This window comes from Chanos chanos, chromosome 3, assembly GCF_902362185.1.
Source record: "Chanos chanos chromosome 3, fChaCha1.1, whole genome shotgun sequence".
Classification (NCBI taxonomy): Eukaryota; Metazoa; Chordata; class Actinopteri; order Gonorynchiformes; family Chanidae; genus Chanos; species Chanos chanos.
The window spans coordinates 48,229,382-48,371,863 of record NC_044497.1 but is presented as its reverse complement, the minus strand read 5'-3'; the positions used below and the strand labels follow the sequence as shown (position 1 = coordinate 48,371,863).

Here is a 142,482-nt window from a genome sequence, read left to right as displayed (position 1 = left end):
CCTCAGACTTGAGCCAAGTTTAGAAATTTTTGTTTGTCAAGCAGTTGAATATAATAAACCTGTTTTCGCAATGCAAATTCAACAGGACTCATTATGCTGGTAGTAAAACTTTGTAGTCTATACTGGTTGGTGAGCTCCACTGTGAGAGGAGAAACAAGCAGTTTTCAATTCAAAGGCTATAAGGAAGTGCTCTTTTTGGGAACATTTTCTAATGTACCAACACTTTAACAAGGCAGACAGACAATCTCTTTGTTTCTGACCAGACTGCCCACAAGTTTGATGTGACTGTTTTCAGCATCAGCACCTTGTAATCTGTTGGCTTTGATTAGGCCAAAGTGCTGGATTTGATGAATCAAGAGTCACCATAAATGTTGCCAAGGGGTCTATGGCCAATGTCATTTATCGTGAAATCTGTGAAGTATTCCCAGCTCTCGTGGCCATGCAGTGCAATAGCCACATTAGTTAAATATAGTTATACATATACACAAGGGAATGTAAACTCAAATGTGGTTGATTTTGTGGTATATTAAAACAAATATTTCATCTGCTCTTGCAGTGCCATTTTGAGTGAGAGTGAATCTTCTTTTAAGTGTGTTTAATCCTAGGTTACAAAAAGAGAACACCAAAATGGATGTTATTTTACCCAGAAGTTGCCAAACTGGAAGTCCCACCTCTGAAACTGAGAGACAGGCCTGCAGTGCTCAAAAACAAGCCTGCTGACAGTCAGTTATTTAGCTGTCCTCCGGAATAAGCACAATTCATTTCCAACTCACGTACAGACTAAACAACAGTTTTAAGAGGTGCAAGTTGGTTAATGAGGCTAAAAAACTGAACAATAATCGAGAGTCAAGAATGATCAACCTCTGGCCAGAGTGGAATTTTTAGGTAAAGATTTGGAAACAGATGGAATCATAAGAATGAAACATAAGGTTAGCAGGTTTAATATATTTGTCACTTTAATAGAGGGTCAGTTTGGGATTGCCCACTCGTAATCTTTAGAATTAATTCTTGGAGACTAAATGCGACAGGATGATTATATTTAAAACACGTCAGCAACTTTTGTTGATGTCTTCATTGATCTTTGAGCTTAAGCACTGGAGCCTAACACTGGTGACCTATTAGTCCTGCAAACCAATAACTGGTATAGCTTTAAAGATTCCAAATGTTGCTTTACAATTAATTGTCTCAGAAATAATTGCGATTAACAACATAATTGGCTTTTTCTGTCAAAGTTTAAAAAAATATTTATTTATTTAGTATTTTTCAAACAAACTGAGGTTTTGAGTGAATCCCAGGATACATCTTTTGGTTATTTCACTGTTATGTGACCCTGTTAATGTAATAACACAAGTACACAACCTTTGAATAGCTGAACTCAGCTGGGCTTGCAGTCTCCCCGCATTTTGACAGGACCAACGGGACAGTGTCAAGTGATTTTTTTTTTTTTATCAACACTAAATGAAAACTCCAGTGAAAACCAAACGTGTAGCAGTTTAATGTAATGGACATTTCTCAAAGGTGCAATACCGCTTCTCACGAAACGGCCCAATTCTGTTTGGATTTTTAACGTTCGAAAGCTGTAAGTCAATGCAGGCGGGGCATCCTCCGAGAGGATAGCTACTGTTCCACCGCGCTACATGGTGCACGCGAGCATTGCAAACGTGTTTGCTGGATGCAAACAAAAGTGTGACGTATGAAAGCCCTAAGATGCCATGAATTTACATTTAATTTAGATTCCGTTTTCTCGTGATAACGAGTTATGTTTCTTTGTTTTCTCAAGATCGCGACTTAATAACGTCATATCACGAAATAAGGTAACATGGTTTTCTCAAGATAACGGCATCGTTAATTCGAGATCTCGAGAAAACAATCTTGTTACCTTGTCCCACACCATTCTAGCGAGGTTCTCCTCGGGTATCCCTCAATGCAGCATAGAACGGTTCAACCACAAGTTTGAAAGGGAGCGTGCAGACATGCACCTCCTCCTTCTCCTGTAATTGGTTACACTGAATGACATATACAGCAAAGCACAGTCCACTTGACTATTATTTTGTTATCACGCGGAAACAGCTGTTTTCTCGACATCTCTAACTAATTATGTCGTAATCTCGAGAAAATAAAGTTTCGTTATTGCGTGGTAATGACATAAATAAGTCGAGATCTAAAGAGAACAAAGAAAAATGAAACGTTATCATGAGAAAACGGAATCTAAATTAAATGTAAATTCATGGCATCCTAGGGCTTCCACATGACCATGCTTTGACCCATCTCATAAAAAATGCTTTTACCATGGTTAACAACAACAAAAAATCGTGGTTAGACAATTATGAAATAATTGTTACAGGCCTAATAACTAGAACTGAAATTCCAAGAAGATAAGACTGATGACTCTTTTTTTATAAACCCTACATAAAGTTCGTTTGAACTTTTTCAGTGGTGCACTTAATTGGCAACGTATGCGTCATGTCAAAAAATCATTTAGCTTAAATTGTTAAGGTGTGCAGCAAGATCGCAGGACTCCAGCTGAGTAGTCTAATGGATTTCTATAATAGTCAGGTAGTGAAAAGGGCAGAGTCTACTCTGTCTGGCGTTACTCACCCTCTTCACCCGGCCCTCTAAACCCTAACCTCTAGTTCTTGTTACAGAACCTTCTTAACCAAGACCAGCAGGTACATACAATCATTTGTTTCAGCTGCAACTGCGTTCCTGAAGTCCAGGGCTGCAGTACTCGAGTCCAGTCTCAGACTCAAGTCCGAACTTGACACGTTTTTTCTATTATCTCTGACTTGTCTTAGCTGTTTCTCAATACGGAGTACGTCATGTACGGACCCCCGTTCTTGTGAGCTCAGACTTGCTAAGTTCAGCTCAGGACTTTGTGTGAAATCCATCCATCCATTTTCTGCCGCTTATCTGGGACCGGGTCGCGGTAGCAGCAGGCTGAGGAGGGTAGCCCAGAAATCCCTTTCCCCGGCTACATCCACCAGCTCCCCCTGGGGGATCCCAAGGCATTCCCAGGCCAGCCGAGAAATATAATTCTCCCAACGTGTCCTGGGTCTGCCCCGAGTCTTCTCCCAGTTGGTCATGCCCAGAACACCTCCACAGGGAGGCGCCCAGGAGGCATCCTGACTAGGTGCCCGAACCACCTCAACTGGCTCCTTTCAATGCAGAGGAGCAGCAGCTCTACTCTGAGCTCCTCCCGGGTGTCTGAGCTCCTCACCCTATTTTGTGTGAAGTCCATTCCTGAAAACTTGACTATCCAAGTCCACACAAGTCACCTCCTGATGCATCCTTGACAAAACCCACAAATTGAGGACACATCCTAGTATCTGATCTGTACTTGCCAAATGCGGACTTTGAATTGGAACAGTACTTAAGCCGTGACTGATGACGTTTCACAAGTCCATGAGAACGCAAGTACAGAGAAGAAACTGCTTTGGACTCGTTGGTATTTGCACTTGGACTCGTCTCTGTCTTGGCCATTGGTCTCGCCAAAATATTCTAGCTGGTCTCGACCGAGTCCAGTTGCCTTTAAGAAATATATGTGGCTGTTTTTTTCTCAAGCAACTCCTCCTTCAAAAAAAAAATCATTGATTAAGCGAGCTTTGCAGAAAATGGGCACTTAATGCATTCAAAATCCATCTAGAATGGGCATTGACATTGGCCGCCTGATATGGCTGCCAAAACTCATCTCCGCGCGATGCATCTTTGCTCATCATTTTCATAGAAGATATACTGTGTCGCTAGCATCACACAAAAATTATAAACAGATAAGTAAGTGGTCTCAAAGAGGATTCTTTTTTTCTGTCACGTTCTTGACTCTGTCAAGTGGCATGGCCAGAAATTTATTTTCGGACGGGCCTCAGCAAAAGTGAGCAGGCCCAACTTTCACTCACGGTCCATCACTAGCCTACACATTCTTTATAAGCTACTGCTAAACTGAATGACAGGTCAGAAACTCCGTATCGCAACTGCAGCATACTAATAACTCAGCCAGTCCAATCTTCCATTCTTTGTTTGCACTGAAACGGAATATGTAGTAAACCACAAAATAGTGCCGCATTTTTATTCATCAAGCACACTTTAACCAGAAGTATCATAAAACGCATGCCCTGTCACAATAAACACAAAATATAATGCTGTCACAACACTAGCTGGTTTTCCATCCAACTATTTAACGCAAATTAACGCTTAAACTTCGCATTAAATCTTTCGCATAAGAAATGTATTCACTAGAACGAGGTGATTAGCATAGGGTAAAATGGCACTGGTTGATGGAAACAGGTTAAGTCGCATCAACAAGGGGTTTGTTGCGATTTTATCACGTATTTCCACTAGAGTTGCCCTAGACGAGTTTTAAACCCACAGCTGTTCACAGCTCCCCTCGTGATGAGGAGAGTGTACATTTTTAATCCGCATAACACAGCTGATGGAAACGCGCACAGACATTTCCTTAGCCGAATATTCATGAATGCACTTAAAACATGCGAATGTGTTAGGTGGAAAACGAGCTGCTATCTCCTGTTGAAGGTTTACATCGCTGGAACTATAAAGTCGAAACCAAACTTGTTAATTGGCTAATACAGATGTCAGTCAAACCCATCAAGCATTATACAAATAGAAAATTAGAACACATTTTCTTTATTTCAGGAGCGTTTGTGACAATATTTTAGTTATATTATCAACCAAGTTAACAAACAATAACATTTTTTTTTTTGTATTAAATTAAATAATCTCAATTCGGGGGGCCTATGCATCTTTTGGGCGGGTCTAGGCCCGCAGGTCCATTCGCTGGCTACGCGTCTGACTCTGTCTCTCTCATTTGGACTCGGTCTTGACTTGGACTAGAACCTCTTGGACTTGTCTTGGACTTGACAAAGGCGGTCTTGTCTACAGCTCTGCTTAATTCAGTCCAAACAGTTAATAGGCTACATTAATTCATTTCTTATTCATTCACATTATATATATATGTTTGGTGCATTTTGCAAAATTTTAAATGGCTGACTTTTAAGTGCAAAATGTGCTTTTCCGCAAACACAATTTCTTTCCCTTTCTTTTGCTTGGACTTTTTATTTACTTGGTGCATTTGCTATCATTTTAATTGCTGACTTTGAACTTGCTGATGGTGTCTTCCTGTCTTGGGATCTGCATCCTGTGTGATGGAAACAGCTATAGTCTATGTTTTATCTGTGTTGGGTGCCGTGCAAGCTGTGCTGAAAAAACAATTGCATATTTCTGGGTCAGATGAAGTTGAAATTTGAAGTTGACATAAATCCCTTCTTACAGTTTCTTGAATAGTCATCCAGCTACTCACCAGGAGCATTCTCAGCCTGATCACCAAGGTGAGTACTTATAGGTTTTCATGGAAATATACTGGCAAAAGAGGTGAATTACTGGAACACCTAATGTAAAATTAGTAGGCCTATTCAAAGACTCAGCAGAAGTTCAAACAACAGTCACCACCAAAAGTAAATTAACTGAAAAAAAGTCAATGTGAACAGGACACTACACCCAATCCAATAGTTGAAACATCTTTAATGGATGAAGTTCAAGTGGAAGACTCAGCAACCAAAATGGAATGTCTGTTCTATGAAACCAAAAATTTAGGGCAAGAGGCACTTTGCAAGCTCAAGCATTATCAAGAGCACGCATTCAGTGTTTGTGTGACAAATGAAAGACCAATCCCATCAAATTTATGGCATATTTATGAATTCAAGTTTGACAAGTTTGGAAAGAGTTTGGAAAAAGCTCTGTGTTAGGAGTAAATCTGATCCCAAACATCCTGTTAAACACATCATGGATTAGTCTATTCATATGCTGCAAGACTCACCATAGATGTGTAGCATAACATGGTAATTTCACAGGGTTTTCAGCACTTTTCAAGTAAAAGTTTCAACTTTCTTCACTTATGTAAGGCTATCCTTTGAACATGGCATCTCTGCAGTTATACAGACTATTCACAGAGGTACGTGATTTCAGAGAACCAAGTTCACTGTATGATGTTCTGAAAAAAATACAACTGACGAGTTACGTAAGTTGATTCTTGCGCTTTTTCTGACATTCATTAGCTTACAGTGTCATACTATATCTTTGGTGCCATGCAAGTTTAGACTAGTACCCTGAAATCCAACCCATTTTAAAAACCTAGGATGGGGTCGACTTTCGAGTGTGTAATAACACCTCTAAAATCGTACTATTCACTTCTAGTAGCCTATGGAACAGGAGATCCACAGCCCTGGTGTGTCCTGTCATATCCTGATCAGCGCATGCATTGCAGCTCATAACGAGCTTGTTTATTAGCTTACCCGCTGAATTTAATGTGTTGGTGTCAGGAAAGAACAAACATTTGCGGCCCAGTAGATTACCGAAAAGCAATCATTATGCCACAGTTTTAATAGATATAATTAGCCTAGCAAGGTGTTCTTCACTCGCCCCTCAAGGGCATCCTTCAAACCCCAGCTACCTTGCTCAGGGCAACAGGTTTTTCCCTCAGGGGCACTCCCTCACTTTATCTCATATTATTTTCAGATAAATGCACCAATTCCTGGTCTTGATATACACCCTCATAATGTGATGATGACTTTACAGACACCATAACCCAGAATCATGGCTTCATCCCAGTACAAGCTACATGTGGTGTTCATCAAGGTCTGCATTGGTCTCTGATTATCTGAGCTGGTTTTAACTTAGGCCTAAGAATTTTGAAGCAACAATTTGGTCTAGACAGTGACTTGGTAGTACCATACAACTTTTAATGATCACATTGCCTGTTCTATAATAGAATAATGAAAGTAAAAAAAATACAACCGTCCCTGATTCCCTATTTTCATAATTTCATAATCAGCCTAATTTTTCCATTTAGATGCATCGACCGTCAATCCTACAAGGACAACTGACATTTTCATCAGACCAACATCTCTTGGTCATGGTAAATCAGTGTTTGAGAATCGTCACACAGAACTGTAAACCAATACTGAGAATCAACGTACACTATGAGTTCTCCTCTTAAAAAGACCTAACAAATACATAGCATACAATGACAGGCTGAAAGTCAAGTCACAACTCACAGATAATATAAGCATTTACAATATGACAAATTCAAAACAGAACAGTACAAAAATAATGAGATGCAATTCTGCATGTCACAAGTCATTCATTCCACCTAAGTAGCTTGGTTAGGGCTGGACAAAAGAAGCCACAAAGCAAATGCACAAAAACACATCTCGTGGCTAAATGGCTGGGACACATCTGGCTTCAGGTAAACAATATCAATCTAAATAACATGGCATCAGAACAAAATCTGTAACACTGTTTTAAATAAACCAAATTAAGAGCAACAACAACAACAAAAAAATATCTCAGCACAGAGAACAAATGGACAATTGGATGGTGTGTGGGCTATGCATCTTTCTAAATGTCTCCCATCCCGCAGTCCAAAATACCTTTGTTAGCAGTGAGGCCTCTTCGTTCAGAAGCCAATCTGTTACCAAGAGATGTTACTGTGGCCAGGCGAGGCCTACTCTCTCTCTGCTTCAACCCCAGTGCTCTTTTGCTCAATAGGCGAAGTCTTGCAGAGTCTTGAGCATGCTCAATGAGGCCAATGGTCTGAAAACCATTTAATGCAGACAGGAACTGGCTGTCATTCGATTGTGAACAGAATTCCCTGGAGGCTCTTATTTGCCCACACAAGATTTGTGCAGTAACCCTGTACAGAGTCAAACTGACTGGTTTTAGGAACTTAATCTAGGCTACCTGTGCCTCAATCATGATATTTATTTTTGGATCTTAGAGTAAACACCTCTTTGGTACTCCAGTCCTGTCCTTGACATGGTGCCAAAATTATCGAGCTGGATGGTAATCCACCGCCTGCCAGTTGAGCTTTAAATCATATTGGAGGTCCACCTGAAGTCAAGCTTAATTTGACCAGAGATTTTGAGTAGAATGCAGTTAATGCAGTCCAACCAAACAAGAACTAAAATCATATAAATTATAAAAAGCTATGTTCAAGTAACTCCCATTCACTGCCATTCAAGTTAAACTGGGGTAACTGGGATAAGCAAATCCTTCAGTTTACTAGTCCATATGCATTGTGTGATGGGGATAAATACAAACTTAATGGAAAAAATACTGGCCAGTCGAACAGATGGGAGAAAATAATGACACGTTTTTCATTATCTTTACCACGACGGTGTTACTCAGCATCCAAATAATGGCACTTTCTAACACTCAAAACAAACAAATAAGTGATAGTACTAATTCAATGGATGGATAGTTCGGAAGTTTCTATATAAATATACGCGAAACCAGTAACCGCATGCAAGGCACATGAACGATCATACGACTTCAGAGCTCCCTCTGTTGGACTAACAGTAAACATTCTGCAGAGGGACAGAGTTAAATTGAAAGACATTCCCTAAATGTCTCATTCTTAATAAAAAAAAATCTAAGCCTAAAAATAATCCATCACCAGCTCACAGAGGGAAACTTTTACATGAATAGTGTCATTTCTGATTCTAGCAATGACGCTACACAGAGTTTTCTTCTGAACTGAAGGTTCATGTGTTGAGTACATGTGTTGTAATTATTTATATTATTACAACAGTGTTTGAAGTTTAGTTCACTGACCGATTGCAACCATCACAAACCAGAGAAGTGAAAATAATTGCAGGGGATTGTTTAATATGGAATAAAAGAACATAAAGCATTACAGTTCTGTCAGTCCTACTGACAGATGCCCTGCTGGCCACGGGACATTTGGTAACGATAACTTTGCCACTTACTGTGTGCACACTTTATGGTGTGATAAACGTATCACACTGATTCGCTGACAATAACTTTTTAAAGGGGAATCACTAATAAGAATGGTCAGCTGAGAATGAGACAGACACCTGAGAACAGCCAAGTCTCATCATCACTTGAACATGTGAGGACACAAAGAAAATCCTGACTGAACAACAATAACTTCTGCCATAAATCACATAGATTCGGAGAGCAGTTCAAAAATGAAATTCATTTGTGAAATGAAATCACTTTTCTCATGACAACAAACCAACAGCTATTGAAAATAGTAAGCCCGCTAGCTGATTAGCTGCTAGCCAGCTTGCAAAGCAATGCAAAAATGTTCCAGGGGCGCTTTCTACAACTAACGCCGACCATTTCAAAACAAAGTGCTGAGACTTTATTTCTGAGTGAAAATAAATGCAGCACTAGATTTCAGTGTCTTGTAATTGTTACAATAGTAAACACTATGAGCATCTGGAGCCGGATGGTGCCGGGGCCCTGGAATCGGCATATTTCATATTTTGTCAAGCAGGCAGCTAGCTACTATGGGTTATTCAGATTATGGGGCAACAAAGCCCTCGCTCAGAGGCCGCCCCCATTATTTTCATCCATAGCAATTCATGCTCACTCAGTTGTCTGGCTATACCACACAAAAGCAGCGAGGTTCAACACTGAGACCATCGGGCGGGCAGTTTGAATATCCAGATTGATAGAGGTCATATTTTGCCATTGGCTTTGTCCAGCGACTAAAAACATGTTAAACAGTTATTCGACTGAGTGATCAGACCATTGGACTCTTTGAGCACAGGGCGACCGCGAAGCAAAGTTACAACGTAAAATCACATTTCCCTTACCTCAGTTTCCACTGAAGCCATGGTTCCTCAGCCCTCAACAAAGCTCCACCCACTTATCTGTCTACGTCACTGATTGACTCGCAACCTAGTTTGAGGTGTGTAGTATTCTTTGCACATCCTTTTTAGTCATGACTGGGGACATCTTTACCTTTCGTTTTTCCCTAGTCAAATCATGGTCGCAGATTTTTGTAGAATTAAAATCACTCTCTTGTCTTCAACCAGCGAACTATTCAACCAATAGATAAATAGACTTTTCTTTGCAACGAGGACCAAAGTTAAATGTACACAGCATTAATAGTGAATACTTCTTTACAAAATTGTTGTACAGAGGAGGGAAGACCTCAGAAGGAGGACCTCACTCATTATCCCACCATCTGGCCAAATCTGCCCAGCAGTTATGCTTATATGCGGAGCTACTCCTATCGACTACACCCCCACCCCCAAACTCCCACCCGACCCTACCCCCGTTTTTCTTTCTCCGGGTTTTCTCTGTCCTGTCCGCTCCTAAATACCAGTGCTTGGCAGGTATGCCTGCAGACTACAGTCTGTGGTCCATGTCCTTGTGTGACACTAGGACACTGATGGATTGGGGCTCGGTTTCTATGGCAACAAGAGAAAGCAGTGGCAGCAGACAGTGCTGGAAGAGTTGCTGGTCCTCCAGCTGCTTTGATCTTTCACTCCCTGCTGTTACTAACTAGATCTTATGCACTGTCATTGTGTTTGCCTTGATTACTGAATATATAAATTCAGACTCTGCTGAAAGAGTGCTGACCAGCATATGTGAATAGAAAGACAAAATATGCTTTTTGGCTCCTATCAGCTATATTGTTTTTATTAACATCAGAGATGTAGAGTGTCCATCTAAATATACTTAATCACAGGTCTTAATCACAAACAACTTGAACAATTTACCATCTTTCCAAACAGTGTCACAGTGGCTTTATCACACTTGTGAGAAAAGGATTCAGTGTTACCATACAAAATAAACTGCAGACATTCTAATCTGTATTCTAGCTTTTCAAATGTAAAAAGTATATATTTATTTATTAATGATGCAACAGAATTGACAAAAAAATGTTCCTTAAATTATGTATTTGATTATCAAACACTTTCAAAATCCCTCAGTCTGAACTTGAGAACTGTCCCCTTAAATTGGGTTAAGATCTTGAGACTAGGACCAAAAAGCCTTGGACCAGTAAATGGACACCAGTCGCTTCACGTCAAAACTCGACACCGACTAAATCCTCAGGTCTTTTCAGTATAAGTGACTGTTGTGCATGGCTAAAATGGTTGGTATCAGCGTTCCCATGTGATTGCAGTACTCTGTAAAGGCATCTCCAGTCACTTTTTCAAAAGGCCGCTCATGGGGAGATGGTGTCTAATGCAAGATATTTTGCCCCTCAGATGCAGTCAAATGTTGTTATCAAGGATCATTGTGAGATCAGAGACCAGGAGCATACATCCACATACAAACTATCACCCCTATCCACCTCACCTATCCATGTTCTCTAACTCAAGATATTCATGGCCTTGGAAATGGAGCCTTGCGATGGGCTTGATGGATAAGTGACATACTGCCATGCATAAGCAGCTGCAATCATTTGCTAAGATATTCGTACACAAGAATTGTAATCTGATTATAAAAGGTCAGGATCTTGATCAGTCTTTCACAAAGTGTCAAAGTGTCAGTTGGTATCAAACTAGACTACTGGAGAATTACACATCACAGGACACTCTTAGTCCAAAGTCTGATAAGCGTTAGGTTACATGTCGATACTGTCTTTGGACAGTCATGTTAAGTTTGTTTCCAGAACCCCTCTACTACAAATGACTGCACTTCTTAGAATCAATGAAATTTTATTCTTTCTCTATACAATTTTGATTTGAACAACTCTTGAAACTTTACATTGATCCACAACAGTGCTACAGTGTTCCAAAAACCTGCTGCTAGATACAGGGAAATAGCAATTCATAAAAGGCTACTATATGCACATAATTACGGTTTCAAATAGAAAAATACAAAACCACAGACCATTCATATTAAGGGAAAATGTAACTCACAATAAAAATAAAAAAACAATGGAGTTTATAAAGCTAAGAACCTTTGGTGCAGAGAAACCAAGCAGGAACATATGACTGATGAACACAACCTGAACAAAAAATATTATCTCGTAGTTCTCAGAGTTTTCTTTTGGAATCGTCAAGAGTTTTATGTGTTCACTGCAGTCTGAAAGAACAACAGTTAATTCGGCCAATCATGTCTTTGATGATCAGCGGCTGACAATCTGAATCAGGTGTTGTTCTTTATAGTCACAAGAAGTACGGTGGTTTCCAAGAAGAAGGTTGAGAGATGATGTCCTAAAACAAACAGCTTCAGCAGTCATAGGAAAGAATTGCACATTTTTATTATCCCTCTATTACGGGATCAGGTGTAGAGGACCAGTGACTGGGCTAAACAAGACTTTTATGACTTCATAAGATTCTCTGGATACATTGGCATTCAACATGCATACCAACTATGGTATGGAGAGATCCACAGGGAGCAAACACTGCTCCTGCCCCTACTACAGCTATGAATAATACTCTAATTTGTAAGGCTTACTCTAATCAGAAACAGGGAATAGACATGTTATGACATGTTATGTCTAACATTTGCCCTCTCCAATCATATTTTCTGGTTGCACTATGTATTATGAAAATAGCTGAAATTCTATTTGATATGAGTGCCACTATTTGGTACGACAAAGCTATGCTCTGAATGAAAACAAATTTCACTGCACCACTGTAAGCCACCAAGGGTGGCTGTTGTTCACTTTAATTCTTACTTGAGAATTTTTATTTCTCACAGTTCCATATGATGTATACATACACACATACATACACACGCACACTTGCAAACTCACAAAGAGGTGCACACAATGCCATCACGCAGGCACAAACACAAACATACACACACACACACACACACATACACACACACAAACATACAAACCCACATCTATAAGTTTATACAAAAGTGCCACTTTACTTAAAAGTTTGTCATTCTTAATTCAAACACCAACAGACTTAAGGTCTAAACTGATCACTCTATTAAAATTTTCTGCATTTCATTTACACATCTCGGTCAAGATTGTATGGAACAATCATTATACAATATAAGGCCCCACTGAATATTCAATTCATCTTCATTCATTTTGGGTTACTAAAAGAAAAACAAATAAACATTACACACACACACACACACACACACACACACTAACACACAAACATATGGGATTTGCATCAAATACAAGAAGATGCATAACAGAAAAGGCTCAATTCATCTTTGTGATGAACAGAGGAACTTTGAGCAGGCCCCATATCAGGCAGCACATCCTCCAACTCCGATAAGAACCTAAAAAGAAATTACCAAAGTCCTTCCAAAACAACTCTTCTTGCGTCATCATTTTTCCGATGGCTCAGACAAATTAATTGTTTTTTTTTGTTTGTTTGGGGTTTTTTTGGAATCCACAAACAAATGTCTCAAAGACACAGTGTTGACCCATTTTTTTTTTTCCAAGAATCCAGTCTGGCAAAAACAATAAATCTGTAGATAAACTGAGAATTTTACTACACACATTTTGAAATGAACCTCACTGAAGGCCAGCCTTGGTTGAAACACAAGCATAGAGGGATTCTCTCTCACATCAAGGCATCTCAGATGCTGAAATTTCTTTCAGAAAATGCACAAATGGTTCATCTACCTTTGACAAGTCAGGAGTGCTACCGCTAGGCACAGTAAAACTTAATCCCTGTTTTAATCCAGGATCCTCTTCCCCAATGTTGAATGAACATGGGAGGGGTGAACTGATTTTTTTTTTTTTAAATAAAATTTATGTGTTCCCTTTTTCAGTGTTTATATATAGATATATCTTTTTTTAGGGGCATTGGTTCTGCTTAGAGACAAGGTTTGGGCAGGGTTGCAGTGCCTCAAGTATCCAGCAGGAGGCCACAGGCCTGCAGGGAGTGTAAAAACAAAAATAATAGTCTTTTAGTCTCTTCGCTTGTCTAACTCATGCTGGTGTTAAAACTGGAGTTGTTGCTGCTACAGCTCTCCTCATAGGTGGGAGGGGGCTCTGTAACACACAAAAAAAGAGGCTCATTATTAACAGCTTGAACATGTCTCTCAAGAAAACACTAATTACAACATGCCAGAAACATGCAGCTTATTTAGACCATGGACTGCGGGCCGAAGCACTCACCATGTGGGTAGTCCCATGTGCTGTATTCTGGTGGTAGGATGAGTGGACAGGAAGTGGGCACAGGGGTGGCATTCCCTTCAGCAAAAAATGGTATGGTGGCCCCGGTGGACACACTGAATAAAGGTGCTGAGATGTCTGCCACTGGGTACAGGTTTTGGGGAGGTGCTGTCCCTGGAGCATGACAGAGAGCTCTAGGGGGCGCAGAGGGAGGTTGGCCCGAGGGATCCTGTTGAGAGTGGCTCTTGGTGGGGATCTCTTCACTGGCAAGCCCCCCTGCACCTAGTTCACTTTCCACGTCCTCCTCAGCGGGAGGAGCACTAGGGGTCACACCTCCAGCGCTAGGACCTGGGACAGCAGGCATTAGGGGCCCGCCAGGGCCTGTGCTTGGATGGACGACTCTTGAGGGAGTCAGGTTGACTGCAATGTTGCCTATGTAAATGGGAAGAGTGACCACTGCTTCTGGAGATCTGAGAGATACCTGTGGAGGGAGGGAGAGAGAGAGAGAGAGAGAGAGAGAGAGAGAATAACAGAGAGAGAGAAAGAGAGAAGGAGGCAGACAGAGAGAGAGAGAGAGAGAGAGATGGAGTCTTCATAACGTGAATAAATGCAGAGTCACACAGTTCAAAAAGAACTGAAGTTATAACACAGCACTGGACATTTCTGCGAGATTTGGGAGAAGGTCAAAAGAATAGGTCAGATCCACTTTAAGGGAAATGCAATACAGTATATCCTCCTTAATTATCATTTGTAGAGAAAACAGTTTAATACTCTTACAAATGACTTTAAAATCCTTCACTTTAAAAACTTTGAAATACTCTAAACTTTCTGCTACAACGCGTTAAAAGAAATCTTGTCTCATCTTATCTTAAAATCTGACCACTCATTCTTTCACTTGTTTTCTTTCAACAGAATATTCCCATTGTTCAATGGTATTTACTACACTCCACTCATTAAGCAGAGGAAATGTGAACCTGTTTGGATCAAACAAGGGTATATATCTGGCCCTGCGTGTTCTTTGCGGCTCTTGCAACTGACCTGGATGAAGTAGTCAATGTCTATGAGGCTGCAGCCAGGAAGAATAGACTGAGGGAGAGGAGGAACAATAATCTGTTCCCGCCATTCGGCGTGTTTGCCTGCCTTCACTCCAGCACCTTCCACCTCCGCTATGGTCCTTAGGTCAAAGATTGGTCGTTTGGCCCTGTAGGTCACTTTCTGTCCAGGGCAAAGGTTGAGTGATCAATAGCAGGCTGACAGAAAGAAAACCCATTTGTGACTCACTCTAACACAGGAATGCAGTTTTGCCAAGACTTGTTGAGGGAACACTACAATAACAAGAGTTTAAGAGGGTTATACATTCTTAAACCATGAAACAAGACATTGCACAAAAACTACATACAAGAAACTAGATACGCCAATAACATAGTCGTACAGTGAATAAGTGTGTCGAATATTCCTCACAGTTACAATGTACTAATGCGTAATACAATGTATTAACACCACAAAGTAACATTGTCATAAGCATAGTAATACATTTCAAGGTGCATCTTAAAACTGACTGCTTATCATACCTGTATAAGGCTAGCTAGAACACAGCCAGTGTCTTTTCCAGACTTGTTGTGGATTTCTGTGGCCAGTCTGATGACCTGTCCAGGAATGTACCCTCTCAGGTCACTACGTGTCTTCAGCATCAGAGTGCCTGTTTTCACCAGGAGGTAGCTAAACTTCTTAGTCGTCACAGCGTAGCTAGGTTGCTAGAGAAAGCAGGGACATTGTAGAATTGTGTATAAAATTGTATAAAAATTGTATAAAATCTGTTCTGGGCTGTGTATGATCACATGTGGAACTGCAGAGAACTGAGTGATGTTAAATAAGCGTACTCCCCCATTTCACAGGCCATTTCATTTGAATAGGGTTATAAGTGAGAGTTTGATGTTCCCATATATTTTAAGTGTATTTGAGACAATGCAATGGCTTAGGAGAGAGTATATGTAAATTTCTTTAAAAACATTTCAAACAGCGCTCTGTTTGTTGCAGATGGTAGGGGCTCACCTCTATGTCTGGAATCTCATTGAGGTTAAGGAGGTTGAGTAAGTAAAAGGGCTTCTGGGCTTTGTAGTCCTTTGAGAACCGTGGAGTGTCTATAGCTGCCCTCACTCTGTAAACAATCTTTCCGAATGGACCCTCAAAAGAAGTTGGGGCAGATGCTGGAGAGGAGAGAAATTGTGTAAGCATCTAAAATATCTACCTCACATTCTTCTCCAAAGCAGAGATAAAAATGCCATAGAACATTAGAAATGTTTGAGGGTTATCGCTGGGTGTTGGGGGGGGGGGGGGACAAGAATCTTTTACACATTACTGTGATATCATTGATCCAAGAAGTGTAAAAATCTTCCTCTTTAACATAGGAAGGCCAGAATTGTGAAGTCATTCAAACAAAGAGAGATGGCTGCACAGAAAAGGAGGCTCTTTGCTTGTGATTGATATGGTTTTGAATATGAACACTGGGAAAGAGACAAGTGCGAGACCATTAGTCAGCTCCTGACAGTACAGCACTGTGACAGAATAGATGAATAGTTCAGAACACACAGTTTAGAAGTATGTGTTCTAAACTATTCTTCTCCTCACAAGGGGAGGACAGTGAGGAGCAGGGGATCATTTAAGCTCTATTAATGGAGCTCAAAGGCAGAAAGAGAGAGCGAAAGAGAGAGAGACAGAAGAGAGAGAGAGAGAGAGAGAGAATGGATAAAGGGGCTGATACCATAGAAAGGGAAAGCAAGGTAAGACAGGATGAACATTAAAGGAACATATAAAGTCATTTTTTATGTACCACAAACCTAAACCTTGTTACCCAACGTAAATGCGTATAGTTGCTCGCTCAGTTAGAAGATAAGTTTTAACATCAGGTGTAAAAGCTGACAATGCATGTGTATCCCTGGGGGAAAATGTGTGGAGTGATAGCTGATTAAACCTAATACGCAGCCATGCAGACAGTGGAACAGAAACCTGTCAGCAGCCTGAATACAGATTTATAGCACGAGCCATTGGTAAGTCGAGAAGTGTAAAATGATTTTTTTTTAAAAAAAAAAAAAAGAAAGAAAGAAAGAAAGAAAGAAAAGAAAAAAAAACAGTTAAACCTTAAACATGGTTCTGTTGTGTCTGTACTGGACAGGCTTTGAAACTCTCCTGACACCAGGTGGCACTGGAGCAGAAGTTAGCTGCCACTGAAAAAGTTGTGACTAATGTCATTCTTGATTGGCAAAGGGTGAAGAGGCATAAGTGGGTGGGTCTAGGAAAGGGAACTCACGAGAGCATTCAACTGTGGTAGCGTCAGAGAAAGAAAGCTAAAAATAGACAACACTGCATCTTGTCTCCACACTCACAAGTCAAAGTGCACTCTTGTTTACAATCAACACCTGTGTGTTTAAGAGTCATTACTTCAGAGACCTATCCCAACCCTAACCCACCCATTTCCAGACATGTCACAAACTCTGTCACTCATTAACTCTGGGGCACTAAGCAAGGCTTCATCAGTGTTCGTACTGTTCACATAATTTCTCAAGCTTTTAAGTGACATCAGTTTAAGTTTATTGGGCAGCCATAAAAACTACGGAGTATTTACAAAAGAGGATCATGGTTGGCTAGTTTTAGTGACCTGCTGATGAAGTCCTTACCTGGAATGAGAAACTGAAAGGGGAAAGCGTGTTGACCAGCGGCCAATGTGCCTGCAGAAAAACAAGAGATGAATGGTTTAATTTAGTCCACTCACACACCTATCAGGTATAGTGCAGTACAGTAGTTAAGACATTCAACACAGAAAGAGAAAGGCAAGACTGAAACTTTGTTGAAATGCACAAAGTAATTCAATAAGTTTTCCAGGTCTTACTAATTTAATTAATAATTAGCTTACAATATACACACATTAAATCCACCAAATCCCACAAGATACACATACATATGCAATATGACAGAATGGAAGAGAAACAAAGGTGCAATAATAAGCTCTCCTTCAAAAAACACGATCAATTTGATCAGAGGGAATATTAAAAATTAAAAAATTAAATCACCAGAATGACAATCTAGTCCTGGGATTCCCCTTGCAACTTAATGTATTTAGTAATGAAGTCATGGAGTAAGGCTGATACGGAGAACAAGATGACAAACGCCACATGAGACAAAGTTCTAGAGTGATCTGGGCGTTGTTTCACACAGAGAAATCGAGATTGCGAGAGGTGTCAGGAGTTTAATTCCCTTAGACATTATGTCTCCATCCTCGCTGTAAAGCAGTGTAAAGCTGATTAACATGTACTAGTTGTGCTTCATGCAAATGATCACATCCCAGCTGAGTAAATAAATAACATTTACAAGCTCAGCAAACCACGTGGAGCTCTGCTTCCTTTGGTAAATGTACAATGTCTATAAATGCTTGGGTTTTTTTTTTTTTTTTAAAGGCAGCATCTGTGTCAGTGCCAAATTCTCCTCTGTCTCTTGTCCATTTGGCAACCATGCTCGCCTGTAAAAAAGTTATCATATTTCACAATCGGCTGTACTAAGAGTTATGCCATGAGCTGGCATCATTGCACAAAACTCTCCTTGTTTACACAAAACGCTCCCTTAGACAGGAAGAGGTCAGTTAGAGGAAATGATCAGGCAGCAGAGTAAAGTGTATCTGAGTTCATCCCACACACTACTGAACAGTGAAGCAGAACTGAGATGATCTGTAGTCCCTTCAACTAAGCAATAATTCAATAATAAGGTATACAGCCAAATTGTTATTTAAAAAGAAAATCAACTTAATATAAACAGTGCAAAAGATACAGATAGTGAATGTGTCTTCTCAGAGCAATCTCTCCATCTGTAAAGAAATACTGAAGCCTATCTGTCCAGACAGCAGTCATTTCTATCCTGGGCAGATATTTCCTGTTTGGCTGTCAGGGTGGTGAGACAGAAATGTCTGGATGTATCTGACTGCAAGCGAGAGCTAAGGTCTAGCGTGTGATATTCAGCTCATGCTGCGATGGGAGACAAAGAGAAGGAGCTCCTTCAAACTGAGCAGCTCAACTCTGCTCCTCAGAGAGAGAGTGAAAGCAAGAGAGATAGCAAGAGCAAGAGCAAGAGAGAGAGAGAGAGAGAGAGAGTATGAAGGACTTCAAAAAGAATGGCTGATGAAAAAGGGAAGACTCCTTCATGGAGGGGTTTGAGCTCAAAATACCCTGACATATTTGGCAGGAAAAGCTGAGCTAAGCATAAGTATGCCAACATTAATTTTGGAAATCGTGTCATTTTTGGAGTTTTCTTTTAAATATTTTTTAAGATAGCCCACTTTCGTTACGCACGCAGTGCGGGCTGTGTAGACCTCTTTGTCCAAGATGTGGCATGAAAATGATCTATCAAAGTTTATAATACATCAGGACTCTGAATTTATTTGGCTAAAGAGCGAGGAGCGTAGATGAGCTGAACGGCTTTGCACTGAGAAATATTCCCAATTGAATTTCATCATGTAGGGAGTGGGGAAGTGGAGAACGGCCTGTCCCAATGGATTGAGAAGGGAGGTGGTGATGGCTGCAGTCACAGACCACCAGCGTGTCATTAGTGTGGGAAGGGGCCACGATACTGAGCCCTGACTTCACATTTAAAACAGTCTGAACAAAGCCTACAGGGGGGCCACACACTACTACTCAATCACAGAGTACATTTTCATGTGTGTGTGTGTGTGTGTGTGTGTGTGTATATATGTGTGTATATATATATATATATCTGTGTATATGTTTGCTTACCATTTAGCCCTGAGCAGAGAATAATTCATCAGTTTTCTTTTTATTGTCTGACGGTTTAATTGTTCCATAGGGTATTACAGTATTTAGGCCACGTAGAGAGATGAGATGTCTGTGTTTTGTTAGATTAGATGTTAGCAGAGTATAATAATCAATAAACCATTCAACCATAGAGAGGCATTGTGAATAAGTTATATAACACTGTGTGTTGTCACACAAGCACAGTAACAGTGCCAGAAGAAAGACTCTTCTCTCTAGAAACCCACTTCATACCCCCGAAGCAGATGTATTCTTATACAAAGTTTCACAGATAAGAAAATGAAACCATGTGAAAGGTTGACAGGAAAATCTGCAACAGGAAGACTGTATCTACAGTAAATTGCATCAGTTTGAGAGAGAAACCAGACATGGCAGAAAAAAAGCAATACTTGCATGCAATATGTTACAAATCTACGTTTAATATGGTGAACAGTGGGGAAGAGCATAATTTTGAACACTAACTACACACTGAAACACAAGGATGGTACTCAAATCTTCTAATGGTCTATCACACTACTATGCATTACATTTTACTGTCGAAAATACACTAGCAAGAAGTAAAGAGGTGCACTCTGTCCTGTGCTGCAGGGTAAATGCTGTCTGCTAAGCAAAAAAAAGAAAAAGAAAAAAAGGACCATGCAACTCAAACCCCTAATGGCTAGGCAGCATTAGTCTTTGGCAGTGGGTAGAGAGAGACACTCGCTCTCTTTGTTGGGTTTCCAGCTCAGATGAGAGTAATTACAGTGCACATCTGTCTCATTGCTGATTCAGTACGACTCAACATAGAGGGGTCTCCTGGAGAGGATGGTAAGACAAGCCATAGCATGTAAACTAACAAGCACTCTAACAGGGAGGTCTGTCAGCACAGATCAGCCAAGGGCTCATGCCTCCATGGTGGTGTGAACATAAGAGAAAGAGAGAGTGTGTGAGTGTGTGGAGGGAGAGTAAGAAAGTAGCCAAGAAACAGGAAGCTGACATGCTACAACTGATACCCTTTTTTTTTTCCTTTTCAAAACACCACAATGCTATCACACCCTACATACTTACATATAGTTCAATGTCTGAGACATTTTAGAGTTCATTTCTAAACACAGGTGAGACTGAATAAATGTGTGTGCGCAAAATACGCCGTGTTTCATTCTGAAATGTGCTTCAATGAAGAAGGAATTTGATTAGGAAATAAGAGTTAATTTGTCTACACTGACATGTACCATCTATCCCTGGAGTCCTTCAGACTTTAGTTAAATAAAGATCCAAATGAAAATCAGCGTTTGGCAGCACTGGCTTAGAGGAGAACTGCACAGTAAGTAGAGGATTGTGAGTTTAATTCCCAAACATGACAGCTGTCTGGACGACACACTTAATCTCAAAGTACAAGGACTGCCCTTCAGTCATGTGACCACTGTCAAAAAACAAATGTAAGTGGCTCTGGATAAGACCACAACGGCACATGTGCAATACTCTGAAACGTTCAATGTCGACTACAGTGATGATAATAACAGGGGTTTATGTCTTGAATAGTAGGGAGTTGGGGTCCTAGAGTTTATAACAAAATCATGTCATCAAAGGACAAACCTCTCCAATCCAGTGCATACCCTGTTCCTTTAGGCCTGACAAACTGAGGTTTTTTGTTTTGTTTTGTTTACACTTTTCACCCCAATAAAACAACCCACTAGCTGGTTGTGCATATACACACAGTGCAAGTTGTTCCCAACCCTACCATACGACAGCAGTTTGCTATTGAATCTCACAGATTCTGAGCACACTCTGACTGTTAAACATTAAAGATGGTAGTGAGCTAATCAGAATGCATTTCTTGGTTCAAAGCACAAATGTACCTTAGGTTTAGTTTTCCACAACAATCATCAGTTTTGAAAGCCTTTTGTAACCATCTAATTTACTTCTGGGCCCTGTGGACATTTCACACTCATCTCAAAAGCTCTCCAGTTCAACCACAACAACTGCCAGACATATGCATGCAAAAAAGACCTCTCTGCTCAACAGAAAAGACAACACTATTTACACAGTCTAAGCAGAGAAAACTGCTAATACTCTTTTTCACACACACATACACACACACACATACTGACACATACACATAAACAGAAGCCACTTGTGAGACTAGCAAAAGCAACAAAACAAAAGAAAAGAAAGAAGCAATCTGCAGCTGAGGAAAAAGGGGAAACCTGTGAGACATTGTATGTCAGGCAATGCTGTGAATAAAACTGAAGAGCACCAAAAGAACATGTCGATCTGTTCCTGCAGAGGAAATGGATATTGATATTTTGGTAGCTTGACAGCAGAAAACTTTCAGTAACACTTAAACTGAATTAGTTGAAAGTTTCCAAACACTAAAAGCCTTGGCAGGGTTTCCCTAAACGCACAGAGATATTCGGTCTCCTGTTGGATATGCAAGCTTTAGACTCCCTTCTTTTCAATTAAAAAAAAACAAAACACCCCAGCAGTTGAGCTAATACATACAGAACAGTTGTCTTTGTTGCTAAGGTGCTATCCCTATGTTGCTACTGCATCCTTAGGGTTCAGCCCTTTAGCCCTCCTGGTAAAACTCAGATGGTCCTTAATGACTCTCCTAAAAAATACAACAGCTTACACCAGTGTAACAAACTAGGAATGAACGTGACAGTCGATGTATTGCATTATAGTCACATTAATTAGGCTCGAATCTAAGGACACCAACTTGGTCGCTTGGTAACCACTGACGTGCTTTATAATCTGCAGTGTGATGGCGTTTGAATGACTTCCTGTTACTTCGTTTCTTTAATTTCTCCTGTTCTCTGATTAGCGTGCTGTAGTGCCAGTGAATAATGATTTAACGTGCACACCTTTGTCAGCCACAGACAGCATGCTGCTGAAGTACTGCTCCTCCGCCATCCATGACGTGTCATTCATCTTGCTGGAGATGCCACATGTTCCCACACAGTTGACCCTGATGGCTGGAGGAAGAGTGGGATGAGTTAGTACAAACATGGTTCTTTAGAATAGTACGCGCGTCTCTAAAATTGTACACTTGTTAAACGAGTTCTGTCTGCTGGTTATGGCTTTTTCAGGTTAAGTCCCAAAAAGATCAAATAAATGTATTAAATTCTTCTGGAGTAAGGATGTGTGAGATAAAGAAAATAACTTTTACATGTTCCTGTAACAGGAGCTGAGATGACAATGCGGCATCTATTGCAATATATGTGGAAACACTGACATTCAGGGGGGAAAAAGTGTTGTTTTTTGTTGTTGTTGTTTTTTTTGTTTGTTTTTTTTTGCTTTCCAAGTTGACTATTTAAATCACAGTAAAATGCAACAATACAGGTTCTAAAATCTTAGATATCATAGTACAGTTTACAGTAGTAGGTGTTTCAGAAGTTCACTTGCCACTAACCTTTGTGGTTTCCAAACATTTTTAACAGCTTACTACTATCCTTTAATATGATCAAAAAAATATTGTTAATATAGAGATGAGCACAACATTACAGACAGAGTTCACACAACCCTCTGAGGATGTAAAAATAATCCATATATCCACGTAAGTACTATCACATATAAAAAAAAAAATGATTTTTGCTTTCACCTTGCTCAACGTTACCTCTGGGCATGAGCCCAAACAAAGTAACTAATGGGAAAAGCCTTCCTATACAACTATAGAATAAAATATTGAATAATTCAGTAACCCTTCACCAGAAACTGCTCTAACATCAGTTTTCAGAAAAGCATCCTCCCCTTGAACCAGCCCGAGACCGCAGTATATCTGAGGTATGCTTGTGTTACATTGTACGATTCTAGAAATTTCCACTGGCAGCGCTGATCTGGTGTAAGTGATGTGACATATCGTCTGATTTCATCTGAGGGTGATTTCTGAGGTGAACTCACTGTTCTGCCAAAGCCCTGAGGAGACTCACCACAGCACACAGGGTTTATGTAGTAAGCAGTTACCCATACTGAAAGCCCTTCTATCTGGCAGCATTAAAAGCTTATCTTCATCACAACTGCCTAGGGCTAAGTTATTCACAATACAAGTTTTTGGGCACAGCATGTTGCTTCTTGTCTGTGAAGTTTTATATTAGTCTTAAGTACAGAGAACTCAAACAGACCTGTCTCTTACTTAAACTCAGCAGTCAAGATTTTAATGATTTTCGAACATATGCAGCAATAGTGTATTCAATTATCAAAAAGAGAGAGACAAAACTAAAACTATCACAGATCAGCACAAAATAAAGATACAACCTCAGTACAGCCACAGCTCTTGACAACGTGCAGCAGTATACACAGTATGATTAAGTAAGATTATCTGAATTATAGGACAGCCGCATGTCTATCCCAATAAAAAAAAAAACTACTACAACAAAAAATTGAAGTTATCTTGGTGCCCATGTTGATCTTATTATGTAACAGGCCTATGTAAGCCCTGGGATTTTACCCGTTAAGTCAGAACAACGAATCACATGCCATCAGCAGTAGAGAGGGATCTGACTGGTTCTCTCAGCAGATGAACTGAAACTCAGTGACCCCATCATAGGACACTAAGTTGAAACAAAGGCATTTTTTTAGTATTGTCTGACAGCAGCTCCAAACCCACTGTAGTCAGTTCCTCATGACAAAGACATGCGTGATTCATTAAGGAGAAAGAGACAGAGGAAGGAAGAGAATAAGAGGTGATATAAAAGAAAAGTAATGGGAATCCAGAATCATAAAAACTGGTACAGAGAGCCGACTCGGCTGACTATTAGCACTTCAGTAAGAGTATCCCCCACATGGTGCACAAGGGAATGCAATTGTTCATAAACTCTAAACCAAAACAATTATCTTCCATCAAGCACATTCAAATGTAAATCTATGCACTGACCACAGAATACAAAGGAAGAATAGATGATAGTGTTCATTTCCAAGTAACAGAGACAAATGGGTCCAAATTTCACAAGGTCTGTGTGTGTGTGTGTGTGTGTGTGTGTGTGTGTGAGCTGGCAGGCATGGCACATGGCTGTGGAATGGTTGGGCCTGTGTGTGGCCACTGGCACCCAGTTTGAAATGGTGCCCCATTGACACCATAGACCAGCACAAGTGGCAGATGGCGCCACTCTGCTAACCAGGCAGCTGCCCCCTTACTAAGCTGGCATGAAGAACCCTTCATATCAGGAAGAACAAAACAAAAAGAGAGAAGGCGCAAGGACCTCAGCTATTCAGACCTTCATGGCCCGTTTAAGCTGACATTAAATAAGAGATGCCATCTGTCCCCAACCATCTGCCAAAACCACACAGGGCATCAGTGTGACCACAGGGCTGTCTGAACTATCCACATCCCTCCATACATACTGAGGGCAAAGCAAAAAAGGAAGATCGACGCATCATGTGACATCACACGGACCACGGTTAAGCAACAGACACGCTCCCAACAGGCGCATTTCCTTTAATGGAGATAATCTGAAATATTACAGATGGTCAGGGACGAGGGAAAGCTGAACTGCAAAGAGATCAAAAATACTTACAAATCTATCCATAAAAGAGACAATTTCCCTGACAGATATCATTTTAGATGAGCATTGGCATCCTTGATGAAACTAATCAACAGAAAAAAAACTTTATTAAATGAATCAGATCCGCTAAATCACGGTCTGGGAGAAAATGTCTAGGAGTATGGATTTGGGTAACAGGTTGAGAAAGGTCCCTTCTTTAAGGAGGAACAGAGTACGAGTGTCAAGCTAACAGAAAGAGAGTGACTTGGCACTGAGTCTTGGAACAGGCATAAACAAATAACGGAGTGTTCTCGTATTCCATGGTGAACCAGATGGACCGGTTGTGTTTCTTGCAATCTCTTGTGGACATCAGATAAAGCAGGAAACACTTCTGTTGACAGTGTTATGAACAAACTCACCTGTTCTGAAAAAGAGAGCAATCACACAGGTACTGTATCTTTCCTACGTAGTGATGGACCCACTTGATGGCAACTTAACTGATTTCACTTGTTGTGTGTGCTCAATTCTCACTTATGTATTTTATTTACTTTATTAACCTCTTTCTAACTACTCCCAAGTCTTATGGAGCTAATGTACAGTGTGCAGTGTGTTTACAATGTAGCTCGTATATTGTGTGTGTGTGTGTGTGTGTGTGTGTGTGTGTGTGTGTGTGAGCTTGTCCAAGTCTGGCTGTCACAAAGAAAAATCCCTTGTAACATCTTCACCTGAGGCCTATTAAAATTACACATCAAAAGTGTGAAAACATGAGTGTAAGGAGCCTTAGGCTCAGTCAGATTCAATAGTTATCATCCTGCAACCACATGCACCTAGAGGAGAGCAACCAGTAAAAGTGTGGATGCTGCACTGGGAGGCAACGTGGTACCTCATGATTCAGCGCCAATGCTAGAGCACACCGACATATGCCCAAGTTCCTACACAGCTTAGATGGTTCAATAAGACCATCAGTCAAATAGTGCATTAGGTGTCCAAGGCGGAAGCTGTGTTTATTACAACCAATGCAAATGATTTGACACTTTGTGGGTCAGACTTCTTTTCACATATAGACAGCGTAAACATAAGCACACAGTCCTCGTGAGGATTGAGGCTGGTTGTAAATGGGTTGTCAATTCAAAGTAGTTTGCAAAGAAAAAAGATTTCCACAATGACTAACAAAGCCATTGGGTAAGTATAATAAGTTGGTACAAGCATGACAACTTTATTGAGGCCATTTCCATACCACTGTTCAAGCAAACAAAAGCTTTTTTGGAGGCCATCTGTAATTCCATCCATCCGTTGCACTAACGCCTATTTACTTCATGAAATTCAGTTCCTCAGGCACAGGCTTATGTGGTAGTTGAGTCAGTGCATACAGCAAAAGCTTCAGGTGCGTGCTCAGCTGACTTGCTCAGGTATACAAGTATAGACTACTCAAACAACACACTAACTAAAGAACAATCTTCCCAATACTAAAAGAGACATCCTGAAATGAGCAAACTGACTGTGTTAACATGTTCCTTTTTGATTAAAGCGTGACCATAACATCCACCATACATTTTAGATTAGATTTCGCGACCCTGCGGTGAAACACAATAATAGTCACAATAATCACATGACCCGGCAGCATTGATCTGAAACACAAAGCATCACCACACTTAAAGAACAATGGGTTTTGACACAGGCTGAAGAGCTCTATTTGTCAGCTCCGTAGACTAGATAATAAGTTTTCCCAATTGTTATGCGCTATGCATATATGAGGGACAAGAAAAAAAAGGTCTCCCTGGTAACTGTGAATCTCCATTCAGCCAATCAGAAAGAGGGCTGAAGTAATTTAGACAGAATTTGACCTTTATGACATCACTGCTATGAAAGAATGAGTCAGTATGCTGGTGAGGCTTTAACTGACATAGAGACAGACAGCTTCGTTTGGGATGAACGTTATTTACTGCGGGGCCGAACAGGGTTTCGGCAAGACAAACTGAAACAAAAGGGCTACAGTGTGTTTGTTTAAGGTCAGGCTTTCAAGAGAACAATAGTGACAGAGGTTCCACCTTATCTCAAAGCCAAAAATGGAGCAGGGTAAGTTACTCTTAAACAGTAAGAGAACTGTATCTCCGCAAAGAGACAGAATTTCATCTCAACTGGGTCAAGACTGTTTATGAGGTGTTTAAACATGTCAACTGAATTGGTTAAGGGAGGATGAAAAATCCCCCATTATCAGTGCTCACATCTTCACAAGACATTATGCATGAGGTCTACAATGAATGTGACTGTCTTACTGAATACACTGCAGTACATTGAAACTCGTGTGCACTGAAATGCATTTGTTTAAATGTTCGTTTCACTGAAGAACTAGAGGGACTAGGAAACTGTCCACGGCCACTTGACTGCTGACTACTACATGCAATTAGCTGTTATCTTATGTATTATTATACATTTAGATTTTTTTCCCCCATTTAAAGGTCAGTCTGGGCAAAGTATATTTAACTAGAGCAGTGATTCAACAAAATTACGTGTGTGTGAAAAGGAATATTCAGTGGTAGAGAAACTGGGATGGAGACAAATCTAGACAAGGCCTGATAAGACTCTGCCAACAGTCACATTCCACAGAGTGGAACAATCACAAGAGACCTATTAGTAAACACTAACCTAACCCTTCTGGCTCTGTCCTAAAGGAACATTTGACTGATATCTGTGGGGAATACCGTCAACAGCACTATCCTTTATGATAGCGAACAGTATAAGAGAAAAGGCGAAGAGCTGTAGCTGAGGGACTGGCTTGTACCAGACACTGGTGTGTAATATAAGCCTTCACCCCATGTCTTCATTAAATGTTAAAGAGCTATTAGAACCTCTTGCTTTCCCATCAATCCACTCTCTCCATGCCATCAAGTACTAATTCATCTTGAGCACTGCATGAAGTACAGTGGTTTTCCAACTGACCAGTCGATACCAGACTGATTTAAAGCTGAAACATCAATTCAAAGAAGCAAAAGTTTTGAGTGAATGAAGTCAGTGTTGTGGCTATGTAACTGAATAGACAGTGTTAGTAATAGAAGGACATTACAACAGCCAGAGACCCCTCCTCTGTGCTTTTGTCACTATGTGTAAAGAGATTTATAAATTGCTAAAACACCATCTGTAACTTTAACACATTTAACAGTCTACTCACTGCAGAGCACTCAACGCAGGAGTAAATTGTACTTGTTAGGATACTTTTTTTTTTAAGAGCACAAGAAATATGAGGGCAAGAAATAAAGAACAACGACAGACGGGGAGAGAGAATGTGTCAGTGTCCTTGAGCTGCTCTTACCTCATTTTAACTCCTCAGCTAGATGGAAACATTGCTTGACTTCACAATGATCCATAGTACATAAGAGTATAAAAGCAAAGACTCTCTCAGAGACATCTGAAATAACAGGAACTGGGCAAACCTGAGCTGACTGGTATACCAGCCAAGATGAGACTACCAGACAGTACATGCAAGTTTAATCTGGCAAAAGTGAAAACGCCATCTTATTCTTCAACAAAAACAAAGGTTACATCATGCATGTACTGTCATCAGAAACTCTGTGTGTGTGTGTGTGTGTGTGTGTGTGTGTGTGTGTGTGTGTGTGTGCAGATAAGGAGCTTAGCAGTGGAAAAGCATTCTGCACTGCCGCTGAGCTACTGTCATTTACATTCAGTGTGCTGTCATTCCCACAAATCAGATTCTAGACCAAGTCTGCCTCAGGATCTCAGCCTGTCACGTGCCTCTTGTTTCTACCGACATTTGGCAAAGCATCCCACAGCCAAACAAGGAAAAACCAGTTCAAAGTGGACAAAAAGAACACTATCACAAGTATCGACCTTGCTGAGATAACTACATAACTACATTACTGTTTTTCACAGGTCGTTTAAGAGCTGCAGATACCAATTAGAGAGAGAGAGAGAGAGAGAGAGAGAGAGAACAAGAGAGCGTGTGAGAGAGGGAGCAAGGATAAAGAGTTTTTCACAAATCCAAATAGGGCGTTCAGTTTGGCTGGATGTGATTTGAAACTGTGGAGTCACGCAGTGGGAGCCTCACTGCCTCAGGTGCAGAGTAGCAGGGAGACCACTGAGGGACAGACAGCATGTCTGGGTACACTGTCTAAAGCCATCACACTCAGTCAGACCGACTGAAGCCTCGCTTGCTAAGGACTTCACTCTCATCTGTCAATCATTCTCTTACAATTCTGATGATATAATAAGCCCTTGGACCTCAGCATTCTGGTCTCAGATAAACAGCTGTGTTGTCCAACTGAAATATTAAATGCCCATTTAAACTAGGGATTCACCATGTTTAGTACTGATCTCCTCGTAATGATATCAGTGAATAGAATGAAATCATTTTCCTTATAATGTTATTTCAGGGCGTCAACGGCTGCCAATTGTTTATTACGTACATTTTGAAATCCAGTAGGTGGGCAACATCTATGTGGGACTTCTGCAGACTGTCGGGGGAGGGGGGGGGATTTACATCGCATCTTAAAGACGAGTAGCAAAAGGCACTGGTTTGCCCCTCTTCATGTGTAAAGGAACTTGTTACAGTATCAGACAGTTTACACATGAAATGTAAGGCCTAGCATTGGCTAGAAATAGATGGGTTTTTCTAACCTCTTTAACATTTATTTGGGAATTCAAATCCAACTCGCCCACCACTATTAATGGTGGAATGAAAACAACGCAGTTTTGAGATCACTTTAGGTCACAAGAGAAAGTAAGCCTGAGCATGGCTGATTAAAATATATATCTAAGGTATGAAAAATAAGCCCTTAAGCGTTATAATCAGTGAGTGACAAGTGGGTGAAAAGCTCACTGCACAGAATGTTTCAAATATTGAATCAATATTCAGATTTGACTTTTTCACAGAAAAACTATATCAGGAGGGTTTGGGTACATGATATTGTTAAAAAAAATATATATGTGCAAACAATCAAAGCACTTACTCAATCATAAACATTTAACCAACGTTTGTTTTTTTTTCCACTCCCTGCTTTTATCAGCATTTTCCTTTGCTCAGGAACGGGCTGAAACCATGGTTAAACATTTACAATAGCATTTACATACTTACCAAACCTCTGAAACACGTAATCATAATTACGTCATTCATTTTTATTTGTCCTTATAAAAACAACAGGTTAGAGAGGAGCTATGAGTAAAACTTGCCATGCCCAACAGGCTGGATTTATGTGGGTTACAGGAACTTGTGTATCTGTTTTGATTGAGTACAGCCAGATAAGCTCTAGCGGACTCAGTGTATTCTGTAAAAGGTGACCTTGGTTCGTTTCTCTCTCCGGCCCCGTATATCTGAAGAGGTGTTAGTCTCATCTGTAGTTATATTCTCTATTGAAATGTGAAGAAAAAGAGTTGAATAGGGCTATAAGCTATAGGACTAGCTCACTTATCTTTTGATAATAAAAGCCCAGAAGCAGTTTGCTGGGCTATATTTTTCTTATTTCAGTAACGTTTCATTAGGATTATGAAATCTGTTTGATGGATTATATACATGCTACTGACAAAAAAAAATCCTCCATTTGAGGAATATCATACCAGTCATGATTACTTCTCAGGCTACATCACCATGTCTGTATCATGTATGGGATTACATTTACCCAGTGTACAGTATGACAGGGTGAATACAATTTTTCTGTATGTGTTTACGACATGCAAATAATAACTATGTTTAATGCAGAACATTGTGAGACGTAACCTAAATGTATGTTGTGTTACAATTCATGGTTGATATTGTATTTGAGCTGATTTAGTTGATGGTTTTGGCACTCCGTGTTAGTTCCAGCTGATTTTGTATATCTCTAGAATTATCAACGAAGAAAAAGTTGAACATTCAAACTAGGGTCAAAATGAAACATCTGTACTTTGCTTCACGTGAAAAATAGCAGCTTTTCTCCTCGTGAACATTTTTAAACATTAACAGTTATCATTACTCATAATTTCCACACATGGAGGTGAATGACACATCAGAGCAGACAAAGAGCTTGGCAGCAGTTGTCTCACTTCCTCTGTTTATCCACTGCAGAAACGCAGCTCATGCGTAAGTCGCCAACATAACCTTTATGCTGACAAACTTAAGGCGCTACCACTACAAGACAATATTAGAATTAAGTGTAAACCTGATGGGAATTCGGTTTTAGCCTGAGCAATATGTTATGAGAAAAAAAACTTTCTAAATCCCTTTTATTGTATTACTAAATGCATCTCATCCAGTATTTGAGGATAAACTTTTTTTTCTCTCTCTAACAGCTAAACCATGCTGCAAAAACCAACACAAACTAACTTTCAAATATACATGACTACTTTCTATGTATACAGTTAAATACTGAAGACAAGTCCTGTGTTTATAGCATATCTGATCATTATTCATTGTTAAGGGAGACAAATTTCATTATGACAGAACAGACTGATATGAAAAGCTGTAATCCCCTCATGTAGGAGAGGTGCAATACTCACTGTTAGTCATTTAGACAAACAAAAAGAGTCACAATGACCTCATCTGCAGCAGCCATCACTGTGGATTTTAAAAGGCTCTTTCCTTAACCTTAGCATCTGCAGACATTGGATAAAAAGCTTTGGGCTCTGCACATGATGGTACATGCACAAATGTCATTGTGTCTGGAGGAAAAAAAATTAGACCAGTCCAACAATCTTACAGACGGCTCTTGTACCCCCCAGCCCCGGAAACAAGCAAGGAGGCAGACACTGTCGGAGCGGACAGACGAAAACCTAGTAATCTCAACTTATTTTCACACGCTGAGATAAATCACACCGCTCACCAGTGTGGTGAAGAGCAACAGGAAATGTCTTCTGTTTAATCATAAAAAAACCTTATCAGACGACGGATCAGTTTTTTTGCTGTCATCTGTACCTCGGCCCTAAGAGAACTTGGGGGAAAACAATTCTTCTGAACTCTTTAGAACAAATTTGGTTTTATCTTATTACCAGGAACTGCTGGATGCGTCTCTATTTCAGGTATACATAGTATCATAGACAGATGCCTTAAAAGGCTGAAGAGGAGTTAATGTTACGAAAGAGAAACAAGAGATATGAAGCACTTGAAGCTGACTAAACAAGCACCATTTGAAGGGGCCTGTATCCCTTTATGTGTCTCTGTCCTCTTGCCTCTTGTTCTTCAGTAAATAAATCAAGACCGTCCTTACTCAGAAGACATACGTCTCAAAATCATTTCCCTCTCTGGACCTTTGATAATTAATCTTCATTTGGTTTGGTCGAGAGGCAAAGGAGTCTTTGTCCTGACTGTGCTGGTGTGGGGGAAGTGCAAACAATGGCCATCAGCAGTGGGAAACTCCATCCCTCTCCAGTGGGTATTGGCCCTGAAAGGCGGAGGCATGGTAACCACATTCCAACAGGACAACCCCTCTGCTGGCCTCCAAACCTGATGCCAGGTGACTAGTAAACACACACACATACACATACACACTTCAGACCCCATAGGTAATATGTTATATTTTAGCTAAACGCCATTCGCACGGACAGGAAGGAGGAGGGTACTGCACCTGCATGAATGCTTGTGCACCGAGTGAGAGAGTCCTGACGTTGTCCTAGAGTCAGAGAATGAGTTCTGTCTACTGAGGAATCTGTAACATTCCTATACTCCCCTCCTCCCGCAAACACACTTCAGCCTGAAAGGCCCTTGCCTGGGCCCTCAGCCAGTGAACATGTTGAACTGTGACCACTAAAGTGTGACCACTTCGCTTGTTGGGATTTTTTTTTTTTTTGAGTTCACTGCAATAAAGGGCAAATGAAAAGGTAGGGAAAATGGAGAGAAAAAGGGCACGAACAAAAGACAGCTGCAATTTGGGTCAGGGTTCCCATGACAACATATGGAGTGAAACATTTCAAGTCATGATGCTACAAGAAATGTTCTGCTCCTCTAACACTAAAAGATAAAGTTAAATGCTCTGCGATCTCTCAGAGCCACTGACATGATCAGACAAGGGCATAAGAAGTTTTCGGTGAAAAAGATTTCACGCGAAGTTGACATTCACCAACAACTACCTCATGTTCTAACAATGTGTGGGAAGTAGATCTGTCTGAAACCAGGAAGGTCTCTGACACCTTTCTGCATGTTCTCAAAGCAGATAAGACCATGAAGCGAGACTAAGGCGGTGCAATGGCAGGTTAAGAATGAGATAGGCGCACAGATGAGCAGCTTTCTAGGCCTGTAGAGTTGTGATAAAATCCCCCACAGAGTGTTGTTAGCACTTCTGGGAGGTCGACTAGTCAAGGTCAGCAGTGCACTGGTAACTCAGGCAACCTAAACGAGCTGGAGAGTTCCAAGGTCCAGCGACATGTTCACAAACAGTGAGACCTGACAGGTGTATGAATCATGATTCTTATTAGACAACTTAGGTCTAAATGGAGTTATCTTCAGTCTAACATTGTCTGTCGCCAAACAAACAAACCCATTGATAACATACCTCTCTTTTCACTAACTGTCCAATGTCTAGTTTTAACCATTCATTCACTAACTTAATGTCACTAACAAGTAGAACATCTTAACAATTGTTAAGATGCTATTAAAGATTCTCATTGAAGCTATAAATACCTTTCTGCTAAGCTCTGACACAATCTAGAATGTAGTTGTAGTGTAGAATGTAGTTGTAGTCATTCACTACCATTCACTAACATTCACTAACATTAATCTAGAATGTAGTTGTAGTGGTGATGTAGTACTGCTTGACTCATTGTCAGTCTAGACAGTTCAAGATTTTCAGATCCTAAGATAATATCCTATACCCTTGGATGATTTCCTGTATCACTCAGTGTGTTTGCTGTTTTTGACAGAACTGGTCAAGACCGGATGCAATAGGGTTATTTATTACAACATAGTCCTGACTGGAAAGCATAAAGACCAGAAATGCTGAGGTCATCATTAAGGCCTGCCACAGTCCGCCAATGCATAAGGTGACGTTTAACCTACTGCATAAAGTCTCTATTTTTACACTTGAGTAAGGGTCAGCATGGAAGAAACATTACATGAACATCACTTCAACTGTTAGAACAGAAACAAGATCAGGAAAAGATAACTGAAGTTACACATTTCTTTGCAGAACTGAGACCTACTTTGTGTCTGTCTTTGACTGAAGTGACCATGGTCAAATCCCTTATGTTGTCTGTTTAAAATTCCTCAAATTCACAATAATTAAGTATGATATAACTGCTTTTTAACATGATTGTTTTGAAGCAAAGGCAACTAATTAACTGTTTAGTTAACCTGTTTGTTTGGGGGGTTTTTTAAATAGAGGATACATTCAGATACTTACAGGATCTATATATGTGAGCTGAAAAGAGGAAGGCATGGGTTAGTTAAAGGACTGTCTCTGTGGCAGTTAACAATTCATGTTTTAGAAGGTACTTTTCATTTGCGTTGCTAAAGTTCCCTCTGCCCGCTCCTGTTCTGTTCGTTTTTGTGTGCACGTGTGTGCATTTGTACGGTTGATCATGTTCTTGGTGAATGGATAAACACTTCTGTGTAAACGCAGTTGTCCAGCACTACTGCATTCTTCTTCACCTCTGCTTCTTACAAAAGATGCATAAATGAGAGATATTCCACAGTACACGAACAACAAACAATATAAAACATGAATACGTCTCTTTCTTCTGTACTTTTTCATTGCAGATACATCCCAGGTAAAAATAAATAAATAAATAAACCAAAAAAAAAAACAAAAAACTGTAAGTATTTTGTTACCAAGGTTACCCAGAGCTGCAGACAAATTTAAGGTGGCGCAGTTGGCCCTGGTAGGTTAAACTGTACTCTTCCCCTACAACCAACTAAACTCCCCTTTCATATAAGACAAGAGAGAACGATTATGCGTTTCCAGTTAATCACGACCTGAACTGCCCACCATACTTTATGCTGATGCATCATTTGTCCAGTTAAATTTTCGCCCAAGTCTTTTAGACAGCATCAGCATCAGAGTAATGCCGTACCTTCCTTGCATGTTCACCGCAGTTTTCTATCTGTTTGTTGAGTGCAGCTACTCAATGAAAGAAATGCAGGGGAGCAACCTTAGCCAAAGCAGAGGGTTTTGAGAAGCACAGAGGTGAGGATCAAAGAGGCGAAAGACAAAGAGTAGAATATTGAAAGAATGCTGAGAAACGGCACCTGCTTTCACTCAAAATAAACTCGGCACTATAAATAAGTAATGATCTTTGGAAGTCACACAACCGTCTTTCAGACTGGCATACAGAACCAAGCAACTGAATATGAGTCATTGTGGCCTTGATAATTACTCCTGTGAGATTGAGAGCGTCGGATGAACGGTCTATAGAGTCATCGACGAGCTTCAGTCTCCCTGTTTCAGCAGTAGATCCATATTAAAACATGAGGGCACTTTCAGAAATAGAAACCAAAAAATCCAATTTGTGACTCCTGAGTGTGTTTTGTTGGGACTGGTACATGAGTACAGTGGTGTTGTCTTACTGAATCAGTCCCTCAGTGGTACTCGTGAGCAGAATGACTCTGCTATGACGCAAAAGCCAAAATCCAGGGAGACATAAACTGTCAACACACTACAAAAATGACTACAAGGTCAAAGTGACCATTGCTGATGAATAAAATGATGGATATTTCATTCAAAGAAATAAACACAATGACCCAAGTACAGTCGGGTATACCATAAACTCTCAGCTTTTTTATTACGCCCATGACTACAGATAGGTGACATTTATTTTGATCAGCTCTACACGATATAATTGAAAGACCAAACCAAAGCGTATGAGAACACTATTATGATGTTGACCTTTTCTCAGAGAATTAAAGAAGCTATAAAAACATCTATACGTCTTTCGACTTCATTGGCTTGACTTTTTTAACGTCTCAGTTAAAATACAGTTCATCCCTCTTTATCAAGAATGCTGCCACAATGTGCCTAAACTGTGGCAAAGGTCAAAACATTAATCTAACCAACACAGACACTCTGGCTTTGTAAGCATCCTTGTCCTTTCAATTTCATGTATTGAACCACATTACTAAGTAACATTATACACCACAAATCCAATGTCATGCAAATACATTGGTATTTTATGATGGAGTTACACACACACACACACACACACAAACATACATTATATTTGACCTCGGGTAAGCGTTTAATCTTTTTTTTTTTTTTGCTTTTTTAAAGCTCAACTCTAAACTAAAAAAACATATATTTGGTCATGAGGAGCCCTGTTCACTGGAGTGAAGAAAAGTTTGAAAAAAGCACCGTTGTGATGTGTGCAAGTTGTAAAAATAAACAGCAGAAGCATCCTCGGATTCCACACAGCCAGAATGAGAGAGGAGAAACGGACGAAGGCTCTTTTCGGACACAGCATGCCCACTGTGAGAAACAACACCAATAAAAAAACAAGTTCCACCTATTTTTCTTCTCCTTTCTCACTGTGGCAACCAAGAGGTGGGAGGAGAGGAGAGGAGAGGAGAGGAGAGGAGAGGAGAGGAGAGGAGAGGAGAGGAGAGGAGAGGAGAGGAGAGGAGAGGAGAGCAGAAAAACCCTACCTAAGGCAAGAACTAGTGGACAAAAAGCAGACAATTACCACACCCCAAATAAGTGTTTATGGAAGCAATAGAACATCTGCTACTCTAAGCCTGCATTTATTTTCCTTGAACATATTTAATAGAGGGGGCCTAGTGAAGAGCAACAACAGTTTACAGCTTAAGGAAAAGAAGGACTTAGCTATAGGTCACTTGGCTGCCTCTGGGTATCTAAAGTCTATTTTTCCCAAAGGAATAGCATGATACTCCCACTGTTCTATATTCCCTCTTTCCCAAAACGAAGCTGTTGAACAGGTTTCATCCCTCCGATCTGGCTGAAGACTGACATTGAGTCATAGTGATATGTAGATAAAGATTAGCTCATCCTGCCTAAATGGGCAAACAGCAAAACACAAGTTTAGTATCTGTTTGTGTCTAGAAAAAGGGAAGGGGTGCATAGTGTTTATATCAGGATACTCTGCTACGATGGTGCAACACATGGAGCTATATTGGTCTCTTGAGGGTTATTAAATAAAGGCAAATGGAGCTTAGGTCAACCCACAAAAGCGACAAAATGTGTGATGACCTTAGTGATAACACACAAGGCTGGGAGAATGACGTATGATGTCAGTGATCAAACGCAACAGGTATTCTGACTAAAACGAAACATCACCAGTCATACTGATAAGGCTTTCTGACATTCCATAGCGGTCCCAGGCAAAGTCCAATCGTAAACTTTACAGGATATTCAAATATGAAGAGAGTTCAGATCTTAAATACAATTAATTGTTTCACACTTTCAAAGAAGTGAGTCACAAACTGGAGAGGAGTCATATAGATAAAGCCATTTTTGGGTGACCAATCTGCCCATTTTGTTGACCAATCTGTTGACAGGTTTCAGGAAAATTGTATCGCTAACTTCTTAGAAAACAAAGCAACAGGAAGAAAAAGGAAAAAAAAAAAAACATAGCACATTAGATGAAACATTTACCGATTGTCAAACAGCAACTGAAAGGCTTGTTTACCATCTTGCTGAACAGTCATTAATTCCGAAATGTAAATGTCTACATATAAATCAAACACATACAAACTCTGTGTACACATTTGCATGAGGCAAAAGGCTCAGCCCCAACCAACCCACTTTCTGATCTTACTATGATTCAACGTTCTCCGCTGGCCTTTTAATCTTCTTATATCTTATTTTGAGCTGATCAGAATACAGAAATTCTGGTTCTTTTTTTTTATATTCATGACTCAGGCTGATAAATCATTTTTGACTTAGTTTTGCTTTTGACTGTGGTTAACTGAACTTCTTCATTTTGGAAAAATAAACATGGTGAAAATGAGTCAAAACGGGCTTGGTGGAAAATTTCGTGTGTACACCTCTGCGACATGTCAACGACATTCGATGTACACGCCAAGGCAACATAGATCAGGATCTCTTTCCGCAAAATCACCTGTTGAAATGTTGTGATTATGTTATCTGTCCTGTACTCGCTTTAAAATAAGCATTGTCATTAACTGAGAAATGAAAAAGGAGAGCTATAACACAAATTCATTAATAACAGGATGAGGTTGTGGGTTCGTCATTCAACGGAAACAAGAAAAACGTAGTCCGTTATGAAGCATCGTGGCCGCTTCATCCTATTGTCCTAACGCTCATGTGTCTTTCTCTTACTGTAATGCACAACAGTGTTTCGGAGGATTAGGTTTGGCAGATTTGCAGGACTAATTTAAATTGTTAGGCTATAACGCTTGTTCTGACCTCACTATAGAGAGGTGTACCACAAAAGGTATGCCTCTCTAGTACTCAACGAGCTACTATACGGTGAAAGAATAGTCACTTACGTATTGTAAAATGAAACTTTAGCTTCGAACCTAGTTTATCGATTGTTCAGTATCCGCACAATCAGTCAATGACATATTTAGTTTAGGATGTGACGCTTCTTACCCTTATATTGCAGGGAGCTGCCAGTGGTAATTTTCACAGTTCCCGAAATGGATTCACCAGGGCTGTAGACCACTTTGTTATTTGAGAAAGTAATATCAAATTCGTGGAGTTTGCCCATTTCGACGTTCCTACACAACGCTCAACACTACATAGATTAAAGCGCGCGAGGTTTTATCCTTAATGAAGTGGAACGATAGACCGAGCCCTGAGTTTTGCGTCCCACCTGCAGCACGCGTACGCTCTTCATCTCCACCCAGTTTCTCAGAGGCGACAGCTGACGTCATCACGAAAGTATTTGTTGAGACATGATAAACAATCAGATGAAGTATTAAACAACAGCGCTTTTGATAGATTAGCATGGCATGACCAATGCTTCATAAGTGAGCACTTACTAGGTCTACTAATCTGTAATTGTAATTGAGTCATTAAGCAACCACAACTTCATGGATCATGTGAACGTTACCTATTTACTCCTTGATTAATTTATGAAAGCCGCAAGCCATACTGTACTACGTTTATTTTCGAACAAGGAAAAGAGCCGGTTCTCCAAAGTCCGCATTGCATAACAAAATCAGATATCATAGTCAGTTGATCTTAGCTTCAAAGTTTGACCAAAGCTGTTGGTCAAATTATATTTGCAGTGAAGCATAAGCTTTTCATAATTCCAAATCAGATGTATTCAGACAACAGCAGTTGCCAGCTACACAACGGGAAAAATGTGGAAAACAGAACCGCTTTCAAAACTTTGAATAAAACTTCAATGAAAAGATTTACAGATAATTGCTCTACTGTTGTTATCAGTTCCTTACCATTTATAATGAATGGAAACTAGGTTGCAATCTGCGTGAGATCATGGAACTAATGGTGTCAGGTCCTGAAGATGATTCACTTTAAGAAGTAATGCAATGATCAATCCTGAATCCAAGATTTTTTTTAACGTTTCATGATCAAAATATGTTGCATGAAACAGATAAAAAAAAAGCATTCTTCATATTCCTTTTTGCTGAAAACAGCAAGAGCAAGAACAAATATAAGAACAGCAGCAATAGCCACAGCCACAACAACCATCATCATCATCATCATCATCATCATCATCATCATCATCATCCTCCTCCTCATCAAGAGCTGTGTTGGGCATTATCTAGTTGCTCTGCTCTCTGACTGTGTTTAGAAGAAAGCAAAACCACTGACTAAGCGAGACACCATAATTCAGCTCAGTTCTATGTACAGAAGGAATGCACTGACTTTATGATACAGGGTTGGTCCCCTTTCTCCTCCTACCCATAAACTGAGAATAAAGGCCACTTTGGAGCACTCTCCAACACCAGGGTGTGATGACATCAGCAGGATCTCACAGAGAAAGAACTGCTTTGTGTGGCCCCAATTCAATTAGGCACCACTGGAAGATAAAGAGTGGAATGCAACACTTTATTCATCTCACCTCCATGTTCGTCAGGTATAAGGAGCTCCACAGACGGCGATGCACATAGAAACATAATGTGCCTGGGGCCATAAGATACACACAGCCAAAAACGTCAATACTCAGTCTATGATGCAAGAAGCATTGAACGAAATTTAATATTATTGAGCTGCCATTCAGCTGTCTCTGACCCCAGTGTGCTACTGGGAATTAATTACTGGGTAATCCCTTTCATCAGAAAAAAAACAGATAATCTGATATATGAATTTATTATTAATGTGGCTCATCTATTATTTGTTTATAACCTATATAAACTAGTAAATTATCACTTTAATATTATAAGATGTGTGTGGCATAAAAGCAGCCAAACTGTAAAAGCCGTAAATACGTTAGACAATGTAAGCAACGTGTGTCAACTGTATGCACAGAAGTATTTTGCAAAAACTGTCAACTGTGATGAAACTGTGACATCCTAACAGAATTTTCATTCACAGACAGGAAGGCGAACCAAAGCCAATGAAGCACTTATACCTCCCTCTTGTGGCAATACATAGTAACTGTAATTTACACCAACAAATATATCTCTGAGGGGGGATTTAAATACTAAGCATTTTTAAAAATCAGAACAATAGAATATCTTTATATACATATTCATCTCAGATATGTGAAACCAAACAAAATGAACCTGGGTGAAACAGACTTGTCAGAGAGGGCCAACATAACACAGAGACCATAAGCAGACCAGCAAACTTCCTTGGTTCAGCCTTGTAGTCCTAGCTTTAATACCTCTGCATATACATACATTCATGTCTTAGATATTGTAAATATTTTAAAATTATTTCATAACACACAAAAGAATGCATTATTAATTAAACAAACTTTACAAACATTTTATACACTATGCATCTTGTTACAGCTGTTTAGAGAAATGACAAATATCACTCAAATTGCTAACAGTTTGATCATTTGCAACAAAAAATAACCATGTAATGTAGCTTTAATGTTTTATTCCAGCTCTGTAATATCGCCGGGCTGTTGGATGTCGTCTGTATCTTCTGCTTCTTCTAGCAGACAGGTGCGGGCGATAGCACTTGTCACAGCATACGGGTCACAGTTGGCCGCTGGACGGCGGTCCTCAAAGTAACCACATCTATCCTGACCCACCTGCCGTGGGATGCGGACACTGGTTCCGCGGTGAGCCACCTCGGAAGAGAATTTATAGATGCTGGAGGTTTCATGGCGACCTGTGAGGCGGCGTTTGTTGTCCTCACCCCCATGTGGATCGTACACGCAGATGTGCTGGCTGTGACGTTTGCCCAGTTTCTTTATGGCCGTATGGATGTGCCTGTCAGAGAAATCAGTCTGACGGCCTTGGATGGTTTGCTGGCATAATAATGTGTATGTGCATGTGTTTGTTTGTGTGTGTGTGTGTGTGTGTGTGTGTGTGTGTGTGTGTGTGTGTAAGCCACATTGAATACTCACTCAATTCCATTTTCAGCTCTGGTAGCTTCCGTGCTGACATTGGTGTGACAACCTGCCCCATTCCAGTCCCCTTCCATGGGTTTTGGGTCAAAGGTTGCCATCACCCCAAATTCTTCACACACTCTGTGCAGCAAGAAACGTGCCATCCACAGGTGATCTCCCATTTCAATACCTTCACATGGCCCCACCTGAAATTCCCACTGAACACAGAGACATACACAAGCAAGACTAGTCAAGTTTACACTTAGCTGTATATTTACATACAAACTCCACCTAACATATAATAACAAAACTGTGGGGGCACAGTGTGCTTTTATATTTACAATATATGGTATAACCAGTTTATTATGAAAGTTCAGTGCATCATTATGGACTTACACAGTTATTTTACAGGATTGTTACACTGTACACAGAGTTCTTCATAGACCAGTTCATAGGAAAACTAATACATGAGCAAAGTCCGAAGAGTTTATGGAAAGCATTCTGATGTTGCCTTCAGGTACAGATGTTGTACGTGGGATCCACCATTCATAAGTCAGTTCTTAGACATCAATCACATCTTCACACATGTACATATGCACAGTTGAGTGAAATGCGAGAGCATTTGTTGGCAGAAAGGCACAGCAGAAGAAGCTATGTGTGACAAACCTGAGAAGGCATGACCTCTGCGTTTGTGCCACAGATTTTGACTCCTGCATAGATACAAGCTTTATAGTGACATTCCACTATGTCTCTGCCAAAGGCCTTGTCTGCCCCCACACCACAGTAGTACGGGCCTACAGGAGACAGACAGTCATAACACAGATTTTCAGCACCATTATACATCATGGTTTTCACAAAGCAATGTGCAACTTAAGAAACAATGCACACATTAAAATGCTTTTATTCTTGCCTCAAACAAATATTTTTTCATGTACTTCAAGATATGATACAGTTAATGGCTACTGTTGTCATACTGTTACCTAAAACCAAAAGTATATTTCCCTGTATTAATATGACGTGTCACATTATTAACTAAAAGGTCTTTCCAAATTTGGAGACAAAACTGTTAACTTTTTTAGTCACAGTATGGTGCTGAAAGATTCACGGTAGTTCACCGTTCCAACCACGACATCCACACACACACACACACACACACACCTTGTGGGGCTGGGAAGCCATTCAAAGGCCAGGCAAATGGGCGCCCATCCATCCCTAAAAGAGTATACTCCTGCTCCATTCCAAACCATGGGTGGTGTTCCTTAACCTGGTCCATCACTTTCTTGCAGTTGTGGCGATGGTTACTATCTACAAAAGACCAAGTCAAGAGATTCACTTTGTCAGACATGTAACAGGTGACATTAAATTTCAGTCTGCAGAAAAACATAACATGTCCCAAATCTGCATATATTAATACATTTAGTTGTATATATTGTGCCAAGCATGTAGCATCCCTACCTTTAAATAAAGCTAAAGCATTCTTTCCTAAGTTGCTGTGAGTGCATACTAAAATACTGTTAACAAACATTGCACTCATACACATGGTATGAACAATCAACAACCTGTAAAAAAAAGGTATTGTGTGTAATTTGATTCTTCAAAAAAAAACCAGTTCAACTGAGCTCCTTTTACTTCTAAAAGAGTCGTCAGAAATGAAGACGGTGTCTCCACGGTCAGAGATAAAGACAGTGACTGTATCCCTCCTCACTTGCAGGTTGACGATTGTACTTCAGTACTTCACAGAGGACCAGTTTGTTGGGGTCCAGGGTAAATGGATCCCTGAACATGCAAACAGGTATCAGAAACATGTCACTGTTGGAGCCTTCTGACTGGCCTGTGCTGGAACCATCAAAGTTCCACTCAGGAATATCTGCATTGACAAACATCCAGCAAATATGAGTATACATTTAAAAAAAAAAAAAAAAAAAAAAAACAGCATGAACTTGTCTGTTCTTAATTACTTTGCAGCAAATATCTTTCAAAAGATATTATTTATTATTATTATTATTATTATTATTATTATTATTATTAAAAAGTTGTTTTTAATTATTGCTGTTGTTGTTATTAATATTATTGTTATTGTTGTTATTGTTATTATTATTATTACCACTTTAGAAGTACTGTTCAAAATATTTTTAAGGGTGTGAAAAAACACTTCCTACCATCAATGCTCTGAGGTTCACACTCTAAGGTTCGAGTTTTGTTGCGTAATCCTTCCCCAGAACCATCAATCCAGACATAGGTCACCTGGCAGAGGTTCCCCTGTGGCAGGGCAAGGTAGTGATGACGCAGGCCTTTATTCAGGCAAGAGCTGGCTGACACTGAAGACATGCTCCACATGGTATGGACTGTTTTAAGAGTGAGAACAATACATTGCCTTAACAATGAAACATGCACACATCAAATAACCTCTGCTATCTGCTGATTTGACTGCAGATAATGGACACTGGCTAAGGATTGTGAACATAAGCCATCATGGTCACTGGTGAGCCCTGCAGGTGATGATGTCACAATGCCACAAACATGGCAAACATCACAAATCTACTAAACACTAAATACCATTACTTTCTATTGCATCAGTCAGTGAACCATTCATCAGTATTATCTAAGCATTTTGTCATAACTGTTCTCAAAAATCTTCCTCTACAGTTCTTATGATAATGTTACTTATTACGAACAAATTTCATCTTCATATTAGTAACAAATATATTACCTTTACCATGTTTTACCTGAGGGACTGAAAGAATAATTGTAGTAAATTTGGCTTTTTCAAGTTGCACCTCTTGTATGTGAGCATTGCTCTGTGAGTAAACTGACTATTAATCAGTATTCATAGAATTCTCACTGTATGTGTATCAGCACCATAAAACAAGGAACACTGTATGAAGAAGTGCTATATGTATCATGAGAGCTGATTCTCAATACCAGTGTAACAACTTAGTAGTGACAGTTCACATACAGTATTACCCAAAGGAGAAGTCAAAAGTCATACTTGTGTTTTGTTTTGTTTTAAATGATACAGCCAATAACACAGAGCTAGATTCAGCAATATAATGAAAAACATACGAATTTGTGAAATATAATTGTTAATATTCCATTGCTAAAAAAGGTGAATGAACATGAAGGCAAATTTCTTTAAACCATTGTTGAAATAATAAATAGATGCTGTAAGTATATATACATATATGCACAAAGAGAGAGCAAGAGAAAGAGTGAAAGAATATGCACATGATGCGTGTATAAATATATGTATCTAATATGATATGTAATTTCCATTTCTCCAGGCAGTTAAGCATTAGTTAACCACATTTTGATGAGAAAATGTCAAGTATTTGAAATGGGTTTACAGCTGTCATTACCATAATCAGGTCAAAAAACACAACAATGTACTGACCATATAATGTTTACAGGAAAATACACACTCACTCTGCATTCAGCGGTTTGTATACAGTGCATACGTTATTAACGAAAGGCAAAGCAAATTCTGGAAAAGACAAGCTTATCAGAGCTACTACTGATCACAAACGAGACAACTTACTCAATTTGAACACAATGGAATGTTTTGCTCTTATCCTTCCCCTAAGCGTCCGAGTTGTGAGAACCTGCATCTTAAAACAATCCTTAAATGCCTCTTCTGACGTAAGAGACACGCCTACTCTGAGTTACCAGTTCTGCTGAACAAGATCCAATGTTGCTAATAAATTCAGGACGAGAATTTATTTTACATAAACATACTACAAAGTTGAATTCAGTGCAGTACAATACTGCTGTTAGGGTACTTGAATGTTGAATCATATGACCCAAGTTCAGTGAAAATGTTTATTAACCATAACTGGAAAACAACAAGAACACAATAACCACAGTACTCTACCATTAGTTAACTGACTACGCTTTGACTATGAAACTAAAACCATATGATTAGATTCACTAAAAAAACAAAAAACAAAAAAAAGGCTTTTCAAGCCAAAATATTGTTCAAAGTTGCATGTAATACTTCCACAACTTGTAAACATGTGTACTGAGAAGCTGACAGATCATACATTCAAGAAACATGGATAAGCACTTTTTGAAGCATGGCTGTCAGATTATGGAACCAGAAACCAATTCGCCATCATTGCTGATTCCAGCTTTTTACTTCATTTACTCGGAACACGCGATTAAATATCAGGGGACAGTAACAATGCTGAGGAGGCTAAAGACCAGAACAAGTTAGCTCAAGGGATAAGACATGTTTACATAAAGCAGAATAAATACAAAAAAATACTAGTAGTAATGCAGATATTTATGTACCACTCAGCATAAGAAATGCTGACTCAGTACTAGGTAAGGTTGTTTAAAATGTCAAATCAATTAATATATAAACAGTGCTCCTGCTTAGTTCTAAGAAAAGGAAATGGTTATATTATAGTTTAATAGGCCACATTTAGAACCCTGGAAATACCCATAAAACTTGTTGTTTGTTAGCTCTAAGCAAAGGCAGGGCATCATTCTTCAAAACAAAAGTATATTTGAATAATCTGATTGCTTGTCATTTAAAGAAAATGGTTTGGCACCGTTGTCTTTGTCTAAAGTGAAAGTAAGCTGTCTAACAATTCGCAGAAGCACCATAACTTACAGTATTTGCAATTGCATTGCCTGGATGAATGCCCAGATCTAATTGACAGGGCAGAAACAAAAAATACTGCACATACCAAAAAATCATGATTACACCTTGATGAACTTGTTTTGGGCTGATATGAAATGATGCTTCATTGTCCATGTGCATCTGTGCATTTAATCTCAGGTTTGGGTGCGTTTTGTCCTGAAGTAAAAAAGAAAACCTGTTGAAGTAAAGATCAGAGCCTCTGGGTTGTGGTTTTTTTTTTTTTTTCATGGTGTTTTCGGCACATAATACACTTGAAAATGAGATTACATCAGAAATGATGTGTCTGTTTTGTTGGACATCATTAAGATCTCAGCCAAAAAGAACCATATGGGAGTAAAGTTTTACTATACAGGCTTAATGCTGTAGACCTAAAGATTGTGGGAGAAGTCGAGAATATAGCAGCTGCTTCTTTCTTAGAAAGCAAAAAGAAAGAGGAATATGTTTAGGGATAACATATCTCATGTATTCTTGATTATAGCATGACAAGATAACGCACAAAATATCATAATATGAATTAATTGAACAGCCAGCTGGTCAATCATCACAACTACAGTAGTTTGAGACACATTTCACCTCATCAGTTTACAGATATTCACTCAAATCTCTGAATGAGATGTACTGTACTGTTTCCCAATGCAGCATCATATGGTCAACAAAGTAAAAGGCAGCATATGGCACAGCGTGGCCTCAGAATCAGACGACCACAAGGGCGTCCATCGAGCACTGCCAGCGAACTTCGCTGTATCCTCCACAGCCCAAGGGTTTCAAGCTTTTCGGACAATACGACCACTCTTTTTCCAGTCCCGTTTCTCTGTCCGTAAAGGCTGGCTACTAACCCGCCAGTTACCATGACAGACACGCCCACTGTAAAAAGATAAAACAACAACAACAAAAAAAGTAGGTTGATGCAGCTGTAGTAACACTGATAGTCAAACAGCTCGTTTCTCTTTTCTGTAATCTGTTCTAGCGGATAGGCCTCTAATAATAGGTGCCTGCAACCTGTTTCATTCATTCTCTAACACACAGACACACACACACCTGGAGCACCACATGAGTCCAGTCCGTTTCCGGGGCTTTGCTGCTTGTCTCCGGTACTGCATCCAGCCACACACAAACTCGTGGGCGATCATAACGTACAGTAGGAATATTAGCACAGCAGGGTCCATTCTGCCCTCAGAAACAAGCGATGTGCTGGTATTCAGTGCGGATGGACTCCAGGTTGCTCAGATGAAATGCACTTGTTAAAACGCGCAGGTTATCTGTATTTACTGACAAGAATTAAACCCATAGCTACTCACATGCGACTCATCGGTGTTCCGAATTTTGACTGGGTCTCGTTCAAAGTCTATCCCCTTTTTGCGTAAGACAGCGCCCTCGTATTTACTTCTTAAGTGTTAGTTCTACAACTATTTTTATTCTTTAAAAAGAGCGGTATGTCTAATACGGCTTTTCTTTAAAATCAAGCATTACGTTAGCCCACATGATTCCAGTCTAAACTGTCGCTCGAATAAACCAACCCGAGTTTCCCCACAAATGGACCTTGAGGATGTTGCCGTGGAGACATTGTCGTTGCTAGGGCGAGATGTCGTCATTTAGATTTTAAAATCATCTAGTATTTGAACAGCGAGAATAATACCGACTACCTCCGTCTCTTAAAAAACGTACTGATCAATTCAATTCATGTAGTCTTGAAAATACTATTTCAGAATGACCTCCGTTATCACTCAGAGACAGAGATAACATTGCAAAAGACCATTTTATTTCAAGACCATTTCGTTTTATTTGACATCACAGTTGATTCTGAAATAATTGTCACCAGCTGTAATTTCGAACAAAGAAGAGTCTGATAGGGTTTCCTATTTTTACCTAGTAAACTGGTAATCATTGGTGTTTTGTATATAACACTTTCTAATTAGTACATTATTTTCCAAACCAAATGAATAGCATGACTTAACTATTGAAATATACAAATTATACTTCTGATGTGGAACACAGTGTTGCTGAGGAATACAGGATGACAAAAAAAAAAAGTCAGTTTCATTTTCTTTCATGGAACCCTGTCAGTCTGATTTCACTCAACACAAACATTGTCTTAATCTTTATCTCATCCTATCAACAACAATCTCTGTACTTTGACAATCTCTGACTCAACTCATCTCTCCCCCTGTTCTCACTCAAATGTAGCCCAAACTAGAAAACTGTCCCTAAATTCTGTTTAGGGCAGTCCACTCCCCTCAGTTTTCATGCTCTGACTAAAATGCTATCACGCCGAACAAGTCTCCATTCTTCTCATTCTTGTCTGTTCTCATTCACATAATATCAGTATCATCTTCTTTTGTGTCAGACTTTTCTTTCTTTGTGTTGTGTGGGAAGGGCTATGAACTCATTGGTTCATTAGCTCCTGGAGTGACTGCTGGAGAAATGTGAAAAGCTCTTAGATCTCTTGTGAAAACCTGTGTGTGCTGTGCTTGCTGTCCTAGCCAATGATACAGGCGCTCTTCTAAGAAGTTACAAAAGTTCACCCCTCTAAGAGAGTAGCATCTCTTTAATCTCTTTAGAGCATTAAGTGTGTAATGTTATGTAGTTAATACATCTCAATCTCTGTCTCAATCTCAGATGTTTCCATATCTGAAACAATGTGCAGTGTATTCATCAGCACAGGTGTGTGTGTGCGTGTGCGGGTACGTGTGTGTGTGTGTGTGTGTGTGTGTGTGTGTGTGTGTGTGTGTGTGTGTCTGTGTGTACCCATGTTCATGCGTGTGCATGTGTGTGCCTGTGTGTCCCTGTGTGTGGGAGTATGAACGCTCACATTTGTAAGTTTGTGTGTGTGTGTGTGTGTGTGTGTGTGTGTGTGTGTATGGGCGTGCAGGTATCTCCATTTGGGGCGGAGACTGATGTAGACGACACAAGCAGTTCTTCTGCTGTGACATCGCCTGATTTGCTCCATGGCCACAACTAGGTGGCGCAGTCTCCCACTCTCCTAAGACACCTCCTGCTCCTGCACTGTGCTAAATTCCTGCAGACAGACCAAGGTAGGGCCAGTTGTAACTCATCAAGTCATTCATCAGGCAGTGTGTTCCCTCTTAAGCAATCATTTGAAAAAACTACAATTTTTCACAAGAAATACATTAACAAAAATCATAAAACATGTATGAAGACATTGCGTGATTTTAAATGTCCATTTGATTTCTTTTTTTAAAGAACTTAGACCTCAAACATTGTACATACTTACATCAGCATCCTGCCCTTGTATGGGCATCTGGTTCACAGTCACTCTGTCTGGCTGAAACACATTAAATGTTCAAAGATCATCACTGTGAGACAAACTAAAATCTCTCCACCCTTTCCATAAATGCCTTGTGCACAGCTTTCCTGTGAGATCTCTAAACTGTCCAATTACAGGGAAAACAGGAAAAAGATAAGGTGTGCTTTTCAAGGGAGTTTTCCCATTTTTGATATCATTCCTTAAAAAGCATGTGGTCATGTGGTAGACAGCTTTGCTACAGTGAAGACAAAGACACTCTCCTCATTGTGATAGAGACTTACTACGTTTGTAGGCTCATATAAATCGTTGCTAAAGCCACTGTTGTCTACACTTGTGGTCTGCTCTGTCAAAGCTCTGGCCTTCTCCCGAATGCGCAGGCAGAACACCAATATTCCACTCAGTGTGATCAGCAGAAGTATAAGTACTATGACAGAGGCAACGATTCCAGCAGTGTTGTCAGACGAAGAGGAAGCTACAAAAAGACAAAAAACAGTTCGTCAGAAAAAGTAAAATATTAGGACATTTGATCAAAGACCTAAAGTCTAAGGTCAACATGACTGCTGGTGTCAACGTAGCCTTAGCTGATAGAATCTAAAACGTAATTCAGAGAAGTGATTGTGCATTCATATACTTATCTCCAATGTGTATTTTATATAAAAATTACTGCTGGACTGTTGGGTTACCGCCTATGTTGCCTATGCACAACTTTGCACAATTTCTTTGTGGTACTTAGCCATATACTTACCTCCAACTTGCATTCTGTATTGTATTTGTATTGTATCTTATATTATTTACGGTAAGTATTACTCAGTTAATTACCTCACATTGGACTACCTCCATAGGCACATAATCTGTCTATTTTGCACAATCTCTATGGTATTTGTTTATGTATTATTATTAGTATTCTTGCACTGTTAATATTATTTGTACAGTACTTGTTTGTTACTGTTTTTGCACTATTAGCTGCTGAAGTAAGAACCGCTGTGCTTTCGTCTGTGTTTTTGGCTTTCCATGCATGTACTGGTGGTCTGGTCGTGTTATGTCGTATCAGCTGCTGGATACCTAAATTTCCCTCGGGATGAATAAAGTATCTATCTATCTATCTATCTATCTATCTATCTATCTATCTATCTATCTATCTATCTATCTCTATATATCTATCTATCTATCTATGCATACCCCTGACTGATATGATGGGAGTTCAGATTTATCTTATCAGGGTCTGTTTCTTCATGTCAGTCCTGGTTTCTCTCTGAATGGCGAATTATTCATCTGCTTTTGCGGAAATAGATGCAGGTGAGTTGGTCCAGGGCATTATGGAATATGTGTTCAAGTGACTTACTTGTCTGGGGGTCTGTGACCTTTCCTGCACAGTTAATTCCAACAGTGAACGTGATGTCATCCAGAGCAAGAACTCCCTTTTCTCCTTTAAGTCCTTCAAACACAATCTGACAGACACACACATACACACACACACACATACACACAGAGAAAGAGTTTATATCATATATTATTATCTAGTTGTGTTTTATGTACCATCTTGGATCAATTATTTGTCATTCAATATTAGCTGCAATCTGTACAGGCACAGACCTCTACACAATTACATGTAAAAAAAAATAAAATGCCATGTAAGTTGTATGTCCTCTGACCTGGTATTCTGTATCTGAGGTGACATCAATTTTAAAATATTTCCAAACTCCACCTTCAACCTCTGTCAGACTCAGAAGCTCCTCCCTTTCATGTCCAGACAACCTCAGCACCTTTAATGTGCTATCATCTGCAAAAAGGTTCACAGGGCATCTAACCGTGTCAATTAGGAGCACTCCCTACCTAAATATCTAAACAGTTTCAACAACCAGTTGAATAAACTCTAACATCTATGCTCTGATTCATTAAGATTCTACCTCAGTCAAGTAAACAATTGAAGAAGACACAATCTACGTTGTAAGGGTTACATGCCATACAGTAATACTGAAAGCAAAGTGAATTTGGTGTTATTAAGTGAGTGGATTGGACTTACGGTATGTGGGCTGATGAACCCAAAAAGACAGGCAGCTGCCTTTAGTGGGGGGTTGGTAAGGACTCAGAAGCCAAGCATTATATTTTTCAGTGGCCCGCTCGGTATGGGGGAGGGACAAGAAGTGACCTGAAGAGAGATGAAACAGATCATTTTTACCAAAGCCTTTTTAAACCAAAGATTTGACTCTAATTCACAACTGAGTACAGCTTGAGGTTTTGAAACTTGTTCTGTGTAAAAAATTCTGCAATAAAACATAAATGCACACACGCAAGCACACACATACACATACATATTCACATACACATACACATACGCACGCACAAAACCACACATGTCACCTCTTTCATTGCTCAGTGTATGGTCATATGGAGGTGTGGGGTATTTTGTCTCCACCGACACACTGGTCAGCTCCCAGTCTAATAGGTCCAGCTCTGTGTTCTGAGTGTTGGACCATCCACACAGACCATGCTCCAGATCACAGAGATCACCTAAAATATAAACACAGCCACAGAGTGTGACAAAAACAAACACACAAAGTTTACACATCAGTTACATTCTTGTAACACCTCTTCTCTCCGTTCCATTCCATTCCATTCCTTTCCTTTTCATTCCTTTCTTTCTTTCTTTCTTTCTTTCTTTCTTTCTTCCTTTCTTTATTTCTTCCTTTCTTTCTTTCTTCCTTTCTGTCATTTTGTCTTGTTTACACCATTTGTTCCTCACTTTGATTTCTGTCTCATACAAACCCAAGGAAGGACAACTGTGCGATAACAAGATGATGTCATCCACTGCAATGTGAGTCTCTTTGCCACCTGCTCCCTCAACTTCAAACTGCAGCTGAAACACAGATCAGCAACAAGGGCATTTATAACAATTTACATATGTTATATGTCCCATCGTTTAGATCGGTTTCATTTCATTCCACTTTCATCACGTTACACACTCATCACATCACCAAGAATGAATTGTCCGGCTGTTTTGAGGGACAGGTGAGACTCCATAAACCTGATGTTTCTTTATTAAGTGCCCAGAACCATGTACCTGCCAGTCTCCATGCCAGTCGATATTGGCTGATGCATGACGCCAAACGTCTCCCTGGTTCACACTGCTGGAGAATAGTTTAATCCTGTCTCCTTTCACGGGCTTCACAAACACATTTAGAGAACCTGTTTGATCATGGGCACACAAAATGCACAACCATACATTCACACAAACACGGATACACAAACAAAGACACATACCAACACACACCAACACACATCCAGACACACACACATACACACACATTAATTCAAAAATAACTACAGTGTGCAAACACTTAAGAAGAAAACTAGACCAAATCTGATGTTATTCACAACTGTTTGTAACTATTTGCAAGCATTTATGTTTACTGCATGTTATTAGATTATACAGCTGCAATATTGTCTTCTCAGTGTGACCTCTTACCAGGGTTGTCTCCCCCCATATAGTACCAAAACTGCAGACACTCAGTGTAGTCCACACCTCTGTGCACAGGGGAAGTCAGGGTGCTCACACTGCCCTGGGGAAGAGTCTCTGTTCCACTGTGGATCATCATGTAGTACCCTGGAAAGGGAAACCCTTTTTGTTAATGCCAAACCTCAAACTGACTCATACCCTGAGTCTTCTCTATGGGATTTATCAGAGTGCTGGGCATATTGTGAGTTTATATATAAATATCACAATATATTCAGAGTTCTGTGTATGACCACCAAGAATAATGAGGCCACAAAATGAATATGGAGATGATGCAAACTATTTGAGTAGAAGAATATAAATATTACATAACTTAGTCACTGAACTGATTCTTTTGTGGTCTCTGTATATCTGACATCCTTTTCCTTACCTGTCTTTGTGTCCAGGGTGTGGTCAGTTTTGGGTCCAGTCTCAGAGGAGGCCCAGCTCTGCAGGACCCAACTGGGAGTTCCAGTTGAAGTGTATCCACAGTTCTGTCCCTCAAAGGAACACATGTTTGGCAAAGCACATGATCCTGGCACAAATGCCAAATCATCTATTGCCACCTGGCCATCGAAACCAGAACGCACTGCCTCAAACATTAACTAAGAGAGGAGTGGTGAGAGAGACGGATGGTGTTAGGAAGAGGGAAAAAAAAACAACCTTTATTGTCAGTTTGACAAAATCGACAAATGAATTTAGATCAAAGATATAAAACAGTAATTACGCTGAGAAACACACACACACACACACACACACATACATATACACACATATATATATGTATTCCATAGATATATATGTATATATAGATCCGTACCTGGAAAGCAGTAAGCTGAGGAGGAACTGTGCAATGGCCCTCATGCCACCTATTTCCATGGGCACCACTGCGGGTCCACAACAACTGCTCTACACCATCTGCATATAGCACTTTAACATTTAACCCACCTACGCAACAGGGACAGAAAAGAGAGAGAGAGAGACAGACAGACAGACAGACAGACAGACAGACAGAGAAGCAAGAAGAACAAAAAACAGAGAAAGAATATTATTATTAATTTTTTGTCTTCACTGAGGAAACACACTTGGGGAATATACATTCTTTGAACACTAAGTACTACACGCTTGTGATTAATTACGTGACAAATTATTTTGTAAATTCTTTCAAAGAGAGATAAAACATAATTCTAAGATGCAGCTTTGTCTCTACTGCTGTACCTGTCTGAGGGCCATACAGTTTGTAATAGAAGGAAAGGCAGTGTTGAGTGTTGGCAGGCTCCCGGGTGAAAGAGAGAAGACGACCTGAAAGACCCCGCAGAGATGGGTCCCACATATCCACCACCAGACTGCTCCCTTCAGAAAGAGAGAGAGAGAGAGAGACAGATAGACAGGGAGAAGAGTGCAGCAGTCGTTACAGAGTCCTGTTGGGTCTGTGGTGGTAGAAGTACACTTGTGTAATTTCTATACCTGTAGAAATAGTGTGGTCCATTCCACTTTGTAGAATCCAGTCGTAGTTGTCTGTTTGGTCCTGGTACCACCCACATAGGCCAGTCTCAAAATTGCATGACAGGTCTAAAAAAAAAAAAAAACCCCAAAAACCCCCAAAAAACCAATTGTGTGTAATGTCACCTTATAGTCAGACTGAGACATATATTCAAGAGCTGTAAAGTGTACTCAAGCTATTTCATGTTTCTGTCAGATTCTCACCAGTGGGAGAGGATGGGAGATACTCAGGGTGGCAGTTGAGAAAGTGAACGTCCTTAACTGCTATCCTAGCATTTCCATTAAGCTCTGTAGCACGGGCCCTGAACTCCAGCTGAGGGTTCAAGAAAGACAGGAAAAGGCAGAGAGATGAGTTAATTTCAGCAACAACATCCATCAAGTGTTACATATTTCAAGATGGACAGCTTGATGAGATCTCAGCTAAGTAGTTAACTAACACCCACACGTTCAAGAGCCAGTGAGCCTGGACTTTTATCCAGAAACTGTTTGAGTTTGCATGGCTATGTAGCCATTTAAGAAATGCTAATATGATCTTTCCACAGTGCATCGGATATAAAGACGCCAGCTCCTGCCTTTATTAACCAATCCAGACATGAGTTAACGTGCTGTATGTACACTTCAGCAACAAATATAAATCAAGACACAATATGGTAATGATCTAGTGACAAAATCCTGCAAATTTTTGTAATAGTACCTGGAATCTATGACCTCGAGCTCCTACGTACACCTCTTTCTCCAGCCACACCCCATGCTCCTGCCCAGTCGTCCCACTGAACTCCCACAGGCTCGGCTGGGTCCCCAACACGCTGTCCACCACACCGACTGACACTTTACCTGCAGAGTACACAGCAGAGACAGACAACAAATGAAAGGAAGCTAAAGGAAGGTCACGAGAACTCCAGATTCAAACAGATACTGAAGGACATGTGAATGACAGTGCTGGCCACAAGAAAGAGGTAGGTTACAGAGATGGACAGAGTTTGAGAGTGACTGAGAATAAGGAGACAGACATTGAGGGAAATAGAGACTAATTGAGAGGAACACTGGGACTGATGAGAGGGAGAGGGAGAGGGAGAGGGAGAGAGAGAGAAAGAGAGAGAGACTTTAAGGTTACCAATGTGGGCATTGTTGCCGGTGAGACTGTATGAGAACTGGAGAGTGCAGGAGGGGCCAGATGGACCCAGGAGAGGCGTGCGTGTCTGGGCTTCACTGAGCTGCTGACCGGCCGCTGCAGTCACATGCAGGAACTCCTCTGACAGAACACAAACACACACACAACTTTTAAAACACTATTTGCTGTTCTGAGAAAAGAGAATCTTATAGTTCCGTAATTCCTATATCAGAGTCATACACACACACACACACACACACACACACAAACACACAGTAAATCAGCACTAACCCATGGGCGTGCCATTGACTTCACGATGCAGCTCCCAGCCCTGACTACCTATGCTGGTATCGGTCCACCCTGAGCTTCCATTCGCATATGAGAAATCACCTGTGAACAATGTGAAAATGAGCTACAACAAATGAATTTCCCCACGAGATCAGCAAAATATATATGAGCGCTTCTACCGCTGATATCTGTCTTTCCTCATTTATACAGACAAGAAAAGCCCACACTGCACGCAGGGCTAGCGCCTCCCCTCACAGATCATCAAATGTTTGTAAACATTTGTATATTGTAAACAAAGAAACAAAAAAGTCACACTCCTCTTTCTCTTACCACACTTGGCCTCATCCTCACCACTCTCACAATCCTTTTTAAAGTTACACATTTTATTAATGTCGTCTGTGCATGGATTGCCAGGACTTTGGGGAAATGATGCATTATGCTTTATGCCTGAAAAGAATGAAAATAGAATGAAAGTTATTGAAAGCAAAAGGTAAAAGAAATGAAGAAGACTGTGTGTGTGTCTGTGTGTGTGTGTGTGTGTGTGTGTGTGTGTGTGTGTTTCCATACCACTAGATAAGCGGCACTCAGGGGACAGTATAATGTTATCAATGGCAATTCCTCCATATTCTCGATCTCGAATCGCGCCCACAAATAAGATCTGAGAAAAGGGAGGCAGAGAGAGCAAGACAGAGACAGTGATGACAGAGAAAGAATGATAGACAGATGGAGAGAAGATGAAAGAATGAGAATTGTGGCATGGAGGAGGAGCATTGAATGAAATGGTCTCTTGGTTTTCAGTTAGCAGCGAGACTCAGACCTGGAAAGTGCTGTTGACCACGAACTCCACCTCCGCCTTCACCCACAGGTCACCTAATGAACCCCCTCGCTCCCAAACCGGTTCAATCTTTTCCCCAGCCACCAGGACCGACAGCCCACCTGAAACCGGCCCAAACTGGTGTGTGTACATCACCATCTGCAAAAACAATCGGATGACCATGCTGGGTTTGACTCCTAAAACATGCTAGAATTTACCAGAACTAAAAATAGTACATTCCTGGTCTTCCATACGAAACAATGAAGGCAAGCCACTGCCATGACCTCTCTGAGTTTACTGAATTTGTGACAAATATTTCTGAAAGAACCGTTGTGCCCACATAATGAGTACACAGTGAAAAAAACATATATATTAGGATGGGTTTTAATTTTAAGTTGGAACGGCCTGATTTAGCATTACGCTAAAATCCATAAAGTCCGATAAAGTGGGTATCAATCTGAATCTAGGCAACCAATAGCAAATTCAAATCTTCAAAGACTATTCACAATTTCTATCCTCAATGAAGGCATACAGAGAAAATTACCAATGTAAGTGACCTTAATTATTCTGATTCTACCTCTGAGAAACTATAAAATTCACATGTGAGATATATGCAGTTTTTCGAGACCAAAACAGTTCATTCTCTTTCTTGCTTAATAAGGCTATATTAATTACATACCCTGCATGGATGGGAGCTGTTGGTTGGGTCAAGCAGAGGGCTTTGAAAAAATGACCAGTCACTCTTAAACACATCTGGCTTTGTGAGGTAAAGGAAGTGACCTTTGGAATAAGAGAACAATCGTATTTATACACTATGGCGAAAGTCACATCGTTCCAGTACTGATTAATGATCAATGGGTCGTATTCCTAAGAATGACTCTAACACACCTGATTCAGTATTGGTAGTGTGGTCTCTTCCGGGTCCGTCCAGTGGATCAGATATGGAAATGTTTATCTGGCTAGTCCTGGTCCATTTCACAGAAGTAATGATAGTTCTTAAATCCCATCCGCACAGGTCCTCCTCAAAGTCACATCTCATATACTCTCCTAAAAGATCAAAGGCATGCTTAACTATTCATTTGTAATCTTAATATAACTTGAACTAGCCTAGTTTATTTATTTAATGTAACTTAAACGTAAATTAGTTAAGCGGTTTCCATCAGGGACTGAGATCTGTATGTCCCATTCTCACCACAGCTCTCCTCGTCTGTTCCGTCACCACAGTCGTCAGTTCCGTCACACACCTGATGCTTCTCCACACAGCCGCCATGCCGGCACAGCAGGGATTCTGCCCCACACGCTGCACTGCTCACTGAGAGAGAGAGAGAGAGAGAGAGAGAGAGACAGAGAGAGAGGGAGAGAGAGAGAGAGAGAGAGAGAGGGAGAGGGAGAGAGGAAGGGAGAAGGAGAGAGAGAGACATAGAGGGAACAGTATAAGAAAGAGAGATCACAAATAACAGATCACATTGATTGTATATTTTGAGAGACAGAGAGGTCTCTCAGGCCATGTTTGAGAGTTGTGAAGTTTATTATGAGCAGGGTCATTATAGTTTTGAAATTTTCATTAGTTTTTATTTTTATTTAGTCTTCCAGTTCAGTTTTTGATTTCAGTTTAGTTTTAGTTAGTTTTACAAGTGCATAAGTATTTTTATTTTTATTATGAAGAATTGAATAGTTTTAGGTTAGTTTTTAATTAGTTTTAGTGTTAGTTTTATTTTTCAGGTATTATGAGGAGAGCCTTGATTTATGGAAGCTGAAAAAGGAATAAAGAAAATGAAACTAAACAAAAGTGAAAACGAAGCTGATTTTACCTGCAATTCTATTTCGTTTTAGTTTGTGTTGCATTGTTCATTAGAATTTTTATTTAGTTTTTGTGGTTTTGGAGACGTTTTTATTTTCATTTCAGTTAACGATTATGAGTCATGAATAGTCAAATTATGAATAGTCATGATTGATTGAGACACGCCATTGACAGACAATGCATCAATCAGTCACATGATTAGTTGTTTTGGAATGAACAAGATCTTGACTGCTGGTAAATGCTTTAAAAATGGCTTCTGAGTGTGAACCAGTATTCAGGATTACAACGAGGGTTTCATAAAGAAAGCATGACATACACAGATAAGAGAGAAAAAGGGGCCTTTATCCTTCTTTCATTTAAGTCTCTGTCATGCTGTCTTTATGAATGTCTGATTATAATTACTTATGAGGGAGAGAATATCCTTCTGTTTGTCTTTACCAGGCAGTGCACAGTTCAGGAATTCCAACTGATCAATGGCCACATCTCCAGGTTTCCCCTCTTGGCGACGTGAGTGTATCTGGATGTGGAAAGCTTCAGGGATACGACCCAGGAACGCGGTGGCTTCTCTCCAGCCACGGATGCTGGTTCCCTCTGATCTCCACACAGTTCCCTTCTTCCCATCTTGTCGTATCACAGACACATACAACGAAGAGTCTCCCAGTCCTGTATGACCTACAGTTTACAGAAAGAGTGTGTATTTGTTTATACACATTGCAATTTTTTAAATATAATTATTCTGTATGTATAGTTACTTTACAGATTAGCTACATTAAATGTTCCCTCTGTGGGTTGAGGTGTACGTGTATTTGTGAATCAGTCAAAAGATGTACAGATTGATATAAATTCTGTGTGTGTGTGTGTGTGTGTGTGTGTGTGTGTGTGTGTGTGTGTGTGTGTGTGTGTGTATGTGTGTGTGTATTTGTGTTTTTGTGTTTGTGTGTGTGGGTTTGAACCAAAATACCAGAGTCCCAGATGAAGTATTGAAACTTTAGTCGACATGTGGGAGCAGACTGGTTGATCCGGGGAGATGTCAGAAGAGCATCGCGGGGAGTCTCTACTTTTACCTCAGTCACACCCATGAACCATCCTGTAAAGAAACAGCACAACCACAATCACAAGTTCACTCACCAAACAATCCTGCACACAGATGAAAGTCAAGAGATGCACTCACAGACACACACTCTGCCAAACACACACGACAGTAGGCTACATACAGATACTGACATACATATTCATTCATACACATATGCACACTCCTTTATCAGAGTGAACAGTACCTGTGGATGTGCCTGTGGTGTAGTCAGATGAGGGGCCACTGTCTGGCAGGGAAGCCCCTCTCTGTCGTCTCTCCCAAGCATATGTCTTGGTTACTGAGGTATCTGTCCATCCGCACATGTCCGAGTCTTCAAAGTCACAAATGAAATCTGGACCTTTGTAACCTGTTCCAAAAACCCACGCACACAAGAGAACAGTGCAAAGCTGAAGTTAAAAGACGATTTGTTGAGTCTTTCTTCGTGAAAATTAACCCGTGCTGTAACTGATACGTTCATTCATTTGGATGTGAAATTCTTACCACAGCCCTGTTCATCAGAACAGCGGGTACAGTCGCACACAAAATCACATGTCTTGTCCGTGTGGCACTCTGTTCTCTCCAGCCCAGTGACTGTCAAACAGCAGCATCGGCATGGTAATCTTTAAGCACTTGTGAGAATCTTTAGCATACTGTTAAAGTTACATTGGTAAATTTGGTTGTGGTTCAAGAGAATTGAATATAATTTACAATACTCTCAATTTTAAACACAGGACTTCTTAGGTTTTGATATGGATTTGAAAGTTTGATTTAAAAAAAAAATTTCCACTTCTCCACCACTGAGTCCAGTGTTGAGTGCAAGCCTTAGATATCAAGTTGGATGGCTTATGTCCTCAACTACCTTATCTAGCCCTGGCTCAAGACTTCCAATTCAAACTGGTTCAAAGTTCATATCATTCTCTAATCAGGCTCTTGCAAGTGGAGTTGAGAAAACCAAAGGACTCTGACACAAAGATGTCATGCATTCATAACATGTAGGTGGATGGAGTCAACAGACCTCACACAATGTACAAAACCTTATAAAAAAAAGATCTGCATTTGTTTATTCTGCCAGTCATTTTCTAAACTATTCACTGATTGAAAACCATGCAGTAAGTATGATCAGTGGTTTGAGGGACAATTTTTTTCATCTCACACTTGCATAGGGTTTCTTTCTTTCCGTCTTTACGGAAATATGTCAGTGATTTAAGATGTGATTCAGATACGTCTTGGATTTCTCGTGGAGTATAGAAGTTGTAACACCGCATTACAGTCATTACAGGATCAGTTAAAAACATTCACAGAGCTTCTGTATCATTTGGTACGTAATCGATTTTGGCAACTAAAAAGACTTCAGATGATAGTTAAGTTCTGTTTAATCAGAATCACTATACTGCTCCAAAGGTAACACGTTTTTAAATGACAAATTCAATGAAAAACATATTGATAAGACAATAAACACTTATGGTCAGATTTGAGTAATAATAATTATACCACAGCTCACAATGGTAACGTTCTCACCCTGCTGGAAATATATTAAAACGGACAAGACCAAAATCCAGTTGCAGGAGCCCATGGGTGCCCTCTTCATCGCCGAACCGTTCAGGGCTGTAGAGAGCGTCTGTGCACGACGTGATCTGTGCCTACTTTGTGCTGCTGTACTCACTGCACTCCCGACCTTCTCTCCTGGAGAGATAACGCATGGACTTTATATCCATACTCACACAGCTGCGCTGAATCTCGTCATAAAACACCTCTGGCACACTGTCACTCATCCTACCTGGTCAGTGACCACAAATCAGCCATGACTGTACAATTCTCACAGGGAAGATGACCAAGGATAAAACTCATCACAGAAGACAACAGTGTATATAGACCTACATTAATGGTGAAAAAGATGTCTACAATAAAAAAGAAAGAAGTTTATTGAACATACTAACATTTAATTTATGGGTTAACTACCCAGTAAAGCAATCAGTCACAAAGCTCTTAAATTTATAATCAATGTAAGCATACAGTAAACATATATGTATGGTAGACACAACCAATTTTAAGTGTGCTCATAAGCTGCAGAAAGTTTGTTATAAGGACAGAGATATAATCAGTAACTTTAGATATTTAAGGTTCCATGAAATGGTTGTTCTATTTATCTCAGTTTATGAGAAAAAATAAGGAGAAGAAATGCATGCTTTGGGACACCATTCACATCCAGCATGAAGTGTCATGACTTGATTGTGATTCAGAATGGAAAAGGCCTTTATTTCCAAACTTGAAATGCACTCCTTTATACTGTAATTGAGTAGAGTTTAATTACTCAAATAACTGACAGGGATGATTGGTATAGCAGATAGATAACAAGGAATATGTCTTCACAATCTTGGCTTCACATTTTCCGGTGATACCTGTTCAGACTATCTCCGGAGACAAAAATGCTGACATCCGGAAATCAAGATTATCAGAGTTTACAACTTCTACTGCTTAACTGTGTGTGTGTGTGTGTGTGTGTGTGTGTGCACATACCATAAAATTAAATATTTTCAGTACTACGCACTGGAAAACAAATCTGTGACTCAAGAAAGGCAGGGAAAAATGTTTCACTTCAAAGGGCTGCTGCCAATAAAGGCATTTTATTTCCTCTTCAGGAAGTTGTTACACAGTTTTATAACAGTGGAATGGTTCAAAAAGCACCATGCCTGAATTTTCACATATCAACCCTGTATGTGTGTATGTATATATACACACACATGACATAACTCCATTAAATCACCTTAAAATATGTATTTGCAAGACATGGTTCTACCATGGGAGTGTCTTCCATTCATTCCACAAATTGAACAAAATCGTGAGATTTAGTTAACCATTTGACAAAAAGAACCAGTACTATAATAATATGCAAAAAAAAAAAAGTAAATCGTTTACACAAAAATTTACTAGGTTTTGTTAGAAGTGGGTGAATACCAATGACTAAGCCAAGGCCCTCTCCAGCCAGCGTGAGGGTACAAGATGGTAATTCTTCAGTCTTCAGAGGCTCACAGGGCTCAGGGTTCTCCAGAGTTGAGAGCGATTCTAGAACCTGTTAGGACAACTGTTCTTCAGTTCATAACAAGGTTTTCATAAGACTGGGTCCAGACGATTAAGAGCCGGGACATCAGTACCCCTCATCTGCCCAGGTTACTTCGTAGTCTGGGTAACGAGCTTTAATTTTCTCTGTGGACACAGAGTGATTTGCTCTCCCAAAGCCCTTTTGGGGGGAAAAAAAACAGATATATTACATTCTACTGGGATACAAGTTGCTCCATGTTCAGACACATTTATAAGACTCAGGTAAACATCATTACATTACTATCACAGTGACAATATAATTACATCTCTTGTAAACATCAATTTTGCAATGATTGCGTGGCATATGACAATTTAGCAATTTGTTAACTAGACTCGTCCTGCTCAAAGCCCTAAGCACTTCAACTGAAGACAAAATAACTTTAACACAAGCCTTAGAAACAGAGCGATTACACACAGTTCAGTATTAACATAACTGAGCGGACATCTGTTAACCCAGATTGAATATTCAAGGCCAATCCAGAAAATGTTCATACTAGGGTTAAATACCACACAGTCCACTTTAGCCTTACCATGGAGTAACCATAGACATGAATTTTCTTAGCTTTGCTGTCATGCTTGATCCTTCCACCTCCCAGGCACTCACAATCCACACCTCCAGCCCGTTCTAGGTCCCCAGAAACTTTGTCATAAATATCAGCTTGGATGGACAAAAGCAGAAACAAAGCAGTAGAATTAATAGAACAGCTTACGTTGTATCAGATGTATCAGACAATACATATCTTACTACGTTCATAATGGGCTAAGAGATATTAGTCCATTGCGTGACCATACTGATGTGAGAGCATGTGTTTAACGTTTGCTCGTTTAAATCATATTCAGAAAGTACTATCTCTCTTTTGGTAAATATTGAAACTACCATACGCTAAGGCCTCTGTAGTATTAATTTCTCACTAGTTTTCAACTTAACTAAACAACTATATGGACAAATCAGCGATTTGATCATTTGCCATTCAAACACATTTCCAACTGCATACCGTGGTACTCGGCCCATGCATAGCCTCGAACAATATCTACACTCGAGTCATCATCCTCTTTGCTATGCACCCTAATAAGGACGTATTTGAAAACGCCGTCCGGGTCTATATCTACCTCTGGAATTTTTGCGAGGCGTTCAGAGGCCATTCTTAAAGACTTATAAGCTACAACAACCTGCTTTAGGATCGTCTCTGAGGCGGTGTGAACTATGCGATCGTAACAAATGAAAAAAAATGGCCGCAGAAGGGGTAGTTTTTCAAATTAAAAGTTGACATAGAGTCAGGCATTTGTGGGCATTGGATAGATGAGGCCGGGAACATTTCACTCATCCAAAGAGACAGGTGGTGATCCCTCCGTATGTCTGATCTGAAAATCTGATATATAGATTTGAAAATAAAAACATGCCTCATTTAGTAAACACAAACAGTAAAGTAAGACTTTGAGTCTAAGATGCAATAGCAGAACGTTTATCTGAAATATCTTTCCTTTGAATCGACACGTGGCTCATGTATAATATACTGTGTCGTCTGGAATCCAAGGTAGAATAAAATGAGCAGAAAGTCCTTTGAGCAGCCATTTGTAGTGTATGTATAAAAGTAGTTTATTTTCTCATTTAACAACAAATAATAATAATAATAATAATAAGCATTCCACCTGTTCAGGTTAGATGTAAATATGAGGCATGGTGTGTAAGAGATAATGATCTGATATGAAGGCTCCGTTGTGCCTGATCCCCTAAAGGAGAAGCTTTTAGCTATCCAGTAGTCACAAATGCCAATATTGAGTTGAGACTATTACTTTGAAAAAATCTATTTCTTTACGTTTGAAAGCACAGCTAACTAGCTAATTACAGAGTCAAAGAATGGTTGTGTAGCTGACTTTCTTGGTCGAACAGCAATAAGCAACAACGTTTCATAGAGAGATAAAGTAAGCCTTGTCGGCGGTTCATAAATAAATCTGTTTTTACGTAAGTAAGTGGAAGTGCTGTCAATTTCGACAAGGTTGTTGGTTAGCCAAGATTAGCTGCGGACGTAGAGTGATTAGTCAAATGAAAGGCTACGCTAAACGAAGCTGAAAATGGATTTTTTCATTTATTTCATCTGTTCGGATGAGAATTACCTGAAAACATATCAAACTATCACGAGAACGATCACAGTCACCGGTGTGGCTCGTAGATGTATATGCGCGTGTAGCTAGCTAATGTCACATACCGCAACTTGACGTTGTTGTTAGCAGCTTATCTTAGCCAAGATAACTCCAGAGCTGCTCTAAATCCTTTGGTTTGTGAACGAGAAGGCGAAAATATGATATCAGTCGGTTGGCGATCAGTCAGTGCTGATTATTTGATTTGTTTAATTAAGTGACTTTTTGCAGATGTTAAGCCAGTAAATAGGGCCTATTTGCAAGTTCATTGTAGTTACCTAATGTTAGCATAGCTGCCTATCACCAAACCAAACGACAGTCATCTTGCCAATTATTTCTTTCAGTATAAAGCAATTTATATACTGCACCGCCATACTGTAAGTAGTCTACGGCTATTCGTCTGTGAAGGCATTCGTTCTGTTGAAAGTCAGAGAATAATAGTTGTGTTTGTAGTTATTTGCTATGATGTTGACAGCCGTGCTCCTCACTGGCCTTTTGTGTGGGGTCATTGGACAAGAGAGTCAGGCCATTACAGCTGAGGAAAAGACCAAAATCAGGTAAGCTAAGCATTACTGTAAAATATTTACACTTTTTTGTAGCAATCTCATGATTGAGAAGTCTTGAACGAAGATGTTACGTTAGCCTGTCTGATGGAGCCATCGCGGAATAGCTTTAACTGACCTTCCTGAATGGTTAGTAAAAGTTGCCATCAAGACAAGGATGGGAATGAGGACTGTAAAAGATTCTATGATGTCTGCTGTTTGCAGAACTATGATGTGAGGTTGTTCACATATAATCACTTAAAATCGTGGCGTTTCATAATCATAGTTTAGGTCAAGACAGCAGGTATTAGGAGACCTCAGTGCAAGTGCAAATAGAGGATCCGATTCACGAATCGTGTTTGTTAGACTGCAGTTTGGCTCTAGGTGGCAACTTCTGCGTTTCACGGATGTTTGCTCATCCAGCAGTGCTTTGAACTTTATAAACTCTTATGAAGTGTTTGTGTCAAGGGCGTAGAACTTGGTAGGGACACGTCTCTGCCAATATCCAGCGACTACTGAATTGTTCCTAGCAATAATTTTGATCAAAAAATTAAAATATCGTTTAACGTTTGTTTGCGTCCCTAACAATGTTGAGACCAAACCTACGCCCCTGGTTTGTGTCACTGACTCATTGCTGTGTGGTCATACATTTGCTTAACAAGTCTAAACTTAACCATCCTTAATGGTGAGCTGGAAAGATGAATAACGGTAGCATTCATGCCATAAGCTGATTACTTGTGGTTTGTGGTTGAGCTATGTACGTGTTAGTTTATGTACTGCAGTTACACAAATTAAGCAGTGCACTGCTATTATTGTCAGCCTGTGCAAACACGAACCTACACTCACTCACTCACTCATAGCCCCCACACAAATCCCTACACAACTGGAACTAACAGTATTGCATGTCTAACTGACAACTGATATTTTATGTTTCAGGGACCAGATACTTGAGATGTTTGATCATGCTTATGGCAGCTATATGGTAAGTGAGTGAAAACAGTTCTCATGAGTTCTCTCAGATAAATAAAAATAATGAGCTCAGCACAGCTGATGGTGATATTCATTCAGTGTTTCTGTGTTATTAGAGCAGATGCATTATGGTGCACCAATCAGCCTATTCAGTCAAGTTGTCTGTATTAGTGACCAAACATATCAGGTTGTTACAGCCATAACAGCCTCAACATCCTAATTTGGCCACGCTCCTGCAATAGATTGTGCACCAACTGAACAGATATTCGATATTTTTAATGGGTTTTTGTCAAACTGTAGGTACTTACTGGAATAGCCTATTAGGTTCAGTGCCAAGTATCTCTATTTGAAATGGAAGCTAATCAGAACCTTTTTGGCTGTTGTAGTTCGCATTCCAAATGTTGGTCAAGTTCAGTTCCTGTGCCGACAGATATCTGATCAATGATTCACTCATATTTGTTAGATAGAGTTCTCATATTCTATGTCGTGTTCCTTTGAATCCTCTCAGAAATATGCGTACCCAGCTGATGAGCTGATGCCACTGAGCTGTAGAGGCAGAGTGAGAGGGGTGGAGCCTGATAGAGGAGACATTGACGACTCTCTGGGAAAGTGAGTGTCTTGCTCTTATGTGAGATGCACTTAAAGAATCCATGTGTAACCATTCTCATTGAAGAGAAAACATTACTTACCTTTTCTGTTGTCTCGCTGAACATAAAGAATAACACAAGTACAGCACAGTGGAGTGACCTTCATTTCTTGGGAGGAATGTACATTGTTTTGTGTATAGCAGCTCAGGTGGACCAGCTGTGTTAAAAGAAAGGGTAATCTGATCCCCTGGTATCTGGATCTGAAGGGGGTTTTTTTCCTGCTTTTTCCTATCGTCTCAGGTTCTCTCTGACTCTTATTGACACCTTGGATACTCTTGTGGTGAGTATTTACTCTGAATTATTATTCTTGATTGTGAATGTTTGAGCATTTACGTGTCATATCAGTCAGCTTATGATTAAATTGCTTTTGGTAAGCAGTTGGCCTGTCAATTAAAATCCCAGAACGTTATGCTGTAAGATTTTAAAACTATAATGTACCACCACACACTCGCAGCACAACTTCACTACAACTATTGCCAAACTAGTCTTCCTGACAGAATTAATCTCAAAGAAATAATTTACTCATTACCAAGATGCCAGTAAATGACCTGTTGTGCTGCTCTAGAAAACAGAACACGTTTTCCAGACACAGTCCATTTGTTCGGATCCTATCAATCCTGTCATGAATAAGGACTGAGTTATTAGTTTTTACTCTTGCGGTTTAGATTTTGACTGTTAACTTAATTGTTTACCTCATTTTAAATTCAACTTCGTTTATTGTGTCCCTAGTGTATTGAACCAGTGTGGACAACAGCATAAAATAAATAACAAAGTGATCAAGTTATATGTATTTGATTTTACACTTGTGTTTAATTGTACATTCAAATTCAAGTTTATGCCACTACTAATAAAATCACTTCTACAGATGTATATGTAGAGACATGTCAAATCACTGATTGTGCTCTCAGTTTGCTACTGCCGAAAGTCACATTTTAATGAATATTTGTCATAATTTTCGTGTGCCTTAATAGGTGCTGAATAAGTTGGATGAGTTCGAGGAGGCGGTGAAGAAGACTGTTAGAGATGTCAAGTTCGATAATGATGTGGTGGTGTCCGTCTTCGAAACCAACATTCGTGTTCTGGGGTACTCTCACATTAAGCTCTGATGTTATATTTAATAAAGTTAACTGTATGTGCGTATGTATGTGCGTATGTATGTGCGTATGTATGTGCGTATGTATGTGCGTATGTATGTATGTATGTGTGTATGTATGTATGTATGTGCGTATGTATGTGCGTATGTATGTAATAAAATCATCTAAGCCTAAAGGATGGTCTTGTTGTTCCCTAAGTGGCCTGCTGGGGGCGCACGTGATGGCCGACCTGCTGCGGCAGCGTGGGGAGAGGATGCAGTGGTACAGAGATGAGCTGCTTCACATGGCCAAAGATCTGGGACATCGCCTGCTGCCTGCCTTTAACACCACCAGTGGCCTTCCCTACCCACGGGTACTTATCCTCTGTTTTACACACATGACCAGATATTCATGATAGTCATTTATTACACTAACTAGAATCTTTATGACCCTCCTGAGTTCTTTTCTGTGTCATTAAACTGTATTACTGGTCATGATCTTTATGGAGGAGCTCAGTGCAGCTTCTCAGATCGTGAATTTCTATTATTTTACACGTAATTTGCTTTCAAAGTGATAGCCTGATTACACAGTCATTTCCACACTAGCTCTATATACAGTAAGGTGTGGATGTGTTGGTAGTGTATTTGGACGGTCTTCACAGAGATTCTGTTCATATGTTGTCTGAAGGTGAACCTGCGTTACGGAGTCCTCAGCCCTCTGTCTCGCACAGGCACAGAGTCCGACACCTGCACGGCCTGTGCTGGGACCATGATCCTGGAGTTTGCTGCTCTCAGTCGGTTGTCCGGGGATTCGGTTTTTGAGGTGCTTATCGTTTTCTCTGGGATTGTTGGAAATCTAGTCATTAGTTATTGTTATAGTTAACCTATTAAATGAATGCAAGCTGCACGGCTAAACAGTCTCATAGAATATGTAGTCATAACACAAATCTGCTCAGCTTTTAATATTATAGAATGTAATGATTACTTTTTGCCTTTGACTTTGAAGACAATGTAATGTGCGTTTGTTCACAGCTGTGATGTTTGCCTGTGTTTTCTTCTTAAACAGGAGCATGCTAGGAAAGCTTTAGATGTTCTCTGGGAAAAGAGACAGAGAGGAAGTGACCTCGTTGGCACCGTCATCAATATCCACAACGGAGACTGGGTCCGCAGAGGTGAACGCATGCACTAGTTATGACATGATATCATAAACACTGCGAGAAAATATCTCTGCAGGACCTTTTCTGGTTCCTGTAGAAACATATGGAAATTAAAATGCCTTTTTTTTCCCTTTATCTTTTTCTCTCCCCAGACAGTGGTGTTGGTGCCGGTATCGATTCCTACTATGAATACTTGATGAAGGCGTATATTCTACTGGGAGACAACGTTTACCTTGAGAGGTTTAATACTGTAAGAGTCTTTACCTATCTCACGTGTACTTGGCCATATCTGCACAACAGCAGCTGAAAGCCCGTGTAGTCTGTCTGTAGCGCTGGGGTTGCAGATCCTTGTTTCTGCCTTGCCTAACTCTGGGGACTGACAGTGTGTCTGTGGAGATGTTTATCGTAGCTGATTGGTTTATTAAGATGTGTGTGATTGTGTGTGTTTCTTACAGCACTACAGTGCCATTATGAAGTATATCAGTCAGCCGCCCCTGCTGCTCAACGTGCACATGCACAACCCCACCGTGAACGTGCGCAGCTGGATGGACTCCTTACAGGCCTTCTTCCCTGGACTGCAGGTCAGCCTTCGCAAAGCGTATTCGCTCTGCCTGCGACTTTACTGCTTTCTCTCACAAATGAAGGGTTAAATAACAACGCGAAGCAAACATTATTACATGAATGGTTCTGTAATTTTGTTTTGTACTCTGGTTTTGTTTTTTTTTTCCATTGTTGCAGTCATGTTGCCCTTTGTGCTGTAATAATTGTAATAAGTCTCCGGTTCATTATTGTGTTGTAATAATTTGAACTCGGTTACAGGTTCTTAGAGGAGATCTGAAGCCTGCCATAGAGACCCATGAGATGCTCTACCAGGTCACCAAGCAGCACAAGTTTCTGCCTGAGGTACTATCATTTAGCTACGAGAGATACATTAACTTACTATGGAATAATGTGCAAATTGCTTTCATGTGTGTCATATCAGAACAATACATCTTTAGAACAGTAACCTTAAAAAATGTGGAGTATACCAGTAACACTCTGGCAGGAATGACTGCTTTTGTTTGTCAGTAACAGATGGTTTGCAGTGATGCTGTATCACGGTAGTTAGCATGTGTTTACTTACAAAGTTCCTCTGATTTAATGTGCTCCTCTTCATCTTAAGGCTTTCACTACAGAGTTCAGAGTTCACTGGGGTCAGCACCCACTGAGGCCAGAGTTTGCTGAAAGCACTTACTTTCTCTATAAGGTATTCTATCTACACTTTTTCAAGTGTAAGAAATTCTGCTGTGTTCAGTTCTACTCTGAGACAAGCCACTCCAGTAAAACACTTGAGTGAGTGTCAGTGATCAATGCAAAACACCATTTTTTTTTTCCCCTCTGCTAGGCGACAGGTGATCCGTATTACCTTAAAGTGGGCCAGTCTATAGTGGAGAAGCTGAACACTCATGCGCGGGTCCCGTGTGGCTTTGCTGCTGTGCAGGATGTGCGAACTGGGACACATGAGGACAGGCAAGCACTCACCTGGGAGCACCTGTGCACTGTAACAATAACAATATGCTGTCTACTGAACCACACACAGTTGGAATTGGTCATCGCAGTAGTAAATTTGCAGTGTAACTAACTGACAAAAGGGCAAAAAAATCATCATCATTTAATTTAATAAGAAAGACTCCTAAGATGTCGGCTTAATTTGTGAAAATGACTATGTAATGGGCGACGTGTTTGAATGATGTACCCACTTCCCAGCTTGTGTCGTGTACACTTTACGTTACTCTCTCTCTGTAAAAGCGTTTTTGTTTTGTTGTTGTTGTTGTTTTTAGGATGGACTCCTTCTTCCTAGCAGAGATGTTTAAGTACCTATACTTGCTCTTTTCTGAGAAGAGTCAACTGCCATTTGATATTGATGACTACATCTTCACCACTGAGGCCCATCTCCTCCCTGTGTCCCTGTCCACAACCCAGCCCTCCTGTCAGAGCAACTACACGGTGAGAGACTTGCTTACTGTGGCATGGAGAGAGTCAGCAGCAGACTGGGCCCCTCATATATAAAACTGTACAGCAAGTCAACACTTAATGGTTGTATATGGAAAAAAAAGAGAGTGAGTGTGTACACACACACAAATTCTGACTGGTATACTCCTGGTGTGCATTTCCCTTTAAAGTCATCCTAAAAACAAGCGTCATGTCATCCCATTCATTCCTGTAATTTACCATAAGTTGTTTTTGAAAGGCCTTTGTTAACATCATTTCCATATAAAAATTGGTGGGTCTGCAGGAAACTGCTGCGTGTCACCGTTACCATGGTTTTGAATTGAACTAAGCTCAGAAAAGATGGAAATTGAGGCTCTGCAATAATTTCCTAAATTAAGTTGATAATTGTAGAATTTAAGATGTTCATTTATCACATTTTAATGAGCTGAATCAGAGCTTTCTGTCAGGAGCTGAAGGACATGTTCATGTTGCCAGATTTTTTACTCTTAAATATGGATGTGCCCCCCCCCCCCAAAATCTCAGATGAAGTCATCGGTTATTCCCTCGAATCAGCCCAATAAACTGTCCAGACAATGTAAGGCATCAGTCAAGCACCAGTTCAGTAAATGAAACTGAAGAGGAACTGTGGTGCTTCATCCATAAGGAGAGCTTGGCTTGTAATCAAAAAGAGGAATGCACCTCTGAAAAGGCTATCTTTCAAAAGCCGTTTTCTTTTCACCATTCAGCTTACTTTCAGTTTCGAATGTCAGCATAGATTCTGAAATAGGGATCTAAAAAGTCAAATAAAAAAAAAAAAAGGAAATAATTTTGGCTGGGTTTTTTTCTTGCTCAAAAATGGAAAAAGTTCACCCAGTATTAATAGTTTTTCCAGAAACTACAGTCTCTGCCATCCCAAAGTCTACGTGGGAACTGACATTGGCAGTGTTTATTCATGAGCCCTCTGGTATTTTGTTTCAGGAACCTCATCCAGTGCATGAAGAAGATATGTTTACTTACTCATGCCCCAGTGCCCAAACCCTTTTCCCCAACAACCCCTCCTTCGCCAAAACCATCAGGGACAGCTACAAATACCTCACAGGGGTGGGCAGGGCCTATCATGCATCTTCAATCAGGTAATCTACTTAACAGATGACCTTAAGAGCCCCTGTTTTAACCCAGAAGCTTTCCTCACTAACAAGTTACTGTGGCACTGGCACACAGGGGGATAGAGCTGCCCCTCCATGATACAGGACTGGAGCCAATGGAGTTTCTGAAGAGCATGGGCATCTCTCTCAGCCCGCTCGCCGACATGGCATTGGGCTCCAGAACCTCAGGCACTCAGGTACTCTTACCGCAGAGGATCATGGGAGAAAAAGATAAGACTCAGTTGCGAGAGAACGTCGGGGTGAATTTTTTCCTGCTATATACTTGGTCAGTGGTGGTGTTACCTCTTTGTCTTTTTGTTTGTTTGTTTGTTTTAACTCGTCATTTCTTCTTTTGATATGTAGGATAGTCACAAAGGTGTGTACAGGGTAAAGCTGGTGGCAGAGGTGAGCCAGCCTGAGGAGGAAGAAGTAGTGCCCCTCATCGTCCAGCTCATATCACCCCCATTTTTAGGAAGAACAGTCCTGACCGCTGGACCTGCAAAGTTTGGAATGGACCTCACCAAGAACGAGCATGGGGTAGGTCGCCAGTGTCTATGGAGCTTCTGAAAAGATACTACTTGTGTGGATCGCCTTTAGCAACCTAGTTCTAAACTGGGGCACTGGTGAAAAACATACGTGTTTACATGTGTATGAGGATGTGAAATGTATAAATATGTGTGTAAAATAACACTAGAAATGTGAAGTTATTTACTTATCCTGTTAGCTTATTGTATGAAAAAAGTAAAAAGTGAACTGATGGAAAATAATTTTACAAAGTACATGGATATAAAGGCCACTGTCTGCGGGCAAAACTTAGGAAGTGGTTTATGATAAACCAGTGAGTGTGATAACATGCAAATTAACAACAGAAGTTACACAAGGCTTTGCGAAGCACTTTCACATGACCAAATTATCTTAAGATGCTCTTAGTGCGACATGGCAATGAACCCTTTATCAGTGTAGGTGATCAGTGTTCACCTCACCTCTCCCCCAACAATCTCACTGACTCATTCTCTTTCTTTCTTTCTTTCTTTCTTTCGTTCTTTCTTTCTTTCGTTCTTTCATTCTGTTGGTCTCGCTCTCTCTCCTCCTCTCTCTCTCTTAGGTGAAGGGCAGTATTGTGAAGAGTGTTCCCTACTCAGCGTGTAGTCCTATAGAGAATGCTGCAGAACTGCATGGTCACATCGCCATAGCTCTGCGTGGAGACTGCATGTTTGCAGCCAAAGCTCGGCGTTTACAGGAAGCAGGAGCCATCGCAGTCATCTTCATTGGTGAGGCCCTTTAGTATTGGCCAGCCATACAAGTTGATCTTTGCCAGGCCTCAGCAAACTGTCAAATAAGCAATGGCTTATTAGCCATCGAAATGGGTCAGTGAATGAAAATAAATCTGTATAAAAATCTCTCTCAGATTGAGAGTCGGCCCACCATCCAGTTTCCCTATTAGATGTTAATTCCAGCCCTAATATGTAGCTCTATGTACGAGTACTACATTTTTAGATGTGTGAGTGTGTTACAGTTCTCGGATAACATTGAATATAATGTTAAAAGGGTTGACATAGATCTCTGTGAGGTTTTTCTTTTTTTTTTTTTATGTTAGACTCACAAGTAACACAACTTACAGGATGTCCGTGTCTGAAGACACAAACATTTCTCATGTTCTTTTCCTTCAATGTTCTTTCTCTCTTTTCCTCACGTTCTTCTCCTTTCAGACCACAGAGAGGGGAGCAGCAGTGAGGAGACCCCTCTGTTCCAGATGGTTGGTGATGGAGGTTCCACTGAGGGCATTACTATACCCCTGGTCTTCTTGTTCAGTCATGAAGGAGCAGTGCTGACTGCTGCACTGGAGGAACATCACAATGTGGATGTTCTCCTGCTGCCCAAAGAAAGAGAGCTGGGCAAAGGTAAAGTGCATATCACTCTCATCCTCCCGAGTACGACAGAGCTGACATCCATGTTCTCTTGTTATTTGACTGATGTGAGACAACCCAAAATTACATTGAACAGTGACCTCACAGATTTGTCTAAATTGCGCATAAATGTGCTCAGTTATTAGGACCAAGAAGACTGAATTTTAGCCAACACTATTCAGCCGTTTAACGTTTTGTGTTCATGTGTACGATCTAATGTAATCTTCGGGGACATATATTCATCCGTTCTCAGGCTGAAAAAAAAACAAACAAACAAACTTGTTTATCTTATGATTTTCACAATGTTCAGACAAACCAGAGAAGCTCAACATTAAGTTCCGTCTGGCCAAGGAGGGAGAGCTGGAGGAAGGTGAGGGGGAGGGCACCACCATTCAGCTGCTTCTGCAGCAGGAGACGGATGCCGAGGGAGAGAGGGGAGAGGCGGCTCCCCCGGGTCACTGCAGCTCCTCGGCAGGAGGTGAAGAGGAACCCTGCCCATCAGAACAAAAAGACCCAGAGAACACTCCCTGATAACGGGACCAGGCGAACCCCTCAAAGATATCAGGGCTGCTGCTCACCTGCTCCCTGGTCCAAGGTCTGAGCTTAAAAGGCTTAAGACGCCCAAGAGAGTGCTCACTCTCTCCATGGCTGGACCGAACAAACTGACTCTCAACAGAGGGAGACTCAAGACCAGAGAGTCGAATTTTTTTTTCCCTCTAAATAACTCGGATGAAATAATGGATGGTCTCGTGTAGTTTATAGCTTTTGAAAAAAAAACAAACTGTGTATTCAATGTGTAGAGCGAGTGATCAAGAGAGATATGCAGAGATAGTCTTAATTTTTTTTTTTTTTTTCCACTGTGAGCTCCTGTCTTACATGTGCTGTGGTGGTGAAAGTAGATGTAGCTGATATGCAAAGTCTATTCAAGCACACGGCAGTTAGTTGCAGGTTTGAAGGATAAAGCGGGTGGGCAGAGGCAGTGGACTACAGAGAAGATTTATTCTCAGGCCTTAAAAGTGGGTTTGAGTCCATTTTTTAAACTATTGGACTGTCACGACAAATAGGAGATGACCGTCTGTGCTGTCAGTAGCGACACGTGACGTCGCCCGTAGAAACATTGAATTTCGTTCATTTTGTGTATGCATTTTTCCTTACATTAACAAAGTGGCTTTAAATTCTTCAGGGTGGTTATATGAGAAGACTGCTCTCGTGAACAAAACCTAAAACTCTGCAGTGTTATGTATGCATCCAGTTGGCGTGATGCTCAAGGGAGAGAAATCAGTCATGTGTTGTGGTGAATTCTGAGGTTCAATCATATTTTATCCTGTTATGAGATATCAGGGAAATCAAGCGGTTAATACACTTGAACGTGTGTGTGTGTGTGTGCGTGCGTGTGTGCGCGCGCACGCGTGTTTTTAAGTGTGCGGGTGAATGAGAGAGAGAGAGTGAGTTAGTGTGATTTTAAGTGTGTTTGACTGAAAGACAGCTCATTATTTTACACTACATACTTAGCCATGTGCCAATGCTTCATTAAAACATGTCTCGTCTTGGTAGAGAGATCCCTCTTACGTTCATCAAACCAAACTGAATCCGTAGTTGTAGGTGGATTTGATGGATAGGCTGATGTTTGTTGTTAACAGATCCTAGTAGACTTAGGCTACCACTGAGCTCCTAGCATACCTTGCACTTTGGCACACAGACACTTTTCCACCAGTCTTCAGATACCGCATGCACACTCTGTCCTGTCTGAGGCTACGCGATAACGATAGGGTTTGATACAGTGCGAGTGTCTGAAAAGGGAGGGAGAGAGATGGTAATTTAGAGGTTTTTCATCTTCATCCACCCTCGCGCATCCCAGTTTCACATGTTCTTATTGTATGTACTGTCTTTTTTTTTTTTTTCGGTCACAACAAAAACCAGCCTTACTTTTACACCTGTTGGCAGATCACCGGCTGCTGCTGTAATGTTCATATTACTACTCGAGTATTTGTCTTTTTCTTTTTCTTTTTTTTTTTAACAAGGTATTCATTCCAGCACCCATCTTGTCCTTGTATTCTGAAACGTGAATCTACTCATTCACGTAAACACAGATTTTACTACTACAGTGAAAAGTAGTATGGGATCTGTCTATGGTCCATAGAGCAACAGGCTAAACAAAGACATTTCACTGTTAACTGAAATATTCTGGCTCTTTCCAGTTATGGGGGAGAGGGCAATGGAGTGTTTCTTGTCATGGCTCATCTCATTTCAAGTCTTAATCAGGGATGACTGCCTTTGCTCTTTTACTTGTTTTCTTGTCCCCCAATGGGATGTCAACCTGTGTACCTCTGTTTCACAAAGGGCTTGCAAGGATAGTTTCACTACGTAGTGGGGACTCAATACAAGGGAAAATGGGAGAAATTCTATTTACTAAGGTATTTTTATGTATACTTGAGACAATAATATATGCCATTTAAGAATGTTAATTTTAAAGGTGGACTAAAGCTTTGTTTAAGTGCCAAAGTGATGTCCCATTGTAACGGTGTGAGATTCGTCTTTACTAAGTGTACTTTGATGACTGAAAACTGATGTGGTCCGGCTTTACCAATAAATCAATTTATGACCTTGAAACTTATTGCTGCTTGTGTATGCTTCTCTCTCTCTCTCTCTCTCATATTTGTGTTTTGATTTAGTACTGTGTTAAAATCATCTGACAAAGACTATATATGAAAGTAGTGGGAAAACAGAATGCCTATCTGAACTAAACTTTGTGGTGTTGTACAACAGAATTTCACATGGATTTCGTTCCATTTTAGCTTAAGTTTTGGTGTATTTGTCCTTATGGTGACGGTAAGTGAAGTTTGCACGATTCTTTGGAAGAGTCAGACATGGGCATGAAGCACCCAAATGTAGAGTACAACATATCATGAGACAATAACAGGTGACCACATTATTTTAAGTTTTCCAATTTGTGGACAGCAGTTTTAAAAATTAAATAAATAAATTGGCTATTTTAATGTTCTGAACTTAAACTTTTTAAATCAGACACAGTTATTTTAGCAGACATTATTGAATGCTAAAGCACAACCATTATCTGGGTTGAGAGAGAGAAACGTAAAGTGTAGTCCCACTGATTATTATTGATCATTTACTGACAGTGAGTAGTTTGTCACATATTAGTTAAGTATGGAATAAAAGAATTATGTCCGATTCAGTGATAAATCGCGGTAAATAATACTGTATGTAAAAGCAGCAAATTACATGTACTGACATTAAACTGAGAACAAGAAATCCATTAGTTTACTCTGATTTTTGTAGTATCCATCTTAAATCTTCGTGGAAGGTGAAACTTGCACTCATTGTAAAACGGTACGGCGAAAGTAGCCTACATACAACGTGTTAAAAGCGAAAGGGGATTAGAGGCTAACTCTGCGGGGAGGTTTTCAGGAGGCTGTAATGAACTGTGGTACTCTGTGTCCACCTGCACGCCAAGGCTTTCCAAACATCCGCCACACCTATCGAGATGCTGGTTTGACATACCTGAGTATACGCCCGCACTGACGTCACGACGTAAGAACGCGTTCCTCTGTGTTCTGCCGTATGCTCTCACTCCGATCCCAAACTAATCTCTCCTCTCAGCCATCAGCTGTGCTTCCCCCTCCCTCTTAGCTATTACCTCCCGCTATCTTTAGCACAGTCGCGGCTTAAAGCAGACCAGCGCGGACTGACCACATAAAGAGCTACTTGACGAGAACTTGCTGGAGTGTTTAAGGGGTTACATCCCCTCTTGTGCTGTTTGTTCGTGCGTCCAGAAGGAAAACGATGGGGGAATGACATTCTCCAGCCCTGGTCTATTCTCCCTCACGTGAGAAGCGCGTTCAAGGATGCTTCCTCCGAGACGAATCGAGCGACAACCCTGGGCCTCCGTCCTACCCGGGATTCTGCTCTGTGTCATTCTGGCCTCCGTCAGTGCTAGTTCACCAGGTAGACAAATATTTTAATTCTCTCTGCTGCTCTGTTATTGGTGAAGTGGTTGGTAATTGATTGTGTATTGTCTGTTGGTTATGTTGAGGTTGATTAGGATAAATAATAATTCAGACCAAATTCTACGCACTTCACTAAGTTGTTGTATGTGAACTCACTTATTTTTGCCTTTTACAAATGTTGCGTGTGCACTAAAACGAAAAACCTTGGACTGTGTAATTATTGCCTGTGGGTTTTCGATGCGTTTTGCTTTGACTTCTGTTTGATAAGAAGTAACAGGATATGTTCTTAACAGTGCCTTGAAAGTAAACGAAGTCCGGTTGAACAAGTGATATGGAAACAAACACAAATACAAGGAAAAGAACTGTAAAGAAGTTCACTGTGTATTCTCTTCCTCGTGACTTACATAGCTTGGTCAGACAGGTGCAAATGATTCTTATGAAACATTGTCAGTCCACTCCAATTTGTCTTTTTTATTGTTCTCTCGTCATTAAAAACATGTATAAAAAGGTTTCTCAAAATTTAGACTTCTAAGAGGCTATCCCATGTAACGTTTAGTTTGGATTTTAGACTGTATGAAGGAATGGGACTGTTGTTGTCGTGTAGATCATTTGCCAGTCGGGTCAGTAATTTTACACCACTGCAAGATATTTCAGATACTCAAATTATTTAACACAACATCCCTCTATTATCACGTATATTTTGAGTCTAATTTATGTGAAGATAGACTGTTGATTGAGGTGAAGTACGTATTGCTTCCAAATGAAGAGGGAACACATTGTGCTTTAGAGCCGCTCTGTTGTATACGCAGCCAGAGAGATGAGGGTCCTGCTGTCATGATGGACATTTGTGACGGAGATAATCTGTCTGAGTGTTTATCTCCCAAACCCTGTGGAGGGACACTCAACAGCTGGACAGGCAGGCACGCACACACACGCAATCTCTCCCTCTGTCTCTCTCTGTGTCTCTCTCTCTCTATCTATCTATCTGTCGCTCTCTCTCTATCTGTCCCCCTCTCTCTCTCTCTCTCTCTCTCACACACACACACACACTGACACACATATACACACACAGAAAGAAAAATACATGAGCAATTTTTGTATTTGTGTAAGCCAATCATAATAATTAATGTCCCTGTGTGTGCTTAAGTTGAGCTGTTTGCTAAAGCTTGAGGCCACTGCTTTTGAACAAGGCTTGAGATTAATCTTGTGGAAATGTGTATATGAATCCCTGAAAGTGCATTTAGTCAAACAGTGGAGATTTTGAGATGATCTACACGTTACATAAGCCCTCACTGGAGAGGCTGCAAAGCTACAGTAGCATCTATCGGCTGAAAGACGGGACAAACCGCTCCTCTTTCATAAGTAACAACTCATGATATAGAAATAAGAAAAAATTATATCTTTGGGAATCATGGAGAACAGATAGTGTGTTAAAGGTTTTGAGGATGGCTTTCACCCACATTTACATCAGTTTATTGTTTTCACCTTGTCACCCATTCTCCAAACCTTATTTCCTTATTTTACCTTATTTCTCTCTCTCTCTCTCTCTCTCTCTCTCTCTCTCTCTCTCTTTCTCTCTCTTTGTCTTGTACTTACACAACGGTACGTTTTGTACTCAATGCTGTGTTTGTTACGAAAACCATTATCAGAATGAATCTCTTTGTCTCCTGGCCTGTATGCCAATAAAACAGCTGTCACTCTGCATAGGCGCTCTTGACAGGGCATTTTTCCCCCTCTCTCACCTCTAGGAATATAGCTTGTCATAATGTACTGTGAAACAAAGCCATATGCTAAAATGAGTGGGAGGATTACAGCCATCCGGGTGAGGACCGGACAGGGGTCCGCAGTGTCACACCTGCTGCCTGGCAGGTCACCAAGGCATATCTGTGGAACAGGTGTTAAAATCTCATTGGGTTGCTTGTCCTTTAGTGTGGTGATTAGTCACGTAGACTGCTCTGATACCCTCTGAGGTGTCAGCTATGCTTTTTTGTAATAGTTTCAGTTTAATATGTGATATCTGTTGTGTTTGACATATGTTGTGAATTTGTCAGTGTTTTGGATGATAGGGGAATCAGTTTGATTTGTGGTTCCCTTGTTTACGTGGCGGAAGGCGGAATAACGCTTAAGTCGCAGTTGTTTAGTTGGTGCATTATCAATGATGCTTTGCCTGGACCGAGGGACAGGCCAAGAGGGGCAAGCAGAAGCATCCAGGGTGGGTCACAATTAATGCATCCGCCGATGCAAAGATGGTCAGCGTGTTAGAGAGGTAATCATGGGTTGTGTGTCACTTCAAGAAAACATCCAAGTATAAAGATTCTTGTAAGATATAAAACTTTTTTTCAGTTAACGAGTGACCTTTTATAAAGAGCTGAAAGATGACTCATGAACTGACTTGAAAATTCAGTTTTATGTATTTATTTACTTTTTATTTACTTTTTTCATTTCACTGACTGATTCATCTTATGCGTGATTGAGTGAGTGGGTGGGAATTAGTAGTATAAAGAAAGGTTCACATCAACTCTAGACTGAAATAAAGAACTTTTCCGAATGTATAGCAGTTCTTGGGGGAAGCATCCTTCAAATGCAATCTGACAATAAATGTGACTTACACTCAAAGGCCAGAGGAGTGTTTTTTAACATATGTTGCAGAATACTGCTGCTAGGTGGTTTTTGTCTCCATAGAGGGCACAAATAAAGCTTTGTTGCTGTGGTAACTGTAATGAGTTTGACCACTGGGGCTGATCCCAAGGGAGCAGAGAGAGAGAGAGAGAGACCCCTAAGGCAATGCTGCAGTCTGCGATGCTGTGCTAATTATGTGACTTGCATGACCAGCGCAGCTGCCCGGTTGTCGTACTGTCGGAGCTGTTTGCGGTGTCCTGTAGATAACCAGCAGCAGTAGGAGAGCAGTAGATACATGTTGTATTCTACTGATGCTCTAGCTTTTCAATTTAGCATTGAGGCTAGGTCACAGAGCATCATCAAACCCTTTCGTTGCACACAGAAACAGAGAGATATAAAAGGACCTCAGCACACGTGGGCATTCATTCTCTTCATTCGTTTATTCTCATGTTGACTCCTACTGAAGATACACATAGCTCAGTGGGTGATTCTAGTGTTTCTTTTATTTTAAAAAAGGTCCTGGATAAGATAGCGGTATGGGTTAGATTGTTGGACTCTCTTTAACTGGAAGAGCGGTAATCTAACCAAACTGCCAGACAGAGGGACAGGGTTATTTCACTTCCTGAAAGTCATTATTTCATCCAGAATTTGTCTTTGTTGCAAGAATGGGAAAATCATTTATTCGCTTCTTGTATGACCCTGTCCATACTTTTCGTTGATTTAATGTGCGTTATTAGCTTGTTTAGACCTTGTAATGAGAACATGAGCCGCACAAGTACCTTTCTAAGAGCTGCCCTTTGTTTTTGATCTTCCATCTGTGTATGTGTATGAGCGCATTTTGGTCTTACAGCACCACGGTCTGTGTCATTTTCAAGCTTTTTCAGCAATTCCATGCTGGCAGGAATTTTTCACCATTCTAACAGCATTTCAACAAATGTAGCAGTTCATGACATTAAAGAATGACTTAATAGGACTTAATAGGACTTGGTAGTGGAGTGTCACGGTGATCTGGTTAATTTACTGTGCGGGAGAATGCAGAGTTTGTGCTACTCTGTCAGTTAAATGTAGAGTAGGTAGAATGTTTGACTGTTCTATTTATCACTCATTCAAATGTTTTACTGCTGCCACACTGAAATATTCAAATTGTCCTACAACCTGCACTTATCGCTCACTTTGAGTAAGTGAATGGGAGTTTTAGCCATATGTGTTGCATTATTTATGAATATTTACACTTTAAAACCTTATGATATATCAAAATAAGATGTATATGTGCACAAAATGTATTTTTAAGTAGGTTTGTTCCTAGGGGTTGACTTCTCATATAAAAATACATTTTTTTTCTGTATTAATGTTTCCCTCTGTAGAACAGCTGTTCTAAAGTGTTCATCAATGTTGAACAGCCAACAAGAGGCTTTTAACAGAGTATGGTTGTTCAAGCTGAGTATCACACCTGAAGGAAGAGGGTGAGAGAGAAAGACAGAGGAGAGGAATGAAGAAGTTTCTCTTACGGAAAGAACTAGTTCCACCAGTTCCCACTCTGTCCTGCTCTCTGCCATACCAGTGTGCAGAGAGCACTGACCGGCATGGCTCTTACCAGCTTTCTAAAATATTACAGCTTCTTCCTCCTACTTCTTCCTCATTCTCAAGCTCTGCTACTATAATTAGTTAGCTATTCTTTCTCCTCTGGTGTTCCCTGAAAATGTTTAGAAGGGAGTTTTGTTTCAAGTTAACTTTTGCCTCAACAGGTGAAAACCTTTGAAACACATATTTAGTCCATATAATTTGTTTAAAATGTTTATATATATATATAAATGTGTGCTTGACTTGTACTGTAGAGAGTTTGTACATACAAAACAGGGTGTCAGGCTCATGAAGGGTGAAGTTGGAAAAGACCAGTCCATGATACCATGACAACCCCTTTGTCCATATCACCACATTCCCAGCAGGTTAATGAATAGTGAGCGTGAGAAAGCAGCAGAGGCTTTCTGTAGAAACTGTGTAAACAGTTGGTCATCATTCTCAAGGACCATCGCTCTCTCACCTTCTTTCAGTGGCATTTCCATAGACTGTGAATGCCATTGCTCATCTGTGTAAATATACCCAGGTTGCTTATGAGATACATTAAAACAGATATAGCCACATACTTTTGAAGCATAAAGTGATGATTTATTATGAGGTACAGAAAATCAATATATTACCATATCTTGACATTTGTCGCCATGATCCCTGCTTTCTGGGGAATGGAAGGGAGATAAATCAAAAGATGTCCAGTGAACAGTGCCTAGCCCGTAAATAGTGTATGGTCAACACACAGAGACTGCTGTGCTCTCGCACTACAGAAGTTTAACTAGGAGGAACAGCTTGTCTCCAAGCCAGTGTGAACTTGCACTTGACTCATGTCTCCTGCAGGCGTCTTTAGCAGGGGCAAAAGTTGGTATACTCACCAGAGAGGCCGATATGTTTCCTGTTTCCACAGAAAGACAGGAAGCTCACACAATGGAGACAGGATTTGGCATTTTCCTGCACCCTCTGTCTGTCCACACTCTACCATTCTGTACACCAGAGAGGACATCTCTCTCCCTCTCTCTCTCTCTCTGACAGTTTTTTTTGTAGAGTAAACAGTGCCACGTAAGTGTGGTGTTTCTGCTGTGCTGTAACAGTGAACAGCACAGGCTGACATCCCATCTCCTGCCTTACCTGATGACTATTTCACCAGTGACAGATGGCTAAATATTCATTTTTCATTTCTTGCTTTCTGACTAATGTGTGCCATTCTTATGTAACCTCATTACACCTCTTCCTATTCACTGAATAGACGACCTAAAGCATGTAGTAATAACATGGCCTCCTAGTGCCTTTTGGTATGTCTGGGGTAAAATCCATGAAACACTGTTTACAGAAACAGTAAAATCCATGAAACACAGAAGAGTCCCTGAAATTACTCTCAAAATTACACGTCAAGACCTATTCCTCTTTGTACACTTTGTTTGTTTTTATTACCAGGTTTATTACTAGTCTTTCATATGAAGAGTGCACAAGTGTTAAAATACCACAACAAAAACCATTGGTTTTCAGCCACGGAACCTCAGTTGAGGTTTTAGCGAAATGGGTGTTATACACACAGTCTCACTCATGTAACTCTCTTTGGTGGGTTTTTTTTTTGTTTTGTTTTGTTTTTTTTAACCTGTGTTTTGACTTTCATTTTGCAATCTCTGTCTCTCTCTCTGTAACCAGTAGCTGTAGGTATGACTTCCTCTATGACCTTGAAAACTACCTGACATTCTCCACTGCGTCAAAACAACAAAGCACATCTTAGTCAGTTTCTGTTTCCATGATGTGTCATGCTAAAGCACTGATTAAAAGCATTCACTTCCTTTTCCACTCAGAGATATGCTGAGATGGGTGGGTTCAGAGAACTTAATCAGCTGTGGAGCTGCACGGAGGAGATAAGTGTGTCAGAAGCACTCTGTAACTATGTTAATGATGGCTACACAGAACTGTTCAGACTACTGAACTCATAGGTGACATAAAAAAAAAATTACTTAAGAGCACTTGAAATGTGATTCACATTTACAACTAGATTAGAATTATTGAAAATACACACACAGTTATAGTGTGGCATAGCCTGAGTTATGAGGAACAAGTAAAGAAGCAAAAATAGGACATTAAGCTGAAGTTTCCTAATGTCATTGGTCTGTATAGATAGATTTTTTTTTTCCATGTGTTTTAGCTTTGTAGCTATCTTAATGACTTCTCAGTCTAGTAGTCATTAGAAAAGAGGCAGTATGTATTTTTGCATCCCTGTATCCGCAACGTGTCATTATCAGTTCATCCAGCTAATGGGCTCTCAATATATATTCATGACTGCAGTGAGAGCAAAGTACTACAAAGAGGACTTGTCTGTGTGGAGAGGAGCTGGCGATCATCTGAGGAGACAGCGGTCTGAGGGGACTGCGTGTGTTGTGTGGGTGTCTCAGTTCTGAGTAACTGTAAGGGGACCCAATGTCTCGAAAGGTCAGCTGAGGAGACTCCGGTCAAATTTTGCTCATGTTTGAGAAAACAGCCTGTTTTGGGCATGGTTATGTAAGCACGAGACAGTCAACTTCACAAGCACAGGATGAGCATGCAATGTAGGCTGCCTCTCTGGAGGTGGGTAGCCCAATGTGACATTACAGAGAAAACACACACCACACACACACACACACACACACACACATATATATATATATATATATATATATCCAGGCACGCTAGAGTACACTTTGTTCCTGTTTCACCCATTAGTGGTAATTGTACAGGCATTTGAATTCTGTGGGTTAGTATTTGGTGAAAATGTTAACATAAGATGGTGTGGGTGAAGACTTGGAGACAAAGAGCACGTGCCAGAATGAAAAAAAAAAAAGATGATTCTGAGCTTGGAAGTGACTCTTACTGGGCTGCACATGCATCTTCAAGAGAAGAACATGTGAGAGAGAGAGAGAGAGAGAAATTAAATAAAATGTGTCTTCACTAGTGTTTCTTTACTGCCAGACTGGGAAGAATAGCATTGCTAGGCAAAGCTTCATTACTGAGGAAATAAGGTGTCCAGGGGACTTGGAGGTAAATAATTACAAAACATTTTTTTTTTTTTTTTTTTTTTTTTTTTTTTTTTTTAGAAAAGGGTGCTTGTTACACCTGATTCATCCAGTCTTATGTAACAGATCCTTGTCTGAAATTTTAACAGCACCTTTGGCTTTTTACATCAATGCGGTAACGTTCAAGTGTATTAGGTTATTCTGTGAACACACACACACACATGCTGATACACACTAACCCACACTCACTCATATCTAGATGAGCACTCTTGAATCAAAGCTTGTGTCATCTCTTCAACCTCCGTTACAGATCAGTACCCATAGACCCAGAGAGACAGAAGTGAAGAGTGATGAGAAAAGAAAAAAGAGGTTTTATTGCTTTATATTTGTTGTCTCTCAGTAATAAAGCTTACCTGCTGTTTTAGAGCATATTTTGATAGGCTGTTTCCTATAAATTGAATGCAATTAGAGATGGTAGTCTGCAGGTTTGTGGTTTCTGTCAACCTTACCTTGGCGAATACATAAGGTTACTATGTGCTACTATTTAGTCTGTGTTCCTTCAATTCAATTATGGGTTTCCTCTTATGTGACATACCCTGCAGACCTACCATTTAATCTCACCCACACACACACACACACACACACACACGTACACACGTGTACACAAGCACCATACATCCCCATGCACTGTGACACGTACCTAATGATGTCAGAGGTCTGGTTGCCATGGCGATCATTCCATCATTCCAAATGGATGCATTGTTTTTCAGATAAAAATGATAAGCAATGGGGGTTGCTGTGGAAAATGTTCTTGGCTCTTAAGAGGATTACGTTTGATCATCTCTATAGTTTACACTGCACAATATGGTGCTTTGGCTTTAAATCTCACATCCTTTAGTAATTTACCGCCTTCTTTTAGACTGTAAAGATTCATTCTAGATGTGTGTGTATTGGTCTACAGGACTGAAACTGGTAAACATTGCATTAGAACAATCACCCATTTATACTCGACTCTGTATGATAAGTTGGATTATGAATGTCAAAAAGAGCTATGATTTGGTTCTCTTTGTCTGATGTAAATATACACATCCCTTAACTCAGCCAGACACAGCACAGGTGAATGCTCTGAGATGGTTAACTCAGCCAGCCTCCGAAAGGCTCCAATAGCCTGATCTAGTTCCCACTGAGAGCCACTGTTCATTTAACAAATGTCAATACACACACACACGCGCGCGCGCGCACACACACACCTGTTGCTATCGACCCACTGTCCCACATTCCCCATGCTACCCCACAGAGTTTTGAATTCAGAGACAGAGAGATGGCAAGTAAGACGATGCAGCAACAGATTGGCTAGATGAAAAAAATATATATATATTCGCGGTGAAGGGCAGCTATACAGATGCAAGGCATTCAAGCACTGGAGAACAAAATCACTTCTTTTAATCGCTCAAGCATTTCAAAAGCCATAAACTGCCTCAATTCATTCAAGCATTTGAGAATCAGTCACTCATTCGAGGATCAGTCAAGCAGTAGAAAGTCTTTAGACTACCAGAGAATCATTGATTCATGCAGTCGCCTAGACTTTAAACTCAGGCCTCATCGAATTCCTCTGACAAGAACAACAAATTTTCATCTTTTTATTTATGTATCTCATTGATTTTTCATTATAGAGCTGCTACCTCCTGCTCTTGTTTACTCTTCATTCTGCTCTAACTCATAACAGTTCCTCTCTGTGATGTCCGATCCCACCAGCACAACAGCTTTATAATACATACGCCAACAGCTGTTCTCTTGTGTGTTTGTGTTTGTGAGTATCAGTGTCAGTGGTTGGTATGCTTTGGCTTTGGTTACTAACAGTGTGCTCTCATTGAGTAGACTGTGAACATGTCTGTTGATGATTCTGCACGTGAGTGCTCTGGGAATTGTGATTAGCATTAGCAGATATGTGTTCACGTAAGTTGCAATGTTATGACTAACACTTGATGTTGAACAGCCGTGGCAACAATAACAGGGCTTTGTCAGACACCCAGGCAAAGAGGAGACGGACAATCAAACCTCTTTACGAAACAGAGACGCTCTCTCCCTCACCTGCATGATCCACGTGGCATTTCAACTAACGCAGAAAAGCAGACTGATGAACGTTGACTCAGATGTGTCATTACTGTCAGGTTTCATCGCAACCTTTTGGATGAATATTGTCGAGAAGGAACAACGCTATAGCAACCGCCTGCGTCACGGGCTTAAATATTCATCGTTAAACATGCACGCGAACATTCTCACACGAGCATTCTCACACGCATTCGCATGGTGGCTTCGTCACCGTCGACCCCACCAGTCGCTCTCATCATTTAAAGTTAAGAGGTGACGTTTTCCAATGCTACTAGTAATTCTGGGTCTTTTCTTTTGTAGTGAAATGCCCTCACCTTGACTGTGCCCGCGAGAGACGTGAACTGTGCCCACCAGGCTCCACCCGGTGCGGCCCGTGCCTCCAGCAGTTTGAGGAGGATGAGATGGGAAATTGCGTTGTCCCAAGTAAACATCACCAACGCCATCATCATCATCATCATCATGGTAAGAAAGGCCTCAGAATAACACAGCCAAATTTACTCCTGTTATCATACCACCATATAAAATTACCTGACACTTTAAAACTCCAAAACACACCTGGGCACATATTGCAACGGAAGTAATATCATAATCAATAGGCCTGATGAAGGAAACACAAAAGACTTCAACTGTGGAGAGAAACCTTTTGCTCTGTTTTTCTTTGAGCGCCGAGTGTTAGTTATCGGCTCCTGTCATGCTCTGCTTGACGTCAGCATCACTTAACTTGTGTATGTGTGTGTGTGTGTGTGTGTGTGTGTGGTGTTCCTACTTCGGCCGCTTTTGAAATGGCTGTGTGCAGACTACTCGTTAAATGTCCACCTGCAGCCTCTTTAAACTGCTGTAACGTACAATTACACAAACGGGTATCACATAAAAGAAAGGAGCAGAGACACGATTACAGCCGCTCTGCCTCCAGCATCAGTTACAGCCTCTCTAGTTTAATCTCTGGACCTCTCTCTTCTCTCTCTCTCTCTCTCTCTCTCTCTCTCTCTCTCTCTCCCCTCCTCCTCCACCTTCTCACCGTGTTCTCTCACACTCATTCTATCTTGCCTGGTGCATAGTGGCATCTGGTCCTGACTCAATGGTGTCTCCGCTCCTCATGCGACACCCACCCACTCACACTCACACTCTCACGCACACTAACACACACACTCTCACGCACACTAACACACGCACGCGCACACACACACACACACACACACACGCTCCACCACCCGCTTGCTCCACAAAACACATTCAACGCAGGCACGTGACTGAATTTAATCAGTGTGTGTTGGCTCCCTCTGTCAAACTGTCCCTCAATTTAATCAAATTGTGTTATACTGCAACCACAGCCAAATGAATTACTTTTTCACAGTCATGGCAAAAAAATTTCAGAGCATCGGTAAAGAGTATGGTGAGTGCATCTCAGACTTTCTTACCCCTCTCTGCAGAACAGAGCTCAAAATAACAGTGACTGATTACAAAAAATATGGAATAAGGTAAGGTGGATGAGCTGAAATAAGATGGAGACAGAACTGTTTGTTCTGAACCCAAAAAAAAAAGCAAAGCACAAACAAGGAATATGTGTGACTCTGTGAGACATATTCAGTGGTCTTTTGCTTCTCATTGACTCTAATGTCACGAAACATCTGCATGTAGTTCAAAGAACCCAAACCCCAACATTCGTATATTTCATCACAGTTCACAGTTCAGTCTTTAGCGACAGCTATTGGTAACGATCAGAGAATCTGGATTGTTTATTTATTTACTCATTTATTTAGGACAGATTTTTCTCATAACAAACAGGAGTGCCAGTGCATGCCTACCAATGACGTGCAGATACGACTACAGAGGGCCTCAGGGAGGCAGCTTGATGCTGACATATTGTGTGTGCTATTTATTCTTGAATCAAAATGTTGAGTGTAACATCTCCTCCTTTCAAGAGTTCTTTTTTTTTTTTATCTTTAACCCTATATTTCATATACATCAACACTTAATCCTTTAAGTATCTAACTGGCTGAAAGTGTGTTTTGAATGTACTGTATGACATAGGGAATTAGTCGCGGGCGTATGTTTGTGTTTAGCAGCCATCTCAATATGCACTGTTTGGCTAAGGCAGGACTGTATTTATTATTGAGGAGTGACTCTGCAGCAGGGAAATGTTTCAGTGGTTTTCGCTCCGTTGGCACGAAAATCTGTACGTGGAGTGCAGTTTAAGAGAACGATGCCATTTGTGAAAACTAAACTTGCAGGAGTATGTCACACAAGTTTTAATTTTTGATCTATTATCTTATAGGCGTATGTTAGAACAAGTTGATCCAAATAGTGGTGGACATGTAATTATTAACAATGTAGGTCAATCTCTCTAGCTGTGGTGACGACTTTTATTGCAACACTCCTTCTGACTATTTTTTTTTACAAGTCTTAGACTGATGCCTAGCGACCAGCCATGTCTCAGGAGATCTGTCTCTCTTTTTATTTTTTTTTCTCTCTCTCTCTCTCTCTCTCTCTCTCTCAATTTGTTACTTTTAGAGTTGAGGAAAAGAAAGTCTGAATGGGTCTGAACGTGTGACAGTTAAGTGACTTTACTTCGGTACTGAATCTAATATAGATGACTCAAAACACATGTGTAAGGGATGTAAACACAGTAGTGCTCTCTGTGGTAAATGCACCATTAACATATAGCAAAATATATCTATAAAGCTTCACAAAGGTCACCACATCTTTTGAGTTGTAACAGACAGGGCATGTTTTGTAGTCACCACAAGAGGGCAGTATAACTCTGTGACAGGGTAAGGGCTCATCACGTTTGACCCTTGCCTTTCAGACTGAACCAAATTCTTTGTTTTCCTTTGCCTGTGTAAGTAGAGGGGCTCATTTGCTCAGTTTTGTTTTGGTAAAGCAAAGGGTTAATAATTGCTCATTACTGTTGACCACAGTAAAATAAGATATTAAAGGTACAAAATCTCAGAAATTACACAAAGAAAGTCTTCATTAGCGAAGGATTATTTGGAGTCTCACTACTGAATGGCAAGAGCCAACAGTGGACAGAGGCAGAACCTAGTGTTATGTGTTATTGTGCAACTTCTGTTTTCATCTTTCACAACCACAGTTTCTTCCACAAAGACACTTGCTTTGTGTCACGTTCACTACTGACGGAGTGTCACAATGCTTGCTTTGCTCTTTTTCTTTGATCTGTGTCTTTGACTACACTACACTCGTACACACTGAAAATATCAAAAATCTGTATAAGAGTATGAAATTATCATTCCATGGTGTACAGCACTTATAGCTATTAAATGTGCACTCTCCTATATGTCTTATTCAAACATAATGAGAGTTGTTTTCCAACGCTGGCATAAGTATAATCACCCTAAATGAACCCACATTACATAACCTAGCATTCAGTTTATTGTGGTCCTACTGTTTACTTTTATCTGCAGTTAGCAAACAACTCAATCAGCCCTCTCGGTACTCTTGCAGTGAAGAATTTAACACTGTTCTCGCTGTGACATGTAAGCAGTTATTGGTACACTTGCCAAGGTAACAACCCCACCCCCCTCCCACGGTACAGATGGTACGATACTCCTCCTTTGACACCTGCTGTGGAGCACACCATACAGTCAGGACAGAGGGGGGTGAGCAAATAACAAAACACACAGTAAATGTCCCGTCACATCATATCAGACATGTTGCAGGAGCCAGATGGTCATCCTTCAGATCGAAAGACAAACACCTTAATGACATACAAACCTTTTGTTTTCCTTTTTTTTCTGAAACCACACAAAACTTGATCTATGTATAACTGACATTGTAAATACAGAATGAAATACTCAATTCTGTGAACCATAGAATTCCCTAGACATTTACAATTAATCCTTGTTGTTTACTCAGTTAGCAGAAATATTTGATTCAGTGCTATGCCAAGTTAAATGTATGCTTTGTGAAAGTTCTCAAAATTCATTTGCAGCCACCACTTCCTGTCACCTGCTGCAAGAGTGGTTATTGAAGACTGTCAACACTTCTTGGAAAGTTAAATATCATTTTCGTTTTGTGCTGAAATGAAGTAATGGTACTCCTGTGGAGTAGTCTTGTTTAAGTCAGATGGGAGGGGGAAGGTGTGGGTCTCCTGCCCCCTGTGGAGACCCACTGCTCGGCCACACACACACTCCTGTGCTTGGTAACCAGGGTGAAATCTTCCATAGTCTTGGAATGTGGCTTACTGTCTGGCCAGCAGGGCCATTCAGGGATGTACTGCTTTTATATCCCTTTAAGTGTGTCCCAAACAAACAAAACACAGGCACACTCTCACTCATCCAAGACATAAGCTCTCTCTCTCTCTCTCTCTCTCTCTCTCTCTCACACACACACTCACACACACACTCACACACACACTCACACTCACACTCACACACTTTCACACACACACACTCTCTCACACACACACACACACACACACACACACACACACACACACACACACTGTTTTCTCATCCTCTCAAACCCAAATCCTCAAACACTCAGACAGTCCTGTGCACAATGCTCTCACATTTTCCCATCACTGATACATTTTCATTGTATTTTTCAAAATCCAAAAGCAGTAAAATAAAAAAAAAAAGTACTGTAACCTCTGACCAAAGTGTCTCCCTCTCCCTCCCTTTAGAAATACCCAACACCCTCCCTGATCTGGATGAAGAGATTGATTACCTTTCCTCCGTCATTGCCAAACAACAAGTGACAGCAGTCAAACAAGCAGGTTTGAGCCGCTTTTTTCACTTCACCCACAGTCATGTGTTTTTAAGTTAAGTATCTCGTTGCTATAATACAACACATGTTTATTTCTTAACAGTTTATTTTCCCTCTCTTTTTCTTTCTCCTCCATCTCTTCCTCTCGCTCCCTTCAGCCTCTCCACCTACAACAGCTCCGCAGGACGGACCAGATGGCCCCGACCTGAGAGTCCTTCCCCCAACCAGAGAGCCCAACACCAGCAGTCCTTTAACCCCGACACCCATGAAGCCCAACCCTCCAAAGCCCCACACCGGTTCATCAGGCCGGGGCGGACCCATCGCAGTCCCCCACCCCTCCAGGGACAGTCTGCTCCTCAGTACGTGTCTGAACATTCAGTAAGAATGAGTCACCACGGGGCCCCTGTTCAGCTGCCTTGTTTTAAGGGAAAGGAAATTTATGTTCAGCATAAAGCTTACGGTCCAGAACCTGAGATGCTTTTTGTGTTAGGCATGTTCATAAGAGTCCACAGACGTGATTACGTTAGACGTCCACTGTACGTGCAGTGGGATGAGATGACCAGTGACGTCTGTGGAATGAGGAGTTTTGTGTTGCTCAGACACGTAGGCCGCTGCTCCTTAACGACATTACCGCCGCATTATCATTTAATAGTGTGCTTTATGACTTGCCAGATGTAATTATTTTGTCTGATGAAATCCAGCTGATGTTGTAGACCACCAGATTTTACTTTTTTTTTGTTGTTTTTTAATTTTACATCAAGTACGGTGGTGTCCTCTGGGAATGTTTCTATTCTGACACACAAGCATTTGTTTAGGTGATATACAGCCACTGCTACTGACATTATCAAGGTTATTCTAAAAGAGTCATTTGATTGGAGGATTGGACAGAAGTATAAATTGAGGGTTAAATATTTATGATAAGCTAAACCAGCAGACCTAAACTGGCTAACATTATGCAGAGCTGTGCTCTTTTGCGAACGTGGCATTGAGTGTTTTCTTGCAAACCTCTCACTGTGCAAAGGATAATGTATCACTATCTGTTTTTTTCTCTCTTCCCCCTGTTTCACTCTCTTCTTTTTCCTGTCCTTTGTCCTGTATCTCTGCTTACAGTTTTGATCTCCCTTTGCATCATTGTGGGGACTGTAGCCTTGATCATGGCCACCATTTGTTGGGTGAAGTAAGAAAGTCACTTTTTTCACTGATAAATTCTTAAAATAATAGGCTTCCTGTTAAGATAAAAAGATTTGTCCTTTTCTGTATTAACTTTATGTGTCATTTAGTTAACCTTATTAAGTTTGTATGAGCGTAAAACGTGGATAATAAGTGAATGTTGAAATTAGCTGTTTTTGTTAACCACTAGTACATATGAAAACTGCATACATAGCAAGGAGCTACCAGAAGTGCTTAGGTGTTGTTTTCTGGGACCAAAGTCCTTCTGCGTTTCCCTTGACCTCATTATTCCAGGTTTTTTTTGCTTTGGAAACAGGTGTATACTATCATCTGATAATCATAGACAAATAATGATTAGTTGGCGAGAAAACGAGCAGGACTCTTGAGCTCTCAACATTAGTTCAATTACACTGAGAGTGATGTCTCCCCCTACAGGTTACAGAGGGAAGCACAGTTGGCTGAGAAGGTTGATTATCCTGCATTTGGAGGAAAGGGTGCCAATTCCGTCAACAAGATCTCAGTAAGCCAAGTATTCATTATTAGCTGTCTTCACATACAGTTATTTACTGAAGTGGGAACAGACTTAATAGAACCCCTTGAAATCCAGTGAAATGGGAAGGCAGAAAAAACAGACATCAGGGACTCATTTAGCCAGAGGTTATTACAAATGTACACAACAGATTTAACAGATTGAGAAAGTCACAAAGTCTGCATTCACCTGCAGCAGAAACAGAAAGACAAGAAACTCTGATTTACAACCAGAATAAATGACATAAAACAAACATTAAGATAATGTCTTACACAGTCGTAACAGTAAGCAGTGAGTGTCCTTCCTTCTAAATATAAATCCATTAGAGCTCCACATGTAAATCTTAAAGTTAAAACCATAGTAAATGAATTAAGGTTTCCAGGGCAGCTTTGAATTTTGAATTCACTGACATGTGAATTAAGGTGTTAAAATGCAATTTCTGTCTGTCTTTCTGTCTGTCTCTTTCTCTCTCTCCCTCTCTCTCTCTAGTCAGGGGATAATAAGCTTGCCCACAGTGCTCAGATGTATCACTACCACCATCAGAAGCAACAGATGCTCTCTATGGAAAAGTGAGCCGCTTGTTCTGTCTTTCTTTCTCTTCACGTTCACTTTCACTATCTGCTCTTAATTTAGACTTCCTATTAACAAGGGAAGTTGAGCTTTCCCATCCCGTCAGTAAGATGTGTTCACTTAATTGTGCAATGATAGCCCTGACAAGTATTGTGAAATAAAGGAAGATGTTGAGAGGTTGTTGTTTTTTTGTTGTTGTTTTTTTGCGTGTGAATTCAGACACAAAGTTGAACCTAAAGTTCCTGAGTCTGGAGCAGCATCAGATGAGGAGAATGAGGAAGGAGACTTCACCGTTTATGAGTGTCCTGGTTTAGCACCAGTGAGTATAACTCAGTATACCAACCACCGAGCCGTATCTCTCTCACTCTTCCCACCGTTTGTCCCAAAGTCACTTCTTAATAAACAAAACTGTGCTGTAAACATGAAGTAAAAAAGTGTCTTTGTGAGAACGTACAGCCTCTTGTTTGAATGTGTGTTCTTTTGTTTTGTGTCCTGCAGACTGGAGAAATGGAGGTTAAAAATCCACTTTTTGATGATTCCACTCTACAACCCCAGAAGGATCACAAGTGACTTGGAAAAAGCTGCACACACTTAATCATCAACCAAAGGAAACATAACCCAAGCAGAAAGCATAAACGCAATACACAACGCCCTTCTTTTACCAGTGATAGTCAGAGCGTATTCATTTTAGAATGACCGTAAACAGTCATCTACGTGAATCATGATCCACCCTCTGGAAACATTTCACTCTATTACTCTTTACACTGCAAGCCCTTCAGAACAAACTGAGCAGGATGTGATGTACTGTAAAAGATAACAAAGAGAGGATAACATAATGGAAGATGGTCAGTGAAAAAATCGAAGAAAACAGTTATAAGGGACCTTTGTGTTTGATGTAAATGTATAACAGTCAAATGAATCTGGCACTGGATTGTCAGTGGAACTGCAAAACAATGTTAGGCTTTACTTTCCTGCCTCTGTAGTCACTCATTTAATCGTGTCTTTCTGACATTCTCTACACAATGCTGATAGTTATTGCTCTATTGATTTTTTTTTCTTCCCCCCTGCTCATCTATGTTTAACATGATTTTATTTAATCACTCCTAATCTCTTTAAGTCTCCTCTTTAAATTAGATGATTTTTTTTTTCTCCTTTATATCATCAGTGTTCTCTGTGTTAGCTTTACTGCTGCCTCCCGGAGCTCCTGTTTGAATGTAGTATATGAAGACGCATGTGTGCAATGCATACACAGGATTCATTCAGAATCAGTTTCCCCTCTTTTTGCGTTTGTTTAATTACAGTGTGTCCATTCTTTAGAGTCGGTCACTCTAAATTATATCCTAACTGATTCTGTTGAATATGATGTACCATTTTGTTCTTGTTTTTGTTTTTGTTGTAGGGTAAGCGATACATTTTTTATTCCCCCCCCCCCCCCATTTTCTTTCCTCAAGTCAAATCTCAGGATGTATGTGAAGTTTTTAAGATAAACATTTATTCTTTTTGACCTGTACTGTGTTATTAGACTATCAACTTATATGTTAAAGCTCACAGAAAAACACAGAGGGTGTTGAAATAGTCATATGTCCACACTCTAGGCCTTTTGGTGGAGTGAAACTGAGGCTTTGAGTGATACTAAACTGCTAGACACTTCAGCAGGAGTGGTTCAACTCTATTATCTTCCCAGGGATTTGTATTGGACTCTAAAATTCGGTCGTCTAGATTGAAACATCAGTGTAACATTCAGCCATGTCAGAGCCCTTGAAATGCTGGACGTGAAATTTTCTTAATAGATCAAAATAATATCTATTTCTAAATCTAATTGCATGTGTTTCATGTCTGATGATTGCACGAAATCTATTAAAAAAAAGAAATAATCGAATAAATAGTCTGAGATTCCTCCCAGTGGTGTTTATCAGTAAAACTGTTTTAATACAGATGTTTTATTATAACTTACAGTAAGTTTCTCTGGCAGTGTGCATAGCTATATTTCTGGCGTGAGGGTGTGTAAACATGTGAAGTCAGAAGTTAAACCGAGCGTGGTTTCATTGAGGGATTTATGTTGGTTATGTGGTGATTTCTGTGGTGATTTCTCCTAGATAAATTTCCAATACTCCTATTGCATTCAGAACAGTTTTAGGTGACGTATATTTAGTGTTGAAACTAAATATCAAAAGACTACGGTGAATAACAAAATGAAGGCCAAACCTCACTTGGCCCTAAAAAAAACCCTTTTTCATATTGCATAGCAGATCCATTTAAAAAGAAAATTACACTTTCGCATTTTTATATTTGTACACTCATAAATGTTAATAAAATCTTCAGAGGCATTAAAATAAAATAATTCACATGTAGGTCTTTACTTGTTTATTTTATTATTTTTTTAAGGAATACATGACACATACTTTTACACAAACTTTGCCCAGCTATTATTCGTGGCGGAAATAGATGTTTCAAGAGAAATATTTGTTTTTGGACTTGTGGTTAGAAGAAAAATCCAATTAGACTTTTGTAGCTTATCTTCCTCAGTCACACTGAAAATATGCAAATACTCTGCACTCATGACACTAAAGTGGTTTTGTTTGTTAGTTTGATTATATTGCTGAATTCCAATTTCGAAAATGTTGGTTCTCCTTCTTCTCATTGTTGGACACCAATAAATACTGTGAAAACGTCCGTCTCAGTAATTATGAACCTGAAACCAAAATTAGGAGACCTTTTGTCGACGCAGAACTATTGGAAATTCCACATAGACAATGGCTGTGGTCAATTGTCTGTTTACTGCAGGCCTGAATCCATATTTTTATGCTTACTTTAAGCATGTACAGTGCTCAGCTGAAGTGAACTGATACAATGATAGACTCTTATGAGTTGTGTGACTTTATACAGCTTAAAAGTTAAGGGTCAGTCATGGTTTCTGGTCATGAAATCATATTTAACACAGTTACCTTTCCTATTGAATTGCCTTGTCATGTCCCCTAAGTAACTTCTAAGAATCAGCTTCCACATGTTTCTTATTCAATGCAATGTTACATAAACATCTTTAAAGCAACAGAACATTGTTTGTAATACTTTAATGCAGATTATGTTTAGATTCAGTTCTGCTGCACCACCTTTATCCAGCAACAGTTCACTTGTTGAGGATTCATTCAGAAACAGGCCACTTAGCAGTCCCATTAGGTGTGGTACAGAGACTGTGTGTCATGTGACCAGCACCATAGAGCAGTCTGCAGGGGGGCCATTAAAGGCCATTGTCACTGTGAATGGTGAGGAAGGTAGCCATTGCTGACCAGATGAAGATATGTGGAGAGTGAAGGACTGCAGTCGTCGTGTGGGTGTCAAAAGCAATCAAAAGGCCATCGGACTGGTTACAGAAAAGGGATGGTGTTGGGGGGAGGGAGGAGGTTGCTGGTTGTGGGTTTTTGACCAGGTTAATCTGTGGGTTAGAGCGATCCTTTTAATATGTTATTTAGTTCATGTACACAAGTTTTAATTCTAGGTAATCTTTGAGCTAGACCACTTAGCAAAATTTCACTATATGAAAATGACACTTATTTTACAGATGTCAAATCTAAATAAGATATCAAGAATGTCAGATAAACAAGTATGTTGAACAAGTGTTTCAGTTAACAGTACTGTTCAGTTCAGACAGATAAAATAGGAAAAATTGTATGTTTCTGCAACGTGTGTGAATTCAGTTAACCAAATTCACAAAGCATTGTGAAATTCAATGACCTTAGGTCACTACAAAAACATGTCTTGGGACTTAATGATGGTTGAAGTAAGCTACTTGGGATTATTGTGTCACTTTGACCAGTTTAATGGTTAAATATTTCTCAGATTAGAGGGAAACTAGGACAATAATTAACGGCATACATTTGAATGGAGTTCTGAATACGTGCCTTTGTGCTCAATAAATTCCTGCTTGAAATATGACAGAAATCATAAAATGAAACATCCATTTTCTTCGCTACAATGTACTGAAAGTCACATCCATGAGTAAAAGTAACGATTCTTGTTTTGCTCAGTTGCTGGTTGTACCTGAGCATGAGAAAACTCATTTTGTAGATTAACAGTCAGCTCAACAAACTTGCACAGACCTGTTGTGCGTGAGTGTTTGTATCTGTGTCTGTATCTGTATTTGTGTCTGTGACTAATCCTCATTTCAGGAAGTGAAATTAGATACGTGGTTTCATCTAACCCTGATAAAAAAAAAAAGAAAAAGAAAAAAAAAAAAAAAAAACAGCCATTCCCCAAAATGTAGCAGATGAGATGGTGCTGGTGACTCTGTGTCTCCTCTCTATTGTTTAGTAACAGTTGACTGGACCCCTCCCTCACTGGTCAAGTTTTCCTGAGTGGCCATTGACACTACTTCTAAAGAATGTACCTTACTTACCTGTACATCATCGTTCACTTAAATTTTATGCTTGTTTGTCCTATTGCATGTTGTTATTTAAAGAATATGCATAAAATTAATTTAAACAATTTATCAGGATTAACCAAGAAGTAAAATGAATTTTGTAGGTTCAAATCCCAGCTCCAGTATGCTTAATAAGATAACATTTTACAGAAATGGATACTAGAAATATAATGTGATGTGCACCAAGAGCTACAATACTTTTGCCGCTCATTCTAGATTTGTGATTTGCTCGCAAAATAGTTTTTTAGTAGTTCTCAATCATGTAAAAAAAAAAAACTCAGTTTCCTAAAACATGTTAATCTGGCACATTGTTATGAAGCCCTTGGCAAGGCAAATAATGATTAATGAACTACAAAAACCATTTGCACCATTTTATTTTTTTTTTTTTTTGTTGTAATTACATACTGACTCAGTTCGCATGTTGTATCACTGAGTACTTGCTGCTCAGGGACAAGATGTGAATACCCACTGATGGTGGACAGCTTAAATGAGGGACAGGCCATCTGGATCTCAACATTAACCCCCAGCAACACTTCATCTCTGCTGGCCCCTCAGATCCTCCCTGCTCCTGATGGTTTTCTGAACCTCTGCCCCACTTTCTCCTCCAATGTCTGCATTTTGCATGACAATCCCCACCCAAGTCCATGGCTCAACACAATGCCCAAAGCTGTAGTTTGATGTCTTTTAAACCTTTGACTGGTCACAGTGGCCTCCTGTGTCCCTTTTCCCCAGCTTTTTGATTGGAAGAAATGGAGAGCTTGGTTGTAGGCTTCAGCTGGATAAGGTTTGTTAAAGTGTGTTTGAAGGCAGGGGGTAGATTGTTGGACTGTGGAGCACATAGAAGAAATGGTGTATGGATGATGGTCTGGGTGGGTGGTAGGGCAAGTGAGGAATTAGGGGGGGGAAAAATCGAATTGCAGCCAGAGTTCTCATGAACTGAAATACACGCCCCTGCTTTTATTTTAGTTAACATGTTATGAACTTTGATATATAGTTTTGGATATGCCTTCTGTGGCAGAAAATTGGACCTACGAAATTAAATGTTTGTACTCGAAACAACCGTCTGAACAGGAGTGAAACCGTCAGTGGTGTTTGTTTCAGAGAGGGGGTGGGGGCGGAATCAAAGGGTTTGCGACTTATTGTTCAGATCTGAAAAGCAGCTAATGGCCGGCCATCGCAACTCTGGATCTTGAAGCTGCGGGGTGCCCCGGGGCCTTGTTGCACAATAACTCCCCTGCAACCTTCCTGTGGTGCCTCTTCCTGCCACAATCTGTACCGAACAGGACTTCAGGAGGGAGGAGGGGGCGCGCAGAGCGGTATGATGCGACTGAATCAAAAAATGTGAAAAGACAACGAAAAGTCACTATTCCGAAAACAGAACGAATAGTCTGCTGTGACACAAAGCTGTCTGAAAGGGAAAAGTTAATTATCTGAGCCACATTGTGCTGAAAATAACACGCATCTAAAGTGAGAGTTTATACTCCATATATTCTTACTAGATAGCTTTACGTAGTCTTATTAGGAATATGCACGACAGACATACACATTTGGGCTAAAAAGTCAGATCCTTGTGTCATCGCTTGCACCAACGTCCGCAGTGTTCGCACGCCTGGGCTGTTAAGGTGGAAGACGCGACACTTGTAATCGAATTCTTTATCTACGTCTGCGATATCAAGGACAAACATTTCACCTTTTCGCTACTCTTCAAAGGCCCCTGTCAGTAACTCTGGCACTAGCTTATATCTACATGGTACAATGAAGTTCTTGTAGTAGCACTGTTATATTTAAAAACGGCTCTATGACGGCTAAAACAAATAAAAAATAGATTATTATGAAAAAATCTTAATCAGGCACAAGTTATTATCATGTCGCAATCAGTTTAGATGTTCGCAGGTATTAGAATGGCATTCTTAACTCTTCGTAAATATCTCAAAACCCTTTAACTCGGTGATGTCAGACCGGAGTTGTCACTTATTTACATTTTCAGCATATTTAAAATACCCTTTTCCTGAAGATAGTTGAGGATTTTAATACCAAGGAACGTTCATTAAGGGAAATTATTCAAAGTATAGCTACTTAATGTGCCTTGCATTCAAAATGGACTCACGATTTAACAACTTACTGTTTGCATAAACCTTGAGTCGAGATAATTAGCTGTTGACTGATATTTAATTGTAAATGATATCAAACCACTACAGAGAAGAACTAGTGTTTTGTATGAGTAGTGTATTTTCATTTAAATACGTTTGAATGACTCGTGTATTTTTCAGTTTGGTGAACTTATTCAAAAAAGGTATATGGGCATGCTATTGAGACAAGATCACACCCACATTCCAAAACGTGTCCTTGTCCAATGGGAAAAATCAAGTTCATTCACAAATTCACAATCAGCTGTAACCTATTGTCTCTGTTGACCAATGAGAGAGAAGATCATTAAGATTCCAACCTCCGACTCCGACTGATTAGGAAAACCTGTGTAACTACGACCTGGAGTGGAGACTTGTAAGCCTGAAGGTAAAGTAGGTGGCGACGAACTTTGGGCCTATCGAACAGACAGAAATTAATGGCCATCTCACGAACACACGCAGACATCTTCCATTTCTTCTCAGGCTGGTTTCGGAGTAGATGGTGAGATTCCCTTACTTTGAGGACTTTCTGCTTCAAACTTGGTCGAGATAACCAAGACCTCCATGTATTGACCAAGGACATATCTGCGATTTGAAGAAGTTCTCCTGGTCTTATTATGGGAATATACGTGAATACCCTATAGACTTTGAATTTGAAGCAGTTCTAGCGAATTAGATTCGATTTATTTTGGAAGATGTCTGAGCAACCCCAGAGTCCATCTTCAGACTGCAGCAACCGATCATATGAGGTCAGCAGAGCTATGTACGCCCAAGCGCTGGGCCCGGAGGGACTTGGCACTGCGTCGTTTCAGTTTCCACAGGGCGTCCTTCAAGATCCAAGCATTTTATTTAGTAAACCATCTTTCAATGGCATCAACCCACCGCCACCTCAAACTTTTTTCCCATTTTCAGGGGTCGGGGGGGATTTTAGAGCAAACGATGTGCAACCCGGTGATTTTACGCAGCCAAAACACTGGTATCCTTTCGCAGCTCCTGAGTACACTGGTCAAATAGCCGGGGCCACGACTGCGACACAGCCTGCGAACCTAAGTCCTCCCGTCGCTGAGACCAGGGAGCAAATAAAGATGCCTGAAGTAAAAACGGAAAAAGATGTAAACGAGGAATACGCCACAGAGACTAAACTTCAGTCGCAATTTCCTCCTTCTGCATCTTCCATGGCGCATGGTGTTTACTATCCGACACACTGGAACCCATCGTTGTGGCCTAGCATCTCTCATATCACACCTCCAAACAATACTACACAAATCCCTCCAACTTCGGCTACATCATCTCCCTCCCTTTCACCATCGCCACCAGATAATGGGCTCTCTGGGCCCGCTTTTTACAACGGAGGCTCCACTCAAAACGTGCCAGCAACCCAGGTGCAGAGTGTGGCCCGGAGTAGCGGTTCCTCCAGCGGCGGATGCAGTGACTCAGAGGAAGAGGTAAGAATTTAAGTTAAAATATGCGTTGTCTCCTAGTGAACATGCATCTATTTATCCATGTTAATTTTTTTTTTAAATTATGGTCTATTGTATCAATAAAAGTACTGATTGTTGATAATTAAGGAGAACTTGACAACTGAAGAGCTGGAGCAGTTCGCTAAGGAGCTGAAGCACAAGAGAATAACCCTGGGATTTACGCAGGCGGACGTCGGTTTAGCGTTGGGCAACTTGTATGGTGAGTTAAATGACGTAAATTATCTTGCCTGGTTTTATCGCCACGAATCACGATAAACAACTACCTGAAGTGTATATATCAAAGTTTCCAAAATGATTACGTGGTCTACCCAGTGATACAGATCGAATGTAGATAAGCAAAGTGCACCTCGAATTTGCTTTTTCATATTTAATGTTTTGTTCCAGGAAAAATGTTCAGTCAGACGACCATCTGTCGCTTTGAGGCACTGCAACTCAGTTTTAAGAACATGTGCAAACTGAAACCTCTTCTTCAAAAGTGGTTGAATGAAGCAGAGATGTCTGACAACCCTCAGGATGTAAGTACACAAGATCCTCCTGCTAATTTGTCGTTTGGCAAGGATTTCTTAAACTTGTTTGAGTAAATTAAGAGTTTGGGGGGGGGGGGTAGAGAAGAAGGAAAGGCACTCCTGTAACCCCTTGTATAACGAAGGGTTGTGGGAGTACAGTGTCAGCATTGTAGGGAAAACATTTTTTCCCCAGTATAATATCAAGTCAGTCAAAAGTTATCTAGGAAATGAATGGTAGTGATTGTTTCCCTGCTCTTGGTCTAACCTGTTTGAACTTTTTCCCGTTACAGATGTATAAAATTGAACGAGTTTTTGTTGACACAAGAAAAAGGAAGCGCAGGACCAGTCTCGAGGGTGCAGTCCGTACTGCCCTGGAGTCTTACTTTGTGAAATGCCCAAAGCCCAACACGCAGGAGATCACCCACATCTCTGATGACCTTGGCCTAGAAAGAGATGTCAGTAACGCCCCATTCATATTTAAGAATGTGTTGTAACCAGCCAAATATCACACATCAGGCAGTGTATGCTGTTCTTTATTCTGTATGACTGATTACTTCTGTGTTTTCCGACAGGTTGTACGCGTGTGGTTCTGTAATCGCAGACAGAAGGGCAAGCGCTTGGCACTTCCTTTTGATGATGAGTGTGCTGAGAGCCAGTACTACGAGCAGAGCCCCCCACCGCCACCTCAGATGGGCATGCCACCTCTCCCGGGCCAGGGCTTTCCCGGGCCAACCCACCCTGGTGCCCCGACCCTTTACATGCCACCCCTCCACAGGCCAGAAGTCTTCAAACAGGCTCTTCATCCAGGGCTGGTGGGACACCTTACCAGCTAACCCAGTGTCCGTCAACTCTGGTCCAACTACAAAACGGTGACAAATTTGTTCCTCACAAGCTTTGCTCTGTATGGACTAGACGGGTGAGAACGAAGTGGCAGCAAAATGTTCATTTTAATCTTACTGAAGACCATTTAAAAACAAATGAAAGCATTCGCTAAGAGGAGGCTCCTGAGTTTGGGGAATTGAGATGATACTGTTCTGCTTCCCTTCCCACTGCCATGATAGGTCAGATAGCCATGCTAAATCACCATTCCTTCAGCAAGGGAAAGCTATGGATCAGAAATCCTTTTATGACTTAAGATCATATTTAATAATGCTGCTTTGTTTTTGTTTTTTTTTTACTTTAAACAATCCCAAACTGTTTTGAACTTTTAACTGTCTGTATATTGGCAGGATGCTGCAGCTCTTTAGCAGCTTGCAATGTGAGTTGAGTGAGATGAGAATGTAGATTCTGTTTTGAAGTTGGAATGCATTTGCACACTGTTATGGCTTTGAGTGTTTTTTTTTTTTCAGTGTTTTGTGTGCCCTGTCATAGAAAAATGTGGGGTTTTTTTGTTTTTGTTTTTTTTTAATCCAAACAAGCAGACAGGTTGGTAATCAATTGCAGTTTCCTATCTCTGAATGGAATCTAATTTTTACTCATCTCTTGAAAGACTTGCTCTCAGCTGACTGAGCCTAGAAATGTAATTATATGAATTGTTCAGTCAGTTGCTCACTTGGGATTTTAGTGCTAAGTTTTGTTTTTTTCCTAATGTGGAGATACTTATTGGGAGTCATTGAGGAGGTGGAAGGATCTAGAGGAGCATTGATCATTGCTCTTTTTACCTTACAACCCTTACTTGCACATCTTTTTTTTTTTTTTTCTTCAGCTGGTTTTCTTAAACCCCTTAGGAAATCAGAAAAGCTTTTACATTTTTTTTCCTCATAGTTCTAAATTCAAGTAACTAACACTGTATGTGTGGATTGCAAAATGTCTTGTGCCTTATTCAGTTTATTTGTGATTCACCTTTTAGTATGACCGACTGTCCATGTTTACTTGACATTGTAAATGAAAGCATATTTGATAATTTATTGAAATACTGCTGCAATATGTTCTGACATGCAATAGAATTACATTACCTCTATCCTTCAATGTAGCAATTAAATCCTTTTGTATGCCTATTTTGTGTCTGGACCTGTTCATATTCAGCTTAATTGTAAGCGGCCTTTATGTCCATGTTCACTATAGTAAGGTTCACATTTCTTCTGAACAGTACAATGAGACTTAGAGGTCTGTTGGAGTACAAGTGAAGTGTATCAGCGTTAACACTCACCCTCATGCTTAGAGGAAACCAGTAGGTCCCTGCTTCTGTTCTGCTTATTCTGAATGTGCAAGTTCAGTAAGTGAGTAAAGAAAATTAAATAAAAAATCCAAACGTGACTAATCAACTGATGGAGAGCATGCTATACTTAAAAATAACTTTTATTGGCTTTCAATCACATTCTGTTCACACACTTTACAATGTGAAATTGTGAGCTGTTGAACATTTTTCTCACGTCTCAACATGCACAGGAGATAAGCATTGGTCATACTTCAAGAAAACAAACTTTTAAAGCTCATTATCTGGAATAATTGTTCAACCATCTTATCTGCATGTAATTAAACCACATCATTCATGAATACAAATGGATTTTGAAGGATTGTTAACATAATCTGTAATACGGAACAGGAATGTAAACAATTGGATCCATTCCTATCTCTATCCCCATGGATCCATTTTCATCTCTTTATAAATACAGTATACACATGCATATTATCTATACATATCTATATCCATATATCACAATAAACAAGAGGTTGCTTTTCAAACTCTGTTCTTGTCATTTTACATTTTTGTTCAATAAATATTTTTATAAAAAGTACCCTGAAAACTGTTTTTTGATGCACAGTGTGTAGTTCTGTTCTGTCTTTTTCAACTAAACACTTTCACATTTACCACTCACGCTGTGGTAACATGGTGTGCAGCCATTGCTATTATCTCCACAAGTATCTTTCTTTGACTTGTATGTGTAATGCGTGTAAGAGGAAATGGGTGAAGTGCAAACTGAAATGTGCCTCAAGTCTTTAACAAGTCTTTAATAAAAGTGCCTTTTATTCTGATATATCCTATGTGCATTATCCTTGTTGAGGTGGGGTTTTTTTTATGTGGTGATGTCTCTATCTGAGTGTGACAGAGCTGAGCGGTAAATGTTGATTTTTGTGGTCCTCAACTCTGCAAACTATGTCAAGGTCTGATATACCTTGTTCTGAGGAAGTCTGTCATAGACGGTGCAGATGGTACAGAGCCTCTCTCTCCAGTCAGTGTACAATTTAACTTTATAATTCTTGTGCCATTCAAAATAGGATTCATAATTTTCTTTGTCTTTAGCAAGGTTTTCAAGAAACTTGCCCAGTGTCTCCACTGATGAAAACGTATCAACGTGGATGAAGGAGTGAGGTGGAGCTACAGCTTCGTAGTGTGATGGGGGAGGGCCTAAAACTACAGGCACAGCACCTGCCTGAAAGGAGTTTCTCCATAGTTTCTCTGTGATGTAGTCTGCAGATTCAGTGTTCTCAAAGGCCAAGTAAAAGTAACATTTGGAAATGGTGGGTATCAGGGAACTCTTAGTCAGTGGTTTTCTCATTGCATGACCATATACTGTCACTGGGATGACCTTTTTCAGTTTCTCATAGACTGCAGTCCGTTTGTGTTGATACTGGTAGTTGCTAACCACCCAGCAGGCTAGTATGGACTTGTTCTTTGGGATACTGAAGTCAATGGGATCCTCTCCTCTCTCTATTACCTTTCCATATGGAATTGTGATGTCAGCATCACGGCGATATGACATTTTTAAGTTGAAATATCCCCCAAGGGGCCTCAGGTCTCCACAGTTTTCAGGGGCTTCCAGAGAAAGCCAGATCCATCTTTGGGTGGGAGGGCGAGGAAGATGTGTGGGCAGCTTCTCACGACGTAGCTTCAACTCATGATGATGAAAGACCACAAAATCAGAGTTGTTGTACAAAGAGCGATTGTCTACCAGCTGACAATGAGAGATACCATATTTCTCCCAACATACATCTCCCTCCAAACTGTACGATTGACCATAAGGCCAGTGCCAGAACAGAACCGTGATGTTTTTGGTGGCATTTCGGTTTCGATTGTGATATGCTTGGTTGATGGGGTTGCTGCAAAAACCATTCTTCTGGCTCCACCTCAAAGCAAAAGTGCAAATAACGCAAAGAGCAATGAAGATCGGGCCAGAAGATTTTTTTATTAAATGTTTCATTTGGTATGTCCTTGTAATGGTGTATGGTCCAGCTGTTTTTCCTATAAATCAAAAAGTGTGATTTAATCAACTGAACTCAGTTTTCACTTCCAAAGTCTTACAGTTGGTCTGAGAAAATCTTACAGATAAACTTGGTTTGTGCATGGAGAGCAGACAGACAAAACGTGGCATGATTATAACTAACTGATTTTTGAAATTTGTACAGAAATTGTTTGTAAAATAAATACCTGGCCATTTTTTATTTGTCCTATCCATCTGAGAGGAACTAAAAATATGAATGTGAGAGTAATATTTTTATGCTGCCACTTTTAGGTAAGGATATCAAACATTTTGCTGCTGACTTGACTGATAGATTCAGATGACTTACATCCATGACAGTGCCCAGCATGTTATGTATAGGTTTAGGTTTGTAAGTCAGGTAACTGCAAGTACTTGGACGCATGTATGTGATTACAGCGTAGTACAAACACTTGTGATTACATCCACATGTAAGACATACACATTGGAACATAACATTTAAATTAACATAAATTTCATTTACATGGAGGAACTGTTGGCATGATGACTTCTGAGGGACTGAAGTCAGAATAATATGTTTTGGGGGTTTTTTTTCTCTCTCTTAACAGAGGCACTACATATTCTGTATAAGACTTCACTCAGCTCTCATTATCTACACTTTCTTCTAAATGAGAACAGTGGCATTTTTTTCACGTAACAGGAATGCTGTGTCATTGTTTACTTATATTTACATTTTTAGCAGCTACAGGAGCTCTCTTTTCTCCCCTCCCAAGTCTTTATTTTATTGTCTTTATGCTACACATGCCTCGTACTTCCTTTGATGAGGGTGAAGTGCATCTAGAAGGAACTGGAAACCACAGCAATATCTTTCTTCCTTTTAACAGACTTTATTCGGAAACACTAATATAGAGAACTCAAAAACATTAAAAAAAAATATCTCACAAATCCATTTTAACATAGCCAAACCAAGTCTTTCCTTTATGCTGTGTTTGTTCATGTTTTATGTGGCTTTGATTTCATCAGCAACATTGAGTAATTCACTGTTAAGTTGATGAACTAGTAAATCACTTTGGAAATTTATCTGATTTCAGTAATGTGATCAAGTGTGGGTATATGGCGCTGAAATGTTACTGAATTACTGTTGTAACATGTTTTATGCATTATAAGGGTACTAAATGGCCGAGGAGCAAACATCTATCATTGAAAAGCTCACATTAAAAAATGAGAATAAAATACACATGCCGGACAATAATTTGTCAGCAACTGTTATACAGACAGAATTTACAAATAGGGAATCTAGATGAAGTCATTGAATTGATCTTAGACGCTCAAATGCTACAGTTAGTGCTCTTGTTAATGTAGGAATGTTTAGAGTGACTAAGCATAAGAGCAGGAGCATTTGAGCGAAGAGCATTTTGTGCTGTTTTCAAAAAGGTACAAACAAAATTGCAGCTGGTAATAAAAGGTAACTGAGAAACATCCTAAGCATATTGTTCAGCCGAGACGTGGCATTGATTTTGAAACCAAAAAAAAAAAAAAAGAGAGAGAGAGCATTAAAAGCACATCTTCCTGCAGAGATCTGGCATTGATTTTGAAAGAGAATGTTCTTACCCGTAAGACCGCTGAATGGACGAGGAACACGAAATCTTAGACCGAAGGCTTAGTTTTTGTGTATGTGTGTAGTCTTGGTGTTGTAAGGAGGTTATGAGAGTAAGGTGGAGGTTAAGATGAAGAGCATGTGGTGATGGAAAGATAATTTAGAGCGACAAGTCGGAAGAAATGACAGTTTCCTGTGGGTCTTTGTGCTTTTCTTTTTTCAGTTTCTGTTTTCAGCTCCAAGCCTTCCTTCTTTTCTACCCTTGGTCTCACTAACTCAGAACTCGGATGTAAAGTCTGCACATAGATGAAAAATGAACATAGGCAGTTATTTACAAATATTTAGACGCAGTGAAAGGTGTTTTTTTTTTTTTTTTACTTTTTCAGATATTTACAGTCACAGAACTTGAATTGTGGGATTTTGATAGGGACCTTTAGACACTGCAAGGTCCATGTTTGTCTTATTTTATTGATCGGAAGACAGCACTCAATATAAAATATTTATGACTGAGACGTTCTCTCTCAGTTCTCCTTTGTAAGTGACTGGTGGATATTACGCAGACAGCAAGCAAAGCTGTACTAATGAGCATTTGGTCCCATGTGTGATCACTTTTTCAATTTTCTGTCAGAAACGGAGACATGAAAAAATTAGACATAGATAGGCGCAAGGCAATACTGGATACGCTTCATATTTTGTCATGAAATCTTTATGTTTGTAAGATGAATCGAGTAGTAGTAGAATGTTACCATGATTCTAGTGTTCATTTCCTTCCCTGTATATAAAAAAATCCATTATTCAACGCGGAGCTCCACCGATAGTCAAGAATACAGGAAATGTGTGTGACCCACAGGTTTCACCGCCACACTCATTCTCATACAAGTCTTATCAGGCATCATCAACACAAACTTCAGTTACAGTACCACTATAAACATTATGAATTCATTTTAGAAAAGTCTTCATTGTATGTTCTTGTACACTTACAATTATTTCTTTACCAGCTCAGCAGAAACCCTGTGGTTCTGTTCGATGTGAACTTCGATGTCTTCAGTTTCCGACATCGGAAATCTTGCACCACAGCTTCAATCTGACAAGAGGGAACTGAAAACTGTGTTTGGTAAGGACACATTTTGATCACATCTAATTATTCATTGTGGAGTTCAGGTTTCACATCTTTGATCTTGGAAGCATTTCCATTTTACATCAGTAAAGATGAGATTAAAGTTAATATTTGTACACAAACTTATTTTTGCACTTCAGGGCTGTTGTTACAGATCTTTGCTCGGTGCCACCACTGATAAGCGGGCTTGCCTCTCATTTTGTGTGTGTGTGCGTATGTGTGTGTGCGCGTGTATGTGCACGCGTGTCTGTGTGTGTTTTCTCAACGTCAGAAAGAGAACACCAGTATCTCAGGTATTTTGTTCCAAAACTACAAAATACTTTTTCCTCTGATTTTAATTTATGAATCATCTGTTTAGACTTCACACCTTCATGATTCAATATGGTTCATGATTTTAGAGAAGTGAAAGCCAAGGTCAGGAAAAGAAACGGTTCGAAAGGAAAGACTTTTGTGCAATTGTATCAGTGTTTCACCGCTAACAGCTGTCAGTATAAAATTTGCAGTATTTGCTAAAATGCTAAATGTACAACAAACAGTGATGCGTAATCTTTCTTTTTATTTTAACAAGTAACCAAAGTAGTGAGCATATTCCACTTTTATTCGCACAGGCTATCATGTTCCATAGTACGTCGAGGAAATGAGAGTCCCATTTCACCACAAGTGGGCAGAGTACCACAAATCCTTCTCTATCACTGGGCAACAATTTCATCCCAAGTCCTCTACATACTCGCCATCGCATTTTTCCTTATTAACGAACGTGCTTGAGTTCATGTTTTAATAGTGGATACTAATGTCTGTAGTTACCAGCTTCTGAATCTTGGAGTATATTTTTTTCTCGGCTACTTCTTAATTCCCATTCTAGGTTCCATGTAGGATGGTTTAAAAAGACGGGAGCGCTAAGAACTGGACAGGGCGCCAAGCAGGAGTGAAAAAAAAAAAACACTGATCAATCTGACCCCCTATCTGATTATAAAAGGCCCGATGCGCCCGTTTTATCTAAAAATAAATCAATAATCCCACTATACCACACATCTCACGCTGCTTTGTCCTGGTCACGGTCCCCGTCCTGCCTGGGAAGCTGCTCGCGAGAACAGTCAAAGAGTGACAGCAGCGCTGGTCTGACAGTGAAATGGAGTGAGGAATGGACTTGCACAGGTAAGTTCAACCCTACAGTGTCAGAATGCCACACGAGTTCTTTGTGACCCGAATCTATAGGTACTGATGATGTGTTATTATACGAAAAGACCAAAGCGGGTGCATTACAGAAAACTGAACAAAGAGAAGGAGGAAAGAAATGTGAATATAGAGGTATTACATTTGATAAGCGTTTTTTGTTTTTAAACTAGCTGATTTTAGTGTCATATCCAGCATGCGATAGAATAACTTTAATATCAACTCCCCCAAATAATGACAAACAAGTGATCTACCTTTCACACAAGGAATTTGTCCACGACGTTGGTTTATGAAAATGCATGACGAGAAAGACAGCTTTATGGGTCTATAGCTCTAACTTATACCACCAAGTTACTAGCCTTAGCCCAAGCCAAAAACATAATGAATTGTTTACTTAACTTTGCTAACAAGCCCACGGCTCGTGAATATTAAATGTGTTTGTTGAAGTAATTTATTGCTGAAGTCATTTACCCACTCTCAAGTGCCGACATGGTAATTAAAGGTACAAGCCTGTGTCCAGTAGGTGATTTGTTATTTTTTTAAACGGGGGGGGGGGAGGGTAATAGTGAATCCGTATTAGGTTGCTCTCAAATGTAATAAATCTCCTCCTAAAATGATATTGGTATTTTATGCTCTTAAATATGGAACAGGGATTTACAGGCATTGATAAAGGTATGTGTTACGTTTGATTATATATACACGTCTGGATTTTTTTGTTGTTGTTGTCTTTACAGCTCTTAGACTGCTCAAGTGACAGTTTTTCCTCACAGGGCCAATGTGCTTCTGTCTGGAGTCAGTTTTCACGTGCTGGTGTTCTTTTGCAGAATCAGGAGGCCTTTCATGTTTCATTTCCTCCCCTGAGGGTGGTTGCTATAGAACAGTAAACAAACAAGAGCGTTAGACTGTATTTCTGTTCATTCTGTTATCAGAGTAGAGAGGGAGTGTTTTCAATTTTGTTTTACATCAATTTGATGATTAATACACTAGGTGTGGTAATTGGGATTTACTCTGAGCGACAGCCAACCAACATTCTACACTATTTTTATTAAAATATCCTGATATTGTACATGTCACTGATACAGCACATATGTACACAATATGTACAGCATAAGTGGTTACTGCCCTTACAGTGGACTCTCAGCTAAACATACTTGTATGTGTAGTGTACAACTTTGCTCACGAAATCTCAGGGAGGGTGTGGCTTATGTAATTTAGGAGAGGTTCAAACAAAGAAATGTCTCATGAGGATAAAAGAGTGATCAGAATCCAGTGTATGATTGTGATGTCAACACAGAGAAATCTGGATTCCACAGAGGGGACGTCACATTGATTACTATTGCTGTTGTCAGGCCTGCCACACACCATACAGTCAATTCACCCTCTCTTAGTTTCTGGTCTCTTTCTCTTATTCTTTTGATTTCTGGTTGTGAGTGATGCTTTCATCCTTTTACTTTGTCAAAACCCAGTTTAGTTGGTTGGTTGTGAAATGGTAAAGTAAACATTCAAACAGTTAGCTTGTTTTGAATTGACTCAATTCAGGGAACTGATCAGAAATTCAGTTCTCTAGACAGAAATTTAACATTAATTTTCAGTCTATAATTTTCTGTAAACATTTGTTAAATTTGACAAATTTATTATTTTAAACCCACCTCCTAAAATGTTCTGGATTTCATTTTCCAAAGTTAGTGTCTTGAAAATAAATCAGTCAAAACTCCTTTAATGGAGGAAAAAGTGAGTAATGTCTATATAACATTTACATCGTAAAATTTAGATACTGCTTCAGAAGTAGTCTCTTTTGTTTTCCATGACTGACTAATGCTCACTTTGTAATGAAAACAAAAAGAGCATTAGGACTTTGGGTGCAGAGAAAGAAGTAAAGAGTAATTGCATGTATTAACAGAAAGAAAGAGAGAGAAATTCAATGACCTGAAGAGAGAATGGAGGCCTGTGTGTGTGTGTGTGAGAGAGAGAGAGAGAGAGAGAGAGAGGAGCTACAAGTCCGACTGGTTCATCCAGTGGGCAGGTATTTCGAATGCTCCAGACTGACAGGTGTGGAGAAGGGCAGGGAGGAGGAGAGAGAAAGACAGAGAAACTCTGCAAAAGAGGCCAAGAGGAAGGGAGAAGGTAGCATGTGATAGAAGAGAGCTAAGGGTCAAGAGGGTCTTCAGCACAAGAGAGCCACATCTGTTTTCTTTCATTTAACCATATTTCTGCTGTAACTTGAATTAGATCAGTCAGACTGCTGTGAAGAGGAAGACGTGTGTTGTGTGGAGGAAGCGTGGTGAGGGTGTATACGTCTGTCTTCTTCTGAGGCACAGTGATGACCACAGTTACAGCTTTTAGAGGTTTCTGAAGAGCTCTGCGGTTTTGACAGTTTGGAAACCAACAAGAAACCAAAAGGATGGCAGAAGCACCCAAGATTGAACTTTTCATTAAGGTAAAAGTTTCACTGCCCTTGCTTCAACAGCTAAGGCTTTCAGACAACTCCCGGGTACTAAAACATATATAAATCTATTCAAGATGAATGTCATTTTTGAATGTTTCGAGATTGTAATCTCTGTCAGTCTTTCTCATCTTGTTGGTTTGTTTGGCAGACATCTTTGATTTCATTGGTTGACTGGTTTTCAAAGATTGAGGAAAAGAAAAGAAGCTTGTCAAGTTTGGAGACTATAGTTTGGCCTCTGGTCTGTTTTGCCCCCAGTGTAAATGCTTGTACTTCTTAAAATACCTTTGGCACAATCCTGAAGTTCATTCAAAACAACACTAAAATGTTAATACAACAGAATTCTATGGATGTAACACAAAAGGAAGTAAAAACAACACACAATAAGATTGTAGATTATATAATAAATGTAGCAGTTTACAGGTGCTGATTGTATCTATGATGAATCATTGAACTTAAAGTGTGAAAATGATGAATAATGTTGTTACATGCAATTTTATACACGATACTTAAAAATTTGTCATTTGTCAATTTTTCATCTTATTTTTACACATTTTACTCAACTAAACAAAGCCATGCGATCTTGTAGACTCTGTGTGTGAGTTGTTTAACAAGACAGGATATGATGAGAAGACAGATTGAAAAAGCTGATTTGATCTGAGCTAACAGTAACAATAACATTAAACATTCAAAGCATTCTTATTAAACTGTACTGTCCAAACTGGCCTTGTATCCTGTGCTATGTTTGTGGTCTCAAACATAATGGTTGCATTGCTTACAATCCAGTGAAAATAGTGACCTTCATACATGTCTTACAGGCCAGTGATGATGGTGAAGGAGTTGGCAACTGCCCATTTTGTCAACGTCTCTTTATGATCCTCTGGCTAAAGGGGGTGAATTTCACTCTCACCACAGTGGACATGAAAAGGTGAGAAATTCACAACTTCCTCTTTTCACCATGATCACATCATACATCTTTGAACACTTAGAATTTAAAGCATTGGTCTACATTGACAGGCTGGTACACACACTGCCTGTGAATACTCATTGTGTTGCATCATAACTGTGGAAGCTAAGACTTGTGTGTCATGTTTCATGCCTACTGTCACACAGAACTGTAATCTGTTTACACTTGGACTCTTTTAAATACCATCTAAGGCACTGATATATCAGTTCTCTCATATTGGTTTTATCGCCACGCTTTTTAAGTTTAGTGGAGAAAAACTCTCCGTCGGAAAGCGTAGAGAGGACGATGTTGGTATAATGGGTTGTTAATGGTTCTGTCCCTCACTCTCTGACCCAGGGCCCCTGAGGTACTGAAGGACCTTGCCCCAGGCTCCCAGCCACCATTCCTCATCTTCAATGGAGAGGTGCGCACTGATACCAACAAGATCGAAGAGTTTCTGGAGGAAACCTTGGCTCCACCACAGTGAGTGTACCTTTAAAGTTCCTTAGCCCAGACTTAAACCATAATCTTTTTTTTTTAATATAAATCAGTACTTCAAAAGAAGATTATGGATGCAGTGGAGAAACAGTTCTTTTTAAACTATGCCTTCTACAAGTTGTGTAATTATTTCTGCAACTGTCTTTCTTTTTGAGTGAAATTTGTGGAGAAAATGCTTAAGACTGTATTTTTGGTGTTGCAATTATTATCAAATTTAGTTTGTGTAAAAGTATTGATTAGTGAATAATGAGGGCAGAGATATTTAATCATGTTTTGGCAACATGGTTCAGTCACAACCACAAATCACAAATCAAAATGCATATTGATTGTCTCTGTTGTGTATATTTAATCTCAGGTACCCCAAACTATGCTGTCGCTACAAAGAATCTAATGGTGCAGGAGATGATATTTTCCACAAATTCTCTGCATACATTAAAAATCCCAACCCTGGACTCAATGACAGTAAGAGCCTTTTTCATATGGTGCTTCTATTTTATCTCTAAGTCTTCTAAGGATCGTCAAGATTTTTTTTTCGAACATGTGTATTAATCATGACTTTCCACAACAAAAAGTTGTTAACTGGATGTTTGTTTCTAGTGTTGGAGAAGAAATTTCTGAAGAGTCTGATGAAATTGGATCAGTACCTGTTGACTCCCCTTCCTCATGAGTTGGATGAGAACCCAAATGTTGCAGAGTCCACGCGAGACTACTTAGATGGGAATTCTCTCACTCTTGCTGACTGCAACCTGTTACCCAAGCTGAACATTGTTAAGGTTCTCTTAACACATTGTTTCTTTTTCATCTGTGTTATTTAGTACTGTCATATTACTAGACTCTGTCCTGTATTGTACTATCAAGGACAAAAAGATTAAGTGCAGATACAAAATGAGTACCACTAATGCCAAAGTCAAGTGATATCTAGGCCCAGTAAAACCAGTAGTGTCACCAGTTACAAAACTTCAAAAAGCAAAAAGTGTACTTTTTAAAATTTTTATCAGTATGTAAATGTGTGATTCACTTGCCTTCTCTCTCTCTGCTCAGGTTGTTTGTAGGAAGTATCGAGACTTTGAAATCCCTACTGCTTTAAAGGGCCTGACCAGATATCTTGAGAAAGCCTATCAACAGGATGAATTCCGCTACACCTGTCCCAGAGATGCAGAGATCCTGCTAGCTTATCACTCTGTGGCCAAATATCTCAACAAGTAAGGCTACTTGGGGAGTAGGTTGTACATATATATATCAATGTAGAGGGGTTGCGGAGCAGAGGTAAAAATCTCCGAGGTGGGGAACATGGTGGAGATGTTATCAACCATACCATGAAACTGTTTTTCAAGTGTTCTTAAGGTGATTTAAGGTCATTTAGATTAATTTATTGGTGGAGGTTTGATTTCATACAAAGTCCCCCTCGAGATTTAGGGATAAGTAGAGAAGAAAGGATAACAAAATAATTATGCTTTAAGATGTCATTTGTATTTTTTTGTCTGTGTGATTGTTTGTTTTTTATTTGTTTCCTTTTTTTTGACATATATACCCAAAACCCAAAGATGGGAAGTGGTACAAAAGTGGCATTTCCACTGAAGTTATAGTCCTGAGTGGAACATGCGTGGGCAACTAATGTACATATGATTTTTCAGATTTACGTGGTATCTCTTTGTTTGGTCATCATTACTGTATTCTTCTCTGTTGCTATCAACTCTGTTGTTAGCAGTATCAGCAGTGACTAGATCCTGAAATTTTACCCCAAAACACTGAAAAGAAGCACTAAAAGCAGATCTTTACAAAACAGATGAAACAGATGTTAATGTCATCATAATACTAATTCAGTCACAATGTTGATGTAAGTGTGTACGGTCTGTTTTTGTCTATTTTCGAACATATTTAAACATTAAAGTGGTGTGATGTGCAATTTCCAATATCAGCCTGAGTTACATTGTCTAAAATAAATTTCCTTTTGTGTAGTTACTTTACTTTACAGACTGTGAATGAATGTCTTAGGTGCAAAATTTCACATTTCATTTCTAGCTTAAAAAAACAGAGTGATTACAGATTCCGTAGACATTTGAAAGTTGTTGTTTTTTTTTAATTCATAAGAACTCCCTCCATATCTTTTCTATTTTGATTCTATAGACTGGTGTCTGGAATTAACTTCAATAATCCATTAAAGCGAGAAATCTTTATACTACCCCAGAATGATTTAATACATAAACCTCAGTGAAATATTGATATGATATGTATTGGTTCTGTAAGGCTAACTACAGTGCACACAGCTCATCACCCAGACTCAGGCCTTGCTGCCTACAGGCATCTGTTTCATGACTGGATTCAAATTATTATCATGTTCTGATGGTGATTTATGGACTAGAGTCTTCTTGAACAAGCTCTAATATAAATACCTCAAACATTATGAAGTAGATGTATCATATGCAGTCCGCTATTGGAAAAGTGTCATGAGTAGATTCACGTATGCAAATACATGGGGAATAATAACTGAACTGTTGAATCTCGTTGGAATATTGAACTTTGGTGATTCAAATCTTTGTCATGCTTGTACAGTTCAGAGGTCATCAGCAGCAGTAGCAGCAGTTCACTTATATTCAGTTACAAGGTTACATATGATATGCTACTTGCTGAGATTATAAGACTAGTATTTTGTGATATTAAACATTTTAGGTATTTTAGGTATCATGTAGCTATCTTTGAACTAAAGTAGTGAGAAATGAAAAGAGATAAAGATGGGAATGGATCCATGGTTTACAAATTGTGTTTATTCCTCTTCAGTATGACAGATTAAGTTACCAGTCCCTCAGAGACTATTTGTGTTCATGGATGTCAGTTTGATTATGTGCAGATATGCTGGCTGAACAATTATTCCAGATAACGAGCTCTGAAATTCTATTGTGTTGAGGTATGATCAGTGCTTTTCTCCTGTACATGTTGAGACATGAGAAGAATGTTCAGCAACTCACAAAATTTCACATTGTAAAGTGTCCAAGTAGAATGTGATTGAAAGCCATATTTTAAGTATATTTTAGGTACTGAATGCTCTGCAGCAGTTGGCAAGTACTCATATTTGAATTATGATTTAATTTTCTTTACTCACTTACTGCACATTCAGAATAATACCCAATACTTATAACTGTTCTTTAACAAATCTAAAGTCTAAGTTGAATATGAACAAGTCCAGACATAAACAGGCATATGAAACCACTTGATTTAATTGCTAAGTTTAAGGACAGATGTCATTCTTTTGCGTGCCACACATTGCAGCAGTATATAAAGACATACTGCCTACACTGCTAACTACTCGTTACCCTTACGTCACCTAGCTTTAAAACGCTCGCAGCTGCACTCAAAACCCCTACAAAATTCAGCCCTTAATCGCGGTAAAGTTAGTTTTACACTGGATATTCGCAAGCCTGGGATTTCACTCTTCAATCTCTCAGAAACGTAACGTTAAAAATAACTGGAGTTGCGTTTTCTTACTCAGGAGAAGTGAATGAGCATAGCATAGTCTTGGTTTTTCGCAACATATTCAGTGAACTGTACGACACTAAAGGATATGCGGCGGTGATAGATGAATTCATTCCTTGTTAGTAAAATAAACTTAAACATGTATTGTTATTTTTAGACGATCCCTTAAGGACTGATGAAACATTCTCTATGGTTTGGTTCAGTGAATATTTTCATAAGCATACTGAACGCATTGCGAAATAGCAAGACTGCAGTTTGTTCTCTGTCTTCTCCTGAGTGAGAAACTCAGGAATGCAACTCCACTTATTTTTGACGTTTCGTTTTTGTGAGTTTGAAGAGTAAAATCCGAATCTTGTTAATGTCAAGTATAACTTCACCACCCGTAATATTTGAATAATATGCATTAATTAACCACTGGATGAGTACATGGCTGTTGCTCTTGTGAACACTGTCAACAAGCAGTCAATGATCAAAACACGTACCAGAAACGCTGCTTCTGATTGGCTTAGATGAAAAGGGCTAGCCAATTGACAGCCAAGATAGTTCGATGTCTAACACTGCCAACAGTAGAGAGAGTCTGATTTAAGAAAGTTTAGATGTAGAACGAAATTTAGCGCTTGGAGGGGGAAATTTGCAGACTAAGGTAAAACTACACATTCTGTTATGTGTTGAGTTAACGACTGCACCCATGCTTTAAAACAGATTTTTAAAAACATTTTGTTTCTGTGTAAATGTGTGAGGTTACCGACTGTCTTTTGAAATGTGAGATATAGCTGTCAGGTCTGAGTTCAATTGGTTTTAAGTCTTCTCGAGTCTTAATAGCTGTGCTAGCTAAGCCAGTACTAAATTAGCAGTACTACGAGGATTCCAGAAAGTATCGTTTTAAATTGTAACAAAGTTTTAAACGAGTATGCACAGCATATCTGTGTAAGCATTGTAATGTTCGCTCATATGTTCTGTTGATGTTCTTTTTTTGCCAGAGATATGGTTACCAAGGGGTTTCCTTCCCTAGCTAATTTGTATTTCAGTAGTTAACAAAGTTAGCTAGATTGGCAACTTTAATAAGCCAGCTAATTTGTAGTATAATCAACGTAAATGACAGTATACATGATGGAAACATAGGTAGCACGTTGGCTAATTTACGTTTAATGACAACCTCATGATGTTGCACACCTATGACCTGTTATTGCCCTCCGCACATAAGCACAGACATTTGTCAGTGTTCTGTCTTGATTAAATGCATTAAACGATGTACTGGCTTTATCTACGTGGTCCATGGGGAGTAACAGATAACTCTGTTAAGTAAAGACAGGTTGATTTTGCTTTGTTCGATGAGACGGTCTTACGCTCTTTGGACTTCTGTGTGTAGGAATGGGGGACGACGGTGGTCAGTGCGGCTACCCGGTAAGAAAACAAAACAAAACCCATGTCACTCAAATGTCTTAACCTGTTTTATGTTTGCCACAAAATTCCTGTGCAAAATGCAAACGGTCCAGACATCTTCATTGGTACAGACATTTTATTCCAGCATAGTTTTATGGATAATCCATAGCATCTTTTAAAGGTTTTTTAGCCACTCACGTTATAGAATGCTGCGTTCTTTTTCAGTCAAGCCAAACTTTGCTCCCCTGTTTAGTACCAGTCACTGTATCTGTCCAAGTACCACATGCATACACACACATTGTTAAGCAAGTGAAGGAAGGAAAACAGCCTGAATAAGCATTTCCTTCCTTAAAGCCTGAAATGTCACATTTCACCTTTTTTAGTCTTATTTTCACACAGTTTTATACACACTGAAAGCTTTCTTTCAAAAAAGTCCAGTTTATACTGAAATGGAAAACTAAAATAGCTATCCTCTCTCTCTCTCTCTCTCTCTCTCTCTCTCTCTCTCCATTTGTCTCCTCTTTTCTTCTCTAGCTCTGTTTCATGCACATATGTGCACACCAAGCAACACATGTTCACACAGTGATATTTACACAGACATACTTAAATGCAAACTCTGTCTCTGTCTCTCTGCTTCCCCTCAGGTTATGCCGAGTGGCAGTGATATTAGGGCCCGTCTGCAACAGTTTGTGGAGGAGAGGATGCAAACCACCATGGTACTGCACCACATTTAGTAGTAGACTTTTACCTCTTTTATCATCTCTCCCTCATTCGTAGGCCACAAATGTTGGAATTCTCTCAAATTTATAAGGGTCTATGGGATTGTGTTATTTGATCTATAGATGGTCTCATTCAGGAAACTATGACAGATAACTTATTATTATTTTTAATACTGTCGTAGAGTATCTTGTATTATCATGTATTAGATAGAGGGGCTTTTTCTCTGTGGTGTCTCTGTAACTGGATTAGTTAATTTATGAGTCCATAAAAGCATATCTGTCTTTTAGCTGACAGGTGTTTTGATCGGGGCAGTGGTGGCGGTCTCCTTGATTGGCATCTCTGTTCTGTTCCTCTACCGCAGATACAAACTATCGAGTGAGTTCCTCTCTCTGTTTAACCGTGATTTTCGTTGTACGTTCATAAGAAAGATTGTTGGTATTTCTTTTGTTCTGTTGTCTGTCCGTTGGCCACTAAGGTAACATTTCTGTTTGTTTGCCTTAAACAAGTTTTTCTTTTGTGTTTTTTCCAAGAATTATGTCACAGCTTCCTGTTGTTTCTGGTTATTGTTGTCTTGCCTTTTTTCTGCTGCTACTAGACAAACAAACTGTACTATTGTGCGTTTTAAGGTGGACAGCAGGCAGGTGTTCCGCGATATCGATTCAGAAAGAGAGACAAAGTGCTCTTCTATGGCAGGAAGATTATGAGAAAGGTCAGTCAACACTCGTTACTTACCAGTGCTGTCATCCTTTGCTCCTCAATAACCTCCTAATTAAAAGCAGGAAAATGTACAGAATTCATCTTCCCATAGAGGGCAGTATGCAGCGTGTTGCATTAAATACTGCCCCGCTTAATGCATTGCAGACAAACTGTGACTCACTGCCTCCTCTGTATGCTTTTTGCTATGCTGGATAATCCCTTGAGCTCTCCCCCCCCCCCTCGCTCTCACTCTCTGTCTTTCACGTCCTCCCTCTTACAGGTCCAAACCCTGTCCTCTACTCCAACCTCATCCTACTCATCAGTTTCGAAACAGCGGCCAAGAAAGAGAACCAAAGTTCTGAGCATAGCACGCAGGTATTAGTTAGAAGATGTTCACTGATTATCTCAATCAGGAAACCGCAAACATCTGTGCACTTCGCACTGTACTTGCACCACTGACAAGTTACTGGGAGATAATGAATCGAAGCCCACGTACTGTATAATGATTGCATCACAATCATTATACCGTACCCTATGCTTTGCTCATAGGCTTGTTGCCAGCGCAGTGCTGTTAGCAAACTCGTATTTGGTCATTTGTGCAGTGGTTTGAGTCACTGTGCTGTTCAGTATGGTTGAGATGGTTGAGGGTGGAGTTTACCTTTGCCGTGTTGTGCCACAGGATATTGCGGATAAGGAAAGAGCCACCAACCCTGCAGCCTAAAGAGCCCCCGCCCTCACTGCTGGAGGCAGACCTGACAGAGTTTGATGTACAGAATTCCAACCTGCCCTCCGAGGTGCTCTACATGCTGAAGAATGTCAGGTAGATATGACTGTGTCAATCTCACACATGCTCCTACACACTTTTTTTTTTTTTCTTTAAACACACTGTTTGTAGGTGGGACTGAATGAAAGGGTATAACCAGCATGTATATACACATGTGACCGTAACTATGGTCCTTTTTTTTAGAATAATTATTTACCCCCATTCAAGAGCAACTACTGTTGTGTCTTTTGTATATGCCGGGGGTTTTTGTGTATGACAGGTTCTGACTGGGTGTGCATCTGCGCATGTGTGTATGTGCGTGTTTTCATGTGTGGTCAGAGTTCTTGGTCATTTCGAGAAGCCGCTGTTTCTGGAGCTGTGTCGTCACATGGTATTTGTGGAGCTACAGGAAGGAGAGGGGCTGTTCCGCCCAGGCGATGACGATGACAGCATTTACGTTGTTCAGGATGGACGCTTGGAGCTCTGCATCCATGAAAATGTGAGAAGAACGGCAAAGACATCCCCGAATTTGAAGTCTCAGTATTCAAGTGGTTGCATTCATTTGATGTAATATCAAAGGACATTTTTAAGGACCATCAGTTCCTCAAAATGTCTCCCTGGGCTAAAAATACTGCTGTAGTAGACTATGTGTGAACAGATGAGTCCTTTCTAACTGTCACACGCACTCTAGACACACAGAGCTGTTTGTCACATGCCTGTTTGAATGATTTTGGGCGTTTATGTTCATTTGTAGATGTGCTTGTATTCTTAGGATGGCACAGATCCCGTTGTAAAGGATGTTCTTCCAGGAGACAGTGTACACAGTCTGCTCAGCATTCTAGACATCATCACAGTAAGCCTGTCACACACACACACACACACACACGTGCCCACAAAAAGTATGCTCACCCTTCTGCTCCTATCCTTTTTAGCTTTATCCCAGTCTGTAGCTTTTTGGATAATCCTCTCTTTTCCTTCCCTCTTTCTCTTCCTGTAAATCCTTCAGGGTTATCCTGCTCCTTATAAGACAGTGTCAGCTCGAGCAGCAGCCCGCTCAACCATACTGCGTCTTCCAGCATCCGCCTTTCAGTCAGTCTTTGAGAAGTACCCAGAGACTCTGGTTAGGGTAATACAGGTACTGGCCCAGCCTTCAGTAAACACACACACACACACACACACACACACAGATGCATGCATGTATAGTATGATATGTGCAGTCTCTCACCTACTGCTTTCATCTTTGACAGAATAACCTTTGTCTCTTCGTGAGATGGAGTTATTTTGTAGGTGCACTTTTGGCTGATGTGGTTTTGTCTCTCTGTGTGTTTGGAACTGTGCAGATTATCATGGTGCGACTGCAAAGGGTCACCTTCCTCGCCTTGCACAACTACTTGGGCTTAACTACTGAGCTCTTTAATCCGGTAAACGAAAACACGCACTCACACTCTCTCTCCCACTCACACATACACACGTACGCACGCACGCACGCACGCACGCACGCACACACTCACACAGCAAGTTATTTCATGCAACATTAAGCAGGGTGTGATAATGGTTCCTGAGTACGAGTCATGAGGCGCAGTCAAAATGAGTAACGCGGATCATAATGCTTCACAAGTCAGTTAAAGGACGCTGACTCTCTTGTCCTCTGTCGTTTCTTTTTTTCTCTCTCGTAATGGCCAAGATGATTCAGGTGACATCATTTTCTCAGTGATTTCAAGAAACAATACATAACTCAGGGGAAATTTATTGCATCATGGCCAGGATACACATATTGTCCTTTTTTACAGAGGATTTGACTTTTGGAGTCTTCTGGGTCAGCGTCCGACACGCCAGCACACCCAGTTTCACTCTCATCGTATTTCTTGGAAAGTCTCTTAATGTGTTGCTTCCTTTTATCATTATAAACAATTGAATTATCTTGTCTAATTCTTTAATTGTATAAATGTGCTCAGAGATAGATAGAGTTTTTTTGTTCAGCTATGAGTTAGTTTTAAATAGCTTAGGCAGTTATTTTCAGTACTGCCTGTATGAGAAAGTGTTAAATGTGGTGTGTCTGACACAAAACTTTTTCTTGTGTGGTTCTAGGAAAGGCAGGCGGTTCCTTTGACAGCAGTTGCGAGCGTTTTGGTTGAGAGCAGTCCAACCAAAGGCCTGCGTCGACCACATTTTCACACATCTGGAGACGACGGTCATGCCCAGACTACCGCTGAACAGCATTCAGACTCAGGTACTGTAACGCATGCGCACACACACACACACACACACACACACACATACATACACGCTGAAATATGCACACATACAGTTTCATACTAACTCAGATATTGATATGTCTGTGAATAAACACACGCACAGACACACATGTTCCGGGACACACTCATAAGCTTCATGCCTGAGACCAATTAAGAAATGTCACTGCGGTTTTGTCACTGTCTATGTTTAGATGGCGGCAAAGCCAGCGCGTCTGAGAATCCTTCGCATGCCCTCAGAAAAGCCCGTTCCATCTCTGTGCCTGCTGATGTTACAGGTTTGGTCACGGTCATTTCATTATCTCAGCCAGCCGTTAACACGTGCATGCAGCCAGTGCTCTAATAAAGCCCAGCAGAGATTGGATATTTTTAAACACTAAAACGCCTATATGTGTTTAATGTTGTAAGCTGTGAATCATCTCAAGCAACGCGCGCTGTAATGAGGTCAGAGTAAGAACATATGTGTTGTGAGGCTGTGGGGCAGAAGACTGCGGTGCCTGATTGTGTGTCTGCTGCCCAGGATTGAGCGGGAATGACCTGAATATGGCGTATGAGAGAGCCAGGGTGACCATAGATGAGCCTCCATCCAGTCCTGTCATTCATAAGGTACTATAGAGATTGTCCGCACGAGTCCATTCGCGTGTACGGCTGAGGTTACAAGCGGGCTCTCACTCTCTGTCTTTCTGTGATCATTAGTCCATTCTGAAGAAGAGTGTGACGATGCAGCACACTCCCTCTGCCGTATTTCACTACACAGACGGAGGAGGGCATTCGGATGTCAACCCCAGCAAAGTAGGGGCCATATTCCAGGCAGCCAAGAAGGATCTATTGGGGATTATCCAACTCCAGGTTTGTGTTTGTGTGTGTTTCTGTTTATGTGTGTGTTCGTGTGTGTGTGAGGGAGAGAGAATGATAATGATGATAATGATAATGATGATGATGATAATGATGTGTGTGTGTGTTTGTCAGGACCCCAGTCTGCTGGAAGGGAGAGTGACTCTTCATCAAGTGAAGGCCGGCTCTGTGGTGGCTCACCAGGGAGACCAGGTCAGTCTGTTCGCCCTCCCACACTCTTCAAATTTCTTCTAAATTACTTTATACAAATGAGTACAGATTACTTCAGACTTGTAGATTAGATATGCTATTTACGCTGTACAGTTTGTGCCCTGGATTCTATTTGTGTGTCATTTGACTGACAGATGGGTGGGTGTGTGGTTGTAGATAGCATGGGTGGCTGTGCAGTCTGTCATGTGTACTGTTTTTCTGATTGATGTAGGTGTGTGTGTGTGTTTCCTGTAGGAAGTGAGTGTGCAGTTTGTGATCACCGGCATGCTGCATGTGTACCAGCGTATGATTGACAGAGAAGAGGAAACGTGTCTGTTTGTGACCCACCCAGGGGAGTTGGTGGGACAGTTGGCAGTGCTGACTGGAGAACCACTCATCTTTACTGTGCGCGCTCATCGTGACTGCAGCTTCCTCTCCATCTCCAAAACACACTTCTATGAGTGCGTCTCAGAACCCCTCGTACGCCCGCTCACACACACACTCCCTCCCTCCCTCTCTCTCTCTCTCTCTCTCTCTTCCTGTCTCTCCCTCTCTGTCTCTCTTCCTGTCTCTCCCTCTCTCTCTCTCTCTCATACATGTTCTCTTTCATCTTTTTGTCTTTCATTTTTTTCGGTAACTCTACCTCCTGCACACAAAGTTCACGGTGATATTTGCACAGACATACTCAAACACAGAGAGATGGTAACATTGAACTTCCTTTTTTTCAGTGATCAAGACTACACAGAACATAGCACAGGCTTAAACCCCAGAGCATTCCCAGATGACTCATATGTATGTTTGTTTGTTTGTTTGTTTGTTTGTGGGTCCTGGTCTCTCAGAATCATGCGTGCGGAGCCAACCGTGGTGTTGAACGTGGCCCATACTGTAGTGCGCAGGATGTCTTCATTCGTCAGGCAGATTGACTTTGCTCTGGACTGGATGGCTGTGGAGGCAGGACGTGCTGTCTACAGGTACAGCGTAGCCTCCCACGCCGTCTTTATCATGTCTCACCCTCAAACATCACAAAGAGCTTTCAGACCCGCACTTACATGTTAGAGGGATTTTCATTTTCTCTCCTGATTGCTCTACTATGAAAGCTGTATGTTGTTGTGGGCCTAACTGAGACGCTGTTGTTTGTGGGTGCTTTACAGACAGGGCGATAAGTCCGACAGCACATTTATAGTGCTGAGCGGACGCCTGCGTTCCGTCATTATGAAAGAGGACGGTAAGAAGGAGCTGACAGGAGAGTACGGCCGGGGAGACCTCATAGGAGTGGTGAGGTCCTTTAATATCCTCCTTTAATCACTGTTATGGATCTGTAAAAAAAAGCTTATGCTGAATTAGTAGATAGTTAGGCATTTACTGCGATGTGATTGCATTTACGGAAATAATGAGTCACTATTTAGATCTCAAACACACACACTCTCATATATATATATATATATATATATGATAGATATAAGAGAGAGTGTGTGTGTGTATATATATCTCTCACACACACTCTCTTATATATATATATATATATATATATATATATATATATATATATATATATATATATATATATACACATATACATATATATATAAGAAAGTGTGTGTGTGTGAGAGATATATATAATATATATAATGAATTCATTTTTGGGGTGCAGCGGAAGATAAAGTTTTAATTTGGTACTTTTTTCACCTCAAAAAAAAAGAGAAGAAAAAGCTGAGGAGTCTGTGACAGCCTTGACCTGGACTTTGAGCGTGGGCTGTTCATTAATATGGCTGTCATGTTAGGTGTGTGTCTGAGGAATATAGAGAGGGATTTTTATACCGTTAGGTAACACATCTTTTCTCAGGAGATCCCTCCTCCTGTTTATTCATGCCCTCCCCCTCCCTGTTGGCTGACGTCTCAGCACATCTCCGTGGTGATGCCAGTGCTTCTAAGAATACCTGGCTGTGCTGATGCCATGGTTACACGCTCATGGAAACTGGCGTAGACACACTGTCCGTGGGAAGAGTTCTGAGTGATATTCGTTTAGAGGTCTCTAATGTGGCGGGTCCAGATTTAGTCTCTACGTCATCGAAGGCATCATATTAGAAAGGTCTAGACCAATTTTAGCAAAGCCAATTCTTGTTAGTATCAGGAAACTCACTGAACTTAAAGTAATACATCTTTGAACTTCTCTGCCTCTGTTAGATGTCTGTTTTTAAGCATGTGTGACCTACTTTTTGACAGTCGTGTGAAATCAAGAAAATTCTTTATTTTTGCTTAGACCTTGGGAATTATAATACTGACACGCTGTGCTGTGAAGGAAAAGTAAAAGATGAACACAAGGTTGTCAAAAGCAACGTTAGCCTGAAAAAATGTGTTTGTTTTGTTTGGTTGTGTGTTTTGCGCTGAAACCAGGTGGAGGCTCTAACCCATCAGAACAGGGCTACGACTGTGCATGCGGTGCGGGATTCTGAACTGGCCAAACTCCCCGAGGGAGCTCTCAGTTCTATCAAGAGAAAGTTTCCCCAGGTATTCCCTCTGCTCCACCTAAGGCTTTTCATTATTCTCTACTCCTACAAGCAGCTTTGCAGTTCCCTCACTCTCTTGATTCCTTTGACAGCTGCCGTGTGTATTAGCTCTCTTTGTATCTTTGGGCTGTGCTTTAGGTGGTCACACGGCTTATTCACCTGCTTGGCCAGAAGATCTTACAGCAAGTCAATGGGCCTCTGACAGGTGTGTGTGTGTCTGTGTGTGTCTGTTTGTGTGTCTGTTTGTGTGTGTGTCTGTGCTTCTCTATCTAAAGCCTGACTGTAACAGGCAGCAATGCAATGTGAGAAGGTTAAGCCGTGATTTGTTTCCAGCTACCTCTCATAAACGTCATTTCTATAAGCTTTTATCTGTTCTCTGCAGCACGCAGTTTGGCCCTTCACACCCCGGGCAGTAAATGGGATGCTGGGAATCCCGCCTCAAACCTGTCCACTGTCACCGTACTTCCTGTGTCAGAGGAAGTCCCCCTGACCGCATTCACTCTGGAGTTACAGCATGCTCTCATCTCCATCGGTAAAGATCTGTGTGTGCTATCACACGCTGCCTGTTCAAACTGGCCGAGGACCCAGATAGCTGCACTGTCATGTGATGGCGAGACTGGGACGGTGTTAGTCAGAGTGTACGTGTGGCCATTCGCTGAAAGCCATCAGATGTCGCCGATGGTCTGATCTGGGGGGAAAAAAAAAATCGGGAAATGCATTTTCATCTAAAAGAAGAATTTAATTCTGTTTATACATCCAGTTTTCATCTCATTTTGCTTGAGTTTCATTTTCAAGTCAAAATTTCAACATTCTCTGCCATCAGGTGTAGTAAGATGTCTCCCATGACAAGAGAGGTCATTTCTTAAAGCAGGAGGTCACTCTTATCGTTTGATAATGTTATGTGGATATCTGATCTTACTCAGTAACTGGGACAATATTCATAAATAATGCTATTTACCTCTCAGGTCCTACTCTTCTCCTCACCAGTGACATAATCAAACAGCGCCTGGGATCGGCGGCATTGGACAGGTGTGTGCTCAAAAAGCTTCCAGTGTTTTCCGTGTCTGCTCGAGTGTGTGTGTGTGCGTGTGTGCGTGCATGTGCGCAGATGTTTGTATTCTCATTACAACATGCAAATCCACTGCTTATGTATGTAAATTTGTTGTCGAATAAGTGTTTGCTCACCGCCTCTTAAAAAAACAAGAAGCTCGTCTTTTTTTAGGCCGTACTAAAGTGGTTGTTTGATGGTAGGAGATGAAAGGAGATGTGCTGTGTGATATGGAAATGAATTATACCATTACATCTAATCAGTGGTCCGGTGAGACAGCATAACGGACCAGTGCCTCCATTTCAGCTCCTGCGTCGCGTTGTACCATTATTCACCAACAAGAATAACTATGACATGTAACTGCTGCTTTATTCATCTCACATTACTGATTGTCAGTATCTGGTAAAGTTTGCAGACTTGATAGAGGTATAGTCAACATTTAAAGCAGTGCAGTTGGTCTTTTTATACAGACTGGCTGACAGATACTGACACAATAAGTCACTGACCGTGAAAGAGAGACTCTGAAATCTGACTTACACCAAAACTCCTCTCTAGTTTTAGTCTAGCGCCTATCCTAGCTTCTAGTTGTCAGCCTGCCCTTAAGCAGTTTTCATTCCGTAAAACATGATCATGCGGTGGCCATGTTTGGACCTGAGGATACACGCTGCCTTGGCCGACTGGGTTTTGGTGTGACCGTTTTCTCTCGTGTGTCCCAGTGTTCATGAGTACAGGCTGTCCAGTTGGCTGGGGCAGCAGGAGGACATCCACCGCATCGTTCTCTACCAGACCGACAGCACTCTCACGCCCTGGACCCAGCGCTGTATCCGTCAGGCCGACTGCATCATTATCGTGGGCCTGGGAGAGCAAGACCCTACTGTGGGAGAGGTACACAATGTCTCTGTTCAACACGGCCAGTAGAATTACTGTGTGTGGTTGGACCTCTTTATCGTGTGTGTGTGTGTGTGTGTGTGTGTTTTAATCCTGTTTTTATCGTTCCTGTTTTGTTCTATTCAGACATCATTCATTTCTTATATGTACCGTAACTCCCTGAATGGTGTGTGAAGTCATACTGCAAGAAGACTGAGTAGTTATCTGACAATATAGTCGTGTACCCTGTGTTTTTATTTTTTTTTTTTTAAAGTATAATTTCTCTGTTTGGGTCTTGATTGATTTCAAAATTACAAGTTTGAGAGGATTCTTTTCATGTAATGGCCAGATGCTTTTTGTGGGGTTCTCAGTGGTTGGTGGCAGAGTTCATTTGTTTGATGTTGGATTAAAAAGCTGCAAGGAGTGCTAGCCCCCTCATCATGTGTTTGCTGTGGGATTTTAAAAGCTCCCCAGCTACAGCTTCACAATTTAGCCCATGTTATTCATCCTTTAGACAGTACAAAATGGGCCCGGAGAGAGAGAGAGAGAGAGAGAGTGGTAATTACGTCCGCAGAGACGGGAGGAGGGAACGGCGGCGTATACTAAAACTGAGATGCAGACAGACCTGGACAGCAGATCAATATTCATTCAGATGCGCTGTGACCTTGAGCTGCTTGTGGAATGTCCTCGGTCACTCTGCACGCCCCCTTTTCTCTGAATGCCTCTCAGAACAACCTGTATCTGATGCATCTGACTAAACCTGTGGCTTTCTTTTTTTTTTTTTTTTTTCCCCCTTTTCTTTTTCAGCTGGGCTGATCTGACCAAAGAGACTGTCCGTATCTGATCAATGATGAAAGTGTTTTGATCACACATCTCTTTGATTTAGGTAACCTCTCTCTCTCTCTCTCTCTCTCTCTCTCTCTCTCTCTCTCTCTCTCTCTCTCTCTGGGCAGCTGGAGAGGATGTTGGAGGGCAGTGCAGTGAGGGCACAGAAGCAGCTGGTGTTGCTGCACAGGGAGGATGGGCCGCCGCCCAAGGGAACAGTGGAGTGGTTGAACATGCGCAGCTGGATCTCCAGACACCTGCACCTGTCCTGTCCACGCAGGGTCTTCTCCAAAAGGAGCCTTCCCAAACTGGTACGCCGCTCAAATACTGGCCACGCTACGTCACCGAAGTACTGCTCAAATTCATACACTGCCTGAGTAGCGCTCAAACTAGAATAGTGCTTAAAGTGGACTCAGATAGTGCTCGCATAGATGAACTGCCCATAGCTGGCATGTCTCTTCACAGCACAACACTTGCTTTTCAGTAGAGTGCGCAGTAGAGTTATTTCTCTGTGGCTCATAACATGGCGCTTGACTCACCCAATACTTAAGTTGTGTCACGAGTTCTTCATTATTCCACTTGGTGACTCTCCCACCCCCAGCTCATTTACAGCATTCCAGTAAATGACCTAACTGGTCTTATGAGACTGACTAGGAGCTATTAATGCATCAACTTTACAGTCCACTCAGTTGTAATGATATGAATCCTTTGGTGATACAGGTTATACAATTAACTAGCGCATTATATTTCCATGTCAGTTATTATTGGCGTCTCTGTCTTTGTGGCTTCCTTACCTTCAGTCTCGTTCCCTGTACTCTTTCTCTTCCACTTTGTCAGAGGGAGATGTACCAGAGAGTGTTCCAGAAGCCGGCAGACCGTCACTCGGACTTCTCCCGGTTGGCCCGTGTCCTGACGGGCAATGCCATCGCCCTGGTGTTGGGGGGAGGAGGGGCCAGGTACCTCTCTCCTTGTGTGATTTAACTGTTACATTGACCTTTCTTTAAAAGGAGAGGGTTTCTAGAAACTGCCTCAACCGGCACGGGTCAAAAAAAAAGAACCCAAGTCTACGAGGAACCAATAGGACAGCAGAATTAAAACTTTTATTACAAATTACAGTCACCTTCATGACCATGCTTTTAACTTTGAGAGATAAAAGTACCTGTTTTACTGCAGACTAATATAAAACCTTAACTGCAATCTCTTTTTTTTGTTGATATATTTGTTTATTGCCATGTTGTCTTTTCTATGCATTATTCAGTAGAAGTTTTCTTTTAAAGCTTGTTTTCAGTCTACATGTCCCTTGTTTGACTTATATGCTCTCTCTCTCTCTCTCGCTCTCTCTCTCTCTCTCTCACTCTCTCACTCTCTCACTCTTTCTCCGTATCCATGCTACGTTAGTCAGCGCGCTCTCTGTCTGTCTATTCTGTCTTCCTCTGTGCTCTACAGGCTCTTTCTGGTTCTTTAAGGTTTGTTTATTTTCTCCCTCCGCCGTCTAGTGTGGTCACCTGTAGTTGACTTTGTTCTCTCTGTGTGAAATGTTTTCCATGTCTCCATCCTTTTTCCATCTTGACTGCTATTCTGAGGTGAAATGCATTCTAAAGATAGTTTGAATAGGTACAAAGAATAACACAAGCGTCGCAGTGTTTTCTAGGACAAAAGGACTCTGCATAATAAGTTGATCTTTTTGGCATTCTTGTTAAGGGCAATGGCAGTTAACACCATTCAGATAAACTAGTGTCATTAGCATCCTCCGTAAAACAGAAATAATGGCTATTTCTGACAGGGTTACAGCCAGAGGTTAACTCTCTCTCTCTCTCTCTCTGTGCCTGTCAGAGGCTGTTCTCAGGTGGGGATATTGCGTGCTCTGATTGAGGCTGGTATCCCTGTAGACCTGATTGGAGGCACATCCATAGGCTCTTTGATGGGAGCTCTGTATGCTGAAGACCGCAGCCACAGCAGGATGAGGATTAGAGCCAGAGAGTGGGCCATGGTCTGTCTTCATCCTCTTATTCCGGATCTTTCCACTACCCCATTCCCATTCCGTTTGGCAGTTTAGTTTAAAACACAAAGGCCCAGATTCACATAACCTGCTGTGACAGGTCAAATGCCTCAGCTGAAATGAAATTACCTTTATCTCAAAAGGTGACAGAGATGATTATTGTCGTATAGTTTTGACATTTCTAGGTTAGCTATAACCTAGAAGTGTCAAATATGTAATTGTGACATTACTGGGTCAGTGGAGGTTTGATTGAATTAAGCAGAACAATAAGCTGTTGAGTCAGCTAACTGTGGACTCCTCTCTCTCTCCCTCTATCTCTCTCTCTCTCTCTCTCTCTCTCTCTCTCTCTCTCTCTCTCTCCCTCTCTCTCTCTCCCTCTCTCCCACTGGTATTTAGGAGATGACTTCAGTATTTAAGAAGGTATTGGACCTGACTTACCCCATCACGTCCATGTTTTCTGGAGCCGCCTTCAACTCCAGTATCAACGCCGTGTTTAAGAGCAAGCAAATAGAGGTAGATAAGAGACCATCTAGCGCCCTGATGTCTTCTGAGACTTAAAAACTCATACTGGTTGTGGAAAGAGATACTGATTCCCGGTTTGATTTTCTCTGTAGGATCTGTGGATCCCCTATTTTAACATCACCACAGACATAACTGCCTCCACCATGAGAGTACACACAGATGGTCAGTTCTCAAGAGTATTTTGAGTTTACTTTGAGACTTGACAATTAAGGTCACCTTAAATTTTAGATTCTCTCTCTCTCTCTTCCTTCTTTCCCACTCCTCTCTCTCGCTCTCTTTTTTTGTTTGTTTTTCTGCCTCAGGGTCTTTATGGAGATATGTTCGTGCCAGCATGTCCCTCTCCGGCTACCTTCCCCCACTCTGCGATCCCAAAGATGGACATCTGCTCATGGACGGTGGCTACATCAACAACTTACCAGGTTCATAAAGCCTTTTACGAGTTTGACACCATTAGACTTCATCTCTATGAGGTCCATCTGTTCCTTCACGCTTTCCATGTGTTCTTCTGCTCTCTGTAGCTGATGTGGCACGCTCCATGGGTGCCAAGGTGGTCATAGCCATAGACGTTGGTAGCCAGGATGAGACTAACCTCACAAACTACGGGGACGCCCTCTCTGGCTGGTGGCTTCTGTGGAAACGCCTCAACCCCCTAGCAGAGAAAGTAAAGGTGAGAGAAGCATGACGCGCCTAATTTATATATCAGTGCTGACTCTCACCGTGACTTTTCCGTTGAATAATAATTTGCCGTCATGCGTGGGAGTGATTTGGTTTGTTGCGAGCGCTAATTATACGGCAGAGGTGTTTGTAATTGTTTTGCTAATAACACGTGTCCTTTTGTGATCAACCCTTTGCTACTGGCTCAGGGGTCTCCATGAGATTTCTGCTTCAGCGCTTATGTATGTATGTGTGTGTGTGTGTGTGTGTGTGCGTGTTTGTGTGTGTGTGTGCAGGTGCTGAATATGGCAGAGATCCAAACTCGACTAGCTTACGTGTGCTGTGTGAGACAGCTGGAATCTGTCAAGAGCAATGATTACTGCGAATACATAAGACCACCCATAGATCGATACCGCACGCTGGAGTTCGGCAAGTTCGACGAGATTGCCGTAAGTAATCCCCACGGTTTAATGTCGTATTGTTATCAAGCTGTTATTATAGGTTGCCAGAGAAGGATAGGTACAGTGTATTGAATCCCTTTGGATCATCACTCACCCTGTCTCTCTTGTTCAGGAGGTGGGTTATCAGCACGGGAAGACCGTCTTTGACGTGTGGTGCAGAAGTGGAGTGATTGAGAAGATGCTGAAAGACAGACATCAAGAGGAATTCCACAACACACAGAGCAACAATGTGAGTGAGACACTGATGGCTGCGACAATGATGAACATTTAAGATGGGGAAGAAATAGAGAGATGAGATGAAGGGAGGAATGAAGTAGATAGAAGGAGGGTGGGAGGGACAGTCAAACTCGAGGATTTGTAGAATTCACTGATTTGATGGATGTGTTTGGCTTGTATTGCTCTCACAGGTAGTGACCTGTCCAAATGCTTCTTTCACCGACCTGGCAGAGATCGTCTCTCGCATCGAGCCGGTCAAACAAGCCCTCGTAGACGGTGAGCAGGAGAAGGAAGCGGGGACTCTTTGGGGCTCATTGGCAGACTCAGCTAGGCATTCTTGGCTTTTTGCCCTCTGGGCTGTCATTAAGTACTCAGCACGTGGATTACAGCCAGAATGAAATCGTCTATAAAAACCGTGCTTTGTATGCTGATGTAATATCATTTAGTGAAATGTTTTTGCCTTATCTGACCTCACCGTTTTTTTGGGGGGGGGTATTTTGGTATGCATTCATCGTCTCTCTGTCTCTCTCTTTGTCTCTCTCCCCCCCCCTCCCCCTCAGAGGAGTCAGACTATCACACAGACTATGAGGAGGATCTGGTGGAGAGTGCTCTCTCAGATGTGGAACTGTCTAATCACTGTGGTGAACATGTGGAGGAGGACCTGACAGCAGACACGGTGGGGCTGAGCATCGTAGTGTTTCAAACATTACCGCTTTTATACTTCAGTGGGAGGAAGAGTCACTCTTATACAGTTACTCACAGATTCTTATGTTTTGATTTTCTTTTTTTGGTTTGTCCTCAGATGTCATATCTAAGTAGACCTTTTAAAAGATAAACGGTATCTTGTTTCTAAAACGCTCTCATGACTAGGACGAAGAAGTGGAGAGGGAACACAGGCAGCGGGGTCACCCCGGCGACGTGGAGGCTGTAACCCCAATATACTCTCAGCCCACACCACCCCTCGACCCTCCCAGTCCTGCCGAAACCCCGACGCTGCGTGTCAGAAACGTACGTGGAAACCATCATCTGGCCCCCAACTCGACCCAAACCCACTGAGACTGAACTCCAACAGCTCTCTTAGTCAATTCTGTAGTTTCACATTTCGTTGTGTTTTTTTTGTTATGCGTTCTCTCCTTGGGAACGGAGGGGTAACACTCATCTTGTTTCAGTGTTATACATTTCAGTTCCTTTCTTCTCTTTGATACTCAGTTTGAGATAAGCAGTCTGTGAAGAAAAGAAAAGATCACAGATCTCAACACTGATGTTAGTCTCGCACAGAGTCACAAGCCAGCTACTACATCTTATGAAAACAGTAATGAGAGAAGATGAGACTCTGTTTTCAGTGTCTGAAAGGGCAAGGTTCATATGGGAACATATGCTCAAAGTTCTTAGAGTGTTATCTTTTGTTTATTTCCATTATTTCTACCATTTAATCATTTTGCCTCCAAGGCTGTAGTTGGATATTGTAGTAAATATGCAATTGCCTATTACTGAGCTAATTGTAAGGTCTTGTTAAATGTGTGAAATCAGCCAAGAAAAGTCTGTCTCTAAAAGGGGATCAGACTGCCTGATTTGACATTTGTTGTCTGGTAGATTCAAACAGACATTTTCAGTCACACCGATCAATTTTTTGGGGTAAAACCCTTAATCTATCAATGCAATTAAGCACAATGAATGTGACTTAAGAAGAACTGTTCTTTACATACCTCTAGCACAGCCCACACACACACACACACACGCACACACACACACACAAATATACTCGCACACAAACTCTCAAATGCTCAATCAATTACCATAAGCCTAAGCCTATCAATGCAAGATTTCTTTTTTCTCATTTTCTTATGTATAAATTTTGATATAAAAGATGCGAGATAGCATGTGTTGTCTAACAGTGCCTTTACAGGCAATAACCTTAATACTGGCTATATTAGCACTTGAGATAGGGTTCATCTCTCAGACTAATCTTATATGTTTGAAATGGGATACTACCACAATCTAGTCATGAAATCCTAAAAGAATGGGAACAGAAAGAAGATTATAGTCATGTGTATTTGGCACGAGCAATCTCTTCCTGTTTTTGGCTTTACCCTGATTAGTATGTTTATGCCAAAGCGTTTAACATACTCAATGACATCTTCTCAAGCACTTTTGAATCTCATGTTTGGCTGCTGTTGTAGGCCTTCTGTGTACCAACAAATAAGCATTACATTTACGCCAACATTTGTTTTTTATGGAAGGACAAGACAAATGAATTTCAAGGGGAAAAAAGCTTGACTAACTTATCAGTGATAGTTTTTATCAGTGTTACCTGTGTCATATGCAGTGGTCTGTGTTTAGGGCAGTTTGTTTCTGGGGGGGGAAAAAAGTCATTTCAAATCATTCATGTTTTCGAAAAAAAAAAAAAAATCATTTTAGCAGCAATCAATGCAATTTTATGACAAAGACTTAAAAGGTCCACTGACATTTTCTGTAATCTGTCAAACACTAACAACTAATAAAATGCTCTTGATTATTTAGTGTGTTTGTTTTTTTTTTTGTAACTTGTTTTGCAATGTCCTACATTTGAAAATTGAGTGTTGTGCTTTTCTTGGAAGACCAATGCTTTGTGACCTGATTCATGATTCAAGTCTGTGTTTTTTCCCCACTTCATCTTTATTGTCTCCCTCTGAAAAATAAATAAATACATAGCTTCTATGCCATTTGGGGTGACCACATTGTCTTTTCGATGTGGTGAAAGCCTTTAGATTATGAGAAATATTGTTATATTAGACCAATACATAAATGTTCTGGATCTTTAAAATGTGCAAACCATGGGGTACATGAACCAATAATTAATGAAGATAAATGTGACAGATAAACCGTGAGTTAGTATCTAGCAGTGTAGTATACATTTCAGTCACTATCTGCTCCTTATTCCAAAGGGAGCCATTTTAAGCAGACAGCTGCGCTTAGTATTTTGCTCCATTAAGAAATCTGGAGAATTCAAATGCCTAAAATAAGATCCTGACATATTCAGTGGGAGCAATAATGATGTGATCGTACAGATATAAAAATATTTATTACATATTACACTAGTTTCATACCCCCGAGAAAACCAGAGAAGTCCTCTGTGAAGGAAAAAAACTGACAATATCGTAGGATGCTAACTGATAATGACAGGATATTACCTCTAAGAACAAAATGGCATCCTAGATCTGAATATTTAGAGAGATTTTTGGTACCTGAAATTAGGGGTTGGCTATGATAAGAATTCAGTCAGAGCTGGACAGAATGATTAAATAAACTGTAGCTCTCCTTTATGGACATGGATGAAGTTTTTCCCTCTGCCCTTCATCAGAGTACGTTATCATGCTGCTTCTCCCCTGTGACACAAATTTTACTCCACTCTTCTCTCTCATCCCTCTGATAGAGGGACCATGGGGCTTTGCATCTGTCCTTCTGTATCGTCAGCAGCCCCTGCTATGCCACGCTGGGTTGCCATGGCAAAGAAGGTTCTGGAATGCTATCAGAGGGTGTTATTGATACCATCTGTGAACCAAAGGATCCTCAGTATCAGAGCAGGAGTAGCATCTGATGGAAACAGTGTTTCAAAGCCAGAAAGAGGATGATTTTACGCAGTGTTTGGGACAGTGAACTAACTATAATACTGTGGGAGTATGAATTTGGAATGCCTGTGAAACTATGTGGGTTTTTTTTTTTTTTTTAATACATGGCAAAGATGAGATCCATTGCTTTGGGGTTTTTTTTTTGTTTTGTTTTGTTTTGTTTTTTTCAACTGATGTGTTTGTTACATGTGAAGTCTGGCATGGGACACACAGGCAGTGCTTGTGTATGTGGCTTACATCATAGTCAACCAAGTGTCAGCGAGTGATAAAGCAACAACAGTGTGAGTAGATCACTTTTTTTTTTTGAAGTGACACACCTTTAAGCAATAATCCAAGTCCTTAATGAGTATTTTCCTCTCTCTAACACACTTTCACAGTCTCCACTTAAGGCGCCGAGCTCTTTCTCATCATATTCATGCCCTAAGTCCACAATCATGAATACATTATTGAATAGCTGATTAACATATAAATGCATCACTGGCCTCCTCTCTCATTCAAATATGAGAGTTTTAGTTCCACTAAGACTGAAAACGTTCTTGATGTTTGTGGGCATATTTTAATGGGCATGGTTCACAGTACCTACCAGTGTGTCTAAGCTGCAAACATTTTTTTGACTTATGAAATTCCATAAGTTTTTGCCATGTTCAAATTTAACACCCCCTCCCCCCTTTATGTATGTATTTATTTATTTATTTCGGACCAGTAGACGTTACTCTATGGATACTTGAACTGTCAATGATCTCACAAAACTGATCATGAACCCAGATACAGTATCTCGGGGTTTAGCGTGAGAAATAGTTACATCTATTTTTGAGCTCAGCTTTTTTCCTCGTTGATTCCTTTTTCTCTCAGCGTGAAACCTGACCACTCGTTGGACCATGTAGTCTTTCGGTAGGCCTACCTTTGAATTTATTCCACGCCTGCCGAGGCACTAACGAGATAATGAAATATGGCACGCTTGAAGTAGGTGGAGAGTGTGCTGGCAGCCGAGAGTAGAGCCATTAAAACACATCCTTATTCTGGATGTCAGAGTGTGGGTTTATTACTGTTCCGGAGGACAGCCCCACGCGACTGTGCAAAGAAACGAATGGGCTGTTATAAACACAGGTTCTGACGAGGAGGGCTGAAAGCGTTTTTCAATAATTCAGGCATTTCTTATGCAATAATTAAAGTCTTGACCTTGTTTGAAAGAGAGCAAAAGGGATAGAGCGAGAGCTATTTATCAGCCATGACCCGGTTTTATTAGTTTCATTATATTTTATTATAAGCAATATTGATTATTTTGATCATAATCATTCACCTTTAGCAAAGCTACTGGTAGTTTGTGAAGCATGTTTGGCAAGCCAAACGTTGCAATAAGGATCTTGCACAACTCCAGTCGAGCTATTTTTTTTAGGGCGATAGGTCCACCACTAGGGGGAGACATAGGGTTATCGACATGCAAGCATGTCAACAGACGGCATGTGGAAAAGAAGGCAAAAGGTGAGAGAAGTCAGAGGGCTTGTGGAGAAGACATTTGGTCATGTGTTTGTTCCTGTCAGAAGGATGGAGATGACGGTGTTGTTTGACCTTTTTGTATAGAATGCCTCGAATAGCTAACCTTTTCATTTACTATGGGGTCTTTTCTTTCCTCTCCTAGTATGAAGTGTTACCTTCACTGCATCATCTGGAAAATTTGGGTCAAGAGAGAAAGAATCACGAGAGTGGAAATGTGAAGTTAATATATGGACGAAAGATCAACATGTGATTAATGGGTACATGAAATAAGACTGTAAGTAAAATTCTAAATGAAGTAACACTAGTTTAAATTATCACTGGAAGTCGTGCCCTAGTCCCGCTCTTGTGGATATTGGGATTAAACATAGCAGGTACTGGTTCCAGCCCACCTGGACTGAGAATTAGAGATTTATGACAGAAAACCTCTCAGGTGATGCCAAGGGAAGGAATCAGAATGAAACAGGCAGTGATTTGACATTGGTCATGACAATACTGCAGAGAACAGATGTTGACTTTCATTTCACGTTGACTCCTGCCTTCCACCCTTGTTTCACCTCCCCCCTGGCTATCCTCTCTCTCTCTCTCTCTCTCTCTCTCTCTCTCTCTCTCTCTCTCTCTCTCTCTCTCTCTCTCTCTCTCTCTCTCTCTCTCTCTCTCTCTCTCTCTCTCTCTCTCGTTCACATCTTATTTTAGAAAGGAAGAGAAGAACAATACCACTCAAACAGGTAAGTGGGTCACTACACTGCGGGTGTTCGATCCCCCTCCAGCTCTGTTGCGAGCACATATACTCACACCTTACACCTTCGTTAGAAGACCTTAAAATGAAAACGATCTCGGTCAGAAATACATGGAGGAAAGCCAGAGACAGATAACAGTAGTGGATGGAAAGTGTATGTAGTGTATGGACTTCAGCCAAAAGTACCAATCTTTAAGGCAACTACACCATTCAATAGCTTTAAAATGTCTTGTGCTCTGCTACTAATGACTTTCCACAGCCAATAGGAAGCTATGCAGTCTGACCCACTTAAATCCTGACTTGTTCAGGTTGTTGTTTATCATGAGGTACACCTACCTATAATAAAAATCCAATGTATGTTCCATCATGAGAATGTTCTCAGACCTCTCTGCTCCAGTTTTTTGCCCCGAGCATCTAATTTGCAGTGATTAATGTCTGAACACAGAAATACTACCAAATGTCCTCTTATCCATAGTGCTATAGGTAAGCAGTAAGTAAATAAACAAATCGATCTTTAACACTGACTAGACTTAAACTGTATACAGTGCACGGGCAGATCTAATCATAGCTAAATTCATAGTCATTCTTTAAAACAAACAAACAAAAAAATAGTACACTGTAGAATACTTTACAATAAAACATAAATAGAGTATAAATATATATAGTTGTTGTAATAAATGTCAGTTGAGACAGTAGTTAACTGCGAGAATGAAATGAGTGTGAAAATGGATTAAGCCAGTAGTAAAGTTGAATGCAGGCAATGGTAAAGAAATTAAGGCAGTGGTGAGTATGAATTCAGGTTGTAGTGAACATGAATTCAGGTCATAGTGAATATGAATTTAGGCAGAAGTGAACATGAAATAAAGCAGCGGTGAATAACATGAATTAAGACAGTTGTGAATATGAATTAAGGAAGTGACAAACAACATGAATTACTGTTGGTAAACAACATGAAATAAGGCAGTAGTACATACTAACAAAAGAAGAAATATATTTCATTACTTGATGATGTGCTCCAGAGTGGAAATGCATGTAATATATTGGCTATTTAGGAAGCAGTAAATCAGTAAATGTTTATGAAGACTGTAAATATCTAAAACTCCGCATGACTCATTCCACCATCACTCCATAGTCCTCTCCTTTGATTCCAGTGTAAATGTAATTTATCAGTGTCCCTGATAAGCGGTAGCTGATTTGTAGGGGGATGAGGGGAATGCCATCCCCCTTGTTAGCAAAATGACCAAAATGCATCCCCCTTGTTAACCTGCCATCCCCCTATGTACTCTACAGAGTAGTGTCAGTGACCACTGGGCCATCTCCCCTGTTGGCCATTGGGCCATCCCCCCTGTTAAAAAATAACAAATCATCCGCTGCTGATAAGTGTGCCTGTTTGTAATTATCATGATCCTATTGTGAAAGAGTTGTTTTTATTCATTCCCTAAATATCATAGCTATGGTTACATGCAGTGTGGTTATGGTGGGGGGGGGGGGGTGTTACTGTAGGCTTTTGGTGCTTATTCACAATGGGTAGCTCCATGCTGAAATTATGTTTAGCTCAATCAATTGCTAGTTACTCGTTCTCTCTCTCTCTCCCTCTCCCTCCCTCTCCCTCTCTCTCTCTCTCTCTCTCTCTCTCTCTCTCTCTCTCTCTCTCTCTCTCTCTCTCTCTCTCTCTCTCTCTCTCTCTCTCTCTCCCTCTCCCTCTCTTTCTCTCATAAGGTATTTGTGCTCTGTTGGACACCCTCATCTTTACATCCACTGGTTGGATCTCTCCTTCATGGGTGGCTAAAATTGGTGTGCTGTAATAATTTGATGTAGATTAAGGTGCTGAATGAATTATCTTGTCTGTGATAGCAAAGGTGAGGATTAGTGAAATAAAAGTTTGGGTTCTTTGGGGGGTTTTTTTTTCAGCTGGATCTCCCAGCAGTCACCCTCTGTATCTTAGAAGGTGACTGCTGTGTCACAGAATATGAAAAAAAAAAAAAAATCAAAACATCAGAATACATCTTCTTTCACACAGAATAATACTTCTTTAATGTAGTAAACAAACTAATTATTCCTTACACAAAGTACAATCAGGGAATCTATCTCCTCTCTTTCCGTCTTTCTCTCTCACTCTCACCCCCCCACCTCCCCCTCCCTCTCTCTCTCTCTCTCTCAGACTTTTTGATTTTCAAATGGCTGTGCATTTCATGCTGACTTTTGCCTGGGAGCGATTGCTTCAAACACTCCTTAATCATTTCCATTCTGTTTCAGCTGCGGCAGAGTGTATCATTCTGTATTAGGGCAAGAAAACCTTTGTGAAGAATATTAATAAGCGACTCACCCTTTCCTACACCTC

At 40.4% G+C, this 142,482-nt stretch overlaps 10 protein-coding genes across 13 annotated transcripts; 5 read left to right on the top strand and 5 right to left on the bottom strand.

Annotated features, from left to right (window-relative positions):
• Window positions 1-13,679: 13,679 nt before the first annotated feature.
• arrdc1b (arrestin domain containing 1b) lies at window positions 13,680-38,741 on the bottom strand. Its single transcript, XM_030769660.1, has 8 exons — window positions 38,624-38,741; window positions 22,527-22,637; window positions 17,545-17,595; window positions 15,923-16,077; window positions 15,442-15,624; window positions 14,909-15,085; window positions 13,874-14,351; window positions 13,680-13,747 (listed from the first exon to the last, which is right to left on the bottom strand). Exons 1-8 carry the CDS (start codon window positions 38,739-38,741, stop codon window positions 13,680-13,682), a joined length of 1,341 nt encoding a protein of 446 aa, XP_030625520.1.
• A 2,307-nt stretch (window positions 38,742-41,048) lies between these two features.
• On the bottom strand, window positions 41,049-43,835 carry LOC115807099 (glutamine synthetase-like). The gene is made up of 6 exons (XM_030767960.1): window positions 43,667-43,835; window positions 43,213-43,374; window positions 42,666-42,812; window positions 42,174-42,301; window positions 41,526-41,725; window positions 41,049-41,388 (listed from the first exon to the last, which is right to left on the bottom strand). The coding sequence occupies exons 1-6, from the start codon at window positions 43,833-43,835 to the stop codon at window positions 41,049-41,051; spliced, it is 1,146 nt and encodes a 381-aa protein (XP_030623820.1).
• Window positions 43,836-48,879: 5,044 nt separating this feature from the next.
• Window positions 48,880-61,146, bottom strand: mamdc4 (MAM domain containing 4). Of its 2 annotated transcripts, none has more exons than XM_030769165.1 (29): window positions 61,015-61,146; window positions 59,998-60,087; window positions 59,702-59,863; window positions 59,386-59,511; window positions 58,863-59,096; window positions 57,816-57,935; window positions 57,512-57,670; window positions 57,303-57,403; window positions 56,627-56,782; window positions 56,377-56,467; window positions 56,140-56,256; window positions 55,813-55,911; window positions 55,525-55,662; window positions 55,105-55,244; window positions 54,615-54,723; window positions 54,375-54,479; window positions 54,126-54,260; window positions 53,728-53,855; window positions 53,299-53,512; window positions 52,881-53,018; window positions 52,476-52,600; window positions 52,181-52,271; window positions 51,776-51,925; window positions 51,438-51,563; window positions 51,067-51,194; window positions 50,757-50,862; window positions 49,696-49,886; window positions 49,378-49,432; window positions 48,880-49,165 (listed from the first exon to the last, which is right to left on the bottom strand). In XM_030769165.1, exons 1-29 carry the CDS (start codon window positions 61,082-61,084, stop codon window positions 49,158-49,160), a joined length of 3,612 nt encoding a protein of 1,203 aa, XP_030625025.1. In that variant the 5' UTR covers window positions 61,085-61,146; the 3' UTR covers window positions 48,880-49,157. The 2 variants fall into 2 exon arrangements, with proteins under 2 accessions (XP_030625025.1, XP_030625024.1); XM_030769164.1 differs by having other exon boundaries at window positions 49,382-49,432.
• A 964-nt stretch (window positions 61,147-62,110) lies between these two features.
• Window positions 62,111-65,330, bottom strand: phpt1 (phosphohistidine phosphatase 1). Of its 3 annotated transcripts, XM_030768376.1 has the most exons (4): window positions 65,322-65,330; window positions 63,591-63,747; window positions 63,126-63,253; window positions 62,111-62,734 (listed from the first exon to the last, which is right to left on the bottom strand). In XM_030768376.1, the coding sequence occupies exons 2-4, from the start codon at window positions 63,736-63,738 to the stop codon at window positions 62,642-62,644; spliced, it is 369 nt and encodes a 122-aa protein (XP_030624236.1). In that variant the 5' UTR covers window positions 63,739-63,747; window positions 65,322-65,330; the 3' UTR covers window positions 62,111-62,641. The 3 variants fall into 3 exon arrangements, with proteins under 3 accessions (XP_030624236.1, XP_030624234.1, XP_030624233.1); XM_030768374.1 differs by lacking the exon at window positions 65,322-65,330 and having other exon boundaries at window positions 63,126-63,258; window positions 63,590-63,816; XM_030768373.1 differs by lacking the exon at window positions 65,322-65,330 and having other exon boundaries at window positions 63,591-63,816.
• On the top strand, window positions 64,455-75,564 carry si:ch211-282j22.3 (ER degradation-enhancing alpha-mannosidase-like protein 3). Its single transcript, XM_030768372.1, has 20 exons — window positions 64,455-65,291; window positions 66,213-66,258; window positions 66,754-66,854; window positions 67,133-67,172; window positions 67,864-67,976; window positions 68,185-68,338; window positions 68,653-68,787; window positions 69,031-69,136; window positions 69,274-69,371; window positions 69,577-69,702; window positions 69,941-70,024; window positions 70,284-70,367; window positions 70,506-70,630; window positions 70,942-71,107; window positions 72,071-72,225; window positions 72,314-72,434; window positions 72,601-72,774; window positions 73,343-73,508; window positions 73,947-74,138; window positions 74,455-75,564. The coding sequence occupies exons 1-20, from the start codon at window positions 65,197-65,199 to the stop codon at window positions 74,673-74,675; spliced, it is 2,502 nt and encodes an 833-aa protein (XP_030624232.1). The 5' UTR covers window positions 64,455-65,196; the 3' UTR covers window positions 74,676-75,564.
• A 2,294-nt stretch (window positions 75,565-77,858) lies between these two features.
• On the top strand, window positions 77,859-95,100 carry npdc1a (neural proliferation, differentiation and control, 1a). The gene is made up of 9 exons (XM_030769759.1): window positions 77,859-78,107; window positions 87,715-87,876; window positions 92,057-92,149; window positions 92,298-92,498; window positions 93,250-93,316; window positions 93,745-93,829; window positions 94,328-94,407; window positions 94,628-94,727; window positions 94,907-95,100. Exons 1-9 carry the CDS (start codon window positions 78,008-78,010, stop codon window positions 94,976-94,978), a joined length of 960 nt encoding a protein of 319 aa, XP_030625619.1. The 5' UTR covers window positions 77,859-78,007; the 3' UTR covers window positions 94,979-95,100.
• Window positions 95,101-101,646: 6,546 nt separating this feature from the next.
• Window positions 101,647-103,771, top strand: pou5f3 (POU domain, class 5, transcription factor 3). The gene is made up of 5 exons (XM_030769317.1): window positions 101,647-102,396; window positions 102,520-102,631; window positions 102,817-102,947; window positions 103,229-103,393; window positions 103,511-103,771. Exons 1-5 carry the CDS (start codon window positions 101,647-101,649, stop codon window positions 103,769-103,771), a joined length of 1,419 nt encoding a protein of 472 aa, XP_030625177.1.
• Window positions 103,772-106,033: 2,262 nt separating this feature from the next.
• On the bottom strand, window positions 106,034-107,315 carry fut7 (fucosyltransferase 7 (alpha (1,3) fucosyltransferase)). Its single transcript, XM_030767959.1, has 2 exons — window positions 107,308-107,315; window positions 106,034-107,006 (listed from the first exon to the last, which is right to left on the bottom strand). Exons 1-2 carry the CDS (start codon window positions 107,313-107,315, stop codon window positions 106,034-106,036), a joined length of 981 nt encoding a protein of 326 aa, XP_030623819.1.
• A 6,071-nt stretch (window positions 107,316-113,386) lies between these two features.
• On the top strand, window positions 113,387-116,078 carry clic3 (chloride intracellular channel 3). The gene is made up of 6 exons (XM_030769013.1): window positions 113,387-113,422; window positions 114,247-114,356; window positions 114,732-114,857; window positions 115,228-115,334; window positions 115,470-115,645; window positions 115,914-116,078. Exons 1-6 carry the CDS (start codon window positions 113,387-113,389, stop codon window positions 116,076-116,078), a joined length of 720 nt encoding a protein of 239 aa, XP_030624873.1.
• Window positions 116,079-118,921: 2,843 nt separating this feature from the next.
• Window positions 118,922-135,356, top strand: pnpla7a (patatin-like phospholipase domain containing 7a). Its single transcript, XM_030767394.1, has 36 exons — window positions 118,922-118,986; window positions 119,713-119,747; window positions 120,371-120,442; window positions 120,734-120,821; window positions 121,073-121,155; window positions 121,423-121,517; window positions 121,822-121,962; window positions 122,245-122,404; window positions 122,678-122,758; window positions 122,912-123,040; window positions 123,246-123,326; window positions 123,994-124,135; window positions 124,352-124,435; window positions 124,678-124,763; window positions 124,854-125,006; window positions 125,127-125,204; window positions 125,457-125,662; window positions 126,041-126,172; window positions 126,353-126,476; window positions 127,596-127,709; window positions 127,847-127,913; window positions 128,091-128,240; window positions 128,674-128,737; window positions 129,473-129,641; window positions 130,577-130,759; window positions 131,286-131,404; window positions 132,282-132,438; window positions 132,844-132,960; window positions 133,062-133,131; window positions 133,272-133,388; window positions 133,488-133,636; window positions 133,920-134,072; window positions 134,197-134,313; window positions 134,492-134,576; window positions 134,861-134,976; window positions 135,171-135,356. The coding sequence occupies exons 2-36, from the start codon at window positions 119,715-119,717 to the stop codon at window positions 135,354-135,356; spliced, it is 4,101 nt and encodes a 1,366-aa protein (XP_030623254.1). The 5' UTR covers window positions 118,922-118,986; window positions 119,713-119,714.
• The last annotated feature ends 7,126 nt before the right edge of the window (window positions 135,357-142,482 follow it).

Excerpts from the sequence above, each read along its gene's own strand:
- arrdc1b (XM_030769660.1), bottom strand. The coding sequence starts at position 38,741 with ATGGGCAAACTCCACGAATTTGATATTACTTTCTCAAATAACAAAGTG. Across the intron at positions 15,086-15,441 it reads TTCTAGCTAGCCTTATACAG|AAAGTGACCTACAGGGCCAA; the intron begins GTATGATAAGCA and ends TGCCCTGGACAG. Across the intron at positions 14,352-14,908 it reads ACATTGACTACTTCATCCAG|GTATCTCTCAGATCTCCAGA; the intron begins GTCAGTTGCAAG and ends CTCCCTCCACAG.
- LOC115807099 (XM_030767960.1), bottom strand. The coding sequence starts at position 43,835 with ATGTCTTCAGTGTCAGCCAGCTCTTGCCTGAATAAAGGCCTGCGTCAT. Across the intron at positions 42,813-43,212 it reads GTACAATCGTCAACCTGCAA|ATAGTAACCATCGCCACAAC; the intron begins GTGAGGAGGGAT and ends GGTCTTTTGTAG. Across the intron at positions 42,302-42,665 it reads TGGCTTCCCAGCCCCACAAG|GCCCGTACTACTGTGGTGTG; the intron begins GTGTGTGTGTGT and ends TGTCTCCTGTAG.
- mamdc4 (XM_030769164.1), bottom strand. The coding sequence starts at position 61,084 with ATGAAGAGGGCACCCATGGGCTCCTGCAACTGGATTTTGGTCTTGTCC. Across the intron at positions 55,912-56,139 it reads TGAGGATGAGGCCAAGTGTG|GTGATTTCTCATATGCGAAT; the intron begins GTAAGAGAAAGA and ends CATTGTTCACAG. Across the intron at positions 49,433-49,695 it reads TATATGAGCCTACAAACGTA|CCAGACAGAGTGACTGTGAA; the intron begins GTAAGTCTCTAT and ends AATGTGTTTCAG.
- phpt1 (XM_030768374.1), bottom strand. The coding sequence starts at position 63,738 with ATGGCCTCTGAACGCCTCGCAAAAATTCCAGAGGTAGATATAGACCCG. Across the intron at positions 63,259-63,589 it reads GCATGGGCCGAGTACCACGG|CCAAGCTGATATTTATGACA; the intron begins TATGCAGTTGGA and ends GCTTTTGTCCAT. Across the intron at positions 62,735-63,125 it reads ATGTCTATGGTTACTCCATG|GGCTTTGGGAGAGCAAATCA; the intron begins GTAAGGCTAAAG and ends TCCCCCCAAAAG.
- si:ch211-282j22.3 (XM_030768372.1), top strand. The coding sequence starts at position 65,197 with ATGATGTTGACAGCCGTGCTCCTCACTGGCCTTTTGTGTGGGGTCATT. Across the intron at positions 67,977-68,184 it reads ACCAACATTCGTGTTCTGGG|TGGCCTGCTGGGGGCGCACG; the intron begins GTACTCTCACAT and ends TTGTTCCCTAAG. Across the intron at positions 69,703-69,940 it reads CCTTCTTCCCTGGACTGCAG|GTTCTTAGAGGAGATCTGAA; the intron begins GTCAGCCTTCGC and ends ACTCGGTTACAG.
- npdc1a (XM_030769759.1), top strand. The coding sequence starts at position 78,008 with ATGCTTCCTCCGAGACGAATCGAGCGACAACCCTGGGCCTCCGTCCTA. Across the intron at positions 87,877-92,056 it reads TCATCATCATCATCATCATG|AAATACCCAACACCCTCCCT; the intron begins GTAAGAAAGGCC and ends CCCTCCCTTTAG. Across the intron at positions 94,728-94,906 it reads AGTGTCCTGGTTTAGCACCA|ACTGGAGAAATGGAGGTTAA; the intron begins GTGAGTATAACT and ends TGTGTCCTGCAG.
- pou5f3 (XM_030769317.1), top strand. The coding sequence starts at position 101,647 with ATGTCTGAGCAACCCCAGAGTCCATCTTCAGACTGCAGCAACCGATCA. Across the intron at positions 102,948-103,228 it reads TGTCTGACAACCCTCAGGAT|ATGTATAAAATTGAACGAGT; the intron begins GTAAGTACACAA and ends TTCCCGTTACAG. Across the intron at positions 103,394-103,510 it reads ACCTTGGCCTAGAAAGAGAT|GTTGTACGCGTGTGGTTCTG; the intron begins GTCAGTAACGCC and ends GTTTTCCGACAG.
- clic3 (XM_030769013.1), top strand. The coding sequence starts at position 113,387 with ATGGCAGAAGCACCCAAGATTGAACTTTTCATTAAG. Across the intron at positions 114,357-114,731 it reads ACCACAGTGGACATGAAAAG|GGCCCCTGAGGTACTGAAGG; the intron begins GTGAGAAATTCA and ends TCTCTGACCCAG. Across the intron at positions 115,646-115,913 it reads CCAAGCTGAACATTGTTAAG|GTTGTTTGTAGGAAGTATCG; the intron begins GTTCTCTTAACA and ends CTCTCTGCTCAG.
- pnpla7a (XM_030767394.1), top strand. The coding sequence starts at position 119,715 with ATGGGGGACGACGGTGGTCAGTGCGGCTACCCG. Across the intron at positions 123,327-123,993 it reads CTACTGAGCTCTTTAATCCG|GAAAGGCAGGCGGTTCCTTT; the intron begins GTAAACGAAAAC and ends GTGTGGTTCTAG. Across the intron at positions 134,977-135,170 it reads AGGACCTGACAGCAGACACG|GACGAAGAAGTGGAGAGGGA; the intron begins GTGGGGCTGAGC and ends TCTCATGACTAG.